Source organism: Bacillus rossius, chromosome 1 (assembly GCF_032445375.1).
Source record: "Bacillus rossius redtenbacheri isolate Brsri chromosome 1, Brsri_v3, whole genome shotgun sequence".
Classification (NCBI taxonomy): Eukaryota; Metazoa; Arthropoda; class Insecta; order Phasmatodea; family Bacillidae; genus Bacillus; species Bacillus rossius.
The window spans coordinates 258,137,830-258,282,008 of NC_086330.1; the positions used below are offsets into that span (position 1 = coordinate 258,137,830).

The following is a 144,179-nucleotide window of genomic DNA, read 5'->3' on the forward strand; positions in this document are numbered from 1 at the left end:
AAAAATCATTTTTAGAAAGTTTACAAAAAACCTATTTTTATTAATTATAACAGAAAACCTGCGAACGTAACAGCTTTTAGTTCAAATTTATTAAATAAATTTAAGGTTTTTCAATAAAGGAAAATGTGTGTAAAAGTCTTTTGTTATTTAAATAAATACCATATATTAAGGTACTTAAGAATCAAACTACGTAACATTAAATAAAGTATTGAAATTCTAAAAGATTATAATGTGATTTTGTATTTTATCACTGAGATATAATCTCTAATTTTTAAAAAAATGCTTTATTATTTTTGGTTGACCACATCAATCATTTCGATTACGGTATAATAATAATCAGCTTTATTTTCAAATATATATAAATGATTTAAACAAAATTATACTCAAAATGTTTTAATCTTTTGTGTTCCTTAATATTGATTTGATTACATTATCAAAAGCTTTTTTTTTTGTATTATGTTTACTTATTACTAAAGAAACATGTTTTAGTTTTAAATATTAATATTTCTTGTTTATAACATATTATTATTTCTAATTATGAGGTTTAAGAAATGTACAAATCAATTGTTTTGAAGTACCAAGATGTTCGATCATATGTAACATTTGATACTCTAAAGATACATTATTCAAAAATATGTGTTGTGGTCTTTTTAAATACAGAATGGTTTATCCGTGTAGGTAATTATTCATTATTTTATTATTTAGTTTATTGAGTATTATTGTTAAAAATATTAAAGTTAGTTTCTCTAATTGAAGGAAAGGAGGAATATGGCATAAAAATATACTTGGAAAAATAGTTTACGCATAAAAGAAGTTAATTAGATTTTGAAAAAAAAAATAAAACATATTTGCACGACGACAATAAGCGTTTGGTTCTAGCTCTGTAGGTTGTAATATAAATCAAATTTTTTTCATTAACAGTATTTCACTAATGACTTTTTCTGTAAAAAATATATAAATTTGTAATTTTGATTGCATAAAAGTGATTTTTTTTACTGTTTATTCTTAATTCATTAGAAAAATGTAACAGCATACTGCGGGAGTGGGGTAAAATTGAGTAATGGGTTCCTAATCCCAAATGGCACACTCGTAATGAACTTTTACTAAGAAATCCTGCAGAAGTTGTGGTCCCAGCCACGCGCAGACATCAGCTGTGAAGCCCGCAGCTCCGTCGCGACCACGTGTCTGGCAGAAGTAGCTCTCGCAACGCAGTGCCTGGCGACCACGCGGTCTCTTCAGCTGATCTTCAGCTTCAGCTGTACGCATCTATGGCGGAGTTACATCTGAGACTGTCTTACAACGAACGGTAGCTGTTCTCAAAAATTATTTCGAATTCTGTTCTTACCTGGAAAATATTTTGGTGCGAGTTGATTCAAGTATGCAAAACTTTTGTAATATGTTTACTTGACAATACAGAAATATCATAAAATACAAAAAAAAAATATGTTTGGTTCTCAAAGTGTAATTATGTTACGGTAGTTGCGTTTTTAAAATAAATTGAAACAAAATATTTTTTTTAAATTTAATTAGTACTTTATTTGCGCACAGATATCTTGCAAACTTTAAAACCAATTTTTTTTATTACAGAGAAAAAGGAATTTTAACTTACTTGAAAATCTTGAAAAAAGTTGCATAAGTATATCTTTTGCCGTCAGTGCCAGACAGTATATGTTACTTTTACCACTTAGCATAGACATTTCCTTTTCTTACTTGTTAATTACTACTTATATATTAAAATAACTAATTAAAAATAATAAATAAGGTTCAACATGAATGAGAAACTATTTTAAAAAACTAATATTTACATTACAAGTAAGGGTTAATTTAAAAAGAAAACTCATACTAATCTTTGGCATTTATTTGGTACCGTCTATATTATAGCAAAATGTATTTTCAAAGTTGTTCTTCAAATCTATCCATAAAACTAAGCATTTAAATTATTCTTATGAGTAAAGCATAAAAAAATATATATACACGTTGCATGTTTAAATTTTTGTACGGAAATAGTATAAATGTTTAGTATTTGAAACACAAAAAATTCAGCTTTAAAATTTTGTTTCATACTACTTAACTCTACTTAAAGTATTTAAACTGCGTAATATTAAATGGAATTTAATAAAAAATATTTAATGTCAAACATAATTAAATTACATGTCATAAATTCACTTTTATATTTGTAATACTTCCTAAGTTTTGCATAAAGAGTTAAAGAAAATGAAATGTAAAAACTGAAATTTCTTTGATAACAAGCTATATAAATATTCATATGTACATTATTCAATTTGTATTTTAAGTAATATTCAACACTTAATTTTTGAAGTGAAAAATTATTTTAAATAACACAATTCTATTTTTTGTTAATTAAACGAGAGAATTTCTTATAAATGACATTATTAACAACATTACAGAACGTGATTATCTATGAAATTACATCTTAAAATATTTTCTTTATTTAAATGTCACAATAAAAAGTTTTACTAAATACATGAATATTTACCTATATATACTATATCTCTATTTGTTAGAACTCTCCATATCAACTACGTATGGCTCACATAGAAAAGTGTTTACTCTTGACAGAGTTTAAGGCATGTACACAAAGTATACTAGATTCAACATGTTTGAATATGTCTTATAAATATTTTTTTGAATACAGATTCTTATCTAAATTACCTATTATATAATTGTGTTAGACGAAAACATAAATATTTATTAGTTTTAAAAGTTTTACATAATTTATCAGCTTTTAGCACTAACAGTTCACACACCTGAATACGTGTTTCTACACAATTAGAAAAGCATGTATGTGAGATGTTAAGCACTTGTGTTTTCTCCATTCGTGAGATTACTGATCTCTCCAGGCGGCAGCACCATCATGTCATGGAACTCTCCTGACGCCCTGATCTCGCATTCGGCCATCTTGTCGCTGTCGGCGCTCGCAGCGCTGCTAGTGCTGGTGGTGGGAACCTGGAAAGCGTCTTCCCTTGTCAGCCGCTGGCGAGCACGGTAGCCTCGGTAGTTGGACTGTATCTTAGTAGCCGCCTCAGAGAGCTCCTTCTCTATGGTCACCCGCACATTCCGGCCTTCCTCGTCAACCCCCGTCGACGTCTCTTGTAAAGATAAAGCCTTCTGTGCTACCTGCTCGTGCTTCGCGGTGGCATCTACTGTATTGTCGAGGGACAGGCCTTTCGTTGTCTCTTTGGCTTTATTTAACTTATTTTCAGAACTAACCAACATTTCAGTTGATACTCTTTCATTTAAATTAGGAGTGTTACTAACTTGATGAATACTTGTATCCATTTGTAAAGGTGGGCCAGAACCTACTAGTTCTTCTACTTCGTCTAAGGTACTTTGCTTCTGCCTTTGAACTGCTGTTTCCAGAGAACCGGATGTGCGAACTCCATTATCCTCGTTGGACGTTGAGAAAGTGCCAAAGGACTGTTGGCTGTCTGGTATTGAAGGCTCGTTCGTGAGAGACATCGCTATGCTATCTTCGACAGTGTCATGTTTATTCTTGCGAACCATGTAACCTCTGAAACATGATTGGATTTTGGTGGCCGCGCTAGACGGAGAAGAATCAACATCTTCTGACGTCGGAGCTTCCGAGCCATCTTGACTGGCCTCGCCTCTGTGCTCAGGCAGCTCATCGCACTCTGGCGGTCTTTGTAGACTAGCGAGGTCCTCGTCATCAGAGTCCGTTGGCTCAGCTGGCTGTCGGTCCTCAGTGTCCGATAGCTTAGCTGGCTGTTTGTCCTCGGTGTCTGTTCGCCCTGATAGCTGTCGGTTCTCAGTGTCCGATAGCTTAGCTGACTGTTTGTCCTCGGAGTCCGTTCGCCCTGATAGCTGTCGGTCCTTAGTGTCTGATGGCCTAGCTGGCTGTTTGTCCTCGGAGTCCGTTCGTCCTGATAGCTGTCGGTCCTCAGTGTCCGATAACCTAGCTGGCGTTTTGTCCTTGGAGTCTGTTCGCCCTGATAGCTGTCGATTCCCAGTGTCCGATAGCTTAGCTGGATGTTTGTCTTCGGAGTCCGTTCGCCCTGATAGCTGTCGGTCCTTAGTGTCTGATGGCCTAGCTGGCTGTTTGTCCTTGCAGTCTGATGTCCTAGCTGACTGTCGGTCCTCAGAGTCCGTTGGATCAGCTGGATGTTGACCCTCAGAGTCCGTTCGCCCTGTTAGCTGTTGGTCTTCGGTGTCCGTTGGCTCTGCTGGCGTTTTGTCCTCGGAGTCCGTTAGCCCTGATGGCTGTTGGTCCTCGCGAGGTGGGTCTGCCGACTCTCGCGAAGCAGCTCTGTGTGGAGTCTCTATCGTGGAGTCGTCTTCAGGAATGAATCCTATATCAGGGGTGATCATGTGCTCTGAGAAATTCTGGTCGGCAACGTCCTGTTGACTTCCTGCTGTTGGTACCTGTTTGAGCAGAGAATGTAATAATTACTTTAAGTGCTGCATGATTCTGAAATCCACAAATTTATTAATTTGAAAATTATTTTCTTTTGCACATATACATTCATCCATCTACAACTTAAACGAACAACTACCTATATACATTACTCAATTATTCAATTATATGTAAAACAAAATATCTATCGACGATTTTACTGTTTACTCTAAAGCTACTTTCAGACGTAACCAGTCATCGTTTCAAATCCTACTCTACTGACTAATATGAGAAAATCTCCTGACGTTTGCTACAGGAGTAATCCACATAAGATATCTGATCTGACGAGCCAACTGTAAATAGTACTTCAGACATGTACAAAGTCCGATTTAAATAACCAACGAGTCGTCATTACGAATACAAAGAAAAAAAGATAACATCGTATAACATATCCAAGGTTTACTCAAATTATATATTGACATATATAGAATATTAATTATATGGGGAATGTTTATAATGTAAATTACTTTATCAGTTATTGTCTTTGGTGACTAAAACATTTATGGTTTGATATTGACCAAGATATACTCGTGAATCATACTGTAGATTACATTAGCAAATCATGGGAGTGCTATCATTCTGACAGCAATCTAGCACTGCAATATATATACTAATAATAACACTTTTCTGTACATTGGATGAAATAATGAAAAAAATTAAGAAAAATTTTCTTAAATTAGCGAGAACTCAAAAACGTAGTTTTTTAAATTTTTGTCTGTTGGTTGTCTGTTTTTCTATTTGTCTGTTTCTCTTTGTTCCAGCATTAATATAAAACTTTATGGCATAACTTGTTGATGTTTCTATTAGAAAATTATCTGGCTAACTTTAAAACTAAAGTATATATAATTACAGGATTCCACCCGTAAGGGGGTGAAAAAGGTGTAAATATACCGTTTTCAGATAATGAATTATATATCTGAGATAATCAATAATAAAAATAATATTCAGTAACAATAAAAAATGTAAAGTTACTCCATAAAAATTATGTTTGCGTGAAATTCAACCCCTCATAGGTGAAAAAAGGTTAAAATTTGATCATGATATGAATTATATCCCGGAATATAATCAAGCATTAGAAAAATATTTGTGCACCAAGAATAAACATACGAATACTGCCAACACAATAATAATATTTTATAATACATATTCAACCCCTAAGGTTTGAAAAAAGATTAAATTGGTTTTTAAAATAAATAATTATATCTCCTAAACTAATCAAGAATATTAAAATATATATATTGACTACCAATAATTAACAAACGAAAACTATCAACCACAATTTTACTAATTTACGAAATTCATCCCCTATGGGGAGTAAAAGTGGTGAAATTTATTCACAATGCATACTAATCAAGCATTATAAAATATATTGGGTACCAATAATAAACATACTGTTACAAACGCGAGAGACCAGAACGCGATACCAGGTTCATGCCAGGTTCGGATCTGGCTCGCAGCCCCGCACGGCCTTTGACGTCACGCGTCATCCATTGATGTAAGGCATGCCGCGCATACCTGGCCGGATTACAAGGGTCATCGCTACCCTCCTCCAACTCTCGCTCTCCGCGTGGCACAATGCCTCGGCGCTATTATCTATCACTGAGCGGCCTTGGGAATTCCGTGGGTCTCCACGTGAACGAACGATGTTATCCTCGAACCTTCGGGCATCAAGTCGGCGTGGGATGACGCGATTCGCCCCAGTCGCACTCGTCAGTTTTAGAAGGGTGCCACATACTACTTAAGCAGGGACGCCGGCCTCCGCGGTTATTTTTTGGGGCGATAGAGTCTTGCGACGGAGTTCTGCGGTGAGTTCGGCGTTAGGCTTTTGACGACAGTGTGCCGCGACAAGTTTCGCGAGGAGTGAGGCCCAGTGAGGAGTGCGGACTGTGGAACTTGACAGACACTGTGTGATTTAAAAATAAAAAATTTTAAGTGCGAGTGATTAGTGATTAAGCCTTTTTAAGTAAGATAATATTTTAGTGATGTAAATATTGGTAACCAATAAAACTGTGAAATAATAATAATTTGGCTATCCCTTACGAACCCAGAGGTTCTCCTCACAACATTATGAAATCGTAACAATACAAAAACTACCAACCAAAATATTACCATTTTCCGATATCAAACCCTAAGGGTGTTAAAATGGGTAGGTATGTTTTAAAAAACGATAAATAAAGACTTCCGAATCAATAAGAACTAGAAGTATAAACTAAGAAAAAAACTTCAATCTAGAGTGACGTATTGCGTAATTTTTTTTAAATTTATTTTACGTTGTCTTTAAGGGGGTAAAAGAGCGGGTAGACTTTAATTTATTTTAAATACTAGTAACTTCAAACTAATTAAGTAAGACGTAAGTCATCATATAAAATTAAGTAATAAACTACAAATTATTTAACTACTTTGCATGTTTCCGCCCCCAAAGACTGTAAAAGAATTAAGTTTGAGTAGTATATAATAGTATGTCCTGGCGCAGGCGCTCGAAGGAGGAGCCAGAGAAGCTGACCGCCATCTTGGATTGTTATGTCACGGCGGCCATCTTGGATGACTGTGACCTTGACCTTTGACCTTGACCTTGACCCCGGTGGCCATATTGGATCCGCCATTTTAAATAGAGTGCCCCACTCACTCATGATGAAATTTTCGTCACGGTCGCCAAATCGATTTGTTTTCTGTTCCACTGGAGACGCCATCTTGGATACCGTCGACTTTGTTTCCGCTGTTTGTTCCTAGAGAGCACCAGGGTCGCTCCTTATTTTTTTTTCTGTTCCACTGGAGGCTGCCATCTTAGATACCGTCGACTTTGTTTCTGCTGTTTGTTCCTAGAGAGCGCCTGCGTCGCTCTGTCTCATTACATAAGGCCGATGTTCCATTACCTACCATAGCTATTATAGTCCTTATCGACATATCAAATTTAATTTTTTATGCAAAATGCTTTGGAAGCACTATGATTCGAACCAACGCAGCTCTGATCTCTTAGTTAGAAAACATACGCCCTTAACCGCACGGCCATCGAGACATTTACCAGACTGAGAATTAAATAAGGTATATATAAAAAAACATGCATATTCAGATTGTAATGTTTTTTAATTTGAAGTAATAATAGCATAACTTGTTCGAGACAGAACCGCCATATTGTATTAAGTCACAACTGTTGCATATTTCGTTATGGCAGCCATCTTGAAAATACATTATTTCAATGCTATAAATTCCGAAAAAAATCCAAAAAATATTTTAAAAATTGCCTACTTCAAGTGTTTAGTTAGGTATTTAAAAGATTTCGGTCCTCGGTTCGATTTCAGTAATTTATTAATATATTTAAAAAATTCTCAATAAAAAGTAATAAAAACGTTTTACACCACATGCAACATTTTGAATTGTCACAACTGTATAAATTATCGTTACGGATACCATCTTGAAAATCTTATTTTATTATCCGATTTTAATGAAAAAAATTTCAAAATTCACCAAAAAATTAACTTATTAGATTACTGATTGATTAGATCGATTCCCGTCCTTGGTTCGATCCCTGGACGATGCAAAAAAAATTTTGTAAAAATAATAACTTCAATAAATCATGTTCAAATATTTAAGGAGGTTAAAAATCCTCTACTACCAGCCTCCAGTAAGCCATTATGTCCACCATCTTGGAAATTTTTATTAATTGACCTAGAAATTCGGGGAAAATTCCATAATACACCGAAAAAATCACTCACTAATTTACATATTGAATCGATACTTGGTTCGATCCCTAGGCGATACAATACAACTTTAATTTAAAAGAATACCACAAAAGTGACAGTAACACCGGTGAAATGTTAACTTCTGAAGCCTTTGAGGTCTGCTCTGAGGAAGATGTTGCACACGTCGAAATCTCCTGCTGTGCTGAGAGAGTACGTGTAGCTGTAGAAGACGTTGTCATAGGGCTCTGCACTGATGATGGTAGACCTTCGATCCAGGTTGGTGTTGGTAGTGGTAATGATTCTGACGGCTAGATTCTGGTCTATTACGTTATTCAAGTCTGACTATCCAATCCGTTCATCGTCGCCGCCAGAGACAGACTGAAGTTCATATCTTTAGGCTCTCACTTATAAATTCTCATTAGCTGGTACAACACATGAGTCAAAACAATAACCATGATCATTATACTTCTCTTAACTTTCTCGGAACATTTTTTATAATGACTATGTAATATGACTATTGATAATTAAAATGTCATGGCTGTCATGAATTGTAACATCATCGTTGCAAGTATCGTTACGGCAGCAATTTTTAAAAAGTCCGTACTTGTTATCTGATTTTAAAGGTACAAAATTTTAAATTCAAAAAATTTCCGCTAATTTGAAAAGCGTCCGCTATCTCAAAAATCTATAATTTATATAAGAAAGGTTTTTCCAAAATTTTAAAATAACAAAAAAAATTGATAAAATTTTAATAAAAATATTTCACCATTGTGAAATTATGACATCACAACCACCATCTTGAAATTTTGTTAATATTAACAAAAAAAATTAGAAAAAATTAAATATTTATAAAAAAGTAATAAAATTTTAGTAAAAAACGTACTTACAACATGGATTCCTCGGTTCTAATTCGGCGAAAGCAAAAAAAAAAAAAAGGCGATGGATACTCCCTCCACGGACGCCATCGACAGACTGACCTCCCGCAACTAATACCAATATATATATTATATGTCACGTCCATCATCTTGTTTTCGTTATCAGGAGGCAGCTAACTAGAATTCGATGGATTGTTTTCATCTGTTTGAGAGCACTAACTCCTATGTTAGTTTAATATTCACCCGCTAGAATGACATAATTATTTATTTCCAGGGCGTCCGCCATCTTATTGGTCGTATTAGCCTCCATCATGGATACCTGAATTTATAAGCTAGATGATCGGAAAAAAATTAAACATTCATCAAAAAATCAGCAATTAATTAATTGATAGATTCGATTGATTATAGTACTTGGTTCGATAGTTGATCGATTCAGAAAATGTAATTTAAAGGAAAAATACTCTTATTTGATAAAATATTGTGCCAAGTCCTAATCGAAGCTTAGGTTCCTGGGCTACCAGCCTCCAGTAAGCCGCTGATGACATATCGGATGCCATCTTATAAATACGTAATTATTAACCTAAAAATTCGAGAAAGAGTTCTAATAATCGTCCGAAAATCATCTATTAATGTAAGATTGACTCAATATATTTCCGCCATTAGTTTCATTTTCGGAAAGTTATAGTAAATAAAATTCAAATTAAATTTAAATTCTGTTTCCCATTTCCTCTTGTGGAGTTTATTAATCATGGACTCTAAGAAAAACGACACTATACAAGATAACTGTACGAAGAAATAAATACTTACCTCTGTGCCTACCATGGAAGTCTAATTTTACGATACTTGGAACACCTTCCTACCAAGTCTTGTCCAATGTTAGGCGTATAGACCAAGCTTCTCTGAACCACGAGACCAATCATATTCTGAGTACAGTCTTAACGATCCACTATCAACGAAAAGGAAGCACATTTAGAAGCAAAATAGATGAAAAGGAAGCACAATCGGAAGTACAATCAACGAGAAGGAAGCACAATAAAAAAGGAAGTACAATCGGAACACAATTGGAAGAACAATCAAAAAAAGGAAGCTGTATTACGAGAATTTAGTCTTAGTTAGAAATCAGATCACATGTACTAAACAATATATTTAAAAAAATCTAAATAATCGAATTATTTTTCAATATTACACACATGCAAGTTAAACAAGTGATTATTGTATGTAGCCAGTTCTATCAGTTCCTTAAGTATGGAGGCTATTTCGTCGAGGTGCAAGTAGTTTCTCCTCAAACCGATTCCACCAACAGTCTCAGGCGATCAACTAATATGTTAGAATCTTACCATGACGTATAATTAATCTCTTATGCTATCGTCATCTTCCTGAAATGTATGTTACTAATATTTTTAAGATCACAACCGTCCCAATGTTCATCATAAGCTTGATCAGAATTGTTCATTTTAACACGCCGTTTTCATCGTTTCGGTCTCAGGGCTTCATTACAGCTGTAGATCTTAACAGCTTTAGGTGCTTCATCACATTCTTTGGCCTTGTCACCAGCTTCAGAGTAACTGTCGCCATCACCGTAGAAGTCTGCGTTTTCACTTATATTACTTAAGATTTCGATATCATTGACATCGAATATCCTTTATCGTCTTCAAGCTTCCTTTTTAAATGTCCATAATTTTTGCAAAGTACGGACGATCTACCTGAATTCAGGTTTAAATATATTCTCACTTTTCATGGTAATGATACTTCCATTGTCTTCAGTCTTCCATAAATCATTAACGTAATGGTACTTGCAACAATAATTTTACAATTCATAATGGCGGCCATTACATCATAATTGTCAATGTCATACCTCGGCGATCTATGGTGGCTTGATTTTAGGATTCTCGAGCCGCTTTTATAACATTTCAAGTATTGACATTTCTCAGGAATAAAATGGGAAATTTTCCCTCAAAACGGGAATTTTGCCCTCAAAATAGGGGGAAAAATTTTATGTTATTGTTTTGAGATTTTTTGGCGGATTTTCTCTCCTAAAAACTAGAAATTTTGTTGGATTTTGGTGAATTTTGTGTTAATTTTGGCAAAATTAGAGTTTTTTGCCATTTTTGGCTAGTTTTGAAGGTCAAGGACAAAGATAAGTTCATCCAATATGGTCGCCGTTACGTTAGAATTTAAGATGGCGGAAATCGGCTCCGGTTCCACACCCTCAACCCTGGGCTCGGAAATACTATTAGGTATATAGTACTTACCTCCATAGAAAATTAAGGTGATTGTAAGAAACTGAGCATGAATAATTGAAACAATTATTATGTAGGGTGTTTTACCAATTTTCGAAATTTGACCCCAAATGCAATAGTAATAAATCATATATCCAAGAAAATCGATACGCAGGTAAGAAACTGAAAAAGAATGACGTAAGTTATTATGATTTAATTTAATGTTTTTTACCTTTACCATTTTATATCTTCTTCCGCAAAAAGGGTGAAAATGCGGTTAGTTTATTTTTATTGCAAAAGTCTTATCTCTGAAGCTAATCAATTGAGATGTACGTTTTGCGTTATGATTTTTAAACATACAACATCTATGAGAACCTTTTTACTATGTGCTGAAATCCTACTTTTTAAGTGATGAAATATTGTAAATTAGGATTTGGCATTGAAAACCATATCTTCAAATTAAATTTAAACTCTTTTAAGGTATTGCGACCTTTTCAATCACTTTTTTTTTACTTATTTATTTTTAATAAGGTTAAATCATTTTTCTATTTTACATTCAGCATATTTGTTTTATCCATTTCTAATAATAATTGTAATTTTCTTTCTTATTATAAGACTATATTTTAATTCATATATTCTAGACTCAGTTAAGTTTATTTAACCGTTTTCACTGGGTGATCGCTGGGTGCGCTGTGCCAGGACTGTGACGTCACCCTACTTCCGCTGGCCTTGCGTGCGGGTTTCGCACGATGAGCTAACAGGTGTGGACGTAGCGACGCAAGCAGCTCGGCCCTTGGACGGGAGCGCTGGCAGGAATTCCGTTTTGTAATCTATACTAATATTATAAAGCTGAAGAGTTTGTTTGTTTGTTTGAACGCACTAATCTCAGGAACCACATTGAAAAATTCTTTCAGTGTTGGATAGTACGTTTATCGAGGAAGGCTATAGGCTATATTATATTATCAATAACATTAGGGATCCTTACCAAAAGTCCAATTTAGAATCAAATGCGTTGGAGGGGATTAGATACAACATGCAGTACACGTACGAAGTGAGTATTGACAATGCCGCAGGCGCTAGAAGTTTATTTCCTATTGCCTTTTAACATTGTTGCCACGCACTAGATGCCTTATCATTCTTAATTTTCCCATACAAGTAAAAAACACCCGTGTGATATTAACAACGAAACCATCAGTACCCTCATAAGAGTTCAATTAGTATTTAAATACTTTTTATCACTTTAAATCGCAAACCTAAACTATTATTTTTTTCCTCTCTCTGTGTTTAATTTGTTTTTTTATTGCCCTTTTTTCCAAGTATATATATTTTACAGACTTGAAACTTCACAGTAATGTTCCTTATGTTACGCAGGATGACGTTTTCTGAAAATTAGATCTCATGGGTGGTTAAAACCAGGCAAGAGTGGGTATTTTGGCTGCATGAGAACAGGATTTTGCATTGTTCATGCCTTCTGCGTCTCCATGGCAACGGGCATCGCGCGGCAGTGGCGTACCCACAAGGAGGGGCATGTATAATGAGCGGCGCAAGAGTGATCTGCCTGTAGACTACCGTAGCGAAGTACGGGTACATCAGTTGTACGTTGCGTGCACGAGTCGGGAAACCATTGGTGCTATTCATTTTCTCTCCGGTACATTATACAGCATTGTAATAAATTTTCACTGAATTTTTTTATTATTTACCATTAGGTACTGTAAATGAGAGATGTGGCTTAATTTTTTTCCATTAGTATAACCGTGCGAAGCCGGGTCGGGCAGCTAGTCCTACATATTTGAGATACGAGCTACGTCTCGGGAGTACGGCACAGTTCACAATTCACCTTGCCTTCGCCATCAAAGGTAAACGACGGCCTTGCAGAATAAAGTGCCCGTTTCAGCGTTTTTTAAGCATTGAACGTTTGCAAACGGTCAGTTCAGTGCTAGAGATTTTGTTTAGAAAAAGACTTGTAAATTTGTGGAATGCCTGGCAACGTTTTTTTTTTATAGTTACGTAAGTGTGGACGTAAAACTGTTTGGAGTAAATTGTGTGTGTCTTTGTGAATTAAACGATGTGCACTTATTTTGGGCCAGTTACGTTTGTTAAAAAGACGTGGGCACAGAGAATAACGTCATAGGTTAACGTCTTGGTACCGTTTACGACTGTGGATTAATCCGTTAACATGGGAATCACAAGGTAAGATTACTTTATATGGAAGCAGTATGTTTTGGGGGCTCCTGGCACAGGCGCCAGGTGGCGGAGATGGGAGCCGGTCCGCCATCTTTGATTTTGACGTCACGGCGGCCATCTTGGATTACCTTGACCGTGACATTGACCCTCAAAATTTGCCGAAATTTCCAGTTTATTGGAAAAAAATTCCACTATAAAATCTAAAAAAAAATTGATAATTCAAAAATTAGGATTTGTAAAAACCTCAAAATACTTTTTGCCTTAGACAGAACACAACATCCTAAAAGCGGCTTAGAAGTCCTAAGAGCTATCCGCTCTAAGCCGTCCAGGTCATGACTTTGAAAAATTGGATTACTTGGCAGCCATTTTGAATTAATGATGTCACCATTGCACTTTTCGTTATTGCGGCCGACTTTAAAATCTTTATTTATTATCCGATTTTAATGAAAAAAAATTTAAATTTATAACAAAATTTTACTAATCAAATTTTTATAAAATATTTTAAAAAAACACACACATTGAAGTGTTCTATTCGAACCTGGTGAGGTCAAACATAAAAAAAAATGGTGACCGATAGCCTACTTCCTCCACGGAAGCTGTCGGCAGACTGAACTTCCACCATTTATGTCAAGGTATATATATATATCGTCAGCTAGTATGACGTCATGTCCGCCATATTGAAATTTCCGTAATTTTAATGCTAGAAATTCCGGAAAAATTTTAAATTTTATAAAAAAATTAATTAAATTTTTATAATAATTTTAAAAAAAACACCATTGCAAATATTGTTATGGCCGCCATCTTGGATTCTATAAATGTTGCATTTTTCATTATGCCCGCCATCTTGGTTGAGTATGATGTCATCATTACACTTTACGTTATGACCGCCAAATTGGATTATAGATCGTTGGACTTTCCGTTATGGCTGCCATCTTGAAAAACTGTAATTTTTATGCTAGAAATGTGGAAAAAACTCAAAAATTATAATCAAATTTGATTAATCAAATTTTAATAAAATATTATTTAAAAACGCACTTACGCCTTAAAGTCCTCGGTTTGAATCCCGAAAGAGCAAAATTAAAAAAAAAAGTGTTGATAGATCCTTTCTCCATGGAAGCCACCTGTAGACTGACCTCCCACCACCAATACCAAGGTATATATCTTCAACTGGTATGACATAATGTGTGCCATCTGGTTTTCGTCTGCTGGAGGCCACCATCATGTTTTCGTCTGCTAGAGCATGATACCACCATGCTAGTTTAAGTTTTACCCACTAGAGTGAAGTAATCATTTATTATTATTATTAATGTGGCACCTACCATCTTGACATTTGGGCACCATCTTGGAATTGTGTAATTATACAGCTATATATTCGGGAAAATATCCAAAATTAATTAAACAAATTTTCAATTAATATACTGATGGATTCGATCGATTCTGTCCTTGGTACGATCCCTGAGCGATGCAAAAAAATTAATATCTAAAAAAAATTATAATTTCAATAAATTATGTACAAAATTCTTAAAAAGGCTTAAAATACTTTACTACCAGCCTCCAGTAAGCCGTTATGACCACCATATTGGAAATTTGTATTTACTGACCCAAACATTTGGAAAAATTCTTAAATTAATCAAAAAATCACTCATTAATGTACATATTTAAACCATAGTTGGTTAATGCAAGAAAGGGTACTTTAATATAAAATACTACAAAAGTGACAGGTTCAAGAAATAAAACACAAGTTATTTTAAAAACAAAAATGTATTACATAGATTCTACACTACTACAAGTACAAAAAACACAACCAAATTACTAAAGTCTTGAGCATTTAGCGATTTAAACAGTCTTCTTAGAGTACGAAGTAAGTTCTTTACATGACTTTAAATGTCTTTTCAGTTTATCAGGTCGATTCATTGGTACACAACATTTTTCAGACAGAGAAGAATCATCCATTTTATTAAAAGGACAGGGATATATTTGATGACGTTTTGCACTTGGAATATTTTCTAATGTTTTACCTTTGAATCTAATGAATGTTCACCTGTCCTTTGCAAAACCACGTGTGCCTTGTCAATTTTCCATAGTGTATAAACTGGCTACAACACACATTGCACTGATATTTAATGTGTTCAGAGTTATTATTACAATTGTGTATTACATAATCACGTAATTTTCAGTTTTTGATTTTGTCACAGTACATACAGTTGGGTGATGGAACACCGTCAGCTGCTGCTTCCTTCATCAATGTCACTGGCACCGTTGACAACCATTGTTACACCGCTAAAATGTTAACTTCTGAAGCCTCCGAGGTCTGCTCTGTGGAAGTTGTTGCACGCGTCGAATTCTCCTGCTGTTTTAGGAGAGAAGATGACTGTTGACGTCGTTGTCATCGGGCTCTGCACTGTTGGTGGTAGACCTTCCATCCAGGTCGATATTAGTAGTGGTAATTATGCAATTGAGTTCTCAAGAATAGCTAGCTGCTGCTATATTATGTTAGACAAGTTTAACTATCCAATACGTTCAGCACTACAGCCAGAGACGGATTGAAGATCTCATCCTCCGGACCTCAATTATATATTCTTATTGGCTGGTTCAATACATGTGGCAAAACAACAACCATGTTCATTATGCTTGCACTTAACTTAAACGTAGCATTTTTTATAATGACGATGTAAGCTATCGAGACGAGAAATTAGTTAATTGCACTTGATACACTGAAACAGTATTCTTTGAACATTATTTGAATACCCGATTGTTTCATGTCTACGAGCATTTGTAGATTTAGTACATGATGCACCACAGTATTTGCACTGTCGCGATGAACGCTCTTCATTCATCGAAGTCTGCAATGTTGATGTCGAAACTTCAATCGATGGAACAGTCAATACCGGTATCACAGATTGCACCGAAATGTCTGCATTTGGTGGTACCGATGACGTCAGGATGTCCGCAGCTGTCGACACCACAGACGTTGAGTTCTTCGCTGTCACCGTCGTCGCTGTAGTCATCGTCGGTGTCATCAGGGTCCGCGATTTTGATGGTAGATCGTCCATAAAGGTCAACATTGGAACATAAACTAAATCTCAAGAAACTTACTGAAGAGAGACGATCTGTACTGCACCGCGGCTAGAGGAGAACTGAGGGTCCTGTCGACTGAACCTCACTTATATACGCGAGGCTTACTGGTATACTACATGAGTCAAAGTATTAACTTTATTTAAATGAATTTTTTATAGAAAAGGAAGCATATTTAAAAGCACAATCATCGAAAGGAAGCACATTCGGAAGCACAATCATCGTAAAGGAAACACAATCGGAAGCACAATCATCGTAAAGGAAACAATTGGAAGCACAATCAACGATAGGAAGCACAATCGGAAGCAAAATCTTCGAAAAATAAAGCACATTTGAAGCAAAATAAAAAAGTAATTGTGTTACTAAGTCTTAGTTAGAAATCAGAATAAGAGAAACAAAGCATTTTTTTAAATTTAAATTATTTATTTCCGTTCTCATCATTATACATGTCAAGTTAAACAAGTCATTATTGTGTGTTCTTTGAGTATGAAGGATATTTCTTTGATGTGCGAATAGTTTCCTGCACAAAGCGAAACATATAGAAGTCTTAACCTGTCAACTAATATGTTAGGATCTTCCCATGTGGCATAATTAATCTCATCTGCTATCGTCATCTTCCTGGAATGTATGTTATAAATACTTTTACGATCACTTTCTTTATCAGGATGATTTATTTTATTACGACGTTTCCATCGTTTCGGTCTCAGGACACCATCACAGTCTTCGATCTTGTCAGCTTAATGTGCTTCATCCTGACTTTGCTTTTATCATCAGCCTCAGAGTCACTGTCGCCATCATCGTAGACGACATCGTCTTCACCCAGATTACTGTAAGAAGTTGATATCATTGATGTCGAATCTCCTTCATCGTTTTCAAGCTTCATTTTTAGGAGTCCATCATTTTTACAAAGTACGAAAGATCTACTTGAATTCGGCTTGAATATATTCTCACTTTTCACGCTAAGGATTCTTCCATTGTCTTCATTCTTCCATAAATCATCAACGAATCGAGATTGGAAGAGACATGAACATAATCTCTTCCAAGAGAAGGAAAATTATTGACGTAATGCAGTTCACTCTTCTTTAGACTAGTAGATCCATCGTTGTCCTCTGGATTGTACGCAAGCTTGTCGTTACAAGTTCTATTGTGTCTTTTTAAGCTCTCTCCTCCCGTAAACGACTTGCTACATCGAACAAAACTTATTATATTGCGTAGTGGATTTTTAACACAGACATTCTTCTCGTGTTGTCTACCATTCTTTCTCGAGATAAATTCCTTGCTGCAAAACTTACACCAGTGTCCTTTCGATAAAGCGACAGACACCGAATCAGGATCCATTTTAGTTACTGAGACTAATGCCAGATGCAAACTGAGAGTTTTAAATTGGATCTATTACTTAAATATATATTTTTTAATATTTAATCAGCGAGAGATAAGCTCTTTCATACAAAAGAACTTGTTGCAAGTAGAGTCTATTCTTGTCAACATATGACGCCACGTGTTGTTTTCATGTAAATATTATTTAGTTATTTTATGTGGTATGCGGGATGCTCACTAACGATCGCAAAAGAAGAATGGCTTCGCTAGACACCAATGAGAAGGAAGTTCGTGTTGCATGTTAGTGTTACTAAGATGTCTCATGGCATATTATTCGACTGAGTAATAGATGTTTATTTTTTGAATTCCAACTGATAAAAATTTTGCAAGTGCTGATTTGGTAGCAAAATTCAATAATATAATGTAACCTTGAATAAAATGACATGACTCATTAAATAAACAATCCTTAATGCAGATATCAGTTTCTCAGAAATAACCAGAAGCACTTGGAGAAACCACGGGAATAATCAGAAGCACACGGAGAAAACCTTCATAATATTGACAAGAATAAGCACATGGAGAAAACCATCACACACTTTCCTTAATAACAGAAAATCACAGAAAAAAAAAATTAAATTAAAAGACGATAAATAAATAAAATAAATAATATATAAATATAAAAACAAAACAAAACCAGCTTTTGTCAGCTTGTGAACTACTCCTTTGCTGAGCAAGGATAGAGTTCTTGCACAAACCAAATACTTTGGTAATTTTTTTTCTTTTTTCTTTTCATTATTATAATTTTTATTTTTTGATCTTGAATTAGACGAACGCGCGTTAGTTTTCTCCATGAACTCCTGATTATTCTTGCCATTATTTTGATGGTATTTTTCTCGTGCTCATTATTCCTGTCGAAACTTCTGCTGATGTTCTCCGAATGCTTTTAGATATTTCTGAGGAATCGATCTCTGCATGAAAATCTTTTTTTTTACTTAATGAGACATGCAATTTTATTCAGAGTTACATTTAAGTAGTGAATTACTGTTAGTAAATCGGAACCCTCATTACTTTTATCAGGTGGTATTCAAACAAAAATGTCATTTCTCAGTACAATAATATGTCTTAATACGGTTGAGAGTCACGATCATGCAAGACGATTTTCCTTTCTCCTTGAGGTCTAGAAAGCCCTCCTTCTCTTGCGATCGAGAGTGAACATTTCGCATCCCACATGAAAAACAAATAATATTTACCTCCACGCAACATGCGGTGACATCTATTTTCGAAAAGCAGAACTATTTCAACACGAGTCTTTTAAAATAGAAAATTAACTCTCGCTGATGGATTATTCGAATTAGTATTTAGGTATCTGTTTCTAAATAAAAACCTCAATTTGCATCCATCATTTGTCACAGAAGCTAATATGGATCCTGGTTTGTTGTCTGCAGCTGAATCGGAAGGACATCGCTGTAGATACTGTGGCAAGGATTTTGTAAATTGCGGAATATGGCGGAGTTACAAACCTAATTTATGTAAAAATATATATTCCATAACTATAATTTTAATCAATGACGTAAAAATAAAGCCTGGCTCTTACGATACCCATCCCCTTAACGTTTTCATACCAATTTTCTGTTAGCGCGCCTGCTCCCGTGTGGGTAGCATTTCAGCACCCTTTCAAAAGGGTCTGGCACTGGGAATAAAGGTTTTCATACCGGAAATATTAACTAAAACCGTACTTGAACGTGTTATTTTTTCTGCTTTAACCACGAGCCAATGTTGTCAAGATGATGGACCCGCGTGTAAGAACATAAACCTGTATATATTAACTTATGTAAACATTGGGGAACATAATATTATGCCAAATAAAATTTGATGATATTGAAACAACTTACTCTGCAATACTCGTATTTGGTAAACTTAAATAGTCATAGAAATAAGTAATCTGAAGTTTTAAAATACGTAATAACACTTGCATTGCTCTACTGATAATACATAATCTCCTCTTAAAGTTTCCAGATTCTTGGTTGAACGTCGATAGAGCGCGCTATTTTTCAACCTAGGTATTGGATAATAATTTTATTTTTTTAAATAAAATATTACGGATTTGTGTGCTTAAAGCAAATACCTACTTATATATTTTATTTATTTATCTAAATGCGATAATAAAATTAAATTCATAGCTCAGTTCTTTGGTTCGATTATTTCTACAAGTAGTTTTAACAAATAATTAATTATTTATGTTTATTAGGAAATTAATCTCCATATATTATTACTGAATAAACTTAGCACTTCATAGAAACTCTACACCTGTTGGTTTAAACGAAAATGTGAGATGGTTTTCCTTCACTTCAGGTTTAAGTTTACTATGCGAACAACTACTATGTCTCACTTATTAACGAAAATTGTTAGAAACTATTTCTTAAAGTAATTGAATAAGTTAGTCACCAATCAGTATGTACGTGAGTATAAAATATGTGAATCGGTATTATTTGGAAATAGTACAATATAAAAGCACTATTAATATTGTGATTTAGTTGGGTGAGCTGTCTTATTAAAGTCAAATTATGAATGTATAATAAATAAACTACTTTAAAGCAAAACCAAATTCCCTTGTATCATTAATTTTTTATATTACTAGATTTTTAAACCAACCTTCTAATGAATATTCATTCTCGTTAATTTTAAAATTACTCTGTATTTTTTTAAATACTGCACAAAATTTGATGTATTTTTTGCAAGTGAAGTTTAGAAGATTAAACACCAAAATTCATTCACCAGGTTGCATTATTTTTAAAATACACACGTGAAATTTTCATATAATTTCAGTAATTGGTTAAATTGACATTAACATGTCTATCGCCCGATAAGCTTAATTTGTCGGCAACTGCGTTGGCTGGTTTTCTGTTAGCATTCTAGGTATCGTGTGCATGGAGTAACTGATTATTTCTTCTCTTCTGCTAGATAAAATGTTATGCCCATTTTTATCCCAATGGGTATAATTGAAGGTATAGCAGAAATAAATATGCCATCATGTGGGATGGGCTTAATTTACGTGAAGAATATTCGGACTTAACGTACACCAACAATAAATAAAGAATTAAATTCTTAAGTATAAGAAGTTGAAACGCCAACGTACGAATCATATGTTCCATATTCGGTTATAAACTAAATAGATAAAAATGTTTTCTTCAAAGTCCTTTAAAAACCAATTCCAAAAAATTTATTTTTCATCAGAAATTAGGTATGTTTACCATTTTTACCCATACCTATTCCCCTTTCTAACAAGGTATTTAAAACCGATATAAGTTAAATATACGCTAAAGTTTAATGACAGGAAAATGTATTAAACTGGGCATATTTATGGGTCCAAGCAAAGTTAGACAATTTTATCATTCAGGTACCAGTAATTTATTAGGTCTGTACTTTTAGGTAATGTTATATCGATCTTAAGAAATTGCAAGACTTGTATTTCTATAATAAACTCTTAATTATGCAGCAATGTTAAAAATAAAAAAAATAGCAAATAGAGCATTATAATTTGGGAAACTATTGGTGTAATACAGACTAATACTGAGCGTCTTGTACGGGACAGCCTGGCGTGTAGATTATACAGAACAAAAACATGCATTGCTGGGGATAGGGAAGCGAGCAGTCGCCAGCTACTACTCGTTCCTAACACCACGGCTTCTCTGCTTCTGTCTTCTCCCCTCCTCCCACTCATCCTCGAGGAACGAGCGCTGCGCTCAAGGTCACGTCAGGAAAGAAGGGAAGAGGAAGGTTGTCCCCCACTCCCCGACTGCCCGCCCCCTGCGCAGTGTTTCTCAGACTCGCCACCCTGCTTGGAGGCACATCACTCCTCAGCTCGAGTGGCGAAACAATCGGCCGCGAGGCGCCCCTTATTGAGAGAAGGGATATTCTGTCGTTGACTTTTGTATTGTCTAGTCATCTCATTGGCTGATCACAGTTAGAATTTGACTTCACTCCTCTTTTTTTCTGCTGGTATTTTTTTTCTTGCTGTAGTTATATTTTATATGCTAGATTATCGTAAAAAATAATGTGCGGCTGTAAGAGAGACGTTTTTAACTCAGAAATTGTCGACTTGTTTACTCGCTCTTAATATTTGCACTAATGGTAATTTATTTTAATTATTAAATATTTTCAATCTTAACTCGTTTAATTAATTTTCTTTTTGTTATCTCATTCTTGAATAAAACCATGGACATTCTTCTTAACATTCTATCAACCATTACCTCAAGTGTTTTTTGAGACACCAACCACCAATCAAAACCCTGAAATGGCAAGCAAGTGGTGAGAAACTATCTCCGTTACAAAAAGATGGAGAGAAGGGGCCCGCCTCGCGGCCGATTTTTTCGCCACTCGAGCTCAAGAGTTGAAGATGTGCCTCCAAGCAGGCCGTTGTACATACTGTTTTAAAACGTTCGCTAACACTGATTTTAATTTTTGGTGTAATTCAGTTCACTTGCCTGGAAAGTGTCTGAAGTAGTGAAACTCTTTTAGTTTACCTTTATAAAAAACATGTAAACATAATATTCAGATATTTTACTGCACCGAAGGAAAGTAATTGATATGTTATATAGTTCCTGGTAGCCAAATTGAATAAATTGCTGTGCTGAAAATTTACCAATATATCTTTAAATAAACAATAGTGCTGAATGTAAACAGTGATTTTATAATTCAGAAAACAGCTGGTGCATTATCATCAAACATAAAAAATAATTTAAATACACATAATTACAAATTATTAAAACCATTTTAATCTGTCTGCAGACATTGTTGAATATGTTATCTTTAAAAGATTTGTGCAATGGGAGTGCATGACTTGATGTAAGTTTTTGGACATACGCCATTGCTAAGAACTTTTTCTGTTTGAAGAAAAACTAATAAATAAAATAAATAAAAATAAAAATACTCAAAAAAAGACAAAAAAAACACAAAATTAAGCAAACAATTGCTGTTGTCAACAAGGATATGAACACCACAAAATATTCCGAAACAGGAATATGGTCAGCAAACAAACAAAGAAAAACAAAGAAAATATACTAAGAGAACGAAAAAATCCCCACAAATGATGACAACACAAAAATATTGAAACCCAAAATAATTCAGCACAACAGTTGAAGCGAGACAAAAAACATGACAAAACGAAAAGACAAACAAATACAATAGTTTTACCTAAACAGAAACAAGCGACGTTTCGGGAACTGCTATCTGCTCCCGTCCTCAGGCAGAGACGCACATGGTACGGAAACACAGGTGCGACTGAGAAGGGGCTGCCGCCGTTTCCTCATATGCTCGGCCGGGAGCGTGTGACAGCGATACCGGGAACTATTACGTTCCCATAACTCGCTATGTGGTCGCCAATATAAATAGTGCAACCCCGTCACTTTGATCGAATCATTGGAAACGTCGGCGGGGCGCGATGTGTGTGATTTTAAGATTAAAGGTGGCTCACGGTCCAGAAGAAGTAAAATAGCTGTCGCATGTTGCTTGGCTCTATTTTTAATAGTGTAGGTGTCAGGCGGGGGGAGGTCACCCTTTCCCCTCAGTTAGTTGGCTAACTGATGCATGAGAGTGTCGTGATGTCTGTATTTAGAGGCGTGTGGAGTGTGCGCAAAAATGGCCTAATTAATCTCGTTGTGTGAGTGTAGTGTATAGCTCCAAGGCCGCACATACCCGGCTGACCAAGCAGGCATATCATCGTGTAAGTTTACCGATGTGTAGGAGAAATTACATAGATTAGTAAACACCTGGCCGCCTTAAGGACCGAACTATTGCGTTCCAGTATAGTTCGGTCAAAGTTAGGCTAAACCAGTATTGCTGTAGTTAGCCCCCAGGCTGTTGTCGTCTAAACCTGAAAAATAGAGATTGAAATTAGTAAATGAATGTCATCCTATTCTATTATTGTTCGAGCAGAGAGATGCCCTCGTCCAGTTTTTTTTTTTTTTTTTTTTTTTTTTTTTTTTTTTTTTTTTTTTTGTCGCAATTCAAAAACCCATGCCTTCCGAAACGCGGCCGGCACTGGAGGTGAAGCCTGCCAGGCGGGTCTCGCCCTTCAGGCATACGGAGTCAGCCCTAACACACAGGCAGTGGACCGCTGCATGGGTCAAAACCTACACCTGCATGCTTCGGACCATTTCGAATTAGCAAGAAAATGAAAGTTACATTAATGAATTAATTAATAATGGCTGGGGAAAACAACTAGCAAGGACTAGTGGAGGAGGTGGGGGAAGGAAAGATTTGGTAATTAAAGGAATTAGGGCCTGCGGTCGAGTTGTCGCTGGTTTATAATTAGAGCCCCGCTGGGTCAAAGGTAGTGTTGACGCAATAAAATAGAGCCCCGCTGGGCCAAAAGTAGTGTTGACGCAATATTTACGAGTCCTGGGCATGTCAATCATTGGCTAGTCCAATGTTGATTATTTGCACCGCAGGACGTAGACAGGCACATCGGGGCCAGAGAGAAACGTCTGCTACGTTTGCTAAGTTGCCCTGCGTACATGGGATGTGTGGATTCTAGTATAACCTGGCTTAGGCAAGTCGCGGTTTTTTAAACTGTCGCTGTGCAGCTGGGTCGTAGTCCGGAAGTGAATTCATATAAGTATTGGCATGTTCAGGGAGCTGGCCATAAAAAGACCTGTTTTGCCGTTTTATATATTCCTCTACATATTCTACTTTGAGTAGCTGGTGTACTTCTAGTGTGCTGGTGTACCAGCCGCAATCTGCAATGGCTCTAAGAAATTTATTTTGAGTGACCTGTACTTTATCGATATGGCATTTTGCTGCATAGCCCCAGATTTCGCAAGCATATAATAATTGAGGGCGAACTATTTGTAAATACAGCTGTAATTTTTTCTTTCTAGGAAATTGGGGGGCCTTAAACATTGAGTATAGGCTGCGCAAAGTGCCTCGCGCAAACTGTGTCACCTTAGTGGTGTGAACTTTCCAGGTGAGCCTGGTATCTAGAGTTAAACCTAAATATCTAGCCGATTTAACAAATGGTATGGCTTGATTAAAAATTTTTAATTCGCGGTCGGGGGCGGTGTATTTTTTAGTTAAAATTAAAGTTGTGGACTTGGCTCCATTTATTTTAATGCGCCAGCGAGTGTACCATTGTTCGAGTGAGGTAAGCTGCCTCTGAACTTTGGTTAAAGCAAACTTCAAATTCGGGGATTGATATATTATTGCAGTGTCGTCTGCATATAATTGCACGTGGGCATGTTCCCGCGGGATGTCGGCTGTGTAAACATTATAGAAAAAGGGTGAGAGTGGGGACCCCTGCGGCACACCTGCTGTCAGCTCCCGAGTGGATGATTTCGCCCCCTCTATTGATACAAAAAATTTTCGACGCCATAAATAGTGGGCCACCAGATGAATATACGTGTCTGGAAAGTTAAATGTAATTAATTTTTGAATTAAGCCAGGTATCCAAACTTTGTCGAAAGCTTTTTCCGCGTCTAGCATCGTTGCGACAGTAAATTTCGCTCGTGAGTTAAAACCGTCAGTGGCCTCTTCAATGAGCTTAATTAGGGGGTGAGAGGTAGAGTGGCCCCTTCTAAAACCAAATTGGTTATCTGGAATGACTTCGTGTTCGTCCGAATGGTGAGAAGTCGTTTGAGTAAAATTTTTTCGAAAATTTTACTCATGCTATTTAGGAGGCTAATAGGTCGCCTGTTTTGTGGTAGTGACGCATTTTTTCCCGGTTTCGGAATGGTGATAACTTTAGCTAGTTTCCATGACGCTGGGTAGGATTTAAGAATAAAAATAGCATTTATTATTTTAAGAAAGTATTGTATAGCCTGAAATGATAATTTCTTTAAAGTATCAAAATTTATTCCGTCAGGTCCGCCTGCTTTATTTTTTGGTCGCGAGTGAATAGCTTCTAAGAGCTCTTTAATTGTTACGAGTTCCGGCTCGGCTTGTGGAACGATTTGTAAATAGTTATTAACAGCTACTGTCGTGGTCCTAGTAAACTGAGGCTCGTTTATGTCCTCGTTTGGTGAAAATTGTTTTTCAAAAATGTCTGCTATAGCATTTGCTTTATCTATCGCGTCATATTTAATGCCCGCGTTTGTAACAATGGCCGGTGTGGAGATAAATTTATTTTTCCCTCGTAAATTGCGTGTGAGCCGCCACATTTGCCGAGGTTGAGTTGCGCACTCTGTTATTAAGTTTCCGTATTTTTCTATTTTTAAATCTTTAAGTTTTCGCGAGACTTGAGCTTTAAGGCGATTGTATTCAGTCCTAGCTTGCGGTGTTCTCGTTCGTTGATAAGTGTTGCGCGCCTGCCGTTTTAAAACGATTAGCATGTCTACATCTGGGTAATTTATTCGCGTAAATTCTCTTTTATTCACGATTGTCGTGTGTTTTTTGCGCACGTCTGTAATTGTGTCGGTGAAAAGTTTTACGTGAGTTTCGAGCTCATCTGCTGTGTCTATCGCTGGAGTTTCTGTAAAAGTTAATTCCAGGTCTTCGCGAAATTTGTCCCAGTCGGGAATACCAAAAGTGCGGCTAAATATCGCTGCGCAAAATTGAGCATTAAAAGTTAATTGAATTAGTACCGGAAAATGGTCTGAGTCAAGCTCATCTAATTTTTCTGAAATAACCTGCGCACCTGGTATGTTTGTAAGAGCTATATCTAATATGTCAGGCATGCCACCATTCGTTGGATAGCAAGTTGGCGAGCCTGGAGCAAAAATTTCGTAATTATTTGCTACCGAATGATCTAATAATTTTCTGCCTGCTGGGTTAGTATTTTTGCATCCCCAGTCTTCGTTTTTGCTGTTTAAATCGCCTGCGATGAAAAAGTGTTGCTGTGGATTAATTAATTTATTTAAATCCCTAGAAAGTAGTGGCTTATCTGGGGGTTTATATACTGCCGACATGCAAACATGCGCATTTTTATTACGAATATTTATGCTGGTGGCCTCTAGGTGCTCTAAGCCAGTTATTTCTATCGGATGGTGATGAATCCCGTGTTTAATTAATATGGCTGTGCCGCCCCCACGAGTGGCGCGGTCAGTGCGGTAAGTGGTGTAACCACAAATATTAAATCGATGATGCGGTGATAGGTGAGTCTCGGTAATGAATGCCACATCAATCCCATATATTACAAGGCACTGTTCCAACTCGTACGACCGAAGGCGGAGACCACATGCATTAAAGTTTAGGAGTTGTAGTGTTTTCCCCATGTTTACTGCCATTTACTGGAGCACTGTCGCAAGTGCTTCCAATAGAATGGTTTGGCGGTATTTAATGCTCTCGGTGGAGCGGATGCGTGCGTAATACGGTTCGAGTGCCTTCACTAAATTCCAATAATCGCACATGCGCAAGATCTCTGCGAGTTCCGCGAGGCTAGTGATATTATTATTTGGCTGTGCTTCTGGCGCGGTTTCTGTTCTATGCTGCTGGCTCTTCTCGACGCGAGCCTGCACGATTTCCGTTGCCGTGCGCCGTGGTGCGCTTACGCCTGACGTAGCTGCCGCGTATGACGTCGAAGCTACTGCCTGTGTTTGATTTATGCCCGGTTGGCTGGCCTGCTCGCTGGGCCGTGCGTTTCGCGGACTGCGCTCTGTTGTTGTTGTTGTTGTTGCCCGGTGCACGTGTTCCCTGGTGGGCGCGGGGGGAGGGGGGAAACTTTCCCGCGTCGGTGCGGCCGGCTGTGCTCGCGAGGCTGTGCGCGCAGCTTTTTGTGCTGCCTGTTCCGCGGCGGCCTGTCTACGCGACTCTACAATCTTCAAAAACGCGGGGCACTGTCGCCAGGCCGCGGTGTGGCCTGTCTCTTTACAGTTCGAGCACACCTTTGGTGCCTCAACTGGGACTGGGCATTCGCTGCGGGGATGCGAACCCGCGCACCTGATGCATTTAGGTACTTCTGAACAGTTTCCGGTGGTGTGTCCGAAGGAACTACACCTCTTACAGAGCGGGACGTCTTCCGCGCGAGTCGTGTACCGCTCAATCTTTATACCACTTGTGTAGTATAGTTGTTTGACGGCGTAGATGTCGTGCGCGCTAGGTGCCACGCACACCACGAATGACGGTGTTGGCTCGAAAAACTCTTGCCCTGAGTTGCGGTCTGTTAGCCGCCGACTGAGCTGTTTGATGAAATTTACTTTAAACCCGAGCGCGGTGAGCTCCTCAGAAATCGCATCAACCGGCGTGAATTTACTCAAATTCTTGATCACTACTTTTTCCCCTCGCTCGCTGGGCTGGGAGAAAGTGTGGAAAGGCACATCGTTTGCTTTAAACCAAGCGGTCGCTTTGTCTTGGTCCAATTTGCCATCAAATGTTATGCGCACTTCTTGACGCTTCGTCAGCGTCATTCGGTTTTTGATGCCGAGTCGCGCGAAGGCAGGGCCCAAGCTGCCGATTGCCTGACTGTTGCGGATTACGAATGGTACGCGTTTGTAGCGCGGAGCCTCGTCAGTCGGTGTCCGTTGTTGCGGTGTCGGTACCGCTTGTGACGCATCGCTATTACGCCTGCGTTGTCTACGCTCAACAGTGGTGAAGCCACTGTTGTCGTCCTCGGTTGTGGTGGGCTGGAGCCCTGACGGTTTTTTAGACTGAACAGAGTGTTCAGTCTCTGAGTCGCTGCCCTCATGCGTGCGCTTCGTCGCGGTGCCGACCTCCATCTCCTCGTCGCTACTACTCATCGCAAGTAGGTGCCCCGCCTTGAAAAAAGCAGGGCACACAACAGGCGTATCGTCCGACCTAACTAGCGTGGTATTCCTATCTGTTCGCCGCGTCCTAGCTACCTATCGAACCTAGCACCTTACGCACTGGCCACTGACCTGAGCTTCCTTTTTAGGAACGCCAGGCTAGGCAAAGAGAGAGGCTGACCCTTCTCCGACCAGCACGCGGTAAAGAATGAGAAGGGGCTGGAAAATGAGGGTATTTATCAGAGAAAGGGCTACATCTTGCTCAGCCAATGACAGACGAGCTGTCTCCCCATTGGCTGTGCACCATGTAGTTAAAGCGGATTGGTTATGGTGGGTTGAGTATTGGCTATTGTTTTGTGCTGCAGGGATGTTTCTCTCTTTATCAAAGGGATCCACATATTTTTTTAATTCAATGCTCTGCTGGCTGAAAATATTTTTATTGCTAATAATGAAGGCTGATTCTTTGATTTTCCTTTTTATTTTATCGGATTCCTGTATGAGTGGTGTGGAGTCTTCCCAGAGAATTTTGTGGCTATTTTCCCATGTATGTTCAGCAAGTCTGGATTTTAGGGTTTCACCCTTCTTGCAGTTGTTTTTGTGTTCTTTGATTCGGGTGGATAGAGCTCTGCCAGTTTCACCTATGTACATGTGGCCACATTCACAGGGGATTTGATACACACAGTTGTGGGTTTGTAATTTTTCTGTGGCTGGTTTCACCTTGGTAACAATACTTTTAATAGTAGATTTAGAACGGAATGCTGTTTGAAGTCCATATTTATTTCCTAGGCGTCTTATTTTTTCTGAAAGCCCTTGAACATACGGAATAACTAGGGTTCCTGCAGGTTTCTCAGTTTCTGTGGATTTGATTGTTTTGTTGGATTTCAAATGCTGTTTGATGGTGTTGACAGGGTAACCATTGGCTATGAGTTCTTTTTTTATATGATTGTGTTCAACCGCAATGGATTTCTCATCAGAACAAATAATCTCAGCTCGGTTGGTTAGTGTGTGAATTATGCCAGTTTTTGTTGTTTTGGGATGGTTGGATGCAAAAAATCTGGCTCCGTTATGTGGATGATACCTTCACTGTCTGGCAACATGGACCTGAAACTTTGGAGGAATTTGTGAACCACCTCAACTCTCTGAGGCCATCAATAAAATTCACATATGAAAAAGAAACCAAAGGTAGCATTCCTTTCCTGGATGTACTAGTCAGCAGAAAAAACAACAGCCTGGAAACAAAAGTATACAGGAAACCTACGCACACAGGCCAATACCTTAATTTTGCATCCAACCATCCCAAAACAACAAAAACTGGCATAATTCACACACTAACCAACCGAGCTGAGATTATTTGTTCTGATGAGAAATCCATTGCGGTTGAACACAATCATATAAAAAAAGAACTCATAGCCAATGGTTACCCTGTCAACACCATCAAACAGCATTTGAAATCCAACAAAACAATCAAATCCACAGAAACTGAGAAACCTGCAGGAACCCTAGTTATTCCGTATGTTCAAGGGCTTTCAGAAAAAATAAGACGCCTAGGAAATAAATATGGACTTCAAACAGCATTCCGTTCTAAATCTACTATTAAAAGTATTGTTACCAAGGTGAAACCAGCCACAGAAAAATTACAAACCCACAACTGTGTGTATCAAATCCCCTGTGAATGTGGCCACATGTACATAGGTGAAACTGGCAGAGCTCTATCCACCCGAATCAAAGAACACAAAAACAACTGCAAGAAGGGTGAAACCCTAAAATCCAGACTTGCTGAACATACATGGGAAAATAGCCACAAAATTCTCTGGGAAGACTCCACACCACTCATACAGGAATCCGATAAAATAAAAAGGAAAATCAAAGAATCAGCCTTCATTATTAGCAATAAAAATATTTTCAGCCAGCAGAGCATTGAATTAAAAAATATGTGGATCCCTTTGATAAAGAGAGAAACATCCCTGCAGCACAAAACAATAGCCAATACTCAACCCACCATAACCAATCCGCTTTAACTACATGGTGCACAGCCAATGGGGAGACAGCTCGTCTGTCATTGGCTGAGCAAGATGTAGCCCTTTCTCTGATAAATACCCTCATTTTCCAGCCCCTTCTCGACATTCTCACATTCTTTACGGCGTGCTGGTCGGAGAAGGGTCAGCCTCTCTCTTTGCCTAGCCTGGCGTTCCTAAAAAGGAAGCTCAGGTCAGTGGCCAGTGCGTAAGGTGCTAGGTTCGATAGGTAGCTAGGACGCGGCGAACAGATAGGAATACCACGCTAGTTAGGTCGGACGATACGCCTGTTGTGTGCCCTGCTTTTTTCAAGGCGGGGCACCTACTTGCGATGAGTAGTAGCGACGAGGAGATGGAGGTCGGCACCGCGACGAAGCGCACGCATGAGGGCAGCGACTCAGAGACTGAACACTCTGTTCAGTCTAAAAAACCGTCAGGGCTCCAGCCCACCACAACCGAGGACGACAACAGTGGCTTCACCACTGTTGAGCGTAGACAACGCAGGCGTAATAGCGATGCGTCACAAGCGGTACCGACACCGCAACAACGGACACCGACTGACGAGGCTCCGCGCTACAAACGCGTACCATTCGTAATCCGCAACAGTCAGGCAATCGGCAGCTTGGGCCCTGCCTTCGCGCGACTCGGCATCAAAAACCGAATGACGCTGACGAAGCGTCAAGAAGTGCGCATAACTTTTGATGGCAAATTGGACCAAGACAAAGCGACCGCTTGGTTTAAGGCAAACGATGTGCCTTTCCACACTTTCTCCCAGCCCAGCGAGCGAGGGGAAAAAGTAGTGATAAAGAATTTGAGTAAATTCACGCCGGTTGATGCGATTTCTGAGGAGCTCACCGCGCTCGGGTTTAAAGTAAATTTCATCAAACAGCTCAGTCGGCGGCTAACAGACCGCAACTCAGGGCAAGAGTTTTTCGAGCCAACACCGTCATTCGTGGTGTGCGTGGCACCTAGCGCGCACGACATCTACGCCGTCAAACAACTATACTACACAAGTGGTATAAAGATTGAGCGGTACACGACTCGCGCGGAAGACGTCCCGCTCTGTAAGAGGTGTAGTTCCTTCGGACACACCACCGGAAACTGTTCAGAAGTACCTAAATGCATCAGGTGCGCGGGTTCGCATCCCCGCAGCGAATGCCCAGTCCCAGAGGAGGCACCAAAGGTGTGCTCGAACTGTAAAGAGACAGGCCACACCGCGGCCTGGCGACAGTGCCCCGCGTTTTTGAAGATCGTAGAGTCGCGGAGACAGGCCGCCGCGGAACAGGCAGCACAGAAAGCTGCGCGCACAGCCTCGCGAGCACAGCCAGCCGCACCGACGCGGGAAAGTTTCCCCCCTCCCCCCGCGCCCACCGGGGAACACGTGCACCGGGCAACAACAACAACAACAGAGCGCAGTCCGCGAAACGCACGGCCCAGCGAGCAGGCCAGCCAACCGGGCATAAATCAAACACAGGCAGTAGCTTCCACGTCATACGCGGCAGCTACGTCAGGCGTAAGCGCACCGCGGCGAACCGCAACGGAAAACGTGCAGGCTCGCGTCGAGAAGAGCCAGCAGCATAGAACAGAAACCGCGCCAGAAGCACAGCCAAATAATAATATCACTAGCCTCGCGGAACTCGCAGAGATCTTGCGCATGTGCGATTATTGGAATTTAGTGAAGGCACTCGAACCGTATTACGCGCGCATCCGCTCCACCGAGAGCATTAAATACCGCCAAACCATTCTATTGGAAGCACTCGCGACAGTGCTCCAGTAAATGGCAGTAAACATGGGGAAAACACTACAACTCCTAAACTTTAATGCATGTGGTCTCCGCCTTCGGTCGTACGAGTTGGAACAGTGCCTTGTAATATATGGGATTGATGTGGCATTCATTACCGAGACTCACCTATCACCGCATCATCGATTTAATATTTGTGGTTACACCACTTACCGCACTGACCGCGCCACTCGTGGGGGCGGCACAGCCATATTAATTAAACACGGGATTCATCACCATCCGATAGAAATAACTGGCTTAGAGCACCTAGAGGCCACCAGCATAAATATTCGTAATAAAAATGCGCATGTCTGCATGTCGGCAGTATATAAACCCCCAGATAAGCCACTTCTTTCTAGGGATTTAAATAAATTAATTAATCCACAGCAACACTTTTTCATCGCAGGCGATTTAAACAGCAAAAACGAAGACTGGGGATGCAAAAATACTAACCCAGCAGGCAGAAAATTATTAGATCATTCGGTAGCAAATAATTTCGAAATTTTTGCTCCAGGCTCGCCAACTTGCTATCCAACGAATGGTGGCATGCCTGACATATTAGATATAGCTCTTACAAACATACCAGGTGCGCAGGTTATTTCAGAAAAATTAGATGAGCTTGACTCAGACCATTTTCCGGTACTTATTCAATTAACTTTTAATGCTCAATTTTGCGCAGCGATATTTAGCCGCACTTTTGGTATTCCCGACTGGGACAAATTTCGCGAAGACCTGGAATTAACTTTTACAGAAACTCCAGCGATAGACACAGCAGATGAGCTCGAAACTCACGTAAAACTTTTCACCGACACAATTACAGACGTGCGCAAAAAACACACGAAAATCGTGAATAAAAGAGAATTTACGCGAATAAATTACCCAGATGTAGACATGCTAATCGTTTTAAAACGGCAGGCGCGCAACACTTATCAACGAACGAGAACACCGCAAGCTAGGACTGAATACAATCGCCTTAAAGCTCAAGTCTCGCGAAAACTTAAAGATTTAAAAATAGAAAAATACGGAAACTTAATAACAGAGTGCGCAACTCAACCTCGGCAAATGTGGCGGCTCACACGCAATTTACGAGGGAAAAATAAATTTATCTCCACACCGGCCATTGTTACAAACGCGGGCATTAAATATGACGCGATAGATAAAGCAAATGCTATAGCAGACATTTTTGAAAAACAATTTTCACCAAACGAGGACATAAACGAGCCTCAGTTTACTAGGACCACGACAGTAGCTGTTAATAACTATTTACAAATCGTTCCACAAGCCGAGCCGGAACTCGTAACAATTAAAGAGCTCTTAGAAGCTATTCACTCGCGACCAAAAAATAAAGCAGGTGGACCTGACGGAATAAATTTTGATACTTTAAAGAAATTATCATTTCAGGCTATACAATACTTTCTTAAAATAATAAATGCTATTTTTATTCTTAAATCCTACCCAGCGTCATGGAAACTAGCTAAAGTTATCACCATTCCGAAACCGGGAAAAAATGCGTCACTACCACAAAACAGGCGACCTATTAGCCTCCTAAATAGCATGAGTAAAATTTTCGAAAAAATTTTACTCAAACGACTTCAACACCATTCGGACGAACACGAAGTCATTCCAGATAACCAATTTGGTTTTAGAAGGGGCCACTCTACCTCTCACCCCCTAATTAAGCTCATTGAAGAGGCCACTGACGGTTTTAACTCACGAGCGAAATTTACTGTCGCAACGATGCTAGACGCGGAAAAAGCTTTCGACAAAGTTTGGATACCTGGCTTAATTCAAAAATTAATTACATTTAACTTTCCAGACACGTATATTCATCTGGTGGCCCACTATTTATGGCGTCGAAAATTTTTTGTATCAATAGAGGGGGCGAAATCATCCACTCGGGAGCTGACAGCAGGTGTGCCGCAGGGGTCCCCACTCTCACCCTTTTTCTATAATGTTTACACAGCCGACATCCCGCGGGAACATGCCCACGTGCAATTATATGCAGACGACACTGCAATAATATATCAATCCCCGAATTTGAAGTTTGCTTTAACCAAAGTTCAGAGGCAGCTTACCTCACTCGAACAATGGTACACTCGCTGGCGCATTAAAATAAATGGAGCCAAGTCCACAACTTTAATTTTAACTAAAAAATACACCGCCCCCGACCGCGAATTAAAATTTTTTAATCAAGCCATACCATTTGTTAAATCGGCTAGATATTTAGGTTTAACTCTAGATACCAGGCTCACCTGGAAAGTTCACACCACTAAGGTGACACAGTTTGCGCGAGGCACTTTGCGCAGCCTATACTCAATGTTTAAGGCCCCCCAATTTCCTAGAAAGAAAAAATTACAGCTGTATTTACAAATAGTTCGCCCTCAATTATTATATGCTTGCGAAATCTGGGGCTATGCAGCAAAATGCCATATCGATAAAGTACAGGTCACTCAAAATAAATTTCTTAGAGCCATTGCAGATTGCGGCTGGTACACCAGCACACTAGAAGTACACCAGCTACTCAAAGTAGAATATGTAGAGGAATATATAAAACGGCAAAACAGGTCTTTTTATGGCCAGCTCCCTGAACATGCCAATACTTATATGAATTCACTTCCGGACTACGACCCAGCTGCACAGCGACAGTTTAAAAAACCGCGACTTGCCTAAGCCAGGTTATACTAGAATCCACACATCCCATGTACGCAGGGCAACTTAGCAAACATAGCAGACGTTTCTCTCTGGCCCCGATGTGCCTGTCTACGTCCTGCGGTGCAAATAATCAACATTGGACTAGCCAATGATTGACATGCCCAGGACTCGTAAATATTGCGTCAACACTACTTTTGGCCCAGCGGGGCTCTATTTTATTGCGTCAACACTACCTTTGACCCAGCGGGGCTCTAATTATAAACCAGCGACAACTCGACCACAGGCCCAAATTCCTTTAATTACCAAATCTTTCCTTCCCCCACCTCCTCCACTAGTCCTTGCTAGTTGTTTTCCCCAGCCATTATTAATTAATTCATTAATGTAACTTTCATTTTCTTGCTAATACGAAATGGTCCGAAGCATGCAGGTGTAGGTTTTGACCCATGCAGCGGTCCACTGCCTGTGTGTTAGGGCTGACTCCGTATGCCTGAAGGGCGAGACCCGCCTGGCAGGCTTCACCTCCAGTGCCGGCCGCGTTTCGGAAGGCATGGGTTTTTGAATTGCGACAAAAAAAAAAAAAAACACTGGACGAGGGCATCTCTCTGCTCGAACAATAATAGAATAGGATGACATTCATTTACTAATTTCACTCTCTATTTTTCAGGTTTAGACGACAACAGCCTGGGGGCTAACTACAGCAATACTGGTTTAGCCTAACTTTGACCGAACTATACTGGAACGCAATAGTTCGGTCCTTAAGGCGGCCAGTTGTTTACTAATCTATGTAATTTCTCCTACACATCGGTAAACTTACACGATGATATGCCTGCTTGGTCAGCCGGGTATGTGCGGCCTTGGAGCTATACACTACACTCACACAACGAAATTAATTAGGCCATTTTTGCGCACACTCCACACGCCTCTAAATACAGACATCACGACACTCTCATGCATCAGTTATCCAACTAACTGAGGGGAAAGGGTGACCTCCCCCCGCCTGACATCTACACTATTAAAAATAGAGCCAAGCAACATGCGACAGCTATTTTACTTCTTCTGGACCGTGAGCCACCTTTAATCTTAAAATCACACACATCGCGCCCCGCCGACGTTTCCAATGATTCGATCAAAGTGACGGGGTTGCACTATTTATATTGGCGACCACATAGCGAGTTATGGGAACGTAATAGTTCCCGGTATCGCTGTCACACGCTCCCGGCCGAGCATATGAGGAAACGGCGGCCCCTTCTCATTCTTTACCGCGTGCTGGTCGGAGAAGGGTCAGCCTCTCTCTTTGCCTAGCCTGGCGTTCCTAAAAAGGAAGCTCAGGTCAGTGGCCAGTGCGTAAGGTGCTAGGTCGTTATCTAGTTAGGACGCGGCGAACAGATAGGAATACCACGCTAGTTAGGTCGGACGATACGCCTGTTGTGTGCCCTGCTTTTTTTCAAGGCGGGGCACCTACTTGCGATGAGTAGTAGCGACGAGGAGATGGAGGTCGGCACCGCGACGAAGCGCACGCATGAGGGCAGCGACTCAGAGACTGAACACTCTGTTCAGTCTAAAAAACCGTCAGGGCTCCAGCCCACCACAACCGAGGACGACAACAGTGGCTTCACCACTGTTGAGCGTAGACAACGCAGGCGTAATAGCGATGCGTCACAAGCGGTACCGACACCGCAACAACGGACACCGACTGACGAGGCTCCGCGCTACAAACGCGTACCATTCGTAATCCGCAACAGTCAGGCAATCGGCAGCTTGGGCCCTGCCTTCGCGCGACTCGGCATCAAAAACCGAATGACGCTGACGAAGCGTCAAGAAGTGCGCATAACTTTTGATGGCAAATTGGACCAAGACAAAGCGACCGCTTGGTTTAAGGCAAACGATGTGCCTTTCCACACTTTCTCCCAGCCCAGCGAGCGAGGGGAAAAAGTAGTGATAAAGAATTTGAGTAAATTCACGCCGGTTGATGCGATTTCTGAGGAGCTCACCGCGCTCGGGTTTAAAGTAAATTTCATCAAACAGCTCAGTCGGCGGCTAACAGACCGCAACTCAGGGCAAGAGTTTTTCGAGCCAACACCGTCATTCGTGGTGTGCGTGGCACCTAGCGCGCACGACATCTACGCCGTCAAACAACTATACTACACAAGTGGTATAAAGATTGAGCGGTACACGACTCGCGCGGAAGACGTCCCGCTCTGTAAGAGGTGTAGTTCCTTCGGACACACCACCGGAAACTGTTCAGAAGTACCTAAATGCATCAGGTGCGCGGGTTCGCATCCCCGCAGCGAATGCCTAGTCCCAGAGGAGGCACCAAAGGTGTGCTCGAACTGTAAAGAGACAGGCCACACCGCGGCCTGGCGACAGTGCCCCGCGTTTTTGAAGATCGTAGAGTCGCGGAGACAGGCCGCCGCGGAACAGGCAGCACAGAAAGCTGCGCGCACAGCCTCGCGAGCACAGCCGGCCGCACCGACGCGGGAAAGTTTCCCCCCTCCCCACGCGCCCACCAGGGAACACGTGCACCGGGCAACAACAACAACAACAGAGCGCAGTCCGCGAAACGCACGGCCCAGCGAGCAGGCCAGCCAACCGGGCATAAATCAAACACAGGCAGTAGCTTCCACGTCATACGCGGCAGCTACGTCAGGCGTAAGCGCACCGCGGCGCACGGCAACGGAAATCGTGCAGGCTCGCGTCGAGAAGAGCCAGCAGCATAGAACAGAAACCGCGCCAGAAGCACAGCCAAATAATAATATCACTAGCCTCGCGGAACTCGCAGAGATCTTGCGCATGTGCGATTATTGGAATTTAGTGAAGGCACTCGAACCGTATTACGCACGCATCCGCTCCACCGAGAGCATTAAATACCGCCAAACCATTCTATTGGAAGCACTCGCGACAGTGCTCCAGTAAATGGCAGTAAACATGGGGAAAACACTACAACTCCTAAACTTTAATGCATGTGGTCTCCGCCTTCGGTCGTACGAGTTGGAACAGTGCCTTGTAATATATGGGATTGATGTGGCATTCATTACCGAGACTCACCTATCACCGCATCATCGATTTAATATTTGTGGTTACACCACTTACCGCACTGACCGCGCCACTCGTGGGGGCGGCACAGCCATATTAATTAAACACGGGATTCATCACCATCCGATAGAAATAACTGGCTTAGAGCACCTAGAGGCCACCAGCATAAATATTCGTAATAAAAATGCGCATGTCTGCATGTCGGCAGTATATAAACCCCCAGATAAGCCACTACTTTCTAGGGATTTAAATAAATTAATTAATCCACAGCAACACTTTTTCATCGCAGGCGATTTAAACAGCAAAAACGAAGACTGGGGATGCAAAAATACTAACCCAGCAGGCAGAAAATTATTAGATCATTCGGTAGCAAATAATTTCGAAATTTTTGCTCCAGGCTCGCCAACTTGCTATCCAACGAATGGTGGCATGCCTGACATATTAGATATAGCTCTTACAAACATACCAGGTGCGCAGGTTATTTCAGAAAAATTAGATGAGCTTGACTCAGACCATTTTCCGGTACTTATTCAATTAACTTTTAATGCTCAATTTTGCGCAGCGATTATTAGCCGCACTTTTGGTATTCCCGACTGGGACAAATTTCGCGAAGACCTGGAATTAACTTTTACAGAAACTCCAGCGATAGACACAGCAGATGAGCTCGAAACTCACGTAAAACTTTTCACCGACACAATTACAGACGTGCGCAAAAAACACACGAAAATCGTGAATAAAAGAGAATTTACGCGAATAAATTACCCAGATGTAGACATGCTAATCGTTTTAAAACGGCAGGCGCGCAACACTTATCAACGAACGAGAACACCGCAAGCTAGGACTGAATACAATCGCCTTAAAGCTCAAGTCTCGCGAAAACTTAAAGATTTAAAAATAGAAAAATACGGAAACTTAATAACAGAGTGCGCAACTCAACCTCGGCAAATGTGGCGGCTCACACGCAATTTACGAGGGAAAAATAAATTTATCTCCACACCGGCCATTGTTACAAACGCGGGCATTAAATATGACGCGATAGATAAAGCAAATGCTATAGCAGACATTTTTGAAAAACAATTTTCACCAAACGAGGACATAAACGAGCCTCAGTTTACTAGGACCACGACAGTAGCTGTTAATAACTATTTACAAATCGTTCCACAAGCCGAGCCGGAACTCGTAACAATTAAAGAGCTCTTAGAAGCTATTCACTCGCGACCAAAAAATAAAGCAGGTGGACCTGACGGAATAAATTTTGATACTTTAAAGAAATTATCATTTCAGGCTATACAATACTTTCTTAAAATAATAAATGCTATTTTAATTCTTAAATCCTACCCAGCGTCATGGAAACTAGCTAAAGTTATCACCATTCCGAAACCGGGAAAAAATGCGTCACTACCACAAAACAGGCGACCTATTAGCCTCCTAAATAGCATGAGTAAAATTTTCGAAAAAATTTTACTCAAACGACTTCAACACCATTCGGACGAACACGAAGTCATTCCAGATAACCAATTTGGTTTTAGAAGGGGCCACTCTACCTCTCACCCCCTAATTAAGCTCATTGAAGAGGCCACTGACGGTTTTAACTCACGAGCGAAATTTACTGTCGCAACGATGCTAGACGCGGAAAAAGCTTTCGACAAAGTTTGGATACCTGGCTTAATTCAAAAATTAATTACATTTAACTTTCCAGACACGTATATTCATCTGGTGGCCCACTATTTATGGCGTCGAAAATTTTTTGTATCAATAGAGGGGGCGAAATCATCCACTCGGGAGCTGACAGCAGGTGTGCCGCAGGGGTCCCCACTCTCACCCTTTTTCTATAATGTTTACACAGCCGACATCCTGCGGGAACATGCCCACGTGCAATTATATGCAGACGACACTGCAATAATATATCAATCCCCGAATTTGAAGTTTGCTTTAACCAAAGTTCAGAGGCAGCTTACCTCACTCGAACAATGGTACACTCGCTGGCGCATTAAAATAAATGGAGCCAAGTCCACAACTTTAATTTTAACTAAAAAATACACCGCCCCCGACCGCGAATTAAAAATTTTTAATCAAGCCATACCATTTGTTAAATCGGCTAGATATTTAGGTTTAACTCTAGATACCAGGCTCACCTGGAAAGTTCACACCACTAAGGTGACACAGTTTGCGCGAGGCACTTTGCGCAGCCTATACTCAATGTTTAAGGCCCCCCAATTTCCTAGAAAGAAAAAATTACAGCTGCATTTACAAATAGTTCGCCCTCAATTATTATATGCTTGCGTAATCTGGGGCTATGCAGCAAAATGCCATATCGATAAAGTACAGGTCACTCAAAATAAATTTCTTAGAGCCATTGCAGATTGCGGCTGGTACACCACCACACTAGAAGTACACCAGCTACTCAAAGTAGAATATGTAGAGGAATATATAAAACGGCAAAACAGGTCTTTTTATGGCCAGCTCCCTGAACATGCCAATACTTATATGAATTCACTTCCGGACTACGACCCAGCTGCACAGCGACAGTTTAAAAAACCGCGACTTGCCTAAGCCAGGTTATACTAGAATCCACACATCCCATGTACGCAGGGCAACTTAGCAAACATAGCAGACGTTTCTCTCTGGCCCCGATGTGCCTGTCTACGTCCTGCGGTGCAAATAATCAACATTGGACTAGCCAATGATTGACATGCCCAGGACTCGTAAATATTGCGTCAACACTACTTTTGGCCCAGCGGGGCTCTATTTTATTGCGTCAAAACTACCTTTGACCCAGCGGGGCTCTAATTATAAACCAGCGACAACTCGACCGCAGGCCCAAATTCCTTTAATTACCAAATCTTTCCTTCCCCCACCTCCTCCACTAGTCCTTGCTAGTTGTTTTCCCCAGCCATTATTAATTAATTCATTAATGTAACTTTCATTTTCTTGCTAATTCGAAATGGTCCGAAGCATGCAGGTGTAGGTTTTGACCCATGCAGCGGTCCACTGCCTGTGTGTTAGGGCTGACTCCGTATGCCTGAAGGGCGAGACCCGCCTGGCAGGCTTCACCTCCAGTGCCGGCCGCGTTTCGGAAGGCATGGGTTTTTGAATTGCGACAAAAAAAAAAAAAAAAAAAAACCTGGACGAGGGCATCTCTCTGCTCGAACAATAATAGAATAGGATGACATTCATTTACTAATTTCACTCTCTATTTTTCAGGTTTAGACGACAACAGCCTGGGGGCTAACTACAGCAATACTGGTTTAGCCTAACTTTGACCGAACTATACTGGAACGCAATAGTTCGGTCCTTAAGGCGGCCAGGTGTTTACTAATCTATGTAATTTCTCCTACACATCGGTAAACTTACACGATGATATGCCTGCTTGGTCAGCCGGGTATGTGCGGCCTTGGAGCTATACACTACACTCACACAACGAAATTAATTAGGCCATTTTTGCGCACACTCCACACGCCTCTAAATACAGACATCACGACACTCTCATGCATCAGTTAGCCAACTAACTGAGGGGAAAGGGTGACCTCCCCCCGCCTGACACCTACACTATTAAAAATAGAGCCAAGCAACATGCGACAGCTATTTTACTTCTTCTGGACCGTGAGCCACCTTTAATCTTAAAATCACACACATCGCGCCCCGCCGACGTTTCCAATGATTCGATCAAAGTGACGGGGTTGCACTATTTATATTGGCGACCACATAGCGAGTTATGGGAACGTAATAGTTCCTGGTATCGCTGTCACACGCTCCCGGCCGAGCATATGAGGAAACGGCGGCAGCCCCTTCTCAGTCGCACCTGTGTTTCCGTACCATGTGCGTCTCTGCCTGAGGACGGGAGCAGATAGCAGTTCCCGAAACGTCGCTTGTTTCTGTTTAGGTAAAACTATTGTATTTGTTTGTCTTTTCGTTTTGTCATGTTTTTTGTCTCGCTTCAACTGTTGTGCTGAATTATTTTGGGTTTCAATATTTTTGTGTTGTCATCATTTGTGGGGATTTTTTCGTTCTCTTAGTACATTTTCTTTGTTTTTCTTTGTTTGTTTGCTGACCATATTCCTGTTTCGGAATATTTTGTGGTGTTCATATCCTTGTTGACAACAGCAATTGTTTGCTTAATTTTGTGTGTTTTTTGTCTTTTTTTGAGTATTTTTATTTTTATTTATTTATTTTATTTATTAGTTTTTCTTCAAACAGAAAAAGTTCTTAGCAATGGTGTATGTCCAAAAACTTACATCAAGTCATTGTTGAATATGTTCATAACCTATCTAGGCTTGTTGACATACCATAGCAGAGACAAACTTTTGAAGGTTAAAGAATGATATTTATAATATTCGTATTAATTATTTTCAATTATAGCTTACCCAGAACCAGAATAAATTTTTATCTGGAAAGTATTTAAATTTTAGTGTTTCATGAAATTTACAATTATTAATAAATTTTAAATTTTAAACTGTATATACAAGTTTCTTACATTATCATCGTGCCACAATCTTTTTCTTTTTTCTATCTGCCTTAAATTAAAGTTTTAAGAATTTTTGTTGAAAATGTTAAAACATTTCTTCTAATTACAACTCGTTTCATTTAAAACGCCCGTGATCGTGTCGTTGGTTAGTCACCCAGCCACCAGGAGCGCTAACACAGTGCCCAGCAGCCTAGTTTGGGAGTTATTCTATGGCCCTGATGTTAGACATCACTTTCAATTCCTAACACAATATTTCAGCGAACCACAGAGAGGCATTTTCATTTTATTTTTATGCTCGCGCATTATTTATACAGAGAAAGAGCGATATGTTGAGGTAGTTTCCCGGCTCACCACACAAAGGCGCCATCAGCTTGATAGGCAATTAAAATTCCATCTCATGCATTGCCGTCCAATGCCTAATGCCTGGATTCAAAAGTGCAAAAAATGTTCTTATGGCTAAGCGACTTCTATAAGTATTATTTGTATTAAATGTTAGAACTAACAGTTTCTTAATCGGCGCACAAATACGTATAACACCAGCGCGAATGTCCACTATTTTTCGTTGCTGTTTGAGCTCTTCAAGTTATGACATCTCGGAATACTCTTTTCGATCATACGTCCATTACCCAAGTAATATATTAGTTTGAATCTTCATCAGCCATGGCATATTCGGTTGCACTCAAGTTTTTAATATATTGAAATTAAGATTTTAAGTAATAAATGTTCATACTAAGTCTGTCCTTTTCTTCGATCGCCGCAAAACTTCAATCTTCCTTTATCTGACACTTCGTAATCTTATATAACTTTCATTAAATGGAAAATGGTGCCAAGATTTATCGATTAATTCAAAACACATCTGTCCCGTTTGCAGATTGACTATAAACTAAACGTTCCCAACTCTCGTTAATGGCTATATTCCTCCTCAACAATCTTCGTTTCAAACATGAATACTACAATACATCAAAATGCTATTTACACTCGATTTAACACATAAAAGACCTTAATTTCAACTCACAAGTAATAAATTTAATTTCTGTGAGGTATTATTATGTCTTTACATGATTTAAAAACTTAATGATCATAAATTATGGCATTTAAAAAAGTACAAATATCAATTTATATTGGTCGTCAGGAAAATATTAAATAAATAAAAGATACTAATGTTTACTAAGAAGTTAAAATATAGTTTAATCAAACAAATTAAAAGTGTTAGTTTACTAAAATGTAAGGAATTAATTAAAAAAACGATATATAAATACCAAGGAATTATCTCATAGTCACGTGATTAAAGAAATAATATTCCTCACACAGGAGACGCAGAAGGTACTAACAATGCAATCGTGAAATTTTCATTCAGATTTACCAAAATTATACTTTAAGTAGAGAAGAAAAGGGTGAAGGAAAATTTATATATATATATATATATATATATATATATATATATATATATATTAATCTTGGTATACAGGTACTTCCTCGTATTTAGAAGGTCAAGTGTGCCAAATTTCATTGCGATCAGAGTAAAACTGAATATTTTTATAAGAAACAAACAATCAATCAAACAAACTTAAACATATATAGAGTTAGATAATGCCTCTCTGATTTTCCGAAAACCCCATTCTCAGTTTATGTATGTAATATAAGGAGCATTCCTAAAGATTTTCAATTTTGTAGGACACATTATTAGAAAAAAACTGGAAATTGTGATCAGATTTTGACTATGTAGCAGAGGGAATATATGTGTCCAATTTTAAGTTTGTAGGTCTTATAGTTCCTGAAAATTTGTAATGATTTAGTCAGGAGTGGTATTTTACACACACACACACACACACACACACATATATATATATATATATGTGTGTGTGTGTGTGTGTGTCTTATATCTAAGTATTCTGATTTATATTTGTAATACACGAGTCTTGTGAAAATAATATTTTTATATTTTGATTTTTTTCGAAGTATTAATGTGATTTTTTTTGTAAGTGTTTGGTGGGGAGTTACAAGGCCTTATACTCCCATTCTCCTACTTTTATTAGTTTCGCGCATGTGTATAATATTATGTAAGAATTACTTCCCGTAATATTTCGGGTGAATTTCCAAGCAGCATTCATAATGGCATAGATCAGTCTACTTAACAACTTGACAAATGATTTCTAAGGGGGGCGGGAAAATGGAAACTGTGGCAGTTTTAATTATTTCACTTTCATTAAACAAGTATCTAAATTTTAGTGTCGCAAGGTCATTTTTATATCTACGTTGACATTATTTTACTTATATAGATTCGTGAATTATTTTATTTTATTGGTTTAATGTACCTGTTTGTATGCTTTAAGGTGTTAGAAAGAATTATAAATAAAAATTTCTCTGCCATATAGGTACTAAGACCATTTATGAAGAATAATATGCTATTGAAATCCTTTTTTTTTTGTGTATCTATACTAATATCATAAAGCTGAAGAGTTTGTTTGCTTGTTTGTTTGTTTGAACGCGCTAATCTCAGGAACCACTATTCCTATTTGAAAAATTCTTTCAGTGTTGGATAGTACATTTATCAAGGAAGGATATTATCATTAGGGATCCTTACTAAAAGTCCAATTTAGAATCAAATGCGTTGGAGGGGGTTAGATACAACATGCAGTACACGTACGAAGAATGTGTTGAGAATGACTCAGGCGCATGGAAGTTATTTCCTATTGCCTATTAACATTGTTGCCACGCACTAGATGCCTTATCATTCTTAATATTCCCATACAAGTAAAAAACACCCGTGTGATATTAACAACGAAGCAATCAGTACCCTCATAAGAGTTCAATTAGTATTTAAATACTATTTATCACTTTAATTCGCAAACCTAAACTATTGTTTTTTTCCTCTCTCTGTGTTTACTTTGTTTTTATTGCCCTTTTTTTCAAGTATATATATTTTACAGACTTGAAACTTCACAGTAATGTTCCTTATGTTACGCAGGATGACATTTTCCGAATATTAGATCCCATGGGTGGTTAAAACCAGGCAACCGTGGGTACTTTGGCTGCATGAGAACAGGATTTGGCATTGTTCATGCTTTCTGCGTCTCCATGGCAACGGGCATCGCGCGGCAGTGGCGTACCCACAAGGAGGGGCATGTATAATGAGCGGCGCAAGAGTGATCTGCCTGTAGACTGCCGTAATGAAGTACGGGTACATCAGTTGTACGTTGCGTGCACGAGTCGGGAAACCATCGGTGCTATTCATTTTCTCTCCGGTACATTAACAGCATTGTAATAAATTTTCACTGAATTTTTTTATTATTTACCATTACTGTAAATGAGAGATGTGGCTTAATTTTTTTCCATTAGTCGGGCAGCTAGTATTGAAATATGTATGAACGCGTGTGTGTATATTAATTCATTATTTGCGTCTGCTCAATTGATATCGACGAAATATTGTATAGAAATTTTTAACATCTATAATTGAGTTAAAAATATTTAATCAAATATTATTTGCAAACAATAAAACGTTGCTAAGATCATTTAAATTACGAAATCCGCAATAACTTGCAAACTATTTAACACCTAAAAAATTTTTTGGACAAAATTATTTTCTAATATTGTTTCTACAGCAAAAATTCTCTAGTTAAAACAAGGATCTGAAACAAAAATATTCCTTTAGTATATAAATGGGGCTCCGGTGCCAGACTTCAGGCTGTGGAGCTGGGAGCCGTGGTCTGTGACGTCACAGCGGCCTTGAATTAGACCATGATTTTTAACGTTAAAAGTTTAACGCTCCTGGGGAGGGGGAATAGAAAGAGACAGAGCGAGAGTGAATGCGTGGCACTCGAACGCATGCGCGAGCGTTAGCAACGAGTAGCGTCCAATATTCCAACGCAAGAGGGAGAGAGAAAGAAAGATACACAAAGGTAGAAAGTAGGAGAGAGAAAGAGAGTGAGTCGGGAGATCCCAAGCACACGCGCGTGGTATTCTTGCTATGCAGCGAAGTAAACAGTGTGAGCGTCATGAAAACCAAAGGGGGAACTACCATTGATGCAGTTTTTGCAAGAAATATTGAAAAAGTATAACTCAAACATTTCGTATCTTACTTTAGTTATCATAATCCCATTGTAAATTTTATAGATTTGGATATTTCTCCACTCGAAAATGATAATTAAAAGATGCGATTAATTGTGAATTTTAAGCAATGTTAATTAAGTTTGTCTTAAAGAAACAATATGATTTCACTAAAAATCAATTTCTACCCCTTCCTATTTTTAATTTCCACATTACGAAGTTTCACTTCTTCCGCGCGGAGGGACTCCACGCACTATTTTTTTTATGTCTAGAGTTTTTAGGCACCTGATATTAACCTAACAAAAATTAATTTTTAAATAAAGTCATAATTTTGATTCATGGAAATATACCAGTAGGTCGTGAGTATATAAGTGAGGTCCAGGCGACATGACCCTCAGTCCACCCCTGATGCAGTATGGATCGTCTCTCTTCAGTAAGTTTCGTGAGATAAAGTAGCTGCTCCAATATCGACATCAAGGACCCAGATGGCACCGGCGACGACAGCAGCGACGCCAACGACAGCTTAGAGCTCAATAGCAGCGGTGCAGTCGACCATGCAGATCGCAACTTCATCGGTACCATTAACTGCAGACATTTCAATACAATCTGTGATACTGACATCGACATGTGCTGTTCCATAGGTTGAAGTTACGCCTGCAACTTCAGAGACTTCAATGGACGGCGGACTTTCATCGCGCCAGTGCAAATACTGTGGTGCATCATTTACTAAACCAGTCCGCTAAACACGTCATGTGCATCACTGTGCGATTGGTTTGGTGTCATATACCATCTATGTGACTATTTAATAGTCCATTAAAATAAATTTGAAGGAAGAAACTGAAATTTTACTGGCTCCTCAATTTCACATGACTGCCCTAATAAAAATGTATACATCGAGAAACACTAAAGACTTTAGTAATTTGCTTGTTTTTTGTACATATAGTAGTATAGAAATTATGTAATAAAATTTATATTTGTGAAGAACTTGTGGTTTTTTATTTCTTGAACCTTTCACTTTTATGTTCAATTTATGTGATATATAATTGAATTAATTTTTTTTCATTGACCAAGAAACGAAGCAAGGACAGGAGTCCATCGATACAATCTGTAAATTAATGAGTTTTTTTGATGATTTTTGGAATGTTTTCAAAATTTCTAGGTCAAATAAGGATTTCCTAGATGGCGGGCAATATGTCCTCATATACTTACTAGAGGCTGGTAGCAGAGGAATTTATGCTTCTTTTAGGACTTTCAACCATATTTATTGAAATTATTAATTTTAACCTAAAAGTACTTTTTTGCAACGATCAAATATCAAACCAAGTTCAGGAATCTATCGAATCTATCAGTATATTATTTGCATACTTATTTAATGAAGTTTGCAATATTTTCCGAATTTATAGCTAAATAAACACAGATTTCCATGATTGCATTCAAATTTAAAGATGTCGGATGCCTCAGTAATAAACGAATACTGCACTCTAGCAGAAAATAAGTTTAACTTAAATTCCGGCAGTTCACTTGTGCCGCCAATTATCATTTTTGGCACAATTCATAATTTGAATTTTGAAAAATAATTTTACCAGACATTTTTGGAAACTAAAACTTAAACTTTTTCCGCTCTCTGTACACTGCCATTTAATCTTTGTCAGGTCAGTCTCCCCAATCCTGTTCCCAGAGGTGGATCTGATTTTGCAAGTCTAATGCGAGTCAGACTGAGTATCCTTTTACCCCCACTTTGAGGCACGGCCGTCGCCTGCAATTCTCCTCCGAGCCATGATCAAGACGGCTTATCTCAGCGTTCTCCGAGAGCACTGTTTTTCTCGGAGCTCTCCTGAGGCAAGTATATAGAGACACACCCGCGAGTCGTCTTAAACAATATTTCGGCACGTCTCTTAATTAATTTCCCACAGTAGTGCAGTTTCCACCACCCCCTCCTCCTCCTCCAAGCTTTCCTGGGAACTCTGCCTAGGGAACTGACCAGCCACCAACCTCAGCCGAACCTCAAGGACACCCATCGGTCTTCGAATGTACCACCTCTGCCATCTAACGGCGGATTTGCGAGTTATTTCCCCTGGGTGTTTGAACACCCGCTAAATGCTTGCCCCCTGGCCCCTCACACAACAAGCGGTGACCTGTGATTCATTTCCAAGCCACCAGAGCGCTGCACTAGTCCCCTCCATAAGCCCCATACTTCCAATGTCACCTCGTGCGAGTCGATCTCTCCTTGTTTCGGTCACCCCTCAGTAGGTCGTGCTGCGATTCGCCAGTACAACTTCGAAATATCGGTCAGTATTTCTCGACCACCCCCTCGGAAATCTTCGGAACCTTTCGGTCCGGAAGCCTAAGTCTCCCTTCTTTCTTTTGATTGCCTTCGCCTTTTTATTTACGAGTCGCTACCGCCACAAAGACACTCCGCGCCGCGCCAGCAGACTGACAACCCCGAATACTCGACGAGCAGCACAACAAGACTTCAGTCGGTCGCCGTACAAATATGTAGTCGGCTAGTCAAGGGATTTTGTCCCTAAACTCATTTCTTAACCAGTAATTGGTCAGTCTGCATGCTTAGTAGAGATAGTTATACTTCGCTAAATTTTACTAATTATTTTAAATTATGGAAACGTCCGCGACAACCGCGCGTGTTCGCGAGCTTCACATACTGGCGGGCTACCATGCTGAGAGCTAGGAGCTACTTCCCTGTCTGGTGAGTTTTTGCCAAACCTTTATTCCCCGACCAGCACAGTTTTTGGTGGGCATTTACTGCCAGTTTACTGACTGCCTGTGAACCAGTTCTGATCATGTTCGATTTGGGGCTTGTTCACCGACAAGGTCCAAGATCCGGGTGTGGACATGACTACACCACCCTCGACACCTTCATCCGGGTAGCAGGACGACTAAGGCGCCCTGGTACCATGTAACACGTCACCTTCGGCCAGCTAGCTTCAAATCTCCAGTCCTACAAATTTTTAGTGATGTCTACAGCGTGACAGTTAACTCCGCCCAAGACTGGAATAACCGAAACTATTTATTACGGAACGTTAATAATTCTAAGCGCTAAAAATAAATTGCATGGGATTGTTTATTTTAACCGATTGTTTCTGATTCTTTTTTAATTATGTCAAATGAAACTCAATAGTAATATTCTAATTAGGGCCGGCCCATACTTTAAATGTGGTAGTTTTTATATATATATATATATATATCAACCCATTCATTAAATAATACAATTTTAATATATTTGTCAACCAATTCATCGAATGTAATATTTTGATATATTTGTCAATACATATACATAAATTAAGTTACCTTTTAACATGTTTATGGAATCCATGCTTTGTTGATTTATGTTAGAGTAAATATTAGTTAAATAAATTTAGAGGCACTTATTTACAAACGAAATCACATTTGTTATTATTTTGCCTTTGAAACTAAAAGATCCACCAGTCTCCCAAAGTTATTTTAAGGGGACATTTACTTTACACAAGTGAAGAAGAGAGTGTGTGTAGCACATTCTAGCAGACGAAAACAAGATGGCGGCCTCCAGCAGATGAAAACAAGATAGCGGACATGATGTCATACTAGCAAATGATTTATATCCTTGTCATTAGTGTTGGAAGGTCAGTCTGCCAGCGGCTTTCATGGAGGAAGGATCTGTTGCCATTTTTATTTTAGCCCTACCAGGTTCGAACCAAGTTTTTCATGATGTAGGTGCCTTTTAAATAATATTTTATTAAAATTATGTTAAAATAATTTTTTTATATATTTTTAAGTTTTCCTTAATTTTTCTGATAATAATTACAGATATTCAATATGCTGGGCATGATATCATAATCCAAGATGGCGAAGTGTTTTTTATATAAATTTTTATTGACTAATTATTTATAAATTTTAAAAACTTTCCTGATTTTCTAGCATAAAGAATATGGATTTTCATAATGACACCCATAATAAAATTTGCAACATTATAGAATTCAATATGGAAGCCATAAATAAATGTGCAACGATGACATCCAAGTTGGTGAGCAACGTTTCTAGAATCCAAGATGGTGACCATAACTATATGTGCAACAGTGATGTTTTAATTCAAGATAGCGTAATTTTTTGTTAATATTTTTTAAATATTTTTATAGCTATTAAAATTCTTCCCGATTTTCTAGCATAAAAAATATACATTTACAAGATAGTGGTCGTAACGATAATTGCAACGGTTACATCATAATTTAAGATGGCTGCCATGGCATCCTAATTGGTAAGGTCGTGACCTCGGAGGCTTAGGAAGGCCTGTAGATGCGGACTCTTACGACTCTTTGCGGATTTTTCAAGCCGTTGGCATTATTTAGGACTAAACTTTGAAATTTTCCTCAAAACGGGAATTTTTCCCTCGAATTAAGAGGAAAAAATTATTTTTCAAAATGTTTGAGGTTTTTTGGCGACATTGTTTTCTAAAAAACCTGGAACTTTTTGCCAAATTTTGCGTTATTATGCAACATTTGAAGGTCATTGTTAAAGACCTAAGTCGGATGGCCGCCGAGAGTCACAATCCAATATGGCGGTAGACTCCGGCTCCACAAGGCTGAAGCTTGGGTTCGGACATACATTCCTATACTACTAATTGTGATCTAAGTAGAATAAAAGGAATATTTTAAACCCACAATCAAATTTCTTATTTCGCAATTTCTTTCATATGCAGGTCTTCTAGACACAATCCCGAGCTTGGTAAAGTGCAGATCACATGCCTTCCACCATGGAGATATGGCCATTGTCCCCGCTGGCTCGAGCTCAATGTCACCACGGTGGTCGGGAAACTATCTCCAATTAGTTCGAACTTATATCCCTAGCTTTCCAGTGCAGTGGTCTGGGCACTATTTTCATTTGAGTCGAGCTTAGATCACTAGACTACCGCTACGATTGTATGGACACAAGCCCCAGCTGTGTACAGCACAGACCAAAAGATTTCACTCGTGCGAAACTGTGCGTCTTTTGTTTTGGCCAGTGAGTTTTTCTGGTGTATTCCCGTTTTTCTCAGCAATACAATTTGTCACTAATTATTTGTAGGAGGTAATTCTGTGTGGTCTTTCACGTGGTGACATACGTCTTTGGACAAATATTTCTAGGGTTCACCACTTACTGGGTTTTGACCTATTACCATACCTACATACATGCCAAAATTAAATCATTAATCTTTAAACACATTTAGTTGTGTCATATTAAATACTCCTGTGGAATTCAGGAATACTATCATGGATTAGATGGACATGTAAACTAATTTCAATGTTTTACAAGAATGTGAATAATATTATGAAACAGACAAACACTGAGATCAAACTAGAATTTGTAAATAGAAAAAAAAATGTTATTAACACCATTTAAAATAATCACTCAAACCTAAATATGAAGATCTGTTCTCCTTTAAAAAAAAACATGAAAATTATATAACCAACGAAAATTAAATAATAGTACATACCAGTAATAGTACAAATATAACGTACTTATCTCAGGTCTCTTGTGGATTTAATAAAGTGAGCTCGAAATCCGAAAGTACCTCATTATAATATATTTCATAATATAAATAATTGAAGTTATACATACTTCTTTGGGCGCGTTATGAAAATGATGAGAGTGAAATTTTAAGATGCGCGCGTATCACTGTAACAAAAAATTAACAGGTTGAAGCTGCCCTCTAAATCGCCCATTAAGTCTCGAAAAAAAGCTACTAACAAAATAGAAATAGAACCTCTAATAGTCGCGCATGTTGGCACGCTCGTATCCTCTGATCACTGTTTTCATATTTATAATATTTATCCACATGTTTCTAGTTTCTACATTCACAACACGTGTTTTAGTTTCATACAAGTACGAATTATATATGTGCTAAAAAATTATATTCAGTAGTGATTTAAATTGAATATTTTGATTAATCTTATTTATTATTCGTAAATATTAGTAAAAAATATTGTGCCTTTATACGTTTTCAAGAGATCCAATATAATTGAGAAAACTATCTGTATATATTATTTATTGATATAAATAAAAATATTATTATTTATTTTAATTAATACTAAATATTATTAAATTATTATGTTAAATATTTATTATTATTTTTTTAATATTTACAAAATAAAGAAATAAATTAAAAAAAAACATTTAATAAAAATTGTGATAAAAATTAAAATTGAACATCAAATTAAAATATTAATTTTTAATATTTATTATTAAATTGAATAAATAATAAATATTTATAAAAACAAATGAAAAAAATAAATAAAAACTTTTTGATAAAAATGAAAAGTGAAAATAAAATTAAGAAAATAATACATATTTAAAAAATGAATAAACTTTAAATTTTTTTTAAAATTATTATTAGATTTATTTTTTTTTAAATATTAAATAATCAATAATAAATATTTAAAATTAAGAATCTTATAATATTTAGTACAAATTATGTCATATATATTTATTATCCTCTAAATTTTATTTATTTAATTTTTCAAATTTAAACTGAACTTTATTGATTGTGTTGACTATCTTTTACCAGCCCTTTTATTATTTTATTTTAATTAATTATTTGCATGCAATTAAAAACTATTTTTAATGATGCCAAAGAAGTATAACTTCTCACGCGTGTACATAAGTTCACGCACACTTTTTTTTAATATCAGTCTTTCACACGCTAATCTTATTTAATAATTAAATTTTGACGAAGTTTTTCTGTTTGTTATTCTTTCTGCACAGAGTAATAAAATTCATAGAGATGTTTTATATCTTAATGAATATGAAAACAATTTTAATAAGAACAATATGAAACATAATCATCATAATTCAAATAATAATAATAACCCAAGACAAGAATAATTTGTAGCTGTTATTTAAGTTGTTACATAAATGTATGGGTAAGATGAAAACTACGCACCTGGGTGGTTTCCGGAGACGTGTGCAGCGCTTGTCGCGTCTGGAAGCCCCTGAAGGAGGCCTGAATGGTAGTCGCGGCTATGTTCAGCGCAGCTTCCTGCACTTCTTTGGCACAGTCTCGAGTGTTTGCTGATTGCGGCGCTCCAGCTCCGTGATCTTCCTCACCGACGAGTCTTGTGCCGTCGGTGCTCGGAGCAGCACTTACTGTTGCGAGACTTTCCAATTCACTGCCTTTCTCTGCCACCATCGAGTCCGCTCGTGATTGCGAAGTGCCACTGTCTGACCTACCATCGTCTCTGTGGCGTAGATTAACACTGTCCGATCCTGCCGCAGACTCACTGGCACTATCTTCTCCCTCATCTACAGGTGTGGTTTCTAATAATGTATCATTCATAGATAGTTCTTTGGTTCCAAGTATTTCTTCTTCTTTTGTTTCAGCCACATCGCACACCTCTTCTTTATTTTCTGGTGAGACAATCACATCGTTATCCTCTTCACTGTCGGAGCGCTTCTGTTCTTCACTTTCAATTAGATTAATTGTAGGCACTGGCCTTCCAAAAGCGTCTGCATACAGATTGTCATCTTTATTTTCATGCTCGACACCGTTTATAATTGGTTTGCTTAATCTGTCTTTATACTCTTGATTGTCATAATTCCCGTCATCAGTATTTTCAGTATTATTTTTCTGAACTAATGTATCTTTTACAGATTCATCAATCAATTTACCTATTAAACTACTGTCTTCGTGTTCAAAATTTTTAATGTCTTCAGACTTTGTTTCCTCGCTTGATTTTTCAATAAGACCACCGAAGCTGGATTCAGACGACAATTCTATGTCACCCATAGATTCAGGTACAGTCATAATTGATTCCGGATTACTTTCGATTTTACTATCCTCTTTATCGACTTCTTCTGTGTAATTTTCCACTGCTTCCATCGCTTTAATTACTTTATTATTACACATTTCATTTACAAAAGGCACCATTTCTTCTTTTTCAGTAGTTTGTAAACTGCTATCGAAAAGTTCCTCTACTTTAGAAGATTGTTGATCCTTGTCTGTATGGTTTGCGGAATCTTCTTCTGCCATAGCCTTGGATTGAGAAACAATTTTAGTAATTATTTCCATTTCTTTTGATGAAATTGATTTTGGATCATCACCTTGTACCTTATTAATGTCTTCTGTGCTTGTGACTGTTTTTGTTTGAATTTGTATAGAGTCATCTTTACAAATTACATTATTAGTTTTTATTTCAGTTTCAACACCTTTTTCGTGTTCTGCCAATAATTGACTAGAAATGGAACTTTGATATTCTAAACTATTTCCTGAGTGCCCGTCAGTCAAATCGAGACTATTGCTAAGAACTGTTTCTTCGACTGGCTTGTCGACAGTTACACTGGCATCACTTATAAGTCTACTTGGGCACGCGTGTTCAGCCGAATACACAGAAGTAAAGGTTTTAGATTTATTTTTATCAGTTTCAGAATTTACACTTAAGGGCCTACTTGAAGTATGCCCGCCAGCTTGTTCTGCAGTAAGCGGTAGTTGATCATCTTCCTCATAATATTCATTGTTGTGACTTGAATCTCTTTTTAAAACTGTATAGTCTTCGCATTTCGTAGATAGTGGAATACTTACATTATCTTCAATGAGCTCATTTAATTCACTAAGAGATCGGCTGGTATCATCTATTTCAGCCGTTTTAAGTGATGATGTATTTTCAATGTTTATTTCTACTGGTTCACTAGCATCACTAGAAAATTCTTTGGTTGAAGCCTCATTAAGAGCTTCTTCATAGGAAGGAATTTCTGTCACTAGTTCACTAGAAGAACTAGATGATAACTTTGTTATGTTTTCTGTGGGTGTGACATCCGATGGCAGTCCAATTTCCAAAGGCAAACTTGGGGATTTGTTTGTTATAATCTCTTTTTCATTCTCAAAATTACATAGATTTTCAGATTTGTCAACATCTTCCCTTACATCGCTTAATGGCTGGCTCAAAAACACATTTTGTATTTGTTTAGCACTTGAAACCTCATCTGTATTTTCTAAAGTACCATCAAGAATTTTGTTGTAAGGGCTTTTTGAAGCAGTTTCTTCAGTAGAACTTTGTAATTCACGATTGCTTTCGACAGATTCTGAGGACCTTTTTAAGGGACTGCTAGATATTTCTTTTCTTATTGTTTCTGATGAACGAATTTTTTTATTATTATGTTCCTTAATTGCTACCTTTGACAATAAATTATTTTCTGTAACTGAATTTTCTGAATGTAGGTTTAATAATGGCTTTTCAGAGTTTTCCTTAACTATTTCATTGTGTTCACTTGTAAGTATTTCACTTTCTTTTTTCTTTGCGGCAGATGGATCATTATAAGGCGGTTCAACAATTTCATTGGTTTTATTCAATAAATTATTAGGAGATGAATTTATACTACAATTATCTATAGATTCAGTCGATGGAGTAATAGGTGTTCTTGATAGTTCTTGCTCTGCACTTTCTCCAATTTTTTGCTGTTCTACTAGGTTTTTATTACTTTCCACAGATAAATTTAAGGGCATGGCAGTATTCTTTTCATTATTAAGTTTTTCTGTCGATAAACACTTGCTAGCTAGTTCTTCTGAGTTATCTTTAGAAAAAATATCTGATTGGCTTATATCTGTGTTTTCTTTCGTTTCTGAAATGAAAGAATTTTTTCCTTGTTCATTTAATTTGGCCTCTTCTATTGATTTCATGTTTGGAATTTCATCTAGATAATCTTTGCACAATTTTTCAGAAATATCTGAAGTTTTACCATCCATACTTATAGGTGTGATAGGAATTCCTTCTTCTGATAGCTCTAGAGGAGACGACCGAGTGGAATCTTTTTTTTCTGAATCATTTATTTGTTTAGCTTGAGATGTCTCTTTTAAATGGTTCTCACTACTTACACAAATATCTCTATTTAAGACTGCTTCCTCAGCTGCCACAGAGGGCAAAATATTTTCACTACATTTTAATTCCATATCCCCAGATAGTGTTTCTGCTTCAACTGCTTCATTTTTAGATTTATTATATTTCTCGCCAATTTCATTTAAGGACCTGCTTAGTGCCTCTTCAGCTGAATCCACAGACGACGAATAGTTGGCATGTTTCTCATCTAGCTCTAGAATGGGTTCATCAGACCTGGCTACATTTGTCTTTTCTTCTAGCTCTTCTATTACTTCTCCTACTTTACCTATCAATGAATTAGGTACAGCTTCTTTTTCTGGTTTTTCAACCATATTTACAACACCCTGTTTATTGGCATCTTCAATTAAAGCACTTTCACACATTATTGGCAAAATTTCTTCTTTGGGAGCAACAGAAGAACTTTGATCATCACCAATCACATGTGCCTCACTTTCCTGACTTTGTAATCCATGATCTACATCTTCAGTTCTGGAAATTGTTACCTGATTTGATTGATTAGCATATGTGTCAGGTTCGATTGAATTAGTTTTTGTGTTTTCTTCTGTGCTCTGCACTGATTCCCCATCTATAGATGTATTAGTAACTATCAAAATATCTTGTTTGGCTTGTTCTTCCAGAATAATAGCTTCATTAATATCACATTTTGTTACGCTTGATGTCTCTTCTCTTTCAGGCATGATTATGTCAGACGCCAAATCATTCTTTCTTACCGCTGAATCATTGTTATCACATGGCTTTACTCCATTCATTGGTTCCGTAGCTGATTCATCTTCTTGTTTGACTAAAGTCACCGGAATGCTCAAATCTACAGGTTTATCTTCTTCAAGTTCAGTCTTGTTTATAATGTTACTATTATCGCCTACATTTTCCGAGACTTCTTTGGTATTTGAAACACCGCGTTCTTGTAAACTGCCAGCTGGCATTTTTTCTGTGTCTGTGAACTCAGCTTGCTTCTCTCCAGCCCGGGAGGAGTCTCCGTACTCTGCAGTGGCGACAACAACTGCACCCGTCGCCCCAACACCAGATGCCACCGCATCTGACGCCGAGTTCCCCACTTCTGCTTGGTCTGCGGCATCTCGCTTGTTTCGGAGGGTTGTCTCGTCGACGGCGAAGACTCCGACGGCCTCCGCAGTCTGCACGTCATCCTTGTTCTCCTGGGCCTCGATTTCCGGCTCGCCGGGCGGAGCCTTCTCCGAGCTCTGGGTGGACGACGGGGACATCCCGGCATTGTGCGCTGCAAGCAAGAGGGAACAACTCACTGCTTCTGCATATGTTGTGTTAAAATAATTGACATTTCCGGGTGGATTTAACTATGTGGCACTCCAGTAGTATGTAAACGTTCCTACTGGCTCAGGGTTCAGGACATGCTGTGTAGTGGGGTCTGTGACCGACCACCATTTGATGTCACAATGGTCATGTTGATGTCAATTTACCTCAAAAATGATATAAAATTATTATAAATTACCATATTTCAAAGGAAAGTTTCCCGTTTTGAGAGACAATTTCCCGTTTTATTCTTAAAAAAAAAAAATCAAAAATTTGAAATTCGGAGTGCACAAAAGACTTTCGTCTTTGAAAAAACTCAAATTCCATAAAGCGTCTTAAAACTCATAAAAGCAAGCCACCCTAAGCTGTCGAGGTTATGACCTTGACGTTGAATGTAAACTGTAAATCTTTAATTTTTGACAAAAAATTCCAAAAAAAATCCTAAAAATATAACAATTTCTTACTTTAAATGTTTAGTTATACAATCCATTCCAGTCCTCGGTTCGATTATCGACATGAGTTACATGTAATTTATGTATTAAAATTAAAGAATTCTTAATTACAATTTTTAAATATTTTTAAAAATTGCTTATGCCACACCCGCCATCTTGGATTCTAGAAAAAAGGCACTTATCATATTCCTGACATCTTTAAAATCCGTATCTTTGCTAGAAAAATGGGAAATATTAAATTATTAATAATTTTGTAGTAAATAAAATTCCACAAAGTAAAATTAATACATCGTGGCTGCTATCTTAAAAATTCGTAAGTATTATCGTAAAAAATTAAAACAAATTTAATTTATAAAAAATATTTAATAAAATTAAAAATATATATTTAAAAAATGGAAACTTCGGTTGGAAGCCAGAGAAAACAAAAAAAAATGGCGACAGTTCCTTCCTCTACGAAAGTTACGTGAGGGCGAATCATCCACCTTTGAGGTCTCCTTCGCTGACGAAAAGTCATTCGAGGTTTCCCTTGCAGCCAGCACTGCAGCCATTAAAGTATCTTCTGCTGGTGGAACCAAACCTTTTGAAGTCTCCTCTTATGTTGTCGGTGGTGTTGATACACATTCCGTCGCCATCAGTGTCGCTGCCATCGGGATCTCCGATGCAGTTGACGTAGCTGCCATCGGTGTCCTCGAAGACATAGGCATCGCTGCCACCGAGGTCTCCATCGGTGGTACAACTTCCATCCAGGCCGTCGTTAAATATGGTAGAAATTTCATTGAGGTCTAAAGAATAGCCAGATACCGGAACTAGTATCAGATGAGTAAAACTAGGTTATCCTTACTAAGTAGTAGACAGTAACAAACTGAAGGTTTTGTCATCTGGGACTCGCTTACATACCCTCACCCGCTCGAATAATATGTTAGTCAAAACACTATACATTTACAATAACACGCAAATCAAAACAATATTCAATAATGCAATCACTTTAAAAAAAGGACGCACATTAAAAAAAAAGACGCACGTTTAGACGAAAAATCGAAACAATGTAGCACCTACGACCAAAAGAAAGCACATTTGGAAGTGCATTATAAAAAAAGAAAACACATTCGACAAAAATAAGACACACACATTTCACACACAGGAGACTCAATAAACACGCAATGCACACTGGACACGCAATGAACATGCAATGCACACACCGAACACGCAGTGCACACTGAACACGCAATGAACACGTGATGGACACGCAGTACAAACACAGGACACGCAATGAACACGTGATGGACACGCAATACACACACAGGACACGCGATGGACACGCCATACACACACAACACGCATGTCTCATTAAACAAAAAAATTTCCATGCAGAGATAGATTTCTAAGAAATAACCCGATGCACTGGGAGAACATCAGTAGATGTCTTGCCAGGAATAATCAGTTCACGCATTTAACAAAAAGGACGTGCATGTGTACGAATATTATAAACAATGAGGATACGACCTGATCACAGGGATACTATCTGGTCACAGGGATACGATCTGGTCACAGAGATACGATCTCGTCGCAGGGATATATTCTCGCCACTGGGATATGATCGATTGCAAGATGTGGTATGATACAATGCCTCCAACAGTATTTGATTCTTAAGGTCGTCGGCTCCAGCTATCTTAGGCGTAACTGCTATGGTACCTTTAACTACAAGGCAACTTGGCTATGAAGCTACAAGACTACAAGGCTTTGAGTATATGTGGCTACGAGGCTACCGGCCTACGAGACTACGAGATTACGTGGCTCTAACTAGCTACGAGACTACGAGGCTACGAATCTACGATTCTGCAAGGTTCCAACTTGCTACAAGGTTACAAGGCTACAAGGCTACGAGGCTACACGACAACAAAGGCTACGAGACTACGAGTATACAAGGCTGCAACTGGTTACAACAGCTCCATTCAGCATCGAGAGTAATTTATCCAATGCAAATAACTTGGTTAAAGTAGTCCCAACTCTTGCAACAGTTGGCGCCACATTCTGTGATGTACAGACATTCACTGTTTTTATGTGGTATGTGGGATGCTCACTCACGATCGCAAGAGAACGAGGGCTTCGCTATACATCAAGGAGAAGGAAATTCTTCGTGCATGATAGTGTTTCACAGCTATCTCAAGACATAGTAATCGACTCAGTAAGAATCTATTTTGTTTGATTTACACCTGATAAAATTATTGTAAGTGCTGATTTAGTAACATAAATTCACTAATTAAATGTAATTAAATAAAAAGGTATGTCTCATTAAGAAAAAAATTTCCATGCAGAGATAGATTTCTAAGAAATAATCCGATGCACTCGGAGAACATCAGTAGATGTCCTGCCAAGAATAATCAGGAGCACATGAAGAAAACCAACAAAATATTGAAAGCAATAATCAGGAACACACGGATAAAACGAAAGCATGTTTACCTTAATCATTATCATCGAATAAAAAAATAACATACAAATAACAAAAACAATAATATAAATAGTTACAAAATAATATAAAATATAAATATAAACAATAAAAAAATTTAAAATACAAAAAATTAGGACTTGTACTATAATTCTATCATTGCTGAACAAAGGAGAATTCACAAGCTGGGTAGGCTGTTTTAGTAATTTTTTATTTATTTTACATTTAATGTTTTGTATTTTTTTCTTTTATTCTTTTTAATTTTGTAATTTTTAATTTTATTTTAATTTATATTTTTTTTACTTTACAAAATGTTTTGTGATTCGATGATAGTGATTAAAGATAATATAGTGATTTAGCAAAACATGCGTTCGTTTTGCCCGTGTGTACCTGATTATTCCTGCCAATATTTATGACAGTTTTCTCCAAGTACACCTGATTGATTATTCCTTTCAATATTTTGTTTGTTTTCTTCATGTGCTCCTGATTATTCCTGGCAAGACATCTACTGATGTTCTCCGAGTGCATCGGGTTATTTCTTAGAAATCTATCTCTGCATGGAAATTTTTTTTCCTTAATGAGACCTGCCTTTTTATTTAATTACATTTAATTAGTGAATTTATGTTACTAAATAAGCACTTACAATAATTTTATCAGGTGTAATTCAAACAAAATAGATTCTTACTGAGTCGATTACTATTACTTGAGATAGCTGTGAAACACTCTCATGCACGAAGAATTTCCTTCTCCTTGATGTATAGCGAAGCCCTCGTTCTCTTGCGATCGTGAGTGAGCATCCCACATACCACATAAAAACAGTGAATGTCTGTACATCACAGAATGTGGCGCCAACTGTTGCAAGAGTTAGGACTACTTTAAACAAGTTATTTGCATTGGATAAATTACTCTCGATGCTGAATGGAGCTGTTGTAACCAGTTGCAGCCTTGTATACTCGTAGTCTCGTAGCCTTTGTTGTCATGTAGCCTCGTAGCCTTGTAACCTTGGAGCTATGTAGCCTTGTCAACTCGTAATCTTGTAGCCAGCTGGAAATTTGCCGACTCGTAGCTTCGTAGCCTCGTAGTCTCTTAGCATAAAGTCTTGTAGTCTTGTAGCTTCGTAGCCAATTTTTCTTGTAGCCAAATATTGCTTAAGCAGTTACGCCTAAGACAACTGGAGCCAATGTTTTTGGAACCAAATACTGTTGTAGGCATTGTATTATACCACAGCTTGAAACCAATGATATTCTTGTGGAGACTAGATCGTATCCCTGTGACGAGATCGTATCCCCGCTGATTTTAATGTTCGTGCACATGTACGTCCTTTACGTTAAATGGGTGAACTGTTTGTGTCTTACATGTTCTTTGCGTGTTCTGTGTGTGTATGGCGGGTCCATCACGTGTCCTTTGTGTGTATTGCATGTTCGTTGCGTGTAGAGTGTGTGTGTGTATTGCGTATTCATTGCGTGTCCTTTACTTTTGTCGAATGTGTTTTTTTTTTTGTTTTTTTTTTCGCTTGTGCTTCCAAATATGCTTTATTTTGGTCGAATGAGCTTCCCTTTCGTCGAAATATCGTCCAAATGAGCGTCCTTTTTTAATGTGCTTATTATTTTATTGTTGTTTTGACTAGAGTATTAATGTAAATGGATAGTGTTTCGACTAGCACATTATTCGACCGGTCGCGGGTATATAAGCAAGTCCCAGATGACAAAACCTTCAGTTTGTTACTGTCTACTACTTAGTAAGGATAACCTAGTTTTACTCATCTGATACTAGTTCCGGTATCTGGCTATTCTTTAGACCTCAATGAAATTTCTACCATATTTAACGACGGCCTGGATGGAAGTTGTACCACCGATGGAGACCTCGGTGGCAGCGATGCCTATGTCTTCGAGGACACCGATGGCAGCTACGTCAACTGCATCGGAGATCCCGATGGCAGCGACACTGATGGCGACGGAATGTGTATCAACACCACCGACAACATAAGAGGAGACTTCAAAAGGTTTGGTTCCACCAGCAGAAGATACTTTAATGGCTGCAGTGCTGGCTGCAAGGGAAACCTCGAATGACTTTTCGTCAGCGAAGGAAACCTCAAAGGTGGGTGATTCGTCCTCACGTAACGAGTATCGATGCCGTTAAAGTTACAAGATTTTCTCAAACAACAGTAATGTTCAAAGTCACGAGAAGAGAGAATGTGCTAATTATCCTACTCGCAAAATTATTGGCTTTAAGATATGCCATAAGCAGTTTGCCACAAAAGATAAAATAAAAGCGCACTTGAAGACATGCAGAGGTCCGTTTTGCACGACTCAAAGTAAAGGTTTCGCTGCAACAACGAATCATCGATATGCATAAGAATTCACCGGGAATTCGTACAACTGCAGTAACTTCAGCATATGGTTCGGGTTAGAAAGGTTTATCTTCGTCAGCTAGACATCCTTGTGGCTACTGCGATATGTCGTTCGCATTTTCCCATGATGCACGAAGACATGAGAGAAGTAAATGTACAAAGAATCCATCTCACATGAAGTTTCACTGCGATGAGTGCGATGTTTGGTAAATACATATTGACAGTTTAAGACGACACGCAAATAACTCTAAATGCGTAGTCTATGCACTTACTGTGGAACTATCTGCAGACGTTTCAACTCATCAATTTCAGTTGGAGACCCGTATGCGTACAAGCACGCAAGCAGATGGACAGCAACCGATTGCGATGATGCTTTAATATGAACACAAGTCTGTGCTCGGTGCTTTACAGATAAATGATAATGGATTCCACTTGGCACAATTTGCGTTTCGTGGAATGTTGAAATACTACTATTATCTTAACATGTTTAGTGAGTCGGAAGAAATATGAACTTTTCTTGACGATATCAAGCAGAAAATTATTAATAAGCTTACTGATGAAGTAGCAAGATATGGATCTTAAAAGTATAACTTGTTTCTGGACTGCGTACATGATAAACCGTATCCGTTCTAGGAACAAGAGATGAAATGCGCTTTTTAGACATAGGCTGCTACAATTTACATTTCTGAGGATGTGAAGGAGTCTGTTAAACACGGCATCGGAAATTCTTTCTAGAAGAAAAAGACTATCTAGGAAAAGGACACTTCTGGTTTCTTAGTAAAGCATTTGGAGCTGAGAATTAATCAGTTCAAGCCAGTGCAGAACAAAGTGTTTTTTAGATAGCTAACTTTAGCACGTGTTTCTGCCATAGAGGACAAATTATATAATAAATATTTAATTTGAAAATTTGTTGTTTTATTTTTTGAACCTATAACATTTGTTTGGAAATTTTAATTAAATTATCGACATAGGGCTATTGTTTCAACCAGTAAATAGTTTGCTGAATTTTTTGATGAATTTTGGAAGTATTTTTCAGAATTTATAGCTTAAAAATTTCATATTTAAAGATAGTGGACAAATTTCAAAATGGCGGGATTTACAGCAATAATAATTACTCCGCTATAGCGAGTAAAACTTAAAATAACATGGCGGTAACTTCTTTAGCAGACGAAAACTATGTGTCGGATACAAGATGGCTTTTCCAGCAGAAGTAAACAAGATGGCGGACGTGTCGTTATACTATCTGGCAATATATCTACCTTGGCATTGGTGGTGTGAGGTGAGTCTGTCGGAGGCTTCCGTGGAGAAATGATACGTCGCCATTGTTTTGCTCTCTCTGGGTTAGAACCGATGACTCCATTTTGTAAGTGCCTTTTTAAATAAAAACTTGATTACATTTATATTAAATAATTTTTTTATAAATTTAAATTTTTTTCCTAATATTTACGATAATACTTACGATTTTTTAAGATTTCTGAAGTAATTTCGTAATCCAATATGGCGGAATATTATTTAATAAATGTTTTATTAAATAATTTTAAAATCGTTCCCGATTTTCTAGCAAAAAAAAACTGATTTTCAAGTTGGTGGACGTAACGGAAAGTGCAACGTTTCTAGAATCTAAGATGGCGGGTGTGACGTAAACATATTTTAATATTTTTTTTTAATTTTAAAAAACGTTTTGATTATTTTACACACAAATTACATGTTTACTCTCGCCGGGAATCAAACCGACGACTGGGATAGATTGTGTAACTAAGCATTTGAAGTAAGAAAATGGTTTTATTTTAATTTCGGTATTTATTTGTAAAAAATTAAGGATTTAGTGTTTACCGACTTAGGGTAGCTTGCTTTTAGGAGTCTAAAGCCGCTTTCAGGAATTTGGGTTCTTTTAAAGGCAAAAGTTTTTTGTGGCATTCTAAATTTAAAATTTTTGAATTATTTACGAATAAAACGTGAAATTTACCCTCAAAACGGGAGTTTATGTTTTGAAATAGGGTAGTTTCTAGGAATTTTGTGTTATTTTTGAGGTAATTTGACATGAAAATGACCGCCGTGACGTCAAATGGTGGTCGGTCATCGACCCCACCACACACCACGCCCTGAATCCTGGGCCAGTAGAAACGTTTGTATACTACTCACTCCTTTGAAATGAAAAAAATTAAGTCACATGGCCTGAAAACTCTTAGGTGTTTACTGATGTGAAATCGTTATTAATGAACTAACAATTCAAGCACAAATCATGATTTAATTATAATATAGTTTTAATGTTTTAATTCTTCCATACAACTTCAAAACATGTGCAGGGTAATTCTAATTCATGACACTTTGCCAGTGTTTCTGCATCTCAGTCAGCGCTTCTACTCTAGGGCAGTAAATTCCCTTTACCTTACATACATTTGCTTGCATTGCATACTTTGGTCATACAACTTTGAGATGTACTTGTTAAAATATTCAGTTTAAAAAATATACTTTTTCTTACCATGTAGCTAACAATAAAATTACAAAAGGATCTATAAATGAAATCTTGAAAAATGCAACAAAAAAGTCAATATTAAAAATTATATCAATTAAATTCTTTAAAGTTTTAAGAAAAAATATTTTCTATGTGACTAAAATTGTTTATAAATGTTATTGGGTCAATCCACTACTTCCACTGCACATAATATAAAAATTATTAGTATTATTTAAAAGTAATTGATTGACAAAATTTAATGTTTGCAAAATATTTATCGATACAAATTTATATCTTAAGTCATTGCATAATTTAGATTATTTCAAAGTTCTCATTTGAACAGAAGCATACATTATCGCATACCGACCAATGACAATGACACATATAGAATAATAATGGTAATATTAAAGCAAAGGTCACAAGGGCTGAAAAATCTTAGCTGAATCCAGCCTCACACGGAAAGTGCATCACAAAGCATGATTTTCTCCAACGCTCCAACAATCTAACAAACACTACAGACACTAGTATATAACACGACTTCTAACAGTTCGGGGTCTGCAGCTGACAGTGATGTTCTCAGCCGGCAACGCTGAGTTGCAAAAGAACTTAAATGTAGATTTGGCGCTTTTTCCTCAAGCATTACAAGTTTTATTATTTACCGTTAAAACCATATTCGGGTTTTGCATTCTTTATAAATATCAGCTTAAATAAAAGAGTATTATTTAATATTAATTACTCTCTTTAATTTCTGCATGTGCTTGGTTCCTTTCATGTTTTCAATTTTGCGTGGGTTTATGCAAGCTGAAGTTTGAATCGTATTCTGCGAGGAAATATTTACAATCCCATTGTTAGCTGAAACCCGCTTATGTGTCGCACTATATAGAGCATTTCATCAAAAACAGTGGGACTGAATGACTTACCAGAAATTTTTATAACAATGAATGCATTTTGTAATTGGTCCCAACAACACATCTTCAACCAGTCACTGAAAATGTATGTTTTCCTGAGTCAGTGAAAGCAGGAATTTGTTAAATCACTGGCAGCCTTAGTGACTACAGAATATGAATTTTTTTTGTATCTGACTTGAGATATATTGACATTCTGTGTTCTTTAATTCCGGTTACCAAATCAGCAGTTATATATTTTTATTGTGTAGAAATCAAACAAAAAAAAATCATTACTTTGTTGAATACTATTCCTTAAAACTGCTAAGAAACACTGTTATACTAGAATATTTCCCTTCCCCGTGGTTCATCGAAGCCCTCCTTCTTTTGTAACTGCTATAATTTTATTTGAATGAATTATTGCTCGCTATAACTTTATGTCTAGTTTACGCGCTGAATAGAGTTCAGCTACAGATATAAAGTACATCATCGGTGATTTCAGAAAGGTACAATAATTACAACTTTAAACCGTATTTATTTTATTGACGTTTTTAACAGTTCATATCACAATTTGCTTTTACAAAAAATTTCATGCCTGTTCTACCGCAGTACGGAGTACTTTAGCTCCAGTCTCGCCTAACACCCGTGGGCTACGCAATACAACATAGCAAAAAATAAATTATTCGACATCCAGGAGTTACAGTGTCCCATGTGGAGTGACGCAAGACCCAGTCCTACATCGTTACTCTTTTTGTGTTTATAAATGATATGCTTGATTGCATAACTGATTACTTCCAGCTGTGCTTAAGTGACGTACGTAGCCAGTTAAATAGCTGCGTCCAAAAATTTTTCTTATGAGCTGACTAATGTACGAAATATGTCCTAAAAAAATTGTCTGTGTATAAATACTGAATATATTATAGTCAGGTCTAAAAATTTACAAATACAATTAATCTACGAAAAACCCCCAACATATTTATTATTGGAGGTAAAAAAACTCGAAAGGATTCTATTGGCTACCAATTAACGCCTACATTTCAACGATACCCTTACATGGTGAGACCAATTAACCACATTTGCATAAAGGTATTCAGTTCACTGCACCATCTCAAAAGCCTGAAAAAATTTCCATTCCTATAAAAGAGCTACTTGTTTAACCATTTAAATTTCCACACTTTGACTTCTTTGATGTTATCTATAAAAACAATACGCAGGATTTATCAACTTCAAACTACAACGCACAAAGAACTCGGTTTTAACAAAAATCTTTATTTGAACTATCTTATGATACCAAAAAAAAAACTTATGGCTGCGAGTTCTAAATGTCTTACATATTGTTTTTACCACTTTTTATACTTCGTAACCACCTCACGCCGAATCCCAACCCTAAATATTTCGCCACTCTTTAAGCGTGATAAGGGATCGAGCTGAAAACAATCTGCCAAAAAAAATTTTAAATGCTCACATTTTAATCTTTTTATTTTAGTCTACAACTTCAGCTGTTAAATACCAAATTATCGTGTAAAGAGAAATTGCCAAGGTTATTTTTGCTTATCTTGACTTATTTTAAATTAATTAATTTTTATTTGGCCATATTTACTACAAATTTAAGTATATTTGAATTTAACGAATTTTGTAATCATTTATTATTAATAATTATTTAGCTCAAATATTTAACTACGGGTAAGTTTTTATAAACATTTTTTGACGTGATAACGTCTTATAAATCGATGAACGCCGGCTTCACACACGAAAAATTGTCACGTTCCGCCTGAGCCAAGCGTGCAAGAACCGGACAACCACCGTGCGAGAAAATCTTCTATAATATCAAACAGGTTACAGCGGGCTTTTTAACTAATTGTTTGTGATTATATTTAAACAAATTATTTAAATTAAATTTGCGAAAACAGTAAATAATATTTGAAAATTAAAAAGTATGCAAGTTTTCATCAATGTTTTCTTATGACGTTATCACGTAAAATTATCGTCCGTAAACTGACTTTACAGACAACCCCCTTTATAAAATATTTTTTTGCTAAATAAACTGCTACAAAAGACGACAACATCTACGACATAAGTATTATATAAATTTTATATTAAAGTTTTTTTTAATTTTTAAATAATGTTTATCATTTGTAATAAAATTTCCATCTTAGCGGTTTGAACTGAGAACTCCGAAATTGATAAAGTAAGTGCGGATTTATTTATTTTTTTACCATTTTTTTGTATATTTTTATTTTTTAATTTATTTCAATTTTTTATTTAAAGATGACAATGAAGTTGTTGGATATCAGTAAGAACAGTATGCCACGTTAAGGAAAACTAACCTACTTTAAGATATTTTGAATTTTTTTTTATTACAAAATGTTTCTTACATTTTGGGAAATTTAAAGTTCATTTTGAAGATCAGGGTAGTACTTCAAATTCATTCAAGATGGCAACCATTAATTCACAAATCTAAGATGGTGGACAACCATCTCAATTTACCTCCTAACTTCTGCTGCAGAACCTGCTATCATATCCTACAACTGGAAGACTATTTAAGAATACTGCAACACACAACCAATAATAATTACGCAATTCTACGCACGGTCTAGTGTGACAACTCTTCCTTAACTTTCGTAAACATGCCACTATCTGTTCATACTCTCAGACGCAGTGTGTGACGCCGAATGGATGTTTTCGGGCGCAAACGTCTTTGTGTGCGAAGACGCTGAAGCGGCTCTGTCCTTGCTGTTTCTCAGCCTCCCGGAGAAGATATAGTAGTAGAGCTCCTGGTTTCTGCTAGCCGCTTGTAGTCGCAGTCACTCTCTCCACATAGCCTCGCTCTCCTGCACGCCGCAGAGACGTCCCCGAGGTCTGTGTGCGGAGTGCCGTCGTCCATCTCCAGAACAGCGCTGAGCAGCCGAAGTACAGGTTGCGTGTGGTTTGAAGCCTTGTGCCAGCTTGATTGACGCTCATTCAGTCGTGTGTGTTGCCACAAACAGATTCGCTAGCAACATGTTAGCCTAGATCTCTACACCTGGGTTGCTAAGCTAAACGATATTCTTAGCTCAATAGTATGATTATTTTACTTTTAATATTATTTATTTATGAATAGTGTAATATTCAATAAATGTTACATTATTTGTTAATGTATGTATTTTATTTGTAAACATCTCAGCTATCGTTAAATGGCATTTGGTAGAAGTGATTTCGTGAATTGAACGGAAATCGATTGGAACGGAAATATGTAAACACGGTAGCCTACGTACTACCATCTGTGTGATGGTGGACTCGCGTGATGCATTCGTATTTATAGCGTATTGGTGTGCCAAACCAACATAATAATATAAAAAATGTATTTTAATAATTTAGGTTATATTTTATTGTGGTAAAAGTAAATAATTGGAACTTAAAAGTACGCGTTACTATTTTGACATCCTTAGTTAACATTCAAATGTAAATAGAGCGAAGCGTCCGTTATACTGTGAAGAAACAAAAATAATTGTTAGCCTACACATATTCAACGCCATTTTGAATAAAATAATTACGTGCTGAGATTTTTATTGTTAAATCTTAAAGTAAAATCAGTAAATAAGATTAAATTTGTTCATAGGAAGCATTTATAGACTGATTTCTGTCATTAAATCGAAACAAATATACGTACATTTACTTAGTATAATATATGTTTTATAATGTTTCAGGTTAATTTTGCCTTTATATACCCATTGGATTGCAACTTTCTGTTAGAAAAATACTTTAAAGATAGTGCTGCGATCGTAATGCTTTATAGAACCGAAAAAAGGTTAAATATCTTTGACACCATGTTTGTTTCAAGATGTTTTCTTGGCTGTTAAATTATAGGAGTTTTTAAAGTTGCGATTATATCTTGTTATGATTATTCAAGTTTATAAAATATATTCCAAGACAATTTCATTAAAATATAATTGATTTTGGCACACCAATGCGCTTAGCACATCCCCCGATGTTCGCGAAAATGAATATACACGGGGGCATGTTGCCAAGCGTGGGTCCGCCATCTTGACGACTCTGGCTCGTGGCTACAGCAGTTTCTGCATGAATGCGCATCGGACTTTCAGCCTGTTAAATTGTAGTTGAGCAAAGCGCGCTTATTTCATTGCATTTCTGGTGCATACTAAAATTTCACTCTCAACGCGCTAAGGAAGTATAACCTCAAAAACGCAGGCGATGATAATTCCGGTCCAGGGGTAAATGTTACAGGTTCAGCGTTTGAGGCATTTAAATTCGACGCTTTCGGCACACCTTATGTTCGGCTATCCCTGAGTAATCAATAGTACCACCTTGTTAAACCGAATTATAGTTAGGTTTTAAAAAGGGGAAATATTTTAACCGTTTTTCTCTCAAATAAATTATTTTCGTATATTTATCACGCTCGGCTTTGTTCTCAAGGATTGTTTGTTAAATTATGTGTCTGAAATTTGTATTATAAGTTTATTTGAAACATGAGAACATAAGAATCCGCTCTTTACCGAGGTCAGAAGTTTACACATTACTAGCGATTACTAAAAAAATAACTCACATTTCTTTTTCATTTAATATATATATATATTAAAATTGACTTTCCGTTGAATATAACACTATTATTTTGTTTATTTCAGTTTTCAATTACGTTTCCAAATCCATTGTATTGAATAGGTATATCTGCAGGAGCGTTAAGTGCATTCATTATGTTAAATAAGCTATTATCATACACACCTGGCTGATAATCACCCACTAGTTTTTATCTTCAAATTCATATTATTTTAATAAATACATACATATATGTTTCCTATCAAAAACGATGTCAAACTACATGTACTATTTGGTGAAAATTAATTGTCAGGACCTGGAAGGCATCACACACTTTGGAACATTTTGTTCGTAGAACGTGCTGCTTTATTATTTACAAGTTTCTCAATCATAAAAATTGAGCGAAAAAATCTGCAGGATTTACTTAAAAGAAAAGAAAGGGTACTGCCGGGATAACTTTTAGCATTCGCATTTCACAGTTATGATTTTGCAAGCGCAAGCGGGCCCCTCAATGAGGAGAATTTGACCCCTCCCCCAGGGATCTGCGCCCGTCATCATAACGATCAAAACCATCACTATTACGTAATTAATTTAAAAACATTACTTTTTTGGTAAAATGTAAAATAAATCATTCTTTATGTGAATATGCATTACATACGTACTAATTGATTTATTATTTTTGTAAATGCAGATGTCCCAACATTGGTTTCATTTCAGAAAAAAATGTAATAAATTGTTTATAATTATTTTTAAATAACTTTCAATGTAACATGAATTATTAAATGAATTCGGGAAATATACGTATACCGCTTTGAATGTTTTAAACATGTTTTATAACACAAATTTCCATTTTTTACAATTTGAAGAAAACTTAGTGATGCATCCATGGTTGCAACTAAGAATATACAAAAGAAATAATACTCTTAAGTCATACAATACAAAGCATAACTGTAAAGACCTGTAAAGACCTGGAACGTCTTTTGCGCAGTAATGATGCGTTTAAATTCCCGCATATCCGCGTTCACAGCTTTAACGAGGCGTCGCTAGTTTCATGAAAAACTGTCGGAGTTTAAAGTATTTAGCTTTACATTTTGGTATCCAGTAATGGAATACAGCTATAAAATAACACGATTATTCACTTAAAGTTTCCGCAATATCTGTTATTACGTGGGGTCGGATTATATTAATACGGTAATCTCTAATTTAAGTATTAAACAAGCACAAATTTTATCAATTATTTCCGCCAAAACCTTCTCATTACTAAATTATAATTTAATTTAAAACACTCCGTTGATGCTTTTAGTAAGTTTCAAAGAAAGACTAATTTTGTTGTCGTTACTATGGTTCGGCTTCCCGAAACCTTTTACATATTGTTTATATCCATGGTCCATAGACCCTAAAACCATAAAACCATCATCACCTCAAAGGTTTAAATAGATATCACCTTTTAATTGACACTATAACTTACGTAATTTTGCACAAAGCAATTCCCAACTGATAAATAAAATCTCGGTCAGATTTATTATTGGATAAACGCTGACCAATGGGATGAAAATAATGATGGCTTTTTTGGAAATTAGTAACATCACTATAAACCCCTTAATATGACACATATTACATCCGTATGAAGTTTTTATATCTTATTAGAGTAATACGAAAACCGTTTGTCAAAATAAATTTGTAATAATACGACCCAAAACAGCATGGTGTGGAAAATACAGGGGTTGGAGAAAATAAAAATTCATAACTCCCTTTATAGGCACACCATTAGTCCCGGCCATATTATTACTAACAATTGTAAATATTATCTACGAAATCTGTCTGAAATAATTTTTTACATGGCCAAGATGTGGAAAAAAACAAGTGTTGAATGAAAAAACAATTCATACCTACCCTAGTAGGTACACTATCAAACGTGTTATAATAGTGTGTAAGCCTTAATAATAGTATCTAAATCTTTTGTCTGAAACAATTTTTTATACAACTAACCATTGCGGCCAAGGGTGGAAAAAACAGGGGTTAAATGATAAACAAACATCCATAATTCCATTGTAGTTACACAATCATAACGTTCGAATTGTTGAAAACCTTAACTTTTGTCTCAAACAGTTTTTGATAAGACGAACAATAACTGCAAAAGTTTGGAAAAACAAGGGCTGAAAAATAAATTCTAAACAATTTTACTACATGCACTCTCAAATTCATTCAAACTAAACGCTAACCTTCTAAATATTATTTTAAACCTTGTATGACAATTGATTAGTGCGAAGGATAAATAATTTGTGTGTAGATGTCAAAAATATTTATAACTACCTTAGGTGGCATAGTATACATTATTTCTAAGTTATTCAGTGCTAGATGCACTGAATTATAACTATTCGAAACACTTTCGTAACTTTGAATATGAGAAAATGTTCAATCGATCATATTGGATAGTTGGAGAACATAGAATGTTGTTTACATCAATTTTTCAAAATGTTCCAGACGTTTCTCGAATGTTCCAAAAGTTTCCAGACTATCAAGAAAAAATACGTTCATTAAAATCTACCTGCACATGAAGGTTGTGCCGAAAGGGATTTTTTTTTGCGAGAAATGCTTTGTTACCACAATATCTTTAGCTAAAATATCCACCTTATAGCAAACATTTTACACGGAGTTTCAATGGAATAATAATTGAAACCTTTAATAAAACTAGGCCAGAGTTGGGGTAAACAGTATATTATCGCAGACCATTCCATACCAATGTCCACGGGAGCCAGCATTCAAGCAAACACGCAAGCCAATAAGCAAGGCGACACGCAAGTTAATAAGCAAGCTAGCATGCAATCCACTACAAAAGCAAACACGCAAGCCAATAAGCATGGCATCACAAAAGCCAAGCCAGCAAATAAGCTTTCCAGGAACAGTCCATGTTGTGGTTTATGTAGGGGTTTCTATGACACGTAAGCACAGGCTGTGGTCACAGAATATGGACGAAGAAACACATTTAACAATGCGGTTGTTCCATCCCACATCCTACTCGCCCTCTTATTGGCCACGCGGTGCTACAGAAAGCAAGCCTTGCGGCCATTAAGTGTCTCTTGTTGGCCCGTGTGGGTGTGAGATCGGTGGAAATTGTGTCACGCTGCTGGCCAGCGCAGCTATGCTCTATTGGCGGGGTTCATAAATTACTTAAGGAACGCCACTTTGCAACAACGTAACACGCAAACAATGGAAGAGTTTCACGGTCGTATTAAAAAAAACGCAAGTCTCAAGATATTAACAACCCTAAACTAAAGTTTTGTAAAACAGTAGAAAACAAATTTCTCACCCGGACTTACTTTAATAATTATTTATATTTATCATTAAACCAAAATATATAACTATTCAATAATTTTATTTAAGTGTTATTATCTTTCACTGTGTATAAGTTTAGCAAGTGAAAACACATTTTTATATAATAAACAGAACATCATGGGCTTCTATGCACAAATCAGTTACGTCTTTGACAATTTTCAGAACAACTTTCTTACATTATGGACGTTAGAAACGCAAGCCAAAACGCCAGAAAGTTGGAAGTTACCAAATACTTGCTTTGCGTTATTGCACCTTGCGTAGTTTATAAACGGGTACTGCGCTCTTGCGTAGTTTATGAACTGGGCTTTAGCTAGTGGTGGTGCAGGTCGTAACACACCCCGTGTCGCACCTCTGAGTGAGTAGCTAGTGTGAGCGCGCCGTGACGAAACGCCACACACCTCTGAGTGAGTAGCTAATGTGAGCGCGCCGTGACGAAACGCCACACACCTCTGAGTGAGTAGCTAGTGTGAGCGCGCCGTGACGAAACGCCACACACCTCTGAGTGAGTAGCTAATGTGAGCGCGCCGTGACGAAACGCCACACACCTCTGAGTGAGTAGCTAGTGTGAGCGCGCAGTGACGAAACGCCACACACCTCTGAGTGAGTAGCTAATGTGAGCGCGCAGTGACGAAACGCCACACGTGCTGCCCGGAGGTGGCGCGCTCTATTTATAGCGCATTCCACCACAACGCCGTCTGCCTTGCCGCCCCCTCGGGCGTCACTCGTCACTACAGATGCCGCGCCTGTGTGTCTTGCCTCGCACCACCGCGATCAGTTGCGGTGCTCCCTTGCATTAGCACCGCAGAGTCGCGTGGCTTTCAGAAACTATATCCCATACCAATGAAGAAAAAAGAGGCACAAATTTAAACATGGTAATATTAACCCGCCTTTATTCACTTGAAATTTCATCGAACAGGGGATTAGGTTAATATATTTTTTCAGTGTAAGTGAACTGAAATATGAGCTTGGAATTAATATTCTTGATTTCTACAAGTCACAAAGTAAAAAAATAATAGGTAATAAAATTGTGTAGTTATAAATAATTGGTTACAAGAACATCAGTAAAGAAAAATAAAACTTAGGTTTAAAAGAGTAAGTTTAAATTAATATCACAACTGTTATATAAAGAGAGCTTGATAAATTTAAGTGCTCGTTTTCAATCAGTTATGTGGTTTCCTTCCATTAGATTCACTTATTATTAGGCTAATGTAAACTCTGCGTTTGGGACTTTGGCCTCAGGTGTTCATCAAGTCCTTCATTGTTTAACTTTTAGTTAAATAAATTTATTAGATCTTTCAGGTTCAAACAAGTTTGTACAAGGATATCGGACAAGTAAGTCTTTACAGAAATAAAAATATAAGAACATCAAACACACTGACTACACTCTGTGGCAATTCAGCTGGCCAGTGTCTCGGGTGACAAAGGGGAAAAAAGTACACGCAATTTAAATTAAATTATTTATTTATTTTGACAAGATAATTGAGAATAGTAGTAAATTGTTGCTATATAGTTTAATTAGTACAAGAATTTTCTTTCCAAGTCAAATTTAAAGTTTGACAAAATATTATATATCTCAAAATGTGCAAGAGTTGACTAAACCTCATACTAATCACAACAATGTCTTTGTTCGCATTTGTTGCAACAAGCCCCCGTTCAATTCTCGCGTTATCCTTAATTAACTGTCACCTGTTGTGCCCTTCATTTTTAAAGTTCTTTGCAGGGTTTGGACACAATGCCATTGTTCATTTTATATTTCAAAATTATAGTACATGCGAAAATATCTACATAATATTTTGCAACCTCATAACACCTAAATAATATTTTAAAAATTCACATTTGTTACAAATAACTTACTCTCAAGAAAAAATCAGAAAGTCTTGGGAAATATTATAGAAGCGGGCTTAAAAATATTTCAAATGAGAAATTCTCACTTATGCGTTCAGGGTAACTAAACTCATATAGATGTTCGGTTCGTCTTTAACAAAGACAGCGAATATCGCCTTATAACTTATACTCCCTGTCTTAAAGTTACTGAGATCCACTGATAGACAGTATCGAGAGCCACCAGGCATGATCAACGTTGATTTCGGTCCAAGTTTGATGAGGAAGTTATTGAAAGTACCTATGATATTCAACCAATGCTTCAGAAACTGTGGTGCGATTTATTTTGCCTAAATTAAAAAAAATCTATTTGTAGAGTTTCTGTTTTAAATTTTTTATCCTCTAGTATAAGAAATAATCGCAGACGTGTGCATAAGCAATAATCGGACGTGGTTTTCGATGTTCTACCGCAATAAAAAAAATTATAAAACGAATTTTGTACGTCAGAAATGCAACAACTCGCATTCCTAAACAACCACAGAGCTAACGGCAGAATCCGTGTGGTGTGAAGTACAAGTGCAGGTAGGTTTCCACTCTGCACACGCAATGTGGAGCCCAGCGAAAGATAAAGTGAACTTTAGCTACAAATAGCAGTTACAGCGCAAGGCAGACAATAAGCACACGATACAAATTTATGTGTTCTTAAGTAAATATTCTTTTGTTTAACGTTTAAAATAACATCTCATCGCCCCATTTTTAGTTTAACATCTTCAACTGGAGATCCTAGAAAAATCCTAAAAGAGGTTAATTTTAAAGTTCATAAAGTAAACAGTTAGATTTCCCTCGCGATAAAAACGGAAATTATTGAAATTTCTTCTAAAAAGTCCTAAATATATATTACAACTGGTTTTATAACGATACTAATAATAAATATAAAATACTGTAAATAATTAAAAGAGAGAGTGCGTGAAATTTTGGTTGCTGGTTTGTAAAAAGCAAACTCGAAAACCATTTATTCATGTGATTTAAAAAAATTTCGGTGTTACGAAAATGCATTTTTCCAATTAGACAAATGATATATTAATTTCAAAAATATATATATAAACAAAATTTAAATGATAAAATACCAAAACAAAACAGTAAAATATACATAATATAACCGTGAGTTTACTATTAAGACATGCATATCAGGATAAAATTAAGTTACACTCAAGAGATGTGTGAGAATATAAATTGTGTATTAAATTCATTATTTGTTATCTTTGTTTGTGTTCAATATTTTAATTTTATCATATAAAGAGCGAGAGAGTAAGTTGGTTTGTAAGAAGTAAACTCGAACACTAATGGACCTTTTTTTTAATTTAAAAAAAAAGTATTTTACTTTTATAAAGCTACTATATCCCAGATGTTCAAAGGCTCTATTTCATTAAATTCAATTTTTAAAAAAATTCTGTACTATTAAGCAAAATTCTTATTCTAAGGCCAGATAACAACGACCAATTTTACTTTTATTTGAAGCTTACATTGAGTAAAGTGTTAAATATATAGATATTTTAAAATTTAACTATAAAATAATGAAAGCGAAATATTTATTGAAACTTTAGACACAGGTAATACACTATATTTTCTTCCTATCGCTTTTATGGCCCATTTCGCCGTGCGTTAACTGAATAGTTGTGATTTAACGACTATTCTGTAGGTAAATATTTATATAACGGTCGCAACGTACGATATAATCATATCGGCATACGACCTACTACTTTATCTACGTGTGTGAGACCGGCACCCATTTAATGTACTGCAATGAACAGTTTAAGGGGATGTTTTCGGCCGACTTGTACAAGGAGGCCAGCGACCAATAGAGCTGTCTCTATGTCGCTCCAGCTGTCAAGGGTGCAGTGTACGAGGTACTGGGCTCGAGTGTACAAGGAGTACACATGCTTGCACCGGGCTGGAGGCTGTGGCTAGTTACACGCTGCCAGGTGCGGCTCGTCTCGACCTGGACCTCAGGAGATGACGGGGGAGGGGGAGGGGGGAGGGGCGTGGACCCGGGAGCCGGCAATCAATATCGCACCCTGAGTGGAGAGCGCTCACGTCCACACATCCCCACGGCGCTACACCTGCCCCGAGACACTTGCAGCGGCTAAACACGGCGAGCTGTGTCCATGCCTAGATGGGGAGGAGGGGGCAGTTGTACGTGTCTTCTCCGACCACAGTGGCCGTGACATGGTTGCATCCTCCACAACAGCGAGGACACACATGATCCACACCCGCAAGGTCCAGTTACACACTAGCGAGGACGCCTACGTTAGTGACGTCCGGTTATATCGCAACATTACAGCGATAGTCGTGGAGAGCCCTTGGCGTCACAGCACAGAACGAGAGGTGTAGACGAAGCATGCAGAGAGAAAGAGAGAGCGAAAGAGAGATAGAGAGGGGATACGGTACCTTCGTACACATCATACGAACCCTTTTTGAAGTAGGACTGCACGCAGCCCATCGCTGCGGAGGTCGGCCGCTGGCGTCACCGCGGCATGGCAGCGCACACCCGGGCAGCGCACCCCGCCCCGCGCACACACGCACAGTGCGCCGGCCGCGCGCGTGCCGCGCCCCTGGCGGCGGGGCGCGCAACTGCCAGCTCCCTCCCCCCTCCCCCGTGAGACGAGTGCACCCGCACTAGAGCCGCCGCCGCCGCTGGCAGTAGCTCAACTCCGCTCACAAACAATTTCATTGTACTTTTACTCAAAATTACTTTATTCAAACAAGAAGTTAACAAATTACAAATTCATTAGTATTGAAAGGCATGGATTGAATTTAGCTTGGACATCATGACGGTGGTGAAATATTACTTCCAAGGAACGGACAGTACATTTAGCGTTGTGATATCGAACAGAATTATTCAACGCTCCTGAAGAATAATTGATGTATCGTACAGCTTCCAGCGGCAATTAGCACTCCTCGCGAACCACGATTCTATTCTGGTTCCTGGGTTTCGGCTGGTGACTCGACTAACGAGATTCTAGGTTCGATTCTGCTGTTGATGGATCTCGGAATAGTCATATGAAGTCGCTTCCTTCCATCCTTCCTTCCTTCCTTCGGACTTCCTTCGGCCGACTTAGTGGACTCGTTCTTAACTAATGTGGTAAATGTTTTAAAGTGGCAGTTATTCTTCCAAACCACGCCGCTAGTCTTAATGATTTATATGTATTTCATTTAGTTAACTGTAAGATAGTAGTTTTTATCGTCTCTTGCTTCGAACTATAATATCGAAGGAATATTCTGGTCTTCTTACAAAAACATGCGGTGATTCAAATGTTCTATTATCTTATTACAATCCATGAAATATAATGTTAAAATCTTTACGAATTATTATGGAATTCTTCAGTAGAGTCTTGTAGATCATGTATTATAGTTCACTCATCCTTCAATAACATTATTCAAAATTAGTTACAATCATCAAAATATACTTCCGACCTCCAGGATTATTTCTTATAGACAGATTTATTTCTGTGACCTTTCTTGTTGTTTTCACATCAAACATAAGCTATCACAAAATTATGTCCTTGCACAAACGGTTTACTTTACAATAAAAAGATAAACATGTTTAAGTTTTGTACCCCTTTCTATTTAGTCATAGATTTCTAAAACCTTACATTTAACTATCCAAAACCAAAACTAAACACTTTTGGAGCTTTAGTGCATTTGGAGCTTTTGAACACTTGGAGCAATTGGCGCCAAAGAAAGTTTGAGCCAAATACTTTTGGAGCCGAAGACAGTTGTAGCCAAAGACAGTTGGAGCCAAAGACTGTTAGAGTCAAAGACTATTGGAGAAAAATTGATGGAGCCAAAAACCGTTGGAGCCAAAGACAGCTGTAGCCATAGGCAGTTGGAGGAATTGTATCTTACGGTATCTTGCGACCGATCATATCCTACTCAGTAGAATGTACCTGTTCGTTAATTGTGCTTCCTGTTTTTAAGTGCTTCCATATGTGCTTCCTCTTTTGAATGTTTTTTGAATTACGTATTGAGGCATTTTGAAATTAAAATTTATGAATTTTGGAGGAAAAAAAAATGGAAATTTTCAATCAAATTGGAATTTTCCCATGAAAATAGTGAGAATTTGAGGAATTTTGAGGAATTTGAAGTCATTTTTTAGGAATTAGGAGACAATATGACACAAAAAATGGCAGCAGTGACATTAAAATCCAAGATAGCGGTAAGCTCCACGGCTTAAAATCTTGGAACCTGTAGCCTACACTACTATTAGTATCAACTTTTTAACTAGTACTTTATATACCTTATGTTTAAATTAGTTAGTGTGTCGAAGTATTTGAGTGACTTCTAAAACAATTTGAAGAAACTATAGTAGTAAAAAAGTACATAATATACATGATGTATATTATAATTTTTTTTTCGGAGACAACAGATAGCCTACAAGAACACGCCATGCCTTAGCCAAAGGATACTTTAAGGAACGCATGACTGCGCAGTATCTTTGTCCACTGTCCCCCATGCAGCCCATCTCGTGTAACTGCAAGCCTGCAGGGCGCAACCTGCACCAGACATCATCTCGTGGCCACCAGGCTTACGTAATGCCAAGAGCGCATAATTGCAGTATTCTAATCCACTGCCTTGCATGAAGCTTAGCTCGTGCGGCTGCATATCTGTCAGGCGCTACCTTGACCAGACTTCACCTTGCGGCTGTCTGGCCTACGTAATGCTAGGAGCGCATGACTGCAATATCATGGTCCAATGGCCGGCATGCAGTCCATCTAGCCTGAAGGATGCTACCTGCACCAGCTATCACCTTGTTGTCACCTGGCCTCCGTCACTGCCAGAAGTGCATAACTGCAGTGTTCTGGTTCACTGCCCGGCATGCAGTCCAGCTCGTGTGGCTGTGTGTCCTTCAGGCGCTACCAGCACCAGCTCTATCCTCGTGGTTGCCTGGCCTCCGTCACTGCCAGAAGTGCATAACTGCAGTGTTCTGGTTCACTGCCCGGCATGCAGTCCAGCTCGTGTGGCTGTGTGTCCTTCAGGCGCTACCAGCACCAGCTCTATCCTCGTGGTCGCCTGGCCTCCGTCATCATTGCCAGGAGGTGTTCTGGTCCACTGCCTATCGTTTAAAAAATATTGTTTCGTTTTACACTGAATAATGAGATAGTTTTTTTTCAACGTGAATACTTTTTAAAAAGGCTTCTATACCTTGGCCCTCCCAGAGTTAGTGATATAACGCTTTTGCTGTCGCCAAAAAGGTTTACTATATCTCGTGACTCAAGGGAAATATCGTCAAGTGTTTTATCTATTCTGATAATAGACCAATTTACTCTCATGTTACTGCACTTACGTCATCGTGCTCCTTTGTCATTGATGGGGGAGGGTGGAAGGGTTTCGAAGAGAGCCTCGAAATTCACTTGCGCGACCAAAGAATTAGTCATAGCTCCGCAACGGAAATGGTTACAGGAGTTACTTGTGCGTCGTCGTGTGGATATTGAGATGCTCATTAAGGTTATCTAAGCAGAAGAAAAAATAACTTGTCGAGTGAAAAGTTGTGCCGGGTGACAATTAAGAGAACGTTCTATAATTGCTTGCTTCAGGCAATGCCGCGCAGTGACAGAGTATGCAGCGCCAGAGACAGCGGGAAATGGCTCGAGCACTCGGGCAGGTTCGCATCGAACCAAAGGAGCGCCAGAACTCATCAGCAGAGCGAGAGAAGCGCCTCATGAGCGGCGTAGACTAGAAGCGCTGGATGCTGTTGCGGGGCCACCGAGAGCGTAGACCAGTACAGAGGCTGGGATGGCTGAACTCAACTCGAATTATAAAGACCTGAATTGCAAACCATACGTATTGTACTTCTCATTTCACCCCTTTTAAATGTATTAAATGTAAAGTAGATATTTATTTACATTTGATAATTGTATTAAATTTAAATTAAATATTTATTTACACTTGATACATGTAAAATACAATTTTAAGATTAAAAGGAAAAAATATATATGAATATATTCATAAAAAGTTGATTTTAATTTGTTAATTCTTAAATTTTAACTGAAGGTCCACAAGATAATTTTTCACGCAAAAAAAAACAACAGTATTTTAGCGATACTACCCACCCCGATTTTTCCTTATATTATTAATATTTTTATTTATACAGCTGAGTTCCTGTTATCACTTTCGTACTCATTCATCATAACCTGGGTACCATATGTAAGCGAACAACTTATCTAGACCAATTCCATGAGCCCGTTTTACTTTTTAAGAAGTAATACTTAAATTAAAATATACTTATTTGTAACTAATTGGTGCCAAAATAAATCATTGTTAAAAAATTGGGGTAGGCTATGTCGGGACACGGCTCCAAGATTTTAACGTGATTACGCCGTGGAATGGGTAGTTAAAAAATAGAAAAAATTTACAACCAACTGTTTATATAAAGACTTTTCACTGGAACTTATATGAATTTCCGTAATACCTACACTGGTACTAGGCCGGACGACGTCCGCCATTTTTTTAATTTTTCCTTTCCCAGTTTTATCTGGTTCGTTTGGTGCCAGTGAGTGTAACATTTTTGGAATTCTCACAAGCTGCTCTTCCTTCTCATTTTAGTTTCTTGCAATTCCGACTGTATAAATACGCTTTATTCCTCGACATATTTTTACACTTTCTTCGTTTTATCTTTCATATTTGTTTAACATTATGTTTTTTTATTTAAAACGTGGTTAAAATATTTAACAAAATTTTGAACAAAATAAATTTTATTTGATTCAAATCGGTTAATGATAGTGTCCAAAATTTGCTCTCAAAGTTGATGAGTCACCTGGAATATAAATTTTTTGAAACTTGAATAGAACTCAAAGTAACTTGTAAATATACAACAGCGTGAATGCTTAAATGGTTTGTATTCAAATATATATGCAACACGAACATACCATGTATTATAATTTATAAAGTTTCAAAATCTATCCTATTTTCGTTATACTCCATTTATCAAACTGACATTCCCATTTATAACATATATTCCCGTAAAAACATAATTTACGAAATAAAAATATCACTAAATTTTCCTTCTTTTACGCAAGATTATCATAGCTAGTTAATAAAAAAGGGGGGGGGGGGTTTGTCTGTAAAGTCGGTTTACGGACGATAATTTTACGTGATAACGTTCTAAGAAAACATTGATGAAAAATTGCATACTTTTTAATTTTCAAATATTATTTATAGTTTTTGCAAATTTAATTAAAATAATTAGTTTAAATATAATCACGAACAATTATTTATAGAAATATACTGAAATCAAATCAATTTCAATAAATTTTTAATTTTAAATGACGAAATTGGACAAATAAATCAATTTTTTAAAATGCTGCTTTTAGAAAGCCCGCCTTAACCTGTTTGATATTATAGAAGATTTTCTCGCACAGTGGTTGCCGGTTCTTGCATCCTCGGCTCAGATGGAACGTGACAATGGGTCATGCTTTTTCGTACGTGCAGCCGGCGTTCATCGATTTATAAGACGTTATCACGTCAAAAAGTAATGCTTTAAAAAAAAATTTGGTTGTCTGTAAAGTCGGTTTACGGACGATAGTTTAACATGATAACTCATAACAAAACATTGATGAAATGATTGCATACTTTTATGAATAAAATTGAATCATTCTTATTGAATTATCAGTATGTTGTATGAATACAAAGAAGGAGTGAAATGAAATCTTCAATTTAATTGATAAATTTACTTTTATTTGCACTCATTAATTCAAATATGTTTATTACTTTAACGAAGAGATTATTTTAACAATAACTTTTATACATGTTTGCTATTTAACTTCTTCCAATCTGTGTTATTCTTTTAAGAATAGGACGATGATAGAAAAAGTAGGAAACAAATGGGAGTGTTTCAAGGATTATATGAAGGAAAATGGCTTACCCAACACCAAAATACAGTCAAAAATAATATATTTGCGCCACGGACTCTGCAGCAATGCTAGGAGGAACGGGTTAGCAAAGAGCAATGAAAATGTTACATTGAAATGCATGAAAACAGAATTACGCCACGGACTCGGCCGCAATGCTAGGAGGTTCAGTTTAGCAAAGAGCAATATAAAATGAGCGTAACGCGACACAGCGAAACGGGACAATGTGCGTAATGGTACACTTTTTCGTGCGTGCAGCCGGCGTTCATCGATTTATTAGACGTTGTCACGTCAAAAATTGGTTGTCTGTAAAGTCGGTTTACGGACGATAGTTTAACGTGACGTCATAAAAAAAACATTAATGAAATTATTGCATACTTTTATGAATAAAATTGAATCATTTTTATTGAATTATCACTCTTCTGTATGGATAAAAAGAAGTGAAATGAAATCTACAATTTAATTGATAAATTTACTTTTATTTGCACTCATTAATTCAAATATGTTTATTACTTTAGCGAACAAATTATTTTAACTATAACTTTTATAAAAAGGAGGAGTGAAATTAAATCTACGTTTTAATTGATGAATTTACTTTTATTTGCACTGATTAATTAAAATATGTTTATTACTTTAACGAACAGATTATTTCAACTATAACGTTTATACGTGTTTGCTATTTAACTTCTTCCAATCTGTGTTATTCTGTTAAGGATAGGACGATGATAGGAAAAGTAGGAAACGAATGGGAGTGTTTCAAGTTTAATGTGCCTCGAAAAAGTCAAATCGATGGTTGTTCCAATCGAGTGGAAGAGAGATAGATGCGGCGCAAGCGTACAATGAGTGTCACGGGACAAAGCGTAACGGGACAATGTACGTAACGGGACAATGAGACATACTTTTTCGTGCGTGCAGCCGGCGTTCATCGATTTATTAGACGTTGTCACGTCAAAATTATTATTATCGTAAATCATTAAATATAAATAAAAGTGTAGAGTCTACATGTGATTTTCGTATTATTACTTATTGAGTATGTTTTTTTTCCTGTTTTCAAATTAAGTAGAAACATTAGCAAAGTATAACGTTATTTTTTTATTTACATCCCCAGTCTGCATTAAATTATTTCGCTCAAAATCTGTTAATGTTTATGACTTGAAACTCGCACATAAATAGTAACAAAGGATTATAAAGTTTTAATTTAGTTGTGATATCTAAATGTTTACGCAGAAAATGTAATGTTTGTACTACCAGGGAATGTCTACGTCTGCATGATTGCATGGAGTGTGGGGAGCTATTTTTTTATTCAGTTAATTATTGCGCCATATTTGTTAGACGCCCAAAACATTGACTGATGTGTTTTGTTTGCATCGTGTAAACAGTTTTGACTGGCTCGTTTGATCAATGTGACTGTTTTCAACGACGGAAATTATAAATCATACTTACTAACAATCATCAGAAGTTATCAAGCACCACTTCCACAATGTTTCTGGTGGAAAAAAATTGCCGATAGTAAGGTTAAAAGTGGTAAAAATGGCCAATATAAGGAGGAGACGCCATCGACACCACGGGAGCGCTTCCCAAGGTGCAGCAGCTCAGTGTGAGGTAGCTGTAGTTGCCGAGCACACCCGAGACTTCAAGTAGCAAGTTTCATAGACCCCTGACGACGCTTCAAGATACGACTTAGAGTCCTGTTAATAAATGAGAATTATTTTTGTTTGTTCAATACTGGAGTGGAATAATCGACTTACACTTTAATCTGACTATTATTTCATTATAAAGAAAGGACCAAATCATATTTCTCTAAAGTAGGACTTTCGCAGTGACATTTTATGTTGAATCCCATCTTTGCTCTTACGAAAATTGTTGTATGACTATGTCTGAAATTACGAATGCATCTTAGAAGTAACGTAACGTTAAATTCATTTGAACTATTGGAAATACTTGCTAACAGTTGATACATTTTGTCCAGAGGTCTAGCTTTAGTTGAACCCATGCTGCCGTATAACGTTTATACTGTAGATAAATGTTTTTAATTTCCCTTTGATATGCAGTATTTGCGAATTAGAATCTTTCATTTGACTTGTATCTTGCTTGAGTACATCTGTTGTTACTTGAATTGAGATAGTGGTCATTGTCCGTCGGAACTTTGTTACATTCGGATAAACACTACCTGACTAACATGTATGTATAATTAGCATAATACATAGTGTTTATGTTATCATTGATGTACTCAATTGGACATGTGATGTTTCAAGTTGTATCATTTTCAGTCCAGATAAATATACATAAGTGCTGTAATATTGTGATTATTACATTTATTTCATGGCAAAAGATAATGAAAGTGGCGTCTTTAGGTATTACACGTTAAGTTATTTAAATATTCGGCTATGAATTTTTGATGTAACTTATTTACTGGTTAGGAAAACCATTATTTTTGAGACAGTTCCACATACATTATTAAATAATTTCATTTTATAGCGAAATAATTTTTTTTCCCGCACATTTAATAAATGTATCTACAAGTGGTTTTTCCGGATACTAGAGACAATAAAAAGCAACTATTTGATGGATCTTGTGTATAAACTAGTTATGAAATTTACCTTATAAGAAGTATGCTATAAATTTGTTTAATAGCTTGATATAACTCTCTGTGAAGAATTGTAAAGACGCCATCGTGTAATAAATATTACAAAACAAACATAACACCACACATCAGCAAGACATTAGCGTTAAACTTCATTATAACCAAAAATTATTTTGCTATGCAGATAGGGAAGGAGGTGAGGATTCATTCTCATTTTGACTTCATGTATTAACATGGAAAATATTGTACACACACACTCCCTTACTTCTTACCCCAAGGGTTATAACACACTTTTTGGAGGTTGGAGGTTGAAAACAAATTACGATATTTTTCCCAGTAAATAAATCCAATGCATTAACTCGAATCACTGTGGATTAGGTAATTTTCCATCAAAAATGTTACATATTTCTCTTTCTATAAAACATATGTGAATTATTCTGTATATACGAGCAAAGTCACAGGTTCATCTACTTAAAAAAAAAAAAAACTACTGTTTCAGGTCGATCGGCGCATGACTACAAGTTCCACGGCCGTGAAATGTTCATCTGGGCGTGCGGCGGAGGGCGCGTAATGGCTGGTGTTATATGGGAATGATTCATGAAAGTCTCCCTCGCACGCAGACCAGCCACAGCCGGCTGTGTGTCCTGGCAAGCAGAGAGGGGGCTCCCCGTGAGCACGATGCTGCCGCTCCAAATAACTGTGACTCCCCGGTGACGTCACGACCCCGGCACACGGGCAGGCCCCGATGTCAGGTGGCCAGCGCTCTGGCCGCCCCTTTCCTTTCCAGTCCCCCGAAATATCATACAGTTTTACACATTTAAGCTTATTTATTATATGTTTTCAAACAGCACATTATGCAACTAAATACTAAGTTTTTTTCAAATACATAGGTTGTTCTAAGGGAAAGAAATAATTTTTTACAATAAATAGAAGGGTCATTCTCCAAAAAGTGTGCAATTTCAGTCCCGGTCAGTTTCAGAGAAATATAACATATTTTTAATGCTTGAAATTGCAACATAAATTCAATGGAAACCAATAAAATTTAAAAAAACCTGTAGAAAACCTAAATACAATATAATCTCATTTTTTATTTGTAACAAAGTGTGCAATATCTCACCTCCGTGGCTTGTCCCCGCCGACAACTAAGCACATTTATCAGTTCACTTTATTTGAATGGCACAAGTTTTATCTGCTTTTATTTATTTGCCATAATGTATACCTGTAAACAAGTTTTTGTTGATAAAATAAAGTGCATAATTATTTTATTTCAAAATTATATTGGGTGTTTTATGTTTGTCCCTCACACAGGTTCTTACCTCCATCAGTAAGACTTGAAACTGTAATAATTTATTATAAAGTGCATTGCAAGCAACAATCTGTAGACAAAAGAAAGGCATGATAACCATTTTGTTTACTCTTAAAAATGCAGTTTAGTAAGTTGTTTCAAATGTGTATTTTCTGAAGTTTGTAGTATGAAATATTGATATTGTGTTTTGAAGTTCTCACCTCCGTGATAATTATTTCCAGTTAAGAAACATTGTATTTAACTTTCATTCTATAGATAAATGTAATAATGTGGTGAATAAAATTGAAATCAACAAACACAAATGTCCTAACCTCAAATATGCCACAATTATTTAACTTCAAGTTTAAAATTCTCACCTCCGTTACCCTCACCTCCGTTACTTGCAATATTCACGGAGGTGAGAAGAAGTAACGGAGTAACATTTATCAACATTTTAATATTGTTATTTTTGTGAGTAAAACATTATGTACACATTATTACATCACATAAATTATCAAGCATTAAAGTATATTTCAGGCATAATATATTTATGTAATGGCCATTTTAATATGCTCCTAAAGATGCATTGCTATTAAATGGATGTGCAATTCTTCTTTGTGACCTACAATTAAGGTTATTATAGTAACATACACTTCCATTGTTCAAAACTGTAGTATAAATAATCACTATTTTGCAAAAATCTACAATGCAGTGTTTAAAAAAATAAAAATAAAAATATTGAACATTAAATGTCACAAGCTTCTTAAATATACGTATTCATATTCAGAACAATTTTTCTGGAGTGATGCTTCAAGAAATGTATGCAAAGTTTACTTTCACTAAAAATATTTAATTTGAATTTTAAATATTTTTTATTACTTTAACTGTACAGGCCTAATTGTAAATAGATTTGTAAAAAATTTAGTTTTTTTGTATTTGCAGGATCTAGTAAGCTAATTACAGTTCGTTCTACATTTAAGAATGACTAAAAAGGACAACTGCTGTAAACCTAGTAAAATTAATAAAACATGTGAAAGTGAAAATAAGAAAAAGTTAATGCAAAAATTAAGAGAAACAATAAAAAATGATCCTATCAGATATGAAGAAGCCAAGAAGAAAGAAAGAGAGAGATACCATGAAAGGAAAAGACTGGGGAAAATAAAGAGCGTAAATGAAATGAGCTCTCGGGAACAGAGGAATATAAGGAAAAACTGGCGACAAAGAAATGTATTTAAAATACTTTTAATTTGTAAGACCAAAGTGTGTGTATTGCAATTTTTCAAATTATTACTAGTAAGATTTAATACTGAATGGAAACTTGAAATCGGAGGCTGAATTAACAGTGCAAATTACGTGCTAACTTAAAAATGGGAAATTTAAGTTTATGTAAATTAGTGTAATTGTGTCTTAATATTATAGGTACATTTTCTGTCTGTCTGTGGTTATTTATTATACTGGCTTCTAGAGATTAACTCTACTCTATGAACTCTATTCTCACCTCCGTTACCATAATCTCACCTCCGTGAATGTGAACTTTTTAATATAATATTTTTTTGAAGAACAATCACAACAACAATAATTTACATAATACTGTAGGTAACTTGTAAAAATAATAATGAAAAAATCATATTTTTAAGTTTTGATATTTCAAAATCCAAATTGCACACTTTTTGGAGAATGACCCAGAAACAAAATATAAAAAATTGTCAAAAAACTATTTTTTAATGAAAAGGTTTTCAAATAATTGAGTTTTTTTTGTTTTTATTTATTTTAAACACCATTGAAAAAAGAACAAGTTTTTTAGTTTAAAAAATTATAGAACTATGTAATAGGTAATATATAGTATGATACTAAAATATTTAATAAAATATTTTAATTGTTTTTTTTTTAATATGTGGAGAAAAAAATATCTTTTAACACCAAATACTGCAAGTAAGATAGGAATGTTGATTTGAATCTAACTAGGGATGTTAGAGTTATAAATAGTTATTTGAAAAATCTCTAAGTTATCATTGAAAATATTTTAAGACCAGTTCAGTGCTTATAACATTATTTCGAAATCTCTGCATGTAGCAGCAACTCTTTGCGTTACAAATAAGATGTTTTACTTGATTTTTTCTTAGCAAACTCATTTACAATGTCTACAAAGTTAGTTTTCAAAGTTACATCTTTTTTCAGTACACAATACAACTTAAAAATTAATTTATCATTTAGAAGGGTAGCGCTCTTAGCATTTTTGACTCCGCTTAAAACTGAAAAATTTCTTTCTGCAGTACATTTGGTTATTGGTAACGTCAAAAACCTTCTAATTGCAATTTCAAGATTGGGACAAGTGCTTAATAAATATTTTCTTTAATATAAGAATACCTTTAGATAAGTCTTTGAATATTTAAAGTTAAACATACATTTATTAAATCGACACACTCATTTACTAAGTCTGGACTAATATCTTAGCAGTATAGTGAGCAAAGTTTCAAAGCAGCGTTCTTGACTTCTGATCGCTCGGATGAGCAAGTCAAAAAGAGAGGTAACACTTGAAATCTTGAAGCTACGACTTTATACGCACCTTTCCTTTTAGCCAAGTTTGTTAGAAGTAAGTCCATTATTTTAAGGAACACAATATTTTGGAAATATGTTCTTTCATCTAAGTCTCCTTTATTCCCACGTGTTTCACCTTCACCTGTAAATATTTTTTGATTCCTTACTCTTGAGTAGCTAGGAACATCACATCCAGCCAATTTCACTGCAGATTGTTCATAGACATCAAACTCATCCCTCCCTTTTTTCTTTGAGAAATCCTTCCAACGTTTTCAGTTGTATGATTCCTACTTCACGATTAAGAATTTCACTCTGCAAGTTGTTAGAACATTTGTTTTCTCTTTCCAAAATGTAATTTCACGTAAATAACATAAAAGTGGTATCTACATTATGAACCTTTCTCTCAAGGTTTTGTGCTTCAAGACTAAAAGCAGGTTTCACTCTGATTCTCGTATTTCCTCGTAAACTTTTACTAACGCTAGGACAGTAGATATCTGCTCTTGCAGACCATCTTGTGTCAAGGATTTTACCACGGGTGTGCGTTTTTTTGCCAAGTATTGTCACAAAATATTCCATCTGTGTGTTTATATGGAGACTTATGCGTCATCAGAGCCAACAAGATTTAATGAATGTGCAGCACACGGCATGTATTCAGCAAGGGAACAGTGCTGCTTTATTCGGGCCTGAAGACCTGAGTACAGTCCTGATATGTTGGAGGCATTGTCATAACATTGACCCCTATAATTCTTGATACTAATAGAAAACCTTTCAAGACAACCAACTATAGCTTCTTCTATGCTGGAAGATGTATGAGATATTACAGACAAAAGCTTAATAAGTCGTTCTACAGGTTTTGGTTCTGTTTTGAGCAGTTTGAGGTATAGCTTAAGATAATAGCCAACTGGTCAATGTGAGAACAATCAGGTTTCGAATCTACTATGAGAGAGTAGTATGTACCTTCTTTCACTTCCTCGACCATATATACAGTTACCCATAATTTCAATAAATTCATTACATGTTTGGGAAGGCAGGTATGAGGTGTTCCCTTGACCCTTATTAACATACTTCCTAATATGCTGGGTGAGGAATGAATCACATTCACTAACTCAAGACATCAAAGAAATAAACCGTTTGAAGTTGATCCAAAATTTTCACTATCCCCTTGGAATGGACTAATGTTCAGTTTGCCCACATGTAAATGGGGCCTGCACACACACACTCACTGTGTCGGCGAGACACCCGACCACCGCGTCGCACGGTCAGGCACCCGGGAAGCCTACCGTTCACAGGGATGAGTTCCGAATTCCCTCGAAGTTTGCCAATCGCTCGTGAAAAAACACCAGATTTACATACTTTACGGTCATAGAGTATTTTAAATAACGGTTACCTATCTTAACCAAACTTTCATCTTAGTAACAATGACCTAACACAACATACCCTTCCGAAAAAAAGGAACTACTATTTATAACACTGATCTAAATTACTGTTAGCTTCGGAACTGTTCGTAATGTGGTTTTGATCCCTGTGAACTGTAAGCTATCCTAGGCCACCCGTGCCGGTACAGACAACGATAACACAGTGGAACAAAATTTTTTTTGCATTGGTAAAAAATATTTGTTCTTAACTAATTTGGAAGTGCTGATTTCAAAGTGGTTTTATTGAAAATAATTTATTAATGTTGGCCATATTTGATGCTTGATCCAAACGATATCCAATCGTGGCAATCCTTAAGTTCCTGATGAAGAGTTTTTAATGGGATTAATAATAACCAGGGTGAGCGAACGTCAGTCCTTGTCACACTCGGAATCTAGAAAAATATCGAGGTTAATTTTTTAATACTTTTTTGGACATTTGCAGAGAGCCCTTAAGATAATTTTTTGATTGATTGCAACGAAATTTTCATTCCTACAAAAATATTTTCAAGTATTGTGCTTTGTGATAGGTGAAAATTTTTGCTTCAATTGTATAATTTAACCATGAACTATACAATCAATAAAAAATTAATGATTTAAAAAATAAAATAGTGTTCATTTTACTGTGAAAAAAAGCTGTGTTTATATGCGGATGGTGAAATGAAGTGTTTCTTTAAGATATTCCTTGATTTAAATAATGTCTTGGTACAAAGCAGCTTCATTATTGTTTAGAATGTTTTAACGTAAAATTAATAGTCACTCTTTTTTTCTTTATATTTATAATGGGCCTCCTAAAGACCATGCTTACTCTGTTGTTGTGTTTAAATTTCTGCCCAGTATTTTTGCATATTTTCCCTTTGTATTTTTTCTCTGATTTTATATCACAGAGTTTTTCTTTAAAACCATTCCAAAGCAGTTCCCTTATTTCTTACCCTGTCTTTGTCAACATGTACTTTGTAATGGTTGCTTTAAACAGTCAAAGAGCCTACCTTCTTTAATGGAATGCTCTTAATTTTTTTCTGTTACATATCTTTGTGTACCTTGCCTATAATAATTATGAATACTCTTCTATTTTTGACTTACATTTATTTAATCAAGCATTGTATGTTAAGTAACAAGACACTTTATAGCACACCTAGCTAGCTATGAAGCAGATTACAGTTTTGTAGTTATTCAGTTTCATTTTTCGTGAAAGAAAAAAAGTTCCTGCCCTCGGTTTAAGGTAGATGGTGGAAAAGTACCTCATCCGCCATCTCACAGGAGACGTACGGTGAGACATTTCAGTGCGTGGCTAATAGTACATGCTCGGTCTAAAGCACTCATTGATGGGCATGTATGCCATCATTCGATCGGGATGTTTGACGCTCCTATATCGTGATGTGTTTGTTACTAATATGACGGAAGTGTTAATAAGGCTCCATCCATGCCAACTTAACCAACGGATGCTATTTTTCAACTACCTTAAATGAAAACTCACTTTAGACTGGGAAATAATTCTAATAGGTAACTCTTGCACAATCACTTAGTTTTGTACTCCCAATAAAGAAAATTATTTAGCAAAACAATTTCGTATCAAATTAGCAGATAGGGTCGGGCTTCCATAAGATAAAAAAAGTGTTTGTTTTGATTATGTGTGTAAAGGGGACCTACAAAGAAGAAGATGATGTTGGCAGGACTATACACAAAAAATATGCTGACATAGGTTTAACAGAGCAAATTTTAAGTAAAGATTAATAGCTTAAAATCAAATAAGAATACAATAAAATATATTCCACACACTGTAAACCAGAATTGATATAAATATATGACCAACAGTCCATTCTTCACCCAATGGGTCGGCTGTGAATAAGCCCTGCCTGTTCTAGCTTCCAGACTACTAAATTTGCTGCCGCCGGTGTAACGTCTGGAGTGTTTAAAAGTGTGTGGTGGCGAACTGGTAGATGTGGTCGGGCTACTGACCCATACCAGGCCCTCTATAGCCTGCTCCAGGCCCTCAGGAACCTCTACATTCAGGTAATATGGCTCTACACCGGTCCGCAGACTACCAACCTTGCTGCTGCCTGTGTAGTGTCAGGAGTTTTTCGAAGTGCGCTGCGGCGAACTGGTAGATGTGCTCCGGCTGCTGCCTGATGACCTCCCGTGCCAGACCCTCTATAGCCTGCTCCAGGCCCTCAGGCACCCCAACCTTAAGGTAGTAGGGCCCAGTGCTTGCCAGTATCTTCATGCCTGCTTTGCGTATGTAGCAAGTGCCTGTGAAACACATGTTCAAATTTATTACAACATCTGCAGTTTGCCAGAAGCACATGCTACAAAGCTATGCCGATTATTACTTACACAGGAAGATTAGTTTGTTTAGTTTTTACCATTGCGATATTACAAAATACATGGTGCGACAACATAAAATCATTTTTCTTAATGCCCGTCATTCAGGCTGTAGAGGTCGTAGTGGGGTGGACATGATCCCATTCTAAAGGCTTGGTTCTGAAGTTTTGTTCCCTACCCGGTCAGTCACCAGCATGCGTTGGAACAGTGAGGAGCGTGCGTTTGCCGTCAAGGCCTACTTTTCGAACGGATGTTCTGTCATCGTAACCCAACGCACGTTCCGAAATCGCTTCAATTTAGCTCCATTAGGACCTGTACCCGTTCTGAAAATCAATTGTTACATGGGTCACTACGTTCAGACAAACCGCGAGTGCGACAAGCTGAATAACTAGAGTCCCTCGGCCCATTAGATCACCTGAGAACATTGAGGCAGTGAGAGCTTCTATTTTGCAATCCCCACGGCATTTTAGGCGCAAAATTGCGTGTTTCCTTGCACTTTCCAATCGTTCAGTGAGGCGAATTCATAACGATGACCTTCATTACCATCTGTACAAGTTGGCGATTGTGCAGGAACTCTCTGTTCGCGACTTCAATTCTTGGAGGAACGCATGTGAGGCGCTACTCGAAAACGTTTCTGAGGGCGCAATTGTTTTTTCAGTGATGAAACGCATTTTAACTAAAGTGGATGCATCAAAAAACAGAACATGCACTACTGTGCTGACACCAATCCCCAATAATTGCATCAAATGCCTTTGTATTCACCTAAAGTCAAAGTGTGGTGTGCAATGTCCTCAGCTGTTATTGTTAGTTCCTGTTTTTTTTTTTGTTTTTTTTTTTAAGAAAATGGGGTCACAGTGACAGAGAATTCAGACCTGTATGTGAACATGTTGGAGGAATTTGTTTTCCATGACTTTAGGAATTGGACTTAGGGGACATTTGGTTGCAACAGGAGGAACAATGCTCACATCAAGGGCATCGATGACTGTTTTGAGGGAACACTTTCCAGAACACCTCATCTCAATAAGGGGCTATTTGGAGTGGCCAGTCTGCTACTTGGACCCTTGCGGTTTTTTTTAAGGTTTTTTGAAATCCCACGTTTATGTCAACCATCCAAAGACCCTACAAAATCTTAAGGTCAACATACACGCTACTATGATGATAAGTGTCAAGATAAAAGCCAGAAATCGGCTTATTCAGTATATGGACAATGGGAAGCGTCACCTATCTGAAATGATTTCTAAAACTGTATAAAACAAAATTTTTATATGAACATACATAATAAAAAAAAATGAAATATTTCTATTTCCTAAAATAGGCTTTATTACTGCACCCTGTATTTACTAAATTGCAACAAAAAATAATTATGTGGCAAAAAATAAATCATTAAGTATTGTAACACTTATATTGTAATAGCGTACATAAATGGGTCTTTGTTTGTTATGTCTGACACCACTAGAGTAAACTCTGTAAGTAAGGTGATGGGGAAGGATAAATGATGTTGGGGAGAGGTCAGGACCGTAGTGGGTGGAATTTTGACAACCGGATCCTCGCACTTATCTCTTTAAGGATTTGCCTTAGTATGGGGAGTCATGATATATACTCAAAAACTGGTACATGCCTGTTCGGTTCCATAAACACGCTATTTATTTCCTTGAGACGGATCAGCCTTTACAGCTTCGGTCGCTGGACATTCCCACTCTCTCTAGATTCGAATTGAATACTTCCAGCATCCGCGACCCGAGTGCACTACGTCCTGAGACTATTGGGTATGCAACCCACTCGTTCATACTCGTTCATAACTATTACTATACTATAAACGTTAATCATAAGCGCATCTCTGTCTCATTACACTCGCTCTCGCTTAAATACATCATCTTCTTCTCACATTCAACTGTAAATATTAATGGATAGTGAGTTAATCCTTTATTAACCTCTCGTCATTTGACTACACAGGGCACCTGCACGCTGCCAGTCAGCGAGATTCCTGCACAGTGGGGAGTTGGTGTTGACTGGCACAACATCCCCGCTGGGGAAGGCCAGAGTGATGAACTCCAAGCTGGATGAGGCGAACACAAACTCTCGCACCGCATACTCCTTTGTAATAATTCCAATACTGTTAACCCTCCCTCTTGAATAATGGAGCATTCCAGCGAAACTAATATAATAATACAAGTATTGACGAATACACAACATCAAAATATTTACATCATAAAAATATCAACAAATTTACGCCAGTCCCAAGTTCATTGGAGCCACTAGATAACGGTTATGGTACAGGCTTGCACGCCCTTCAAGTTCATATCATCACCTGCCTTTTTATGCATAATGTTACTTTTTATAATAATTATCACTAAAACACTCATGAAACTGTTGCACCCCAAGAGGGTAAACCAGGGATTAAGTTAGCGCGAACACAAAAATAAACTGTGCTGTCAGAATCGCACATTTTACTATCAACAAATAAATATTGAACAATTGAAAAACATGTAAAACTCGAGTACTCAAATTGTCTTGTACACATGGTAATTCTTTACTAAAATATTCAACCCTCGCCTACAGCCTGGAGCTGTCAACAAACTAATTTCAAATATTAACAAGTCGTAAACTAATCATAACATAACACAAGCAAGGCGATTGAAAAACATTATTTTCTAGACTGAATTACAAAATAAATAATTAATATTAAAATAAATAATGTCTCTTAAATTCACAATATATGAGGTTCAATAAATACTGAACTCGCTTGAACATTAAGAATTACAAGCTGGAGCCAGTGATACAATAAGATAATTTTATCGGCAAGAAACAAATATTAACATAACTTTTTGTAAACAAAATATTTAAACCAACAAATTATTTACAATATTAAAATTGACTCAAATTTTGATACTGTGTATAATACGCCACAAGGGTGAACATGGTTTCGCGAGCCAAATTATCAACGCCCAGCCAATTTTAAATAAACCCTTCGTGTCTGCGGGTCAAAGCCAGCCGAACACTCGCCTTATAGTCTCTGCGGGCCGACATGTCCCGGGCTCGCTCCACTAGTCGTCTCTCGTAGCAGCAGCCCGCCCACTAGCGCTCTCCTGCCCAGCAGCGCTCCAGCCGGACTTCCTTGGCGCGCTCCGAGACAGGAACAAGTCTCCCCGACAACTGCGACTCCGCGATGCGAAAGACAGGCCACATCTCTCTTCATCAATTGGCTGCATGTCCGCCACTGCCACACTCAGTCCAGTTGGTGTGAACAAGTGTTCCGTAGTATTCGCACGCAAGTACCAGCGAAACACAACAGCTACTCGAAGGTCTGAAGTCAGTAGTCGGGAAAAAATGTCACAGTCGGTTGCACATATACACTGCCATATTAAGCCTGCCTCCAACCAACCACCACTGATTGTTTCTCGTCACGCACTCACGCACATAGCCCTCTGCATTCTCTTCATACTTTCTAATCGCTGCTTCCTACTCGCCCAGCGAGTAAAACTTGATACATTGACGGCGAGCATTTTGCGACTTCTGGTGCTGCTGGTTACCTCCAACGGGTCCTAAAACTTCAGAGCGAAATTTCACAAAAAAAAAATCGCCCAACTAGTCAGTCCTTAAATCACAACCCGAGTTGAGCCTTCAAGTCGTTGACTATTAACTTCTTCACTTTACCAGACTCCACAGCACTACACTCCAGGGTCCCTCGTCGAAGACTGGGCTAAGTCCGATTCCAGAGTAAAGATAAAGTTCTTCTTACCAGTAATAGAGACTAAATCCAACTCAGGCGATCAGAGCGTTGTCAGGCATGGTGACTTTCTTCAGGTGGTCTGGAATGGCGGTGTCAGGACAACGTTCTTTAAGGCTTGGTACTCTTACTCCTTCACTGTAGCTTTTGCTTGCCCTGCCCAGGTCGGGGTTATATTATATACCCTCCCCTCTTGTGCGCGTCCCTTTCGTTCCCGAACAAACCAAAATTACAAGTTGCTCCTACTTCCACGGAGAAGAAAAAAGGGGTGGTAATCACATGATCAGATCACGTGGGCACCCCCACCACCCCACTGTCTCGACTGAGGCGCGCGAAACTTGTTGAGAAGCCTTGCCAGGAGGACAGGCCACCCGCAACACGCAGATGTATGACGGGAGCAAGACCATCCAAGGGCACACAAATTCCAGTCCAGAAAAAAAAAAATTATGTTGCGGCCAGCGAATAGCATCCACAACAAAACCACAAACTAATCATAACATATACAAATTCAACATACGAAGAACGTGAATTACCAGATTTGCTGACTGTGCTACAAACATTTTAATATGATTAGTCAAGCTGTTTATCATTTGTTTCAATGTATTTTGTAAAGTCAGCTAAAATATACTTGTCTTAAGTTACATTGGTATGCAGCTAACAAAACAATTGTGCTGGATGATTATTTTAATGCATGTGAAATCGAGGAATTATACTAATGAATACAGAACATTTATATATAAACTATTTTTTACCATAGTAAGAACTTCAGATCTATTTGATATCAAAACACAAGAGGCAGTATTATTTAAATATACCACTTTCATCATTGAAAATAAAATATAAATACATTTGAAACACATAGTAAAACATTAAATACAAACTATACTGGTGGTCAAGTTTACACATCAAAAGAAGACAAGGTGTGTATCCCATCCTAGCAAATACTACAGCTGGCATGCTCCTAGCTTATAGTATGTTTGTTGCTACACTTTCTATACAGTTCAAAATTGTGTGATCGTATAGTTTTACATTTAAATACATCTGATGGTGCTATCCAAATGCTTCTTCATATATTTTTTTGTTCGAAACAACATACTTCTAAACACCTTTTTTTGTGCTCTCATTACTACATCTGTAGATGTAGAGCTTCGAAAGCAGACTCACGAACTCAGATATGATACTACCTTCACACTATCCTTAAATTTTCCTAACATTATCTTATTGGTAGGCGAATTTCAAAGGCGATCGGTAGGATAGCTGCTTGTATCGAACTCTTCTAGGAAGGATATAGCTGTGGCTGTGTCTTTGTAGAAGTCCTCAATTAAACTGTCTCTTTTGGTATAAGCTAGGTCGACACCATCCCCATTGTTTTATTTTAATAATGTCAAAACGAAAGTATTACATTCTAGTTTTGGACACATGAGGAACTGTAGTAACTAGTATTAATTGGTTTATCTAAAAGGTTTTTTTATTGTGCTTAACCAAAAACAAAGCATTTTTCACTATCAATTGAAAGGTCCAGGAATTTAGGTTTGGCTACGAATTTCTTTAATCTTTTGTCAGATCATACCAACTCTATTTATAGACATTTTTGTTATTCCATTACTTCACTAAAAGTCGTATTTTTTTTCTTTTTAGAACGCGTTCTTGCTGTTCAGGTTGATGAAAGTTTTCAGCAAAAGGGACTGATGATACCCCAATAACTGGTGCACCTTGGTTACTTTAAGCTCATATTTTATTGCCGGTTGGATGTTTAGATAATGCACAATATAGTTCTTCTCAGCTTCCAGAGCTGTTAAAAGCATAGTCTGTCACGAACTTGGCGGACACTGGTCTGCTGTCAGAAACAGCAGAACATAATTGTGGCGATGTTCTGTCAGGGATTCAAAATCTACTTCTAGGATGTAGCCTGTTGGGCCATTGTCAGGTACTCTATGACATTTATTTCTATATCGGACAACTTGAAGCTGGATGTTGGTAGAGGCATACTTTTGGCCCAACCATACAAATTATTTGCATCTATGTACTGCAAGAAAATCGATGGGTGGCTATCTTCATATGCCATCAGCTGGTAAGTGTTTTTTTTGCCTTGCAGTAGTGCTTTATGCACTTTGATATGTCACTATTAATGCCAGGTTCCACTAACAATCACTTGACATAATAAGTTAGCAGTTCAAATTATACATTAGTAATCCGCAGCATAGCTTTGGTCTACTCACATATGTGTGCAATAAAGACTGTTAGTAGCAACATGCAGGGAGCAAAAAAGGTTCAAAAACAACAGCCAGAATCAACACATCAGTTTTGTGATACATGTTACTGTAGTCTCCCAGCATTTTTTACGAAAAAGTATGCTATATTCATGGGAATGAGTTAAATTGGCTTTTATGATATCAGAGTGCAAAACAATTAGTTGTAAAAGCTGTCCATATTAAGTAGCTGCATCTCATCCAGTTGTTCCATCTGTCTGTGTAATTTTACAGAAAAGCGTTTTCCTGATGACCAGATGTAGGTGTTCTGGAGTGAAGAACCTGGAGATACTATGGAATTTCAACATAGTTAAGTAAGAGAAGAGCGAAGTCAGAGATCGGTCAATGTGTCAATGAACTAGCTAGAGAATCTGGATGTATAAGTTTTTTATAAAAATATATACAATTTTTCCTGTAAATGCTTGATGATTAATACATCTTTCGTATCAGAATCCAGTTGCTTGATACAAAATTCTTATTGTGAAGCAAGTTGCAAAAATAATATCCTAAAAGCTTTTTTGGCTTCGTGAGGAGCTGGTTACAGGCAACATCGAGGTATTTTTAAAGTTAAAATGTGTATCTGGTTTCTAGTGGTTTTCTCTTAATTATAAGGCTCAATAGCAACATTTCTTGGTCCGTGCATGGCTCTCCTTTCTATATATTTTAAAAGAATACATGGGTTCAGTAATGGAGGTAATCTCCTTGACTTGTTCGCCAGTGCCATTGTTGATCTCCATAAATGTATCTGCATTAGAGCCTCTATATACACCGGATCTTGCAAACTATTGAGATACACACAATCAGTATTTGAAGTGTGCTTTTGATAGGTATACGTATGATAACTCTTAGAGTATGACATGTAGATATCTACAGACTGAAGTGTAAAGCCTTGGAGTCAAGTAGACAACATTTGAAAAATTTTTCTATATGATAATAGTGCTTTAAATATATGACTGTTGGTTTTCCATTCTCAGATTTAGGCATCTAAATGCATACTGTAGTACAAGCAATACAGTGTTTCATGAGTTATTCAAGGCAGTGCTATCATGTCAGCGCTGAAACTCGTGGCTGATAGTTGAACAAATTAAAACACCTCTTGCAGATAAAGCTCTCATTTGCGGTAAATTGAGTCCTGACCAATTGAGAAAACATGTTTGTGTAAAAAAAAAACATGGATTGTTCTAAATTTCAAACAATATTAGATGGAGAAGTAGAGTTATACCTCTCACGACACACAAATAGGGATAACCTTCTCTTGCTCGTCCAGGCCATACACATTCAACGACACATCAGCGATCTTCTTCTCGAACACTTTTATTTTCTGTAATTGTTTTTGTAAGTTGATGCCTGAAAAGTCGTGCTATTTTTCCAGGTAGTAATACTGTCTATCTACAAGTTGGGAAATTTCGCCTTCAACATATCTTGCCAGAATGTTACACTTTAAGCATCTGTAATCACGAATGTTCCTCGGGTTGATAATCGCCTCTTTCCACTTCACCGATTCAGGCAAATCGATGTATGACAAGACATATCTTTGGTCCAGTTTATTCGTCCTGACTGTTGACATCTCACTGCAGTTAGCATCCAGCCTAAACCTTTGGATTTATAAATATTTTCATTTTGGCCTATCTTCAATGTACAATATACAATGGCTTAATATTCTTCATGCGACTTGTACGCAGGCATATTATGTAATATTTTAAAAGAGTTGTCCATTTGATTAATGATTAGCAATTTTGCCATAATTGCACTCAAACACTAAATTAAATTTTATGTATCCAAAGTACTCAATATTTTCCCTTTGTTCGCTGGCCAAATATTACTGCATTCGCCAAAATATGTGTAGATGTCTTTGGCAGAACCACTCAATATTTCTGCCAAATATACTTTTTAAATTGCATTTGGATGCGATCTCTGCCTCGATGAATCCACTGGCATTCACAATGCCAGCACCGACTTCGGTGATGACATACGCTCAGTTAATGTAGTAGGTAGTTGATCTTGTATTTCTGTTGAAGACCCAAGATCAGGAAGCATGTCATTCTTTTGCGATGGTGACAAAATGTGAAAATTTTTAGTATTTTTCATAAGATCCAAGTCTTGTGATGATACTTTAGATTGTATCTTCGTGAATAAAAGACTCCGCATTTTCCGCACTGATGCGGCATGCAGTCGGGATTATTCATGCATCGTTTTCTCTTATGTATTCGAGTGTCCTTTGTTTAATGCAAAGGCAAGACAGGCAAGACATTTGCAACAGCGGTTTGTACAGTATGAGATGGTGACAATGATAACGCAGATGTCGCCGCTCCAGCAGCTGCTTATGACACCCATACAGGCATTGAAGATGATCAGGCGGAAGCCAAGGGCACGCCGGCGGATGTTCTCTTCGTGTCAATAGGATCAACAAACAGAAAATAAAATTCCTTTTGTTCAGTTCGAGCGAACTTTCCAAATACAAATTTTATTTATTTTTTATTTGATGTTTCATCCACTTTACTTGTAAAAGGAATGGAAGTCGAGCCATGTGGCTTAGCATACAAACAGGTATGCTGCTAAAAAGTACACATGGACCAAATACTAGTATATGAAGCACGAACATCTACTCATCACGAACTTATTTAATTGATAGTTGCCTAAGCATAAAAACTATTATTTATACATATATGGCTATACCTTCCTTCAAAGTCGGTCTCGAGCCAAAGATTCTAGGTTCCCAAATAGTAGATACACTGACTTTCACATTTACCTTTTAAAGTTCTCTAAACAAATATAGAGCACTCTTTAGTCACTACCCTAAGGTCTGTCTGTCTGTCTCTCTGTCGCTGGCTTCTATCTTGTAATAAATTATAGGTAAATAAGTAGAATTTTTCTCGGATCAGGTTTTCATTTAACCTAATAATTAAAAATAACTTTTGAAATATTGTAAAATCTTATCTAACAGGGATTTCAAGCAAGTGAAAATGCATTGGCATTTAAAACATTGATGTGTGGTCACCACGGGCATTAGAAGTAAAAATCAACAGTCCAGTGGTTGTTTTATGTCAGCTCACTAGCAGCACTGCAGGCACTGGCACTGTGTTTTTGGAAGTAATATTACAGCTCAACTATGATACATAAATGTACGATTTGAAGGGATATGGTTCAAATATAGTAGAGTAAATGTTATGTGTAATTTGTGTTTTAAAATTTATATAAACCAGAGAATTCAGTTTCTAGTAGTGTTCAAATGCTTCATAAAATTGTGTGTGATAAGCAGATTATGTATCCTTGCAAGGCCTCGCCATACCTTATTTCTCAGTGTCACCATTGAAGTACAAGTGGAACAAACATGGCAGTAAATAGCATCGCAGTTACATCACTTACTTTCTGATCGTTACACTATTATTTGTAATGTTCTGAGCATTACATATAATTTTTTTGTTGAGCTGTTTTTCTTGTAACTGTGCTGCTATGTTACTGCGCACTTCTGTTGTAAGGCAAATTATATTGTCACGCGGTAAAATTTTACGTATAGGTTTTTTTGAACTTGGCTTTGCGCATGTAGTGCTTTGTGAGCCCGCGTGAGTTCCTGACACTTGTTTGCGACACTCGGGCATTGACTTTTGTTTTCCTGGCGCGGTAGATTGCTAACGCTCTCTGTTTTTCTGGGGCGGTGGCATGATTCGCCGCCCGAGGGCCTGGCCAGCTGCGCGGGCGGTTGCGTCATCCTGTCCTGGAATCTCCGGGAGTGTTGGCCGCCCTGGTTGGTTTCGCTGCGTTGCTATTTCTCGCGCAGGCGCGCGCCTGACGCGCTGGTGTTTGTGTCGTAACCAGGTGGCAGAAGTGCGAGTCTGGCATGACCGGTGGAGGGGGGGATAGCGTCGGTTGGCGGAATGGCGGCTGTGTTTGTGAAATCGCGGCCGGGATTTTTGTTTTCGCGTGGAGTGTTCTCGACGTGATGACGAAGTGAAGTGAATTTAATAAAGGGGGCCACCCTGGGTGCGCCCGGGGTGGTTCTTCTCGGAGAGGTGTTGGAGGTCTGTCGGAGCCCCGGCCTGGCGGGTAGCTGCGTGCTGCCGTTCGAAGGTGTTGTAAGTAATGGCGAACTCGTAATTTTCCTTCACCCCTTGTAACATCTGTGGGCGTAGTTTAAAATTGTGTTAGAATGACTTAACGTTTTGATGCTTTCCAGGATTGCAGGCAGTTTGTGGTATCCAGTAATGTAAAATTTCTTTCGTTAATTTTAGCTTAAGGATGGGTCGAGGTGTGCGTTAAGAATAATCACGTTGTTTTAAAAAAAGTAATACTCGTTCTATTTTATTTATTTCAAAAGAGTATTTAATATTTTTTTTGTTTGTTACCAGAGATATTTTGACATTATTGACTTTATTTATTTATTTAATTATTTAATTATTTACTTTTGTGTTGGTCATCGTTTGCCGGAAATAAAACCTGAAACGATGTGGGATAAATAATACTTTTTTTTTCTTTCAGTCAACACCCTACACCCCCTGTCCTAAGGAGGTTAGACAATCCCTGTACCAGCTCTACTGCTACCACCCCCCAGCCCCCCCCCCCCCCCCAATGTTTATTTTGAAATCTTAAGATGTTATTCTATTATATTTTTATTTTGAGTGACATTCGTGTAGATCTTGACGGAGCCCGAGGGCCCTTTGCGACAAATGGTGTGAGGCTAGGGTATGTCTAATTGTAGGGTGTGTGTTATTTTTTTAAATTTGTTTGGTGTAATGGTGATGTTTGGTTTTAACCATATCTGTTTCAGGGGTCACGAGGTACAGCCAGGTTATTTATAAATGGTTTAAGCATGAGTGATTATTATTTTTTTTAAATTTGATTTTAGTAATGGCCTATTCTGTAATGGTAATCATTTTATTTTAGTGTTTGAGATAAGTGTTTATGTTTATCAGCAAGGAACAACATATCAGGAGTTTTAATTTGCATACCTCCCATTTTCAGGTTTTAATTAGAGGAGTGGAGACAGAAAGCCTACTTACATGTACTCTGAATAAGTGTAGAAATGAAATGGTCTTGTTATAGAGTTAAGTATTTTAATTAAGTTAAGTAATTTTTTTTACAAATTGCACTTTAGTATTTCATTTGATTTTTTTTTTTTTTTTTGGTATTGTGTGTGTAATTATAAGCAGTTGATTTAAGATTATTTTTTTTAAGCCAGGTTAGGTAGGAGGCTGAATGTTTATCAGGAGCATGATTATTTTTTTTAGTTTAAGTATGTCCACACACTGAGTATTCTGTTTATTTTTTTTTTATGTTTGGGCATGTCTTATCAATACACTCTTAGCCTATGTACTGACGACAAGACAGGGATACCTGATATTTCTGGAAATAGTAGTTCAGATGAGGAGCCCCTGGTAAAGATACAAGAAAAATTGCATTTGTTAAACTCAGCACCTAGAGGAGACCACCACGACACAATGGAGGCAGGGTAATTTTTTGTGGAACCTAGCTATTTTTGGGGGAGACAAATAGAAGATGTCGATGAGTTTATAAAACAGTTTAGGAGAGCAGCCAAGGTCAATGGCTGGAATGACCAAAAATGTATTGCGTATTTACCCACATTTCTCAGGGGACCAGCTAGCCGCTGGTATGACAGTTATGAGTCAACATTGGAAAATTTGAAAACTTTTGATGAATTAGCCACTGCTTTAAAGGCTGCTTTTGTTCGTGTAGGTCAGGTAGAAGACCTGGAAATAAGACTTCAATCAAGAGTACAGGGTGGGGAGGAACCATTTGAATCTTTTATTTACGACGTTCTTCACCTTTGTAATCGGCTTGACCCCAAAATGCCAGAAGCCAATAAAGTGAGATATTTATTACGAGGCTTACGACCGGATATTGTGGAGAAAGTTATGCTGTTTCCTAACAACACAGTAGACCAGTTGCTAGGAAATTTAAGAAACATTGAGGCAGGTCTATATTATGCGAAGAGTCATGATAGGTTAAAGGGAAGTGGGGCTGTAAAACCAGAACAAGTTCCTGTTCGAAATATCAGGGAGGCAGACACAATGGACTCAAAAATAGAAAATAGACTAATGGAGTTGGGGAAACAGTTAAAGCAACTGCGTGAAGAAATGGAAATTTTAAGAGTTCAGCCCATACACTTACCAAACTTCAGACCTAGTGGAGAAAATATAAATAAGTTTAATAAACACTTCCAACAACCTAACCAACAGAAACACAACAGACAAAATTACGTAGACGGACCAAAAATGTTTCTTTGCTTAATGATGTGTTTTGCTATAACAATCCCAAGCCAGATGGTGTAGACCAATGCAAGTACGACAGACGAAGACGAGCGGTGAGTTATAAGGTGGGGCAGGAAGTGTTAGTGTTTACTCCGATCCGGAAAAAGGGGCTTTCGGAGAAGTTGTTGCATCGCTGGTTTGGTCCTTTTGTTCTTGAGAAAAAAATATCTGATAATCTGTATCGGTTAAAAAAGTGTCAACGTGGGAAAGTTAGCTATGAGGTAGCTAATGTGGAAAGAATGAAACCATTCTTTGCTGCCTGAGTTTATTTATTTATTTTTTTATTTTTTTATTTTTTTATGGTGATGTCAATTGTGAGCCCTGTTTGTATTGTGTCTAGATTCTTTGTAAGGCCATCAAGTATTTGTTTATTGGTGTTCGTTTGTTGTGTATTGTAACCTGTGATACATTTCATTTCGGTCCTGGGTAATTTTGTTTAATAGTGACTTGTCAATTTAAGATTTGTTTTTTTTTAAGTCGCTCGTAAGAGTGTTTCAGGTACCCTCAAAGCCACTCGGGCCCTCATAATGAAGACAACTTGCTGGTGGCTACTGATGGGTATGCTGGTGCTGTCTCGAGGGGATGACACGCCTCATTCGCCGTTCCAACCTGAGACAGTGGGGGTCATCGCTGGTACCCATTTCGAACCTCTACCAAAGGTGATGTTGTATACCTCATCGGTACCTTTAAATTTTAAGGCCCCCTGGCCATTACAATTATCAGAAATTCATGAAGGTATAACACTATTGAGTTCTTGCCCCTCTAACGCATTCTCTGACTGGTGTTCAGTTTTCCGGGAATTAAAACAGGTTATGTTTTATTCTGATATGCTGTTGAATAAACTAAATGATGCAGCTGGTGAGAATTTGGAGTATGACAGTGTGGTTAATAGAGAAAAGCGAGGCTTATCTTTTATTGGCGATTTTGTAAGATGGTGTTGTGATGTGGCAGTGACCAGTCAAGTAGAAAGTTTATTTCTAAATCAGCAACAGATTTCTCTGCATATTGATCAGATGGAAGCACAAATCATAGATGACCATGTGGCGCTTGCCAATTTGAGTAATTCTATTACCTAGTGTTGTTAATGAAGCCATGACAAGTGTTTTGAAAAGAGTTCAAACGAAATTCACTAACCTTACTGATTACCTGAGAACTTTTAGAGAAGCAATGACAGTTCGTTTTTCTGGGATGGTAAAAGAAATAGGTCACTCTTTTCAGTTACAATTATTATTAGCGGCTCAGTTAGCTAAGCAAGCTCACACTCTAACTCGTATTGAAGTTTTGGATCAATGCCGCTCACATAAGATTCCTTCTGTTTTGATTACGCCGGCACTTTTACAGGAAAAATTGCAGGATTTGGAAACTATCCTTGTTAAAGATGGTTATAAATTAGCAATTAGTAGTACCCAAGTTCAGGCTTATTTCCATTTGCCTATTTGTAGATGTAATGCATTTAAAGAAAGTCTGTATGTGTCAGTTAAAATCCCTATTGTACGCTATAGCTCTAATTGGAAGTTGTTTCAGTTTGTTGGTATACCTTTTCATTGGAAGAATAATACATGTCACCTAGAACATGAACCAAACTTTTTAGCGGTGGATGGTAACCACCTAGTGACGATCCAAGGACGTAATTTGTTGGACTACCGGCCTTTGGAGGAGAATTTGTGTTTTGTGCCTAGATTTTCAGGAGACACCATGGGAAGTGCATTGTGCCCCAAAGCTTTGTTTCAGGGGGTTACAATCGAAAGACTTGCAGAACTTTGTACTTTTCAATGCCGTTCCGGAACTCACCTCATGATCACGCAGGCTGGGCCGGAACGCTATTTTTTGACTCACCTTAGGGGCAAGGTGGAGTTACAGTGTGCCAAGAATCCTAACCAAACTTTGTTTATAGATGATGAAGAACGACCAGGTGCTGTGGACATAGAAGTTCCGTGTGACTGTCGATTGTATCTGAATAGTGAATTGAAAATTAATGAATTGTACCCTTGTGACTATAGAGCTAAGTCAAAGTTTCAACTACTTCATGTGATCCCAGCAGCCTGGACTAGGTTAAAGAAATTAAAGATTTTTCCACGGACTGCTTCCAGCCACACAGTTTTCCCCTCGTTGGAGGATTGTTTAGATGAGGACTGGCCCTCTGCCATTCCTCATTTGAATTTCACGGTTTCTCGGTTCACTAGATTGGACCCCATCTCTTTGAATAAACCGGTTGAAGTATTGAGTTTCATGGTCAAACATGTTCAGAGTATTGCATTATTTGCGATAGGGGGTACCCTATTTTTGATTATTATTATAAATCCATACCTTGTGGGTATTGGAACGTTCCCACGTGTAGCTGCACTGGATGAGACCACTATGTTAAATGCTGAACTTACTGTTATGGTTTTTATATTGGGAATCGTAATTGGTATGTTGGCTTTTCTTATAAGTGTATTCAACTTAAACGAAGTGCACAGAAAAATTTGAAGATATCGTCCCCAGTCACGCCTGTTGAGGCATCCACGAGTGGAGAGGCTATGGACTTACGAGAACGATTACGTAATGAAAATGTAATAAAGGCCAAATTGTCTAGTAACACTGGTGATGAATTTCTTGTAAACATCACACTTATCGAACCATGAGGTAAATTTTCTTTAATTGATGGACTCATCCTAATTGTTTGCTATTATCGCGGTTTGTAATTATTTCAAAATGGTATTTGTTGTTTAATGAAGAATTAGCTATGTTTTTAAAACAAAGTAAGTTACGACTAATTATTTGGGCACATTGGTGTATTGATTATAAAGATTTAGATTTTGTTTGTTAACCAGAGATGATCCTAGGTGTCTGTTATTTTGATAGGTTATGCTGGATTGGAGGTTAAGCCAAGAAAGAGTTCATTATCTCCTTTACCTCCCTTCCATACTCCTTCCAGTGTCATGTACTGTGCGTTTGAACCAGATTTCCATGGACTCGGAGAGCCAGGACCAACTTTAAACTCGACATGTGGTGCTAGTGTAGAAGATGAACTGTTATAGCATCAATCATCGTGTCCATCCTCATTACCGAGGATCTGGGACTATACAGCCTGTACCTGGTGGTGGGAAAAAGTAACTGTTATCCCATCCAGGAATTGTTGTGGGCTGTGTGTGACTCCTGTGGAAGTGCATTCGTCGGATGACCCCAGTTGATTGCGACATGTATGTGTGGACTCTCAGTTTTTAGAAGAGAAGAGACGAGACTGCTTGGTCGCAGTGGGGTTCGCCGCTATCATGGCATTGCTAAGTTGAGAAGCCAGTGCTACATTTCTGTACTAATGATTTTGGTGAACGTTCTATCCCGCAGCGGGTTGCTGCCATTACGACTCTGTGAAGATTTTGGACTTCAACTAACTTTTGAAACTTTTGAACTACCTTCTGGTTCCTACCTAGAAGCATATCCTCTTTTGCCCTCGGTCCTCTTAAAAGGGGAAGGATATTTTGTTGCAAATTTCTTGTTTTGCTCGGGTTAACCTTTATTTGTAGGTTATAAGTTTTGTATCCTAATTATTGAATCTGCGGGGTAAACAGGCACCTGGGTTCATCAATGGTTAGGCATTTTGGATTCCCATACCTACCTTGTTTGAGATTTGCCTATGTTAGACACTGTTGTTAAATGACATTAATGAAAGGTTAAATTTATGAGTATGTCATTTTCTATTGTTGAAGTATGTTGCTACCCCTATGTAAGTTTGTGTTTTTGAATCACCTAAGATTATTTTTTTGTTGTTATTGTTTATTTTGTTGATGAATCTGATGCTGGGTATAAAAGTTTCACAGTATTGACGGATGGCACTGCTGGCAACATGCAGCAGAGATGGCTGGATCTGAGGGGTGCTACTCCAAAAGGTGGAGCCCTGGACTTGGGGACGAGCTGCAGATCGTCCACCGGGATCATGGCTCCCGCTGCCCCTTCGCGCTGTTCTGTCACCATGCTTCGCCTCTCTCGGCTGTAGGTCAGTCAAGTTAGGCTTAAATGTGCTTGTACACAGTTTAAGTGAAAACCTCAAGATTACTTTATTTAGCTCAATACAACTATGTACACTCATAATTGGAGATATGAAATTGTAATTTTATGATGTAAGCAATCGGATCAATCTTTGGATACCTTTGTTTGTAAATTTAAAGTTGTGGTTCTTGGCTTGTGGGGCACAAGCCCTCGTCGTCCGGAGTGATGTCACGCGGTAAAATTTTACGTGTAGGGTTTTTTGAACTTGGCTTTGCGCATGTAGTGCTTTGTGAGCCCGCGTGAGTTCCTGACACTTGTTTGCGACACTCGGGCATTGACTTTTGTTTTCCTGGCGCGGTAGATTGCTAACGCTCTCTGTTTTTCTGGGGCGGTGGCGTGATTCGCCGCCCGAGGGCCTGGCCAGCTGCGCGGGCGGTTGCGTCATCCTGTCCTGGAATCTCCGGGAGTGTTGGCCGCCCTGGTTGGTTTCGCTGCGTTACTGTTTCTCGCGCAGGCGCGCGCCTGACGCGCTGGTGTTTGTGTCGTAACCAGGTGGCAGAAGTGCGAGTCTGGCATGACCGGTGGAGGGGGGGATAGCGTCGGTTGGCGGAATGGCGGCTGTGTTTGTGAAATCGCGGCCGGGATTTTTGTTTTCGCGTGGAGTGTTCTCGACGTGATGACGAAGTGAAGTGAATTTAATAAAGGGGGCCACCCTGGGTGCGCCCGGGGTGGTTCTTCTCGGAGAGGTGTTGGAGGTCTGTCAGAGCCCCGGCCTGGCGGGTAGCTGCGTGCTGCCGTTCGAAGGTGTTGTAAGTAATGGCGAACTCGTAATTTTCCTTCACCCCTTGTAACATCTGTGGGCGTAGTTTAAAATTGTGTTAGAATGACTTAACGTTTGGATGCTTTCCAGGATTGCAGGCAGTTTGTGGTATCCAGTAATGTAAAATTTCTTTCGTTAATTTTAGCTTAAGGATGGGTCGAGGTGTGCGTTAAGAATAATCATGTTGTTTTAAAAAAAGTAATACTTGTTCTATTTTATTTATTTCAAAAGAGTATTTAATATTTTTTTTGTTTGTTACCAGAGATATTTTGACATTATTGACTTTATTTATTTATTTAATTAGTTAATTATTTACTTTTGTGTTGGTCATCGTTTGCCGGAAATAAAACCTGAAACGATGTGGGATAAATAATACTTTTTTTTTCTTTCAGTCAACACCCTACACCCCCTGTCCTAAGGAGGTTAGACAATCCCTGTACCAGCTCTACTGCTACCACCCCCCAGCCCCCCCCCCCCTAATGTTTATTTTGAAATCTTAAGATGTTATTCTATTATTTTTTTATTTTGAGTGACATTCGTGTAGAAAATGACGGAGCCCGAGGGCCCTTTGCGACAATATTAATACTATACTAATTATGTGTGTTGATAACAATAATACTAAATTCACTCAGGATCTCACCTTCAGCTGAATTATCACAATTAGTTACAGTAGTGTTGTGATGTGAATATTATGCATCAATACAAACAAGAAACATGTAGGGTAAGACAGATTAGCAATACTCTAACGCAAAATGAAATGAAAAAGACTTGCAAATAAAGCATTATGAAATGATTTATATGTGTACATTAGAATAAACAAGACATAAAACACTACAATTAGTACCATAAAAAATACACATAACATTCACACTCAATAGTTATCAGTTTTCAATACAAAAATTACTAGCTCAAATAAGATTTTAATATTCTATAATTTGCAATATATATGGCCTGTATTAGATAAAATAACTAAGTCTCTGTGTCAGCTAGAGCTTGCTAATGCCACAATTGTTAGGGTGGGCTTCTCTTAATACAAAATTCAATGTTGTTTTGAAATATTCAAAATCAGTTTCTGTTTCACAACACTATAGGGGTTATTTAATATCGTTAATAGTTGTACCGACCAGCAAGTTCTGTAGTGAACACAAGAAACGTTCAATCAAGACCACTAAGATTACGAAGAACAATCTTAGCATTAAGTCAGTGTGTGAGTTAATGTTACTACCACACCTGGAATTGTATTGTAGCGGTCGAGTCCGCTACTTTTAAACGGCGCTCGCCATCGCGGGCCTCCGGCACTCCGCTCTTCTCCTCCTTCTCCCTCCTTTTCCCCCCCTCCTAGTGTTTGTTCAATTTGTACTCGTCCCCCCCCCCCCCTTTTAGATAGGCGCATGCGCGCGCAGCGGAGCGAGCTTATATGTTGTTTCAATGTTTTGATAGCAGGCTTGGTGTTTGTAACCGTCGTTAATAGTAGAGGTCAATGGTAAAATCAGGGACTTGCAGTGTACCCTTATTAAGTACAATACTTTCTAGTACAACCCTTATTACCTCACTCTAGTGCAAAATCCAACACCGTCAAATGTGCATAATTTACTAAATAGCGTGAAACGTGGTTCATATATGCATGACCTGACAAAAAAAATCAACTAGGTTGAATTCCAAACTCCAAAGGTAATATTTATGATATATTGTGTTGAATTACTATTAGAGTGCAAACACATTTGTGGCACATCCTGAGCATCAAAAGAATGATGGATGCTATCTCAGCTAGCTAACATTCTTCGATTATGTACGGTGCTTCTCACACATTTTACGCTATTTCAGTCATTAATATAAGAAGAAGGTTTTAACAAATAATTTTTTTTAAAAAGTTAAGTTCAAAATGGTGCCTTCTAATTGGTCCATTTGCTCGGGTTCCACGGTTCCAAGCACAAAAATCACAAATTCCCACATTATAAAAATAATAAAAGTATCTGCAAATAAACTATTTTTTAAATTATAATTACTTGTGCTGTTCATGTTTGTAATGTATTAACACATCGTTAGTAAGTTTATTGTTTTTGCCAATATTCACCCGAAAAAAATAAATTGAGATGATATGAGAGTGTCTGTTTTTAATTGCAGTACAATAATGGAGCATCTCAAAGCATAGATAGTTCAGAATCATAAAAAAAAAACTGCTTATGAATCAATAATAAAATATTATTTCCATGTTTTCTTTGCATTACATTGTATTGAATTTATCGTGTTCACTTATTTTACCGGCTGGAAAGAAGTTTCACAACAAAAAATTGCATATATTATTATCTACACAGATTCTCTGCTAATGTTTTCTTTTTTGTCGTTCTCAGGCGTTGGAGTATTTAAGAAATTCACTTTAGTGTACATATTTTTTTCAATTTATGCCACTCTATCGAGAGAATAACCAACTTGGTCACCTTCACCGGGCAAGTTGGCAGCCCAGCAGGGATGTTACAAATCTACACCACTCTGCTGGGAGTGATGAGATTGTACTAACTTCGGGCAGTTTTGTTTATTTTAGGGATAGTTGTGACCATGTTGTATCGTTTGAATAAGGAGGAGTTAATTGTAAATTTGAGGGCTGCATGTGTTTAGTATGACAAAGATGGATTAAGAAACACATTTTCACAAAAATGAAAAACTAAACAATTAGACATTTATGTGGCTGGTTTGAGTCCAGATTCCGAAACAGGAAGTATTTTGGTGACTATATTTCAAAATGAACTATCTTTATAAGAATTAAGTGATATTCATAACCTAAAAAGGACAGATGCTAATTAATTAGTTTATTTTATTTTGGCTGTAGAAAAATTCATTGATTTGAAAATTTTTTGAATGAAATGTCGATTTCATTAGTTGTGTAATGGGGAAATGTGTTTGAATTGCTAGGAATATTTTCATACGCTGTTTACATGAGCAAACAAGTTGGGAGAAGGTTAAAGAAAAATTGTGGGAAAATTTGTGTCCTAAGCGTGTAAGGGAAAAACTAGTGTAGCAACATGTTTTTAGGTTTCAAGCGGTATGGCAAAGTACCGTAGAATTTGTTTAAATTATTTTGGGCTCTGTTAAAAATTTTAATGTTTGCTTAAGCGAACAATGTTAATTTTGTTAATTTTGGAAAATATGAATTCTGTTCTTCGAGGCGAGTGTATCTTTGTAACTCGTGTTGTGGGGTATGGTGATGTTCGGAAATAGGATATGGATGTTGATAAAGTGCACGTCAGGAGTTTGAAAAACAGCAGAGGATTAGAAAACGGATAAAGGAGTCCAGTAAAGGGTTTTCTATTTCCAAAAAGGAAGGTAACAATGGTAGTTTTAATTGTGTTAAGAACTGGCATTTGGTTTCCCAATGTCCTGATAAAGGTAAAAGTGTATAAAGCTAGTATATAAATGGGCACACTTGCCCTGGCTTCTGGCTAAGGTGCTTGTGCCGGGATTCAGTCTGGATTGTGACGTCATGGGGCCATCAAGGACTCTAAATTTCTCAAAAATGACTCAAAATGACTCGAAATTCCTATATTTCCCGTTTTGAGGGAACATTTCTCATTTTATTCCTCAAAAAATCAAAAATTCGGAATTCAAAATCCCTCCAAAGACTTCTGCCTTAGAAAGAACCAAAATTCCTAAAAATGGCTTAATAGTCCCAAGAGGAAGCCGTCCCTAACCAGCCAAGGTCATGACCTTGACCTTGACATTTACCATAAAATTCCAATTCTATAATTTTGAGGTTTTTCGAATTCCGAATGTTTGAATTTTTGAAGAATAAAATGGGAACTTTTCCCCCAAAACGGTATTTTTTTCTCGAAATAGGGAAATTTGTAGGCATTTTAAGTTATTTCTGAGGAATTTTGAGTCCAAGATTGCCGCCGTGATGGCACAATCCACAGACTGAACCCCGGCAGAAGCACCTCAGCCAGAAGCCAGGGCCAGTATTCACATTTATGTACTACTAAAGCATATGTATTGTGGTAAGAAGGGCCATATGGTTGCATTTCGTCAGCAACTAACATGGAATTTAGATTGGTTTTAAGGGGTTTTTCATAAATATATTTTGTGAAACCTTTTCAAGTGTCCTAGATGGGACTGTAATTGGAGAGTTTAGGTCTTATGTATATTTTAATAATACCGTAACTGAGCCTTAATGAAGAAGTTGGTACATTTCTGGTCATGTCTTATGAGAAATTATTATGGGACTTTGTGTTAAAAATATTTTCTTCTTCTCTTCCTGTCTGATACTTGACTTTAGACGTGGTATTATTTTGTTAGGTTTTCGGATTTTTTTAATAATCTTAACAGGTAAACGTTAATTGATTTTAAAATGAGTTTGTCTATTTTTTGACAGATTTATATAATAATTAAAATTTTTATTTATTTCTTCAATTATTTTACTAAATAATTTGCTTATACCCTTAGCTTAATTGAACCGAGGACTCCAATCTAGATAACATTAGTGCATATATTACTTAATCTTTTCTTATAAATTAAAAATTTGTTTCATATATTGGTACTCAGGATAAAGTTCAGGTCCTAAAACGCTTAATTGTTTTGTTTTTTTCAGGAAAACTACGCAATTTTGCTAAAAAAAAAAAAAAAAACTTTGGCTCTTCATTGAATTTTGAATTTTAATATTCTCGGTAAGAAGTTGTGTCTTCAAAAAGGGTTATATTTCGCTCGGAAAGTGATACGTCAAGAAGTTTTGAGTCATTTTAAGACAATTGGAGATTAAAATGAGAATTTCGGAAAATCAAGGCCACTAAAATTGCTACCAGGACCTTTCAAATCAAAACGGTGGTCGACAAACGAAATGCACATTCCGAATCTAACCTTTGGACCAAAATATCATATACTGCAGTCCACAATTGATGATAATAGTGTTAATACCACGCACTAAATCCATATCATCAATTTTAGTATGGAAAATTTTATATTTCAGAATTTCAATATCGCAAAGACATGAAATGTAAATACTAACAACGCCAGAACTAACACTCTCAAACCTTGTTATCTCACTTATATATGTAGAAAATACACACAAATATTGAGAACAGTTAACGAGCAGACAATTTTAATATATTAGAAACTAGTGTAGCAATAAAGTTTATTGGTTTCTGGGTTGCAACCGCGTCAAAGGCGACGATATCACCGACGACGTTTCGGTTGACGTTCTAGTCGCCATCACCAGGGAGCAGTTACCTGCTGATGGCGACTGCAACGTCTACCGAAACGTTGGTGATATCTTCGCCTTCGACGCGGCTACAATCCCGAAGCCAAGCAACTCCAGACAATGGCCGCGGAAGCCTGCGATATTCACTGTAGCAATGTTACAAATGCTAGATGTTCGTTCATCAAACTGCATACTCACCACTGCTGGTACTCGCCCGACAGCGCGCGGCTCGGACACTGCGCGCGAGCGTCTGGCCCTGGCGAGTCGCGTGCGCGCCGCATCGACCAAACAGTCGTCGACCTTCACGGGTATCGACCAGCTCGCCCTCGCCTCGGCGGGCAAGCCCTCCGCGTCGGGCCGTGGTCGCTGACCCACATCACCCCGCGCACTCCCGCCCTCTTCGCGTGTCACGGGCCGCTTTCCTTGGTGAGGACCCCTGGACCACCTTGTTGGACACTATCAAATTCAATGTCCTAGGTAATCACATGGTTTGGTTGGGGGAGGGAAAGATTGTTGGTTTAAGAAGGGGGAGAATGCGCCATCTTCATTGGGGAGATTGGCACCACTGTCCGTGTGTCATCTCCGTCGGAACGCTCAGAGTTTTTGACGTGATAACGTCTAATAAATCGATGAACGCCGGCTGCACGCACGAAAAAGTGTCCCACTACGGATGTCCCACTACGGATGTGTCCTGTTTGCTCATTGTACGCATGCGTGGCATCTCTCTTCATGCTCATTGTAGGGCCTACGCATGCGTGGCATCTCTCTTCCACTCGATTGGAACGACCATCGATTTGACTTTTCAATCATATTTTCGTCGTTTGAATTATTAATATTATGTAATTTAACGATCGTCCACCGATTTTCAGCACAATCGGTACAGTTATTTAAAAGTAATGTTGAATATTCAAATACCTACGTTTTGAACCAACAATGGTGTTTTACAGTTACACATAATAATTCAAATTACAACAGGGATCTTTTGCACAATGTTTTAAAAAATATTGTAACACATTATAAATAAGTTTGGTGTATTTGGGATGCGTATTTGTTATAAAATCGAAATAATATTTTTCCCCTACCGTGAACAAAATTTTTAACAACATATATAAAATCTGAAACTTGAAATAAACGAATATGGCCTCATGGCTGAGCGATCAGCGGCGCTAACTTCTAATTGTAATGTTGTTGATTCGAAACCCGGCAGATGCAAAACTTTTTTGTACTTGTAAAAATAAATACGGCGCACGTAAAATTTCAAAAGTAATAAATATATTTGAATAATGATGCAAATAAAAGAAAATTTATTAATTGAATTGTACATTTCATTTCACTCCTTTGTATCCATACAAATTGTGATAATTCAATAAAAATGATTCAATTTTATTCATAAAAATATGCAGAGGTAGATTTTATCATACAAAATATAGAAAAATTTAACAAAAAAAATTCTTCTTCAAAAAATATAATATTTTTAATGCCTAAATGGTTTGGTTGCAAAAATCTATTACGGCTCAGTCTCAGGCCGAATATATTTCCTGTTCTTCTGGATCAATCATTTCATCAATGTTTTGTTATGACGTTGTCACGTTAAACTATCGTCCGTAAACCGACTTTACAGACAACTATTTTTTTCAGTAACAATATTTAAAGGGCCCGCCTACTCAGGGGTGTATTTGTGTTAGGCGCGATGATAAGTGTGACGCTCGCTGTTTTTTCCTGAATGTTTGCACACAGTATGTGTGCCCAGGTATCCTGGGCCCTTGCGGTCACAGCTCTCAGGCCTGCGCCACGTCTGTATGTACATGTGGACATGGCAGCCTTGCTAGCTCTCGCCTGCCGCGGCCCCGTCACTAGCACGTGCTCCGTGGAGCAGGGAGCGCCCCCCCAACACACGCCCCTCTCGCTCGAGCTCCCGGGACTGGCTAGGCTCGCGAGCGATGGGTTCTGGTTGACAATACGTTATTGTCAGCCGCCATCTTAGAAGACGTCATGACTGCCATATTAGATTGAATTTTAGCATTCATCGTGGACTTTGAAATTGAACTGGGGGCCATATTGTTACCCTGACACCCGTCCCCATCTTAGATATGTCCTCTTGGATATTAGAAAACTCCAGAGGAAGCCATTTTAATAAAGGCCATGTTGGCCGATATCTATGATTTTGAATAGTTATAAAAAGTTTACAATAACGAAAAAAATATTTAAACATTTATGAAAATTGGCCTGTCATGTAATTATGATGTTCAGGATTTGATCCTCGATGTTTAAAAAAAATTAATGTAACAGATACAAATAAAATTTATTAGAAAAGTACTAAAACTTCATAGAATTATATAAAAAAATTCAGAAAATTATTTTATGTTATATGATTTCTGAGTAGCAAGTGCAATCACTACATGTATAAAAAAATATAAACATTTAGCAATGGTTCGTACAAAAATATATTTGGATCATAGAATTCAGAATTTCCAGGTTCTATCATGGATGGATGCACCTACAAAAAATTACACTTCATTCCTTTTTGATGTCCACCAGCGAACTCGTCCCCACTAATATTATCAAGACATACGTAAAGGAACAATACCGATCCCATATTTTTTTTGACACAAATCCTATTTCATCCCATAAATCTCATCAGTACCACTCCTCCCTCCTCCATTCTATTTGAAATATTTATTATCACACTTCCTCTCTACTCACTACCTTCCCTCCTAGCTTATTGATTCTGTATTTATAATTGGCTACATCAATCTCATCCTAACTTTATTTGCTGTAAAATCCACCTTACTTGTATCATATCTACCTAATCAATTAATCTACGCTAATTTCCTCTTGATAGGTCTCTTTCACTCCCTGAAACCACATGTCAACTTGTAAGTATGGATTTGTGGCGTCATCGTAGTACTTACTTACCACTTTTTATTGCATTGAGCAGGAGCAGTTTCATTTCATTTTGTTTCTGTTAGCTCAGTCGGTCGGTACATACACGTCAGATTTCGCCGAGTGCTGAACTGAGTTTGATGCTTTCAGCAGTTAGTTACAGTCATTGCAGTTATTCGCTCGCAGCCAGTATATCAGTTACTGCTGCATGAAGTTATTTAAAAATATGTTACAGTCATCGATGAAATGCATTTACAGTCACCCACACCTCAACGCAATTGAATATGAAATCTAAGAATCCGCTACCAATCGATACTGCGACCTGCTGCGACAACACACCCTTTGGCGTTGGCTGGGAAGAGTATCATCGATGTGAAAAACCTAGACTGCAGTGGAATCGTGCTTACGAAGACGAAGATTGCATTATCCTGCTATATGGGCCATTCACACGCCTGCCTTGCTTACTTCAGCCTCTGAAAAGTAGACTGTGAAATAAGTAATAAACGAAAGGTGTGACAAAAGGGAAAAGGGCCATGTTTATGCAAATATGAGCCTCCTAGAATATGCCTACGCATTCAAAAAATATCCGGCTGAAACAGGAACTTCTGGTTGCGCCAAATTATAAGATCGCTACATAAGTATATGTAGGTTGTATTGTACTGTTTATTTTTTTTGCATAATTGTAGTTTATAAATGGGGTTACAAGCTAATGATTTTCTTATGGGACTACGATTTTGAGACTTGATCAACTGTGGCTGGTCTCTCGGTATTCTTTGCCCATGTTCGGGTATGTCTGTCACTCGATGCCTATGATCGAGAGCCTGTAGACCATGATTAGTCACCTTCGCCTTCTAGATCCACAATCTTGCCCCTTATTTCGTTGGCTGTAAACCATAATATTCCAGTGTTACCTGCAAGGTGCACTACCGCAACCATATTTTTTTCGGTACTGTTAGGACTTACGAAATGTTTGTTAAAACATTAGATTTAATTAAAGATGTTCTGCAGAAAGTGAATTCTTCCTCAAAGTAGGACATTGTCTTGGACTGCACAGCCACCAATAAAAAGTACCTAAATGAAGAAAGTCTTATGTGTGTTTACAAACAGTAATTATCTTTTGAAATTTATTAAATTTTACAAGTAGGAATCAAGCTGCTTATATATAGTCCTGCTGACTGCTGTACAAATAATTTATGTAAAATCATATTTTTTTCAATTAATTTAGTAAAAATTAATTATATCATTAAAACTTGACTATCATCGCAAGATGGATACAACCAGCTGTGATCTTGAATGACCTTGATAAAAAAAATGGTCTAAAATAATTCAAAAGTCTCCTTTTTCAGGGAAAATTTCCATCATACAATTATAAAAATTTAAAATTCCTTAGAGGAGCTCAGTTTGTTACAAAGAGAGATAGTTTTGACCAAAGTATTTCGTAAATTAAAATAATTCTAGCTTATAAGGTCATGACATTGAGTTATTGACACTAACTTCAATGATTATTTTTGACGTGACAACGTCTATTAAATCGATGAACGCTGGCTGCACGCACGAAAAAGTGTCCCACTACGGATGTCCCACTACGGATGTGTTCTGTTTGCTCATTGTACGCATGCGTGGCTTCTCTCTTCCACTCGATTGGAACAACCATCGATTTGACTTTTCAATCATATTTTCGTCGTTTGAATTATTAATATTATGTAATTTAACGATCGTCCACCGATTTTCAGCACAATCGGTACGGTTATTCAAAAGTAATGTTGAAAATTCAAATACGTGTTGGACCAACAATGGTGTTTTACAGTTACACATAATAATTCAAATTACACCCGGGATCTTTTGCACAATGTTTTAAAAAATATTGTAACACATTATAAATAAGTTTGGTGTATTTGGGATGCGTATTTGTTATAAAATCGAAATAATATTTTTCCCCTACCGTGAACAAAGTTTTTATAAATACGTTTATATTTAATATTTGAAACTATGTTATCTCAGTGTGGCCTCGTGGGCGTATGGTTAGCGTACCTATTTCTTAAACTAATGTTGTCGGTTCGAAACCCGGCAGCTATGAAACTTTTTTTTGTACTTGTAAAAATAAATATGGCGAACACAACATTTCAAAAGTAATAAATATATTTGAATTAATGAATGCAAATAAAAGTAAATTTTTTAATTCAATTGCACATTTCATTTCACTCCTTTTTATCCATACAAAATAGTGATAATTCAATAAAAATGATTCATTTTTATTCATAAAAGTATGCAGAGGTAGATTTTATGATGCAAAAGATTGAAAAATTAAAAAAAAAATCTTCCTCAAAGAATATAATCTTTTTAATTCCTAAATGGTTTGGTTGCAAAAACCTATTACGGCTCAGTCTCAGGCCGAATATGATATTTCCTTTTCTTCTGGATCAATCATTTCATCAATGTTTTGTTATGACGTTGTCACGTTGAACTATCGTCCGTAAACCAACTTTACAGACAACCAATTTTTTTTTAATAACAAAATCAAAATATTTTCAAAATTTTAATAAAAATTACATATTGTAAAGTTATGTCAAACAGCTTATTAGGGTAAAATATATTTTTAAAAAGGTTAGCTAATTCAACCCCACGATCCTTATATTCTAATATTGGCACAGCACCTTAGACCGTATCACCACCACACCAAACTTTGAAAATAATTTCTTATGCGTTTATAAAAAACACACATACAACTTATACAGATCTAAATCTCACAGTTGATAAATATATGTTTCAATATTTTATTTTTCCCTGTTATATTTTTTTATCAATAACAATTTCATAATTTTTGTAAGCAAAAAAATTTGCGAGTCGGGTAAATGATGAAACTCGTAAATTATTGTAATTTCAAGGCATACATAAGAGTATTCCTTCATGTAACTTTCTAGGGGACTATGAACTGACCTACTTAGTATGTATAGTAATAAGTTGATAAACAGGTACAAAATCCTTTTATCTTTATAGAAGAACTATGAAGAACGCAATTAGATTATTTAAATAAATTAAATATATTTTGTATATGGACAGACATGAAAATACGACGTAACTATTAAAAATTCTTTAAATAATGTTATATGCTATTCTTATAAATTTTAATATATAAAATAATTTTTTTTGTAGTTTCAAGTTTAAAAATGCATTAAAAATTAACTTTTTACCACATTTTTCATTAATTTGACTTTATTTTTGTAATATTCATATTTTATTAATGATTTAATTGTGTATAGTAAAAATAAATTCTGCTGTGGTTCGTCTCCCCGCGCTAATCCTGCGCTGAGAGACAAACAGAGCGAGTAGCACGCACGGCAGTGAGCGCCGGGAGACGGCTGCATTCCTGGGGTGTAGGTTACCCGCGCGGAAGATTGGAAGAAGTGCAGAAAAAAAACCCGCGGGAAAGTTTAAATCAATGTCACGTGACCGGAACCTACTGTCAGCGAACATTTAGTAAGCCCTTCCCAGATGGATCGAGTTCTTTTCTACAGCCATAACCGCACGCAGGTCTAAAAAGCCAAGTTTCGACCGAACGAGTAGCTAGTTAAGTTCACAAGAAGGAAGAATACGCACCTCGACGCCTCAAGGTAGAGACCAGACACCGTCACCGTCACGCTGTCTACGCCTGTTGAAGATTGTCATAGGTATGCCTGAACCTGTTAAAGTCAGTAGTAAAGATAATCGCACAATGTCAAAAAAATTTAGTTACACTCCACATCGCCAGGTTCGCTGACATCACTTGTCTCGCGTATTTATTATGAGTTTCCTATATTGTCTCTATTACAATATTTGGTATTGTTCAGCACTTAATGATGCACACCTTACAACAGATGAGTAGTATATAATAGTTTCTTCTAGCGCAGGCACCAGGCGTTGGTGCCTGGTGCCGGGTCAATGACCGATTGCTCTGGTGTCACAGCGGCCATCTTGGACTCAAAACTTCCTCAAAATTCCTCAAAAATGACTCAAAAAGACTAACAAAATCCCCGTTTTGAGGAAAAATGTTCTTCCTCAAAAATTCAAAAATTAGGATTTCGAAAAACTTCAAAATACGTTTGTCTTAGAAAGAACCCAAATTCCTAAAAGCGGCTTAAAAGTCCTAAGAGTTAGCCGCTCTAAACCGCAGACTTCATCTAGGAGTATGATGTCACCGTTGCAATTACCGTTACGGCCGCCATCTTGAAAACTTTACTAATTATCCAATTTTAATTTAAAAAATTTAAAATTTATAAAAAAATTCAATTCATAAAATTTTAATAAAAATATTTTAAAATCATACTATTCGACATGGAGCTTGGAGTTATCGGTTCGTAACCAGTGAGGGCAAAAAAAATTTAGATGTCGATCGAACCTTCTTCCAAGGAAGCCGCTGGCAGACTGACTCCCCCCACCACTTATGTCAAAGTATATATATATATATCTCGTCAACTAGTATGACGTCATGTCCGCCATTTTGAAAATCCGTAATTTTTATGTTATAAAATCGGGAAAAATTTTAAAAATCATTAAAAATTTAATTAATCGAATTGAATAATAAAATCTTAACAAACTAGTAATTAAATACCACTGATGACCTTATCGTAATGGTCGCCATCTTGGATTATTTATAAATGATGCTTGTTTCGTTACGCCCGCCATCTAGGTTGAGTACGTCATCGTTACACTTTACGTTACGACCGCCATATTAGATTATTTTAATGTTGCATGTATTGTTACGTCCACCATCTTGAAAATCCGTAATTTCATTGCTAGAAATTCCGAAAAAATTCCAAAAAAATATTATTAAAATTGCCTATTTAAAATGTTTAGTTTTTTAAACGATTTCGGTCATCGGTTCGATTTCCGGCGAGAGTAAACCAGTCATTTATTAATGTATTTAAAAAATTCTCAATAAAAACTAATAAAAATGACTTATGTCACACCCGTCGTTTAGAATCAAATCACCACTGTATCGATTATCCTTACGGACGCCATCTTTTAAATCTTTATTTATTATCCGATTTTAATGAAATAAGGTTCAATATTCATCAAAAATTTACATATTAGAATTATGATTGATTAGATCGATTCCCGACCTTAATTCAAAACCGACTGATATGACGTCATGTTCGCCCCCTTTTAGTCCTCTGGAGGCCGCCATCTTGTTTTCGTCTGCTAAAGTGTGCCAGCGCAATGTTAATATAATTTTCTGTTCACCATTCCTTTGTCCTCAACTTTTGGAATTGAACTTTGACCTTAAACTCTGAAATTACCTTGAAAAATTACCTTGGCCTTGAAATGTTACCTTGACCTTGAAATTTCACATTTATCTTGAAAAATGACCTCGACCTTTGAAATTTTAACTTGACCTTGAACTTTTTCTTGACCGTAAAATTTAACCATGACCTTGACACCATTTTAGATACATCATTTTGTGTTCAGTACTCGCTACCACGAGCTACCACCTGCTAGAGGACATTGCCACCGTCATATTTTCATCTGCTGGAGGACACCATCTTGTGTGTGTGTACTCATCTTAAAGAGTACATTACCATCATGTCAGTTTTATTCTAACCCGCTAGAGTGCAGTAATCATTTATTACTACTGAGGTGCCCGCCATCTTATCATTTGGGTGCCATCTAGGTAATGTATAATTATTTAGCTAGAAATTCGTGAAAAATTACAAAATTCATTTAATAAAATTATAATCAATATACTGATTGAATCGATCGATTCATGTCCTTGGTTCGATCCCTGATCGATGCAAAACATTTAATTTTATATCAAAATAATAAATTCAATAAATCATGTTCAAAATCCTAAAGGAGGCCTAAATTCTACTACTACCATCATTTTATAAGCAATTACAACTGCCATCTTAGATATTTGTATTTATTGACTTATAAATTCGGGAAAAATGCCATACTTCAACGAAAATATAACTCATTCATTTACATATTGAATCGATGGATTCCTGTCGTCGGTTTGCTTCTTGACCAGTGAAAAGTATAACTAAATATTAAATAAATTTTATATTTTGATTTACATTACTTTCATGCAGTTTATCAGTAATTAACTCAACGAAAAACAACTCAAGACAATATACGACAATGTTCGACGAATTAAATACGTTGCCGATAAGCCTAACATGAAAGTATAGTTTTTCGAACTAAACCATTCATAATAAAAAGCCATACATACATACAACCAAACGTCTTCGGACCGCGAGACAGGGTCATAAACAATGTCAGACGTATAGACCAGTCATTACCGAACCTCACCACCTTCTTCATCGACAACTAATTATATTCAACTAAACCATCGTAACATGTTTTTACGCTTGCAATAGAACCAAGAATCCCATCAAAAAAAAAGCACCTTTAAAAGCACAATGAACAAAAAGGAAGGACCATCAACCAAAAGGAAGAACATTTTGGAACCAAAATCAAAAGGGCAGTACATTTTGGAAGCACAATAAAAAGGAATGAACATTTTGGAACCACAATCAAAAAGGCAGGACAGTAGTATATAATAGGGCATCCGAGATCTGGCTTCTGGCTGTGGTGTCTGTGGTGTTTTCCGCCATCTTGGATTGTGACGTCACGGCGGCCATCTTGGAGGAGTGTAACGGGACATAGCGTAACGGGACAAGTTTGACCTTGACCTTTGACCCTCAAAATTCGCCAAAATTGGGCAAAAATTGCCCAAAATTCCTCAAAATTCGTCAAAATTTACATTTCTGTGAAAAAAATTCCGCCAAAAAATCTCAAAAAATTCCACAATCCAAAAATTAGAATTTCGAAAAATCCTCAAAAGTTGTTTTGCCCTAGAAAGAACCCAAATTCCTAAAAGCGGCTTAAAACTCCTAAGAGCTAGCCGCTCTAAGCCGCCGAGGTCATGACCTTGAAAACTAGGATGCCATGACAGACATATTGGATGATGACGTCACCGTTGCAATTTACGTTACGGTCGCCATCTTTAAAATCTTTATTTATTATCCGATTGTAATGAAATTTTTTTTAAAATTTATAAAAAAATTCAATTAATAAAAAATATTTAAAAATCATACATTTTCGACACGGAGTTCGGAGTCCTCGGTTCGAACCCGACGAGTGCAAAAAAAATAAAAATGGCGACAGGCTCCATCCTCCGCGGTGGCTGCAAGCAGACTGACTCCCACCACATGTTTCATATCATATATTATATAATCCGGCAGTATGACGTCATGTACGCCATCTTGAAATTTGGACGCCATCTTGATAATCTTTATTTATTATCCGATTTTAATGAAAAAAATTCCAAAATTCATCAAAAAATTAACGTATTTGAATTTGTTTGATTATATCGATGTACGTCATTGGTTCGATTCCCGGCGAGAGTAAACAGTCGATCCTTCCTCCATGAAAGCTACCTAGACTGATCTACCGCCAACAATACCAAGGTATATATCGTCAACTGGTATGACGTCATGTCCGACATCTTGTCTTCATCCGCTGGAGACCACCATCTTGTTTTCGTCTGCTACAGTGTGCCGATACCATGTTAGTATAATTATCTGGACACTATACTTTTGTCCTCAACTGTTGACCTTGAATTTTGACCTTGAAATTTGACCTTGACCTTGAAATTTGACATTGACCTTGAAATTTGACCTAGCCTTGAAAATTGACCTTGACCTTGAAATTTGACTTTGTCCTTGAAATTTGACTTTGTCCTTGTCAACCATCATGGATCCGACATTTTATGTTCAGTACATGCTACCAGGAGCCACCACCTGCCGGAGTACGCCATCCTGTGTGTGTGTACTTGTATTATAGAGTACATTTCCATCTGGATAATTTTATTCTAACCCGCTACAGTGCAGTAATCATTTATTATGGCCGCCATCTTGAAATCATGTAATAATGTAGCTAGAAAACGGGAAAAAATCCAAAATTCAATAAATAAATTTGTAATCCATATAATGATTGATTGGATCGACTAAGGTCCTTGGTTAGATCCCTGGCCGATACAAAACAACTTTAATTTAAAAAAATACTAAAAAAGTGTTAGGTTTGAGAAAATAAAAACACCACAAGTTCTTTTAAAAAAATTTTATTACATAAATTCAATACACTACTACAAGTACAAAAAAAACACTGACAAATTACCAAAGCCTTTTGGATTCCTCGTTTCAAACAGTCTTCTTATTGTACGGACTAAGCCTTTTACATGACTTTAAATGTCTATCCGATCCGTTCATTACCGCAGCCAGAGACGGACTGAAGTCCATATCACCAGGGTCTCACTTATATAGACTCATCAGTCGGTACAACACATGAGTCAAAACAAGAACCATGTTCATTATACTCACACTTAACTTTCTCGGAGCATTTTTTATAATGAAGATGTAAGCTATCAAGACGTGAAATTAGTTTTTTGCACTTATTGCACTGAAATTGTATTCTTTTAACATTATTAGAACAACTGCTTCTTTCATGTCTGCGAGCATTTGAGGTGATAGTAAATGATGCGTCACAGTATTTGCACTGACGCAATGTACGCTCTTCGTTAGTTGAAGAATCCATTGCGGACGATGAAACTTCGGATGATGGTGGTATCACATCTGTTGAAATCTCCTCCAATGTTGACGCCGTCGTTGCCAACGGGATCTGCACCTTCTCCATCGTAGCTGTCGTCAAGGTTCCCGTAGACGATGGTACAACCTCCGAGTTCGACGTTAAAGACGGTAAAGATTCCATCGAGGTCTCAAGAACAGCTAATTGACACGACTTATGCACCAGAAGAAACAAACTAGGTGATCCTTACACCGCCGACGTCAGTAACAAACTGAGCGTCCTGATGTCTAGGACTCGCTTATATACATGCACCATATGGAATAATACGCTAGTCAAATCAAGAACCATTTACAATAATACTAGAGTCAAATCTACAAATTAAAAAAGAGGATCATTTGATCGAAAAAAAATTCGATCTCTCCAATATACGGCAGGCTCCAAGAGCTACAATTAACGTCATCAGATCCATCTACATTTTGCTCCTATGCTTCAATTGACCATTAGCTGCAAGTGCTCCAACAGCTCCATCAGCTTAAACCCGTAATGTACGCAATGTACGCGCAATACATGCAATTTACACGCAATAAATGTAATGATTACACAGTACACACAGGAAACGGAACGTACACACACAGTACACACACAGGAAACGGAACGTACACACAGTACACACAGGAAACGGAATGTACACACAGTACACACAGGAAACTAAACGGACACACAGTACACACAGGAAACTAAACGGACACACAGTACACACAGGAAACGGAACGTACACACAGTACACACAGGAAACTGAACGTACACACAGTACACACAGGAAACTGAACGTACACACAGTACACACAGGAAACGGAACGTACACACAGTACACACAGGAAACTAAACGTACACACAGTACACACAGGAAACTGAACGTACACACAGTACACACAGAAAACGGAACGTACACACAGTACACACAGGAAACGGAACGTACACACAGAAAACGGAACGTACACACAGTACACACAGGAAACGGAACGTACACACAGTACACACAGGAAACGGAACGTACACACAGTACACACAGGAAACGTAATGATCACACTTACAGTAGCGGAAACACACACACAGGCTTAGTTGGAAATCAGAATACAAGAAATAAAATCATTAAATTTTTACTTTCAATATTTTATTACTTCTCAACATTACACAAATACAAGTAAAAGAAGCCATTATTGTATGTAGCCAGCTTTCCTCAGTTCTTTGAGTATGAAGGATATTTCTTTGATGCACGGATAGTTTCCTGCACAAAGCGAGCCATGTAGAAGTCTTAGCCGGTCAACCAATATGTTTGGATCTTTCCATGATGTGTAATCAATCTCTTCTACCACCATCTTACTTGCTTGTTTATTATATATACTTTTAATATCGCAATCGTCCCAGTGATCATAATAAGCATTATCAGATTTATTTATTATAACATGACGTTTCCATCGTTTCGGTCTCAGGACATCGCCACATTCTTCGATCTTGTCAGCTCTAGGTGCTTCATCACAGTCTATGCCTTTGTCAACAGCCTCAGTCACTGTAACAATCACTGTAGAAGACATCCTCTTCACCCAGATTACCGTATGAATTCGCTATCGATGATGTCGAAGTGTCTTCATCGTCTTCATGCTTCCTTTTTAGGAGTCCATCATTTTTACAAAGAATGGAGGATCTACTGAATATAGGCTTGAATGTATTCTCACTTTTCACGGTGTTGATACTTCCATTAGTTTCAGTCTTCCCGAAGCCATTAGCATCCTTCAATTTATGTTCTTCCTCACGATCGGGTGAGCTAATACCATCACGCTCAGGACAAGGAAAATTATTGTCATAATGCAGATCACTCTTCTTTAGTCTAGTGGATCCATCGGTGTCCTCTATGCCGTAAGTAGTCTTGACTTTACATGTTCTACCATGTCTTTTTAAGCTGTCAATTCGTGTTAACAACCTGCTACAACGATTACAGCTTAACATGTTGCGTAGTGGGTTTCTAGCACAATCATTCTTCTCATGACGTCTAGCATTCCTTCTCATGAGAAAATCCTTGCCACAGTATCTACAGCGGCTTCCTTCCGATTCAGCTATAGATAACAAACCACGATCCATGGTAGCTTCTGTGACTAATGTTAGATACAAACTGTCAGTTTTCTCCAATTGGAACCATTTCTTAAATAGAGTTTTTGAAATATTTCATCAGTGAGAGTTAAGTTATCTAATGCAAAGCAAATTGATGCAAGTAGTTCCGGCTGTCGTCAACAGATGGCGCCACGTGTTGCTTGCAGGTAAATAATATATATTTCATTAATGTGGGATGCGGAACGCTCACTATCGATCGCAAAGGGAGGTTGGCTTCGATAGTATCCAAGGAGAAAAAAGTTCGTCCTTCCTGCTAGTGCTTCTCAGATTTCTCACGGTCCGCCATCTTGGATTACGACGTCACGGCGGCCATATTGGATGGATGTGACCTTGACCTTTGACTGAAACCGCAGGAATGATCGCAAGCACACGGATTAACCATCAAAATATTGATAAGAATAATCAGGAGCACACGGAGAAAACCATCATAATATTGGCAAGAATAATCAGGAGCACACGGAGAAAACCGCCACAAGTTTTCTTTGATATCATTAAAATACAAAAAAAAATTAATAAAAAATTAAAAATAAAAACGAAAAAAAAATTCAAACATTCTGCTAGCTTGTGAACTTCTCATTGTTGAGCAAAGATAGAGTTCTAGTACAAGCCAGAATGTTTGAATTTTTTTTTCGTTTTTATTTTTAATTTTTTATTAATTTTTTTTTGTATTTTAATGATATCAAAGAAAACTTGTGGCGGTTTTTTCCGTGTGCTCCTGATTATTCTTGCCAATATTATGATGGTTTTCTCCGTGTGCTCCTGATTATTCTTATCAATATTTTGATGGTTAATCCGTGTGCTTGCGATCATTCCTGCGGTTTCAGTCAAAGGTCAAGGTCACATCCATCCAATATGGCCGCCGTGACGTCGTAATCCAAGATGGCGGACCGTGAGAAATCTGAGAAGCACTAGCAGGAAGGACGAACTTTTTTCTCCTTGGATACTATCGAAGCCAACCTCCCTTTGCGATCGATAGTGAGCGTTCCGCATCCCACATTAATGAAATATATATTATTTACCTGCAAGCAACACGTGGCGCCATCTGTTGACGACAGCCGGAACTACTTGCATCAATTTGCTTTGCATTAGATAACTTAACTCTCACTGATGAAATATTTCAAAAACTCTATTTAAGAAATGGTTCCAATTGGAGAAAACTGACAGTTTGTATCTAACATTAGTCACAGAAGCTACCATGGATCGTGGTTTGTTATCTATAGCTGAATCGGAAGGAAGCCGCTGTAGATACTGTGGCAAGGATTTTCTCATGAGAAGGAATGCTAGACGTCATGAGAAGAATGATTGTGCTAGAAACCCACTACGCAACATGTTAAGCTGTAATCGTTGTAGCAGGTTGTTAACACGAATTGACAGCTTAAAAAGACATGGTAGAACATGTAAAGTCAAGACTACTTACGGCATAGAGGACACCGATGGATCCACTAGACTAAAGAAGAGTGATCTGCATTATGACAATAATTTTCCTTGTCCTGAGCGTGATGGTATTAGCTCACCCGATCGTGAGGAAGAACATAAATTGAAGGATGCTAATGGCTTCGGGAAGACTGAAACTAATGGAAGTATCAACACCGTGAAAAGTGAGAATACATTCAAGCCTATATTCAGTAGATCCTCCATTCTTTGTAAAAATGATGGACTCCTAAAAAGGAAGCATGAAGACGATGAAGACACTTCGACATCATCGATAGCGAATTCATACGGTAATCTGGGTGAAGAGGATGTCTTCTACAGTGATTGTTACAGTGACTCTGAGGCTGTTGACAAAGGCATAGACTGTGATGAAGCACCTAGAGCTGACAAGATCGAAGAATGTGGCGATGTCCTGAGACCGAAACGATGGAAACGTCATGTTATAATAAATAAATCTGATAATGCTTATTATGATCACTGGGACGATTGCGATATTAAAAGTATATATAATAAACAAGCAAGTAAGATGGTGGTAGAAGAGATTGATTACACATCATGGAAAGATCCAAACATATTGGTTGACCGGCTAAGACTTCTACATGGCTCGCTTTGTGCAGGAAACTATCCGTGCATCAAAGAAATATCCTTCATACTCAAAGAACTGAGGAAAGCTGGCTACATACAATAATGGCTTCTTTTACTTGTATTTGTGTAATGTTGAGAAGTAATAAAATATTGAAAGTAAAAATTTAATGATTTTATTTCTTGTATTCTGATTTCCAACTAAGCCTGTGTGTGTGTTTCCGCTACTGTAAGTGTGATCATTACGTTTCCTGTGTGTACTGTGTGTACGTTCCGTTTCCTGTGTGTACTGTGTGTACGTTCCGTTTCCTGTGTGTACTGTGTGTACGTTCCGTTTTCTGTGTGTACGTTCCGTTTCCTGTGTGTACTGTGTGTACGTTCCGTTTTCTGTGTGTACTGTGTGTACGTTCAGTTTCCTGTGTGTACTGTGTGTACGTTTAGTTTCCTGTGTGTACTGTGTGTACGTTCCGTTTCCTGTGTGTACTGTGTGTACGTTCAGTTTCCTGTGTGTACTGTGTGTACGTTCAGTTTCCTGTGTGTACTGTGTGTACGTTCCGTTTCCTGTGTGTACTGTGTGTCCGTTTAGTTTCCTGTGTGTACTGTGTGTCCGTTTAGTTTCCTGTGTGTACTGTGTGTACATTCCGTTTCCTGTGTGTACTGTGTGTACGTTCCGTTTCCTGTGTGTGTACTGTGTGTGTACGTTCCGTTTCCTGTGAGTACTGTGTAATCATTACATTTATTGCGTGTAAATTGCATGTATTGCGCGTACATTGCGTACATTACGGGTTTAAGCTGATGGAGCTGTTGGAGCACTTGCAGCTAATGGTCAATTGAAGCATAGGAGAAAAATGTAGATGGATCTGATGACGTTAATTGTAGCTCTTGGAGCCTGCCGTATATTGGAGAGATCGAATTTTTTTTCGATCAAATGATCCTCTTTTTTAATTTGTAGATTTGACTCTAGTATTATTGTAAATGGTTCTTGATTTGACTAGCGTATTATTCCATATGGTGCATGTATATAAGCGAGTCCTAGACATCAGGACGCTCAGTTTGTTACTGACGTCGGCGGTGTAAGGATCACCTAGTTTGTTTCTTCTGGTGCATAAGTCGTGTCAATTAGCTGTTCTTGAGACCTCGATGGAATCTTTACCGTCTTTAACGTCGAACTCGGAGGTTGTACCATCGTCTACGGGAACCTTGACGACAGCTACGATGGAGAAGGTGCAGATCCCGTTGGCAACGACGGCGTCAACATTGGAGGAGATTTCAACAGATGTGATACCACCATCATCCGAAGTTTCATCGTCCGCAATGGATTCTTCAACTAACGAAGAGCGTACATTGCGTCAGTGCAAATACTGTGACGCATCATTTACTATCACCTCAAATGCTCGCAGACATGAAAGAAGCAGTTGTTCTAATAATGTTAAAAGAATACAATTTCAGTGCAATAAGTGCAAAAAACTAATTTCACGTCTTGATAGCTTACATCTTCATTATAAAAAATGCTCCGAGAAAGTTAAGTGTGAGTATAATGAACATGGTTCTTGTTTTGACTCATGTGTTGTACCGACTGATGAGTCTATATAAGTGAGACCCTGGTGATATGGACTTCAGTCCGTCTCTGGCTGCGGTAATGAACGGATCGGATAGACATTTAAAGTCATGTAAAAGGCTTAGTCCGTACAATAAGAAGACTGTTTGAAACGAGGAATCCAAAAGGCTTTGGTAATTTGTCAGTGTTTTTTTTGTACTTGTAGTAGTGTATTGAATTTATGTAATAAAATTTTTTTAAAAGAACTTGTGGTGTTTTTATTTTCTCAAACCTAACACTTTTTTAGTATTTTTTTAAATTAAAGTTGTTTTGTATCGGCCAGGGATCTAACCAAGGACCTTAGTCGATCCAATCAATCATTATATGGATTACAAATTTATTTATTGAATTTTGGATTTTTTCCCGTTTTCTAGCTACATTATTACATGATTTCAAGATGGCGGCCATAATAAATGATTACTGCACTGTAGCGGGTTAGAATAAAATTATCCAGATGGAAATGTACTCTATAATACAAGTACACACACACAGGATGGCGTACTCCGGCAGGTGGTGGCTCCTGGTAGCATGTACTGAACATAAAATGTCGGATCCATGATGGTTGACAAGGACAAAGTCAAATTTCAAGGACAAAGTCAAATTTCAAGGTCAAGGTCAAATTTCAAGGCTAGGTCAAATTTCAAGGTCAATGTCAAATTTCAAGGTCAAAATTCAAGGTCAACAGTTGAGGACAAAAGTATAGTGTCCAGATAATTATACTAACATGATATCGGCACACTGTAGCAGACGAAAACAAGATGGTGGTCTCCAGCGGATGAAGACAAGATGTCGGACATGACGTCATACCAGTTGACGATATATACCTTGGTATTGTTGGCGGTAGATCAGTCTAGGTAGCTTTCATGGAGGAAGGATCGACTGTTTACTCTCGCCGGGAATCGAACCAAGGACGTACATCGATATAATCAAACAAATTCAAATACGTTAATTTTTTGATGAATTTTGGAATTTTTTTCATTAAAATCGGATAATAAATAAAGATTTTCAAGATGGCGTCCAAATTTCAAGATGGCGTACATGACGTCATACTGCCGGATTATATAATATATGATATGAAACATGTGGTGGGAGTCAGTCTGCTTGCAGCCACCGCGGAGGATGGAGCCTGTCGCCATTTTTATTTTTTTTGCACTCGTCGGGTTCGAACCGAGGACTCCGAACTCCGTGTCGAAAATGTATGATTTTTGAATATTTTTTATTAATTGAATTTTTTTATAAATTTTAAAAAAAATTTCATTACAATCGGATAATAAATAAAGATTTTAAAGATGGCGACCGTAACGTAAATTGCAACGGTGACGTCATCATCCAATATGTCTGTCATGGCATCCTAGTTTTCAAGGTCATGACCTCGGCGGCTTAGAGCGGCTAGCTCTTAGGAGTTTTAAGCCGCTTTTAGGAATTTGGGTTCTTTCTAGGGCAAAACAACTTTTGAGGATTTTTCGAAATTCTAATTTTTGGATTGTGGAATTTTTTGAGATTTTTTGGCGGAATTTTTTTCACAGAAATGTAAATTTTGACGAATTTTGAGGAATTTTGGGCAATTTTTGCCCAATTTTGGCGAATTTTGAGGGTCAAAGGTCAAGGTCAAACTTGTCCCGTTACGCTATGTCCCGTTACACTCCTCCAAGATGGCCGCCGTGACGTCACAATCCAAGATGGCGGAAAACACCACAGACACCACAGCCAGAAGCCAGATCTCGGATGCCCTATTATATACTACTCAGGACATTAGGGAAGAACAATCATAAAGCAGCACATTTTGGAAGAACCATCAACAAAAAGGCAGCACATTTTGGAAGCACCATCAACAAAATGGCAGCACATTTTGGAAGCAAAATCAAAAAGTCAGCACAATGTGGAAGCTCAATTACAAAGGCAGCACATTTTGGAAGCACCATCAGCAAAAAGGCAGCACATTTGGAAGCTCAATTAAAAAGGCAACACATTTGAAAGGGCAATCATCAAAAAAGAAGCACATTTTGGACGCACCGTCAATCAAATGGAAGAACATTCTACAAAACGAAAGCTCATTTAATGAAAAGGAGGTACATTCTCACTTACATTCAACTCGGTAGGATGCGATTGCCAATGTAAAGTTAGGATATAATGTCTCCATCAGTCTATAAATCCATCAGTTTTTAGTTTTATAAGTCATTAGCTCCAATTGCCTTTTGCTTCAACAGCTCCAATGATATTTGGCTAGAATGGTACGAGTCAAAGAGACTATGAGGCTACAAGGCTAAGAGTCTACAAGGATCTAGCTGGTTACAAGTTATATATGGCCGCGAGACTGCATAGCTAAAAGCCTGCGTGACTACGAAACTAATTATCTATGAATCTACAAGAATACAAGTCTATTCGACTCCAAATGACTGCAAGGCTACATGGCTACAGAACCACTTGGCTACAAAGCTTCAATTCTACGAGTCTACAAAGCTCCAACTACTCCAGCAGCATTATGTTTTAAGACTACAAGACCACTTGTTTACGTAGCTACAAGTCTACGAGGCTACTTGGCTACGTAGCTTCAAGTATACGAGGCTCCAAGACATCATGACTACGCGACTACGAGCCATGTGGTTACGAGATTACGTGACTACGAGTCTTAAAGTTTACGAAACTGCGAAGCTATAAGCTACGTAGCTTCTAGAACACAAGTTTATGAGACTGCGAGGACACAGGACGACATGTCTACATGAGTACTTGACTATGTAGCTACAAGTCTACATGGCTCAAATTGTGGCATCTGTCTTCGGCTGAATTTTCTCTTTGGCTTCAACTGCTCCAGCAGCCTTATGTTATAACATTTCAAGGCTACTTGGTTACGTAGCTACAAGTCTACAAGGCTCCAATTGCCGCATCTGTCTTCGACGGAATTTTCTCTTTCGCTCCAACTGCTCCAGCAGCATTATGTTATAACATTAAAAGGCAACTTGGTTACGTAGCTACAAGTTTACGAGGCTCCAAGGCATCATGACTATGAAGCTTCCAGAACACAAGGTTACGAGACTGCGAGGCTACAGGACTACGAAGCTTCCAGGACACGAGGCTACGTGGCTACGAGACTACATGACTCTAACTGACTACAATAGCATCATTCAGTGGTGAGAGTTAATTTATCTCATGCAAAATAACCTGTTTAAAGTAATGTCGATTATTGTCAACAGATGACACCACATGTTGCTCACAGGTAAATATTCTTTAGTTCTTTCATGTGGGATGCGGGAAGCTCACTAACGATCGCAAAAGAAGGATGGCTTCGCTAGACATCAAGGAAAAGGATGTTCGTCTTGCATGTTAGTGCTTCACAGATGTCTCGTGGTATATTATTTTACTGAGTAATGGTTGTTTATTTTTTTTAATTCCTCATGGTAAAAAAATTGCAAGTGCTGATTTAGTAGCAGGAATTCTATAATTAAATGTTACTCCAAATAAAATGACTTGACTCATTAGGTAAAAAATCCTTCATGCAGGGAGCGGTTTCTCAGAATATACACTAGCACTTGAAGAAAGCACAGGAATAATCCAGATCACATGGAGAAAACCATCATCATATTGACAAGAATAATCAGGGGCAAACATATTGACAAGAATAACAGGAGCACACGGAGAAAACTATCACACTTTAATTTGATATCTTAAAATATCAAGAAAAAATATTTAATAAATAAAATTTAAAAAAAATTAAAAAAAATTAAAATTAAAAAAAATACAAAAACAATACATAAAATACTGACTTGTACTAGAACTCTATCTTTATCAACAATGAGAAATTCACAATGTAGCATAATCCATTTATGTATTTTTAATTTGTAATATTTTATTTAAATTTTTTATTAATTTATTTTTATGCTATTTATTTAATATTTTTTCTGTTATTTTATGATATCAAAGAAAAGTGTGATGTATTCCTCCGTGTGCTCCTGATTATTCTTGTCAATATGTTTGCTCCTGATTATTCTTGTCAATATGATGATGGTTTTCTCCGTATGCTCTTAAATATTCCTGTGGTTTCTTCAAGTGCTTCTGTCTATTCTGAGAAACCGCTCACTGCATGAAGGATTTTTTTACCTAATGAGTCATGTCATTTTATTTAGAGTTACATTTAATTCGAGAATTTCTGCTACTAAATCAGCACTTGCAATTTTTTTCCCAGGAGGAATTTAAAAAAATAAACAACCATTACTCAGTCAAATAATATACCACGAGACATCTGTGAAGCACTAACATGAAAGACGAACTTCCTTCTCCTTGGTGTCTAGCGAAGCCATCCTTCTTTTGCGATCGTTAGTGAGCTTCCTGCATCCCACATAAAAGAACTAAAGAATATTTACCTGTGAGCAACATGTGGTGTCATCTGTTGACAATAATCGACATTACTTTAAACAGGTTATTTTGCATGAGATAAATTAACTCTCACCACTGAATGGTGCTATTGTAGTCAGAGTCATGTAGTCTCGTAGCCACGTAGCCTCGTGTCCTGGAAGCTTCGTAGTCCTGTAGCCTCGCAGTCTCGTAACCTTGTGTTCTGGAATCTTCATAGTCATGATGCCTTGGAGCCTCGTAGACTTGTAGCTATGTAACCAAGTAGTTTTGAAATCACGTAACCTTGTGTTCGGGAAGCTTTGTAGTCCTGTAGCCTCGTAATCACGTGACCTTGTGTTCTAGAAGCTTCTTAGTCTTGTAGCCTCGCGATCACATAACCATGTAGACTTGCAATCGCATAGTCTCGTAACCACATGACTCGTAGTCACGTAGTCATGATGCCTTGGAGCCTCGTAGACTTGTAGCTACGTAACCAAGTAACCTTGTAATGTTATAACATAATGCTGTTGGAGCAGTTGGAGCAAAAGAGAAAATTCAGTCAAAGACAAGTGCGGCAAATGGAGCCTTGTAAACTTGTAGCTACGTAACCAAGTTGTCTTTTAATGTTATAATATAATGCTTTTGGAGCAGTTGGAGCTAAAGAGAAAATCAACCGATGACATTTGCGGCAAATGGAGCCTTGTAAACTTGTAGCTACGTAACCAAGTTGCCTTTTAATGTTATAACATAATGCTGCTGGAGCAGTTGGAGCAAAAGAGAAAATTCCGTCGAAGACAGATGCGGCAATTGGAGCCTTGTAGACTTGTAGCTACGTAACCAAGTAGCCTTGTAATGTTATAACATAATGCTGTTGGAGCAGTTGATGCCAAAGAGAATATTCAGCCGAAGACAGATGCCGCAATTGGAGCCATGTAGACTTGTAGCTTCATAGTCAAGTACTCATGTAGACTTGTAGTCCTGTATCCTCGCAGTCTCGTAAACTTGTGTTCTAGAAGCTTCTTAGCTTGTAGCCTCGCAGTCTCGTAAACTTGAAGACTCGTAGTCACGTACTCTCGTAACCACATGGCTTGTAGTCGCGTAGTCATGATGTATTGGAGCCTCGTAGACATGCAGCTACGTAGCCAAGTAGCCTCGTAGACTTGAATCTACGTTTAAAATTAGTCTCGTAGTCTTATAACATAATGCTCCTGGAGTAGTTAGAGCTTTGCAGACTCGTAAGCAGTTGGATAAGTCTTGTAGACTCGTAGAATTTAAGCTTTGTAGCCATGTGTTCTTGTAGCCGTGTAACCTTGCAGTCATTTAGAGCTGAGTAGACTTGTATCCTTGTAGCTTCATAGATATGTAGTTTCGAAGCCACGCAGCCTTTTAGCCAAGCAGTCTCGCGGCCATAAATAACTTGTAACCAGCTAGATCATTGTAGACTCGTAGCCTTGTAGCCTCATAGTCTCTTAGACTCGAAGCATTATAGCCAAATATAATTGGAACTGTTGAAGCAAAAGGCAATTGGAGCCAATGACTGTTGGAGCCAATGACTTTTGTAGCCAATGAATTTTGGGGCCAATAGACTGTTGTAGTCAATGACTGATGGAGCCAATGACTATTGGAGCCAATGACTATTGGAGCCAATGACTTATGGAACTAAAAACTGATGTATTCATACACTGATGGAGACATTATATTTTAACTTAACATTGACAATCGCATCCTACCGAGTTGAATGTACGTGAGAATGTACCTCCTTTTCGTTAAATGAGTTTTCGTTTTGTAGAATGTGCTTCCATTTTATTGAAGGAGCGCCCAAAATGTGCTTCCTTTTTGTTGATTGCCCTTTCAAATGTGTTGCCTTTTTAATTGAGCTTCCAAAATGTCTGCCTTTTTGATTGTTCTTCCAAAATATGCTGCCTTTTTTTGATGGTGCTTCCAAAATGTGCTTCATTTTTTATTGTGCTTCCAAAATGCGCTGCCTGTTTTATTATGGATCCAAATGTGGTATCTTTTCGTTGATGGTGCTTCCATTTTGTTGATGGTGCTTCCAAAATTTGCTGCCTTTTTGATAGGATTCTTGGTTCCCTTGTAAGCGTAAAAACATGTTACGATGGTTTAGTTGAATATAATTAGCTGTCGATAAAGAAGGTGGTGAGGTTCGGTAATGACTGGTCTATACGTCTGACATTGTTTATGACCCGGTCCCGCGTCCGATGACGTTTTATCTATATGTATGTAAGGCTTTGTATATGAACGGTTAAGAGGTTATTCTAAGTACCGTAAAACTATACATCATGTTAGGGTTATCGGCAACGTATTTAATTCGTCGAACTTTGTAGTATACTGTCTTGAGTTGTTTTTCGTAGAGTTAATGACTGATAAACTGCATGAAAGTAATGTAAACCAAAATATAAAATTTATTTAATATTTAGTTACACTTGTCACTGATCAAGAAGCAAACTGACGACAGGAATCCATGAATTCAATATGTAAATGAATTAGTTATTTTTTCGTTGAAATTTGGAATTTTTCCCGAATTTATAAGTCAATAAATACAAATATCTAAGATGGCAGTCTTAATGGCTTATATAATAATGTTAGTAGTTGATTTGAAGCCTCCTTTAGGATTTTGAACATGATTTATTGAATTTATTATTTTTTATATAAAATTAAATGTTTTGCTTCGACCAGGGATCAAACCAAGGACATGAATCGATCGAATCAATCAGTATATTGATTATAATTTTATTAAATGAATTTTGTAATTTTTCCCGAATTTCTAGCTAAATAATTATAAATTACCTAGATGGCACCCAAATGATAATATGGTGGGCACCTCAGTAGTAATAAATGATTACTGCACTCTATCGGGTTAGAATAAAACTAGCATGATGGTAATGTACTCTTTAAGATGAGTACACACACAAGATGGTGTCCTCCAGCAGATGAAAATATGATGGTGGCAATGTCCTCTAGCAGGTGGTAGCTCCTGGTAGCGAGTACTGAACACAAAATAATGTATCTAAGATGGTGTCAAGGTCATGGTTAAATTTCAGGGTCAAGGACAGAGTCCAAGGTCAAGTTCAAATTTCAAAGGTCGAGGTCAAAGTTCATGGTCGAAGTTCAAGGTTAAGGTGAAATTTCAATTTCAAAGTCAAATTTCTAGATCAATGTCAAATCTCAAGGTAAATGTCAAATTTCAAGGTTAAGCTCAATTTTCAATTTCAAGGTCAAAGTTCAAGGTGAATGTCACAGTCCAATGCTAACAGTTGATGAAAAAGGTATGGTGAACAGAAATAATATACTAACATGGTGCTAGCACACTCTAGCAGACGAAAACAAGATGGCGTCCTCCAGAGAACTAAGAAAAGGTGGCGGACATGACGTCATATCAGTTGACGATATAAACCTTGGTATTGGTGATGGTAGGTCAGTCTTGGTGGCTTCTGTAGGGGAAGGATCTGTCGTTATTTTTATTTTTTGCTCTTACTGGTTTCGAATCAAGGACGGGAATCGATCTAATCAATCAGTATTCTAATAAGTAAATTTTTTGATAAATTTTGAACATTTTTTCAAATCGATACAGTGGTGACTTTATTTTAAACGACGGGTGTGGCATAAGACATTTTTATTACTTTTTATTGAGAATTTTTTGAATACATTAAAAAATTACTGGATTACTTTCACCGGAAATCGAACTGATAACCGAAATCGTTTAAATAACTAAATATATGAAGTAGGCAATTTTTTAAATATTTTTTGGATTTTTTTCGGAATTTCTAGCATTGAAATTACGGATTTTCATGATGTCGGCCGTAAAGAAACATGCGACATTAATAGGATCCAATATGGCGGTCGTAACGTAAAGTGTAACGATAACATCGTACTCAACCTAGATGGCGGGCGTAACGAAACAAGCAACATTTATATATAATACAAGATGGCGACCGTAAAGATAAGTGCAACAGTGGTTTTTTAATTACTAGTTTGTTAAGTTTTTATTATTCAATTCGATCAATTAAAGTTTTTAATGATTTTTAAAATTTTTCCCGATTTTCTAACATAAAAATTACGGATTTTCAATATGGCGGACATGACGTCATAGTAGTTGACGATATATATATATATATATACTTTGACATAAGTGGTGGGGGGAGTCAGTCTGCCAGCGGCTTCCTTGGAAGAAGGTTCGATCGACATTTAATTTTTTTGCCCTCACTGGGTTCGAACCTAGGACTCCGAGCTCCATGTCGAAAAAAGTATGATTTTTGAATATTTTTATTAAAATTTTATTAATTGAATTTTTTTTAATTTATAATGTTTTATTACAATCGGATAATAAATAAAGTTTTCAAGATGGCGGCCAGAACGGAAATTGCAACGGTGACGTCATACTCCTAGATGAAGTCTGCAGTTTAGAGCGGCTAATTCTTAGGACTTTTAAGCCGCTTTTAGGAATTTGTGTTCTTTCTAAGACAAAAGTATTTTGAGGTTTTTCGAGATCCTAATTTTTGAATTTTTGAGAAAGAAAACAAGAAATTTTTCCTCAGAACGGGCATTTTTTAGTCTTATTGTGTCATTTTTGAGGAATTTTGAGGATGTTTTGAGTCCAAGATGGCCGCCGTGACGTCAGAGCGATCGGTCATTGACCCGGCACCAGGCACCTGCGCCTGGCACCTGTGCCAGAAGGAATTATTATATACTACTCAGATGGTCATTATTTAAGTTTATACAATAATAATTGCACTATCTTGATGCCGAATACTTTCATCATGAAGGCATTTTGATGGATGGTAGTTCAACACTATTGCATGAGATCAGTGTGAATATCACAGCTGTTTTTAGGTTCTGATCTTTTTAAACATTTATTGATAGGAGAGGATGATGACTATCTCGATTATAGAGGATCAAACCATCATTACAATTACACTGTAAACTTTGACTTGTTTTGTACCAATAGTACTGTAGAGTTTCCAGCTAGATGTGTTACACTTATTTTATGTCTACTGCCATATCCATCATATTATTTCTGGCCCTGTACACCATTGACATGGAAGCGATCCGAAATACATTCAGCTTTATTTCATTTATGTGGATGCTGCTAATGCAAAGAATGTGTAACAGCACGACTCCAGTTAGCTTCATATAATAGATGGAATACATGTTAACAACTATGAATCCCTATACTCAAATTCATGAATCAATTAGAGAATTGATGGGTGAGGAGCAGGAGAAATAGATCGGGAATTAGGAGAGAAGTAACTTTGAGAATAAAACTAGGTGTTGATAAGGACTCGAACATGCATCATTTACTTGTTTCTATAATTGAAGTTGTAGCTATTTTAGTTGGTTAGGTTCTTCATCTTATAAATGATATTCACTTGTATCCAAAAGATAAACCTGTTAAAGTCCATGAACACTTTGAGTGAGATTGCTAACACATGAGCTATCCTTTTTTGCTTCCTCATAGAGAGGTGAATATATGAGTAGTATAGGACATTGACATCTTATGAGCATAAAACCATAGTATTTCATGGATGCCTAATGTAAGGCAAATATCTGGTAGCTGTTGTTTGATTGGCAGAATAAATCAAATTTGAGAGTGGAATAGTATCAAGGTTTTTTGAACATGATAAGATGCAAGCAGATGGTGCTGGCTAGTTGAGAAAGAAGACAAAATCGTAAATGGTTTTCCTGCTTATGCTAAAGTTTATACTGGATTTTCTGATATCAAGATCTCTCCGAGCTTTGCATGAGTTGGTAAATAGTTACATATTGCATGCCAGGTATGAGAGAAGTCTGTTCTATGTTTTAGAAATGGCAATTGTTGATTTAATTTTCCCAAGGTTTTTCGTAATAAAAGGATATTTCACTATAAAAGTTTAAGGTTTTGTTCAGTATCACTGACCAAGCGATGGTACTTACTATGGCAACAATTAGTAACTGTCAGAATGACAATAGGTATGTGGTGCCTTATCATATCAAGCCTAATATATCAGGCCCATATAAATTTGTATGCGTGTCTTCCTTGCAAGCATACAAATATTTTTTAGATATTTATAAAGAACATAATAATGCAACGATTGAAGTTATATACATAGGGAGAGACGATGTGTTTTTACATTGACTGCCAGTGTGTGAGTTCTGCTGAGACTGACTGGCATATTTTTTCTTACAAGATCACAGACAAACACGCTGTAGCTTTACATCTTGCGATTCATCTTGGGAATCACCAAAATATAATAATCCAGAATGATGACTGTGGCTTTGCAGAGTTTTACCAATCTTCACAGTAATTTGACATCTTTATTGCTTACAATGAAAGTCATCAAAATCTGGAACATGAATCTTCGGATGGATGTGATAATAATCTGTGTCTCTTGGGTTGACTTACCAAGAGTATCCTAAAGACATTGTGTGGGTAGAGAAGACTAAGGTTTGGAAGTATCGGGAAATGGTGGTTTCAAAACCATTTCCCGCATCCACCACGCAAGTTCGCAGCGGAACGA

General features: G+C 37.5%; 1 protein-coding gene across 1 annotated transcript; it reads right to left on the reverse strand.

Moving 5' to 3' along the window:
• Positions 1-1,510: 1,510 nt before the first annotated feature.
• On the reverse strand, positions 1,511-116,370 carry LOC134527509 (uncharacterized). Its single transcript, XM_063360239.1, has 4 exons — positions 116,310-116,370; positions 93,623-93,823; positions 53,358-57,538; positions 1,511-4,401 (listed from the first exon to the last, which is right to left on the reverse strand). The coding sequence occupies exons 2-4, from the start codon at positions 93,795-93,797 to the stop codon at positions 2,815-2,817; spliced, it is 5,943 nt and encodes a 1,980-aa protein (XP_063216309.1). The 5' UTR covers positions 93,798-93,823; positions 116,310-116,370; the 3' UTR covers positions 1,511-2,814.
• Between the last annotated feature and the right edge of the window lie 27,809 nt (positions 116,371-144,179).

Excerpts from the sequence above, each read along its gene's own strand:
- LOC134527509 (XM_063360239.1), bottom strand. The coding sequence starts at position 93,797 with ATGAAGATACTGGCAAGCACTGGGCCCTACTACCTTAAGGTTGGGGTG. Across the intron at positions 57,539-93,622 it reads ACTACACAGGCAGCAGCAAG|CGCACAATGCCGGGATGTCC; the intron begins GTTGGTAGTCTG and ends TCTTGCTTGCAG. Across the intron at positions 4,402-53,357 it reads CGTCTCCGGAAACCACCCAG|GTACCAACAGCAGGAAGTCA; the intron begins GTGCGTAGTTTT and ends CTGCTCAAACAG.